General features: G+C 40.7%; 1 protein-coding gene across 1 annotated transcript; it reads left to right on the top strand.

Annotated features, from left to right (window-relative positions):
* The first annotated feature begins 27,514 nt into the window (after positions 1–27,514).
* Positions 27,515–100,894, top strand: LOC126203092 (snRNA-activating protein complex subunit 3-like). The gene is made up of 6 exons (XM_049937335.1): positions 27,515–27,914; positions 48,880–49,057; positions 68,765–69,004; positions 78,641–78,888; positions 89,912–90,019; positions 100,245–100,894. The coding sequence occupies exons 1-6, from the start codon at positions 27,703–27,705 to the stop codon at positions 100,390–100,392; spliced, it is 1,134 nt and encodes a 377-aa protein (XP_049793292.1). The 5' UTR covers positions 27,515–27,702; the 3' UTR covers positions 100,393–100,894.
* The last annotated feature ends 43,285 nt before the right edge of the window (positions 100,895–144,179 follow it).

The raw sequence follows: 144,179 nt of genomic DNA, 5'->3' as shown, positions 1-144,179 counted from the left end.
CCACGTCCCTCTTACCTCCCGCATCTGCTTTTAATTGCTGAATTTCTGAGCAAAATCACGCTATAATACACTACTGGCCATTAAAACTGCTACTCCAAGAAGAAATGCAGATGAAAAACGGGTATTCATTGGACAAATGTATTATACTAGAACTGACATGTGATTACATTTTCACCCAAGTTTGATGCATAGATCCTCAGAATTCAGTACCCACAACAACCACCTCAGGCCGTAAAAAGGCCTTGATACGCCTGGGCATTGAGTCAAATATAGCTTGGATGGCGTGTACAGGTACAGCTGCCCATGCAGCTTTAACACGATACCACAGTTGATCAAGAATAGTGACTGGCATATTGTGACGAACTATTTGCTCAGCCACCATTGAGCAGACGTTTTCAGTTGGTGAGAGATCTGGAGAATGTGCTTGCCCTTCATTCGATCCCTGCGAAACCCTACATTTCAGCAGGATAATGCACGACCGCATGTTGCAGTCGAACATTTTCTGTGTCCGGATAGGCCCGTACAGGATCTGCAACATGCGGTCGTGCATTATCCTGCTGAAATGTAGGGTTTCGCAGGGATTGAATTAAGGGTAGAGCCACGGGTCGTAACACATCTGATATGTAACGTCCACTTTTCAAAGTGTCGTCTATGCGAACAAGAGGTGACCGAGACGTGTAACAAATGGCACCCCATACCATCACGCCGAGTGATACGCCAGTAAGGCGATGACGAATACGCGCTTCCAAAATGCGTTCAGCGCGATGTCGCCAAACACGGATGCGACCATCATGATGCTGTAAACAGAACCTGGATTCATCCGGAAAAAATGACGTTTTGTCATTCGTGCATCCAGGTTCGTTGTTGAGTACACCATCGCAGGCGCTCCTGTCTGTGATGCAGCGTCAAGGGTAACCGCAGCCATGGTCTCCGAGCTGTTAGTCAATGCTGATGCAAACGTCGTCGAACTGTTCGTGCAGATGGTTGTTGTCTTGCAAACGTCCCCATCTGTTGACTCAGGGATCGAGACGTAGCTGCACGATCCGTTACAGCCATGCAGATAAGATGCCTGTCATGTCGACTGCTGGTGATACGAGGCCGTTGGGATCCAGCACGGCGTTCCGTATTACCCTCCTGAACCCACCGATTCCCTGTTCTGCTAACAGTCATTGGATCTCGGCCAACGCGAGCAGCAATGTCGCGATACGATAAACCGCAATCGCGATAGGTTACAATCCGACCTTTATCAAAGTCGGAAACGTGATGGTACGCATTTCTCCTCCTTACACGAGGCATCACAACAACGTTTCACCAGGTAACGCCGGTCAACTGCTGTTTGTGTATGAGAAATCGGTTGGAAACTTTCCCCATGTCAGCACGTTGTAGGTGCCGCCACCGGTGCCAACCTTGTGTGAATGCTCTGAAAAGCTAATTATTTGCATATCACAGCATCTTCTTCCTGTCGGTTACATTTCGCGTCTGTACCACGTCATCTTCGTGGTGTAGCAATTTTAATGGCCAGTAGTGTAGTTTGAATATCTACACCTTGCTCTCTGTCCGTCATGAATGATTACCCATTTTTTCTACTTGTAAAAAGTCTGCCAACACTGCCATTCGAATGCACATTAAACAAAGTCAGAACCTGCAGCTGTCCTGCCTTTAGTGCTAGATATCGCTTCTCTGCATCGCCGAAGTGCTCCGACGGAAGAATGTTGTCTGCGTCAACCTTCCGCTACTTCCACGTACAGATTTTGTTGAATTTTCTGTATATTCTAATTTTACCGTCGCATAACTGCAATTTGTATCCTTTTTTTTCATGTGAGAACTATGTGGCCAATGAGGTAACATAATGAGTAGAAACAATGTAAATAAGCAGTAAATATAAAAGAGGAATGTTGAAAAGTACAAAAAATTTTCTAAATGAAATTTGCCGATAAGGATATTTTTACTAACGTTCTAAAATATGCCGCCAAACATAAGGTAAGGATATCATTGTTTATCCCTCTGCCTATAGATGTTATAAAATTTTGCCAATCAGGTAAATAGTTCACGCTTTATCTTAAATTTAGTGTTCAAATCTGTCAATTAGTTACGCTATTCATGAAGATAACTGCCGCAAAGTGGCTGATTTTGTGCATACTGGAGACAATATGGAATAGCACTAGTATCTTGTCTCTTCAAATTGATAATTTCTTGTTCAAAATTCACACTTTGAACCAACATTACAATCTAGTCACATGTAGACTCATTTGTGGAACTGTATAACAGATAGAGGAAATAATGAAGGCAAATTTCAGCCGTTTGTTATTAGAACAGGACACCTTTCAATCCGCACATGATGCCTTTCACTCCTAACAGGATGCCCTAAGATCCGAAATTTCGGAATTAAAAAGCGCTTATCAGGGTATTCCTGGTGGTAAAAGAAAATTAACAGACGAAGTGGGTTCAGTACAATAGAAACAATCTAATCTAAAAGGAACTGTGTAGTAGTTAACCAAGAGAGTAAACAATTTAGCTGCTGATCAAAAAGTAAAACAGAAAGAATAATTTGATGTACAGAGCCGGCCAGTGTGGCCGTGCGGTTCAGGGCGCTACAGTCTAGAACCGCTCGACCGCTACGGTCGCAGGTTCGAATCCTGCCTCGGGCATGGATGTGTGTGATGTCCTTAGGTTAGTTAGGTTTAAGTAGTTCTAAGTTCTAGGGGACTGATGACCTCAGAAGTTAAGTTCCATAGTGCTCAGAGCCATTTTTTTTATGTACAGAGGTGGAATTTTTATAGATTTACGAAATGGATGTTTGAGAAAGACGCACAGATGAATGAGAGCTGGATTCTGAGTTAAAAGTTGTTACTCAACAGTCTAACATCGGATCATAATCAGAATTAGATGCTTCAGGCGAACTACTCGTACTGCAATCTGATTCGTGTCAAATTAAAACAACATTAAGTAGGTACCTCCATGAGTTGCGTAATAATGTTGCTGTACAAATTAATGGTATAAGGAGAGAGTTGTCCGCTGTTAAACACACAGTGAAGGAGCCATGGCTCACCCCCTTGTTACTATGGCAGGTGATGCATATAACATTCCAAATCAGTTTGACAGGATACACACCGTGAATCGGTTGCAAACTGGTAATAGCATCCTTAAGAATCTGTTCATGTATGTGAGGATCTGAAACATTTTGAGTAATGGTGTCCTTAATCATAGCATCACTATAATAATGTCCGCACACACGCTTAACTTTGCAATGGCATGTACGACACTGTAAGTCCGCTACCCACTGCTTACGAATCTGATTTAAGTTGCCCACACAAACGAAAGAATTTGTAATGCGCTGCTGCCACACTACTCTGTGCATCAAAGTATTTGTCTTGTGCAGCAATTGATCCTTCATAAGGAACACTCTGAAGGTGGTTGGTGGAGAAAAGTTTGCAGCTTGACCTGTACACTGACATTCCGACTATTGCAAGAACAGAAGTTCGCCTACCCCTACCTTCTACATCTACATCTACATCTACATTCATACTCCGCAAGCCACCCAACGGCGTGTGGCGGAGGGCACTTTACGTGCCACTGTCATTATCTCCCATTCCTGTTCCAGTCGCGTATGGTTCGCGGGAAGAACGACTGTCTGAAAGCCTTCGTGCGCGCTCGAATCTCTCTAATTTTACATTCGTGATCTCCTCGGGAGGTATAAGTAGGGGGAAGCAATATATTCGATACCTCATCCAGAAACGTACCCTCTCGAAACCTGGCGAGCAAGCTACACCGCGATGCAGAGCGCCTCTCTTGCAGAGTCTGCCACTTGAGTTTGCTAAACATCTCCGTAACGCTACCACGCTTATCAAATAACCCTGTGACGAAACGCGCCGCTCTTCTTTGGATCTTCTCTATCTCCTCCGTCAACCCGATCTGGTACGGATCCCACACTGATGAGCAATACTCAAGTATAGGTCGAACAAGTGTTTTGTAAGCCACCTCCCTTGTTGATGGACTACATTTTCTAAGGACTCTCCCAATGAATCTCAACCTGGTACCCGCCTTACCAACAATTAATTTTATATGATCATTCTACTTCAAATCGTTCCGCACACATTCTCCCAGATATTTTACAGAAGTAACTGTTACCAGTGTTTGTTCCGGTATCATGTAATCATATAATAAAGGATCCTTCTTTCTATGTATTCGCAATACATTACGTTTGTCTATGTTAATGGTCAGTTGCCACTCCCTGCACCAAGTGCCTATCCGCTGCAGATCTTCCTGCATTTCGCTACAATTTTCTAATGCTGCAACTTCTCTGTATACTACAGCATCATCCGCGAAAAGCCGCATGGAACTTCCGACACTATCTACTAGGTCATTTATATATATTGTGAAAAGCAATGGTCCCATAACACTCCCCTGTGCCACGCCAGAGGTTACTTTAACGTCTGTAGACGTCACCCCATTGATAACAACACGCTGTGTTCTGTTTGCTAAAAACTCTTCAATCCAGCCACACAGCTGGTCTGATATTCCGTAGGCTCTTACTTTATGAGGCGACAGTGCGGAACTGTATCGAACGCCTTCCGGAAGTCAAGGAAAATAGCATCTACCTGGGAGCCTGTATCTAATATTTTCTGGGTCTCATGAACAAATAAAGCGAGTTGGGTCTCACACGATCGCTGTTTCCGGGATCCATGTTGATTCCTACAGAGTAGATTCTGGGTTTCCAAAAACGACATGATACTCGAGCAAAAAACATGTTCTAAAATTCTACAACAGATCGACGTCAGAGATATAGGTCTATAGTTTTGCGCATCTGCTCGACGACCCTTCTTGAAGACTGGGACTACCTGTGCTCTTTTCCAATCATTTGGAACCCTCCGTTCCTCTAGAGACTTGCGGTACACGGCTGTTAGAAGGGGGGCAAGTTCTTTCGCGTACTCTGTGTAGAATCGAATTGGTATCGCGTCAGGTCCAGTGGACTTTCCTCTGTTGAGTGATTCCAGTTGCTTTTCTATTCCTTGGACACTTATTTCGATGTCAGCCATTTTTTCGTTTGTGCGAGGATTTAGAGAAGGAACTGCAGTGCGGTCTTCCTCTGTGAAACAGCTTCTATCTGATGGCCGTGAAGTGTGCGTCGAGCTGTGCATAGTACTCGAACCATTCCTCATGTATTGAAACAACAGCGCAGAATGGATGTGTGGATACAGGCGCTGCTTGCTGTTGCTGTGCTGCGAGAGGTGTGTTTGCTTGACAGCAAGAAATCTTGTCACTGTTTCGACAAGCTACTGCTCCTGCTGCTCTTAAAATTGAACAATCTGTATTACTGGCGGTTCTTGCAGAGGACTGTCTATGATCAATACACACAGGAGTTACAAGAACAAGAAAACGTATTTACATTTACATCTACATCTACATACATACTCCACAATCCACCATACGGTGCGTGGCGGAGGGTACCTCGTACCACAACTAGCATCTTCTCTCCCTGTTCCACTCCCAAACAGAACGAGGGAAAAATGACTGTCTATATGCCTCTGTACGAGCCCTAATCTCTCTTATCTTATCTTTGTGGTCTTTCCGCGAAATGTAAGTTGGCGGCAGTAAAATTGTACTGCAGTCAGCCTCAAACGCTGGTTCTCTAAATTTCCTCAGTAGCGATTCACGAAAAGAAAGCCTCCTTTCCTCTAGAGACTCCCACCCGAGTTCCTGAAGCATTTCCGTAACACTAGCGTGATGATCAAACCTACCAGTAACAAATCTAGCAGCCCGCCTCTGAATTGCTTCTATGTCCTTCCTCAATCCGACCTGATAGGGATCCCAAACGCTCGAGCAGTACTCAAGAATAGGTCGTATTAGTGTTTTATAAGCGGCCTCCTTTACAGATGAACCACATCTTCCCAAAAGTCTACCTATGAGCCGAAGACGACTATCCGCCTTCCCCACAACTACCATTAAATGCTTTTCCCACTTCATATCGCTCTGCATTATTACGCCCAAATATTTAATCGACGTGACTGTGTCAAGCGCTACACTACTAATGGAGTATTCAAACATTACAGGATTCTTTTTCCTATTCATCTGCATTAATTTACATTTATCTATATTTAGAGTTAGCTGCCATTCTTTACACCAACCACAAATCCTGTCCAAGTCATGTTGTATCCTCCTACAGTCACTCAACGACGACACCTTCCCGTACACCACAGCATCATCAGCAAACAGCCGCACATTGCTATCCACCGTATCCAAAAGATCATTTATGTAGACAGAAAACAACAGCGGACCTACCACACTTCCCTGGGGCACTCCAGATGATTCCCTCACCCCCGATGAACACTCACCATCGAGGACAACGTACTGGGTTCTATTACTTAAGAAGTCTTCGAGCCACTCACATAATTGGGAACCAATCCCATATGCTCGTACCTTAGTTAGGAGTCTGCAGTGGGGCACCGAGTCAAACGCTTTCCGGAAGTCAAGGAATACGGCATCCGTCTGATACCCTTCATCCATGGTTCGCAAGATATCATGTGAAAAAAGGGCGAGTTGCGTTTCGCAGGAGCGATGCTTTCTATAGCCGTGCTGATGCATGGACAGCAACTTCTCTGTCTCAAGGAAATTCATTATATTCGAATTGAGAATATGTTCGAGAATCCTGCAACAAACCGATGTTAAGGATATTGGTCTGTAATTTTGAGGATCCGTCCTTCTACCCTTCTTATATACAGGCGTCACCTGCGCTTTTTTTCCAGTCGCTCGGGACTTTACGTAGGGCAAGAGATTCGCGATAAATGCAAGCTAAGTAAGGAGCCAATGCATTCTCCGTAAAACCGAATTGGAATCCCATCAGAACCTGGCGATTTATTTATTTTCAACCCATTCAGCTGTTTCACAACAAGTATGCACAACTTGTGAAAAAAAAGAAAACTAATTAGAATGTTAGCCTCTGAAAAGCGCTAAGGTCAGTTAATTGCAGGGCCGGTGTTCTGAACCACAATCAGACAAATGCAAAGCAAGGCAAGCACGGTGAAGAACGACAATTCTGCAAGAAAGATACACAAATATTGTCGCCAGGTGGTTGTATGGCGAGAGTCAGAACCAGCCTGGACCTGGAACACCAGTGGGAACAGCCTCGTCACCAGTACTTGGGTCAGCCCAGCGATAAATACCGAGGGGAAGTTGTGTGCTGAGACAGAGAGCAAAAATAACGACAAGTACATGTAATAAAATGATGGAAAAAATCACAACACCAAAAAAATAATTAATGTAGAGTAATTAAATTTTGCGAATACATTTATCTAGGTAACATATTTAAGTGATTAACATCACAAGATGACAGGTTAAGGTAAGTGCAAGATAAGCCATTGCAAATGTGAAATGCCGGTACATTAATAACCGTTGTAACCGCCAGAATGTTGGACGCAAGCATGCAAACGAGCATGCATTTTGTTGTCCAGGTGCCAGATGTCAGTTTGTGGGGCGGAGTTCCAAGCCTGTGGCACTTGGTCGATCGATACTGGAACGTTCAACGCTGTTTGTGTATGACGCTGGAGATGTCATTCGATGGTGTCCCAAGAGTGCTCGTTTGGAAATAGATATGGTGAGTGAACAGGCCAAGGCGACATGTCGACACTTTGAAGAGGATGTTGGGTTACAACAGCAGTTTGTGAGCGAGCGTCACCCTGTTGGAAAACACCCCTTGTAGTGCTGTTCATAAATGGTTGCACAACAGGTCGAATCACCAGACTAACGCCCAATTTTGGAGTCAGGGTGCGTCGGATGACGAGGAGAGCGCTCCTTCTGCCACACGAAATCGCACCCCAGATCATAACTCCAGGTATTGGTCCAGTGTGTCTAGCATGCAGAAAAGTTGGTTGCAGGTCTTCAGTTGGCCTCCTAATCAAAATACAGCCATCATAGGCGCCGAGGCAGGACATATTTCTACACTGCCCTCCAATGAGCTCTCTCTTGACACCACTAAAGTCGCAAATGGCGGTGGTTTGGAGTCAGTGGAATGCACACTCTAGGATGTCTGAACCGGAGCTGTTCTTGAAGTAACCGATTTGTAACAGTTTGCTGCGTCATTATCATGCCAGCTGCTACTCATAATGATGCTGCAGATTAAGTACAATGCACCAGAGCCATATGGCGAACACAATAGACTTCTCTCTTAGCAGTGCCATGTCGCCATACAGAGCCCAGTCTTCGTTTCGTTTGCAGATGACACAAGTATTGCAATAAATAGTATGTCGAGTGTAGTTTTAGAAAGATCTGCTAATGATATTTTCATGGATATTAATAAATGGTTTAAAGCCAACTCACTGACATTAAACTTCGAAAAGACTCACTATATGCAATTCAGAACTTGTAAGAGGTTTCCACCCAGCATATGCGTAAAGTATGAAGAAGAGCAGATAGAAGAGGTTGACAGTCTTAAATTCCTGGGATTACAACTTGATAATAAATTCAGTTGGGAGGAGCACACCACAGAACTGCAGAAACGCCTTAACAAATCTGTATTTGCAATTCGAGTGTTAACAGACATAGGCGACATAAAAATGAAAAAGCTTGCATACTTTACCTACCTTCATTCCATAATGTCATATGGTATAATATTTTGGGGTAACTCTTCAAGTCAAACAAAAGTTTTCAGAGTCCAAAAGCGTGTAATACGTATTATTTGTGGAGTAAATTCACGGACATCCTGTAGAAACCTCTTCAAAGAACTGGGTATACTAACTGCTGCCTCTCAGTATATTTACTCCTTAATGAAATTTGTCCTAAATAATATATCTCTTTTTCCGACAAACAGCTCAGTTCATACATACAATACCAGGAACAAAAATGATCTGCAAAAGGACTTAAAAGCACTTACTTTAGTTCTATAGGGGTCCACTACTCAGGAACACTCATCTTCAATAATTTTCCAGCAAACATAAAAAATTTAGTTGCAAATAAAGATCAGTTTAAAAGAAGCCTGAAAGACTTACTAGAGGCCAACTCCTTCTACTCCATTGACAATTTTTTAATAGAAACAAACGATGTATTGTATATACTCATACTATTAGTTTTGTTATTTCAGCTTAAAAAAAAAGTGACGTGTTCCACATCCACGAGGATCTCCTCAGTACGGATCTACGGAACGAAAAACTAATCTAATCTAATCTGCAGCTGTACATTCTCGTGACCACTGCTGCCAGCAGTCATGTACAGGGCTACATTCCTGCCAAGTCTTTCTGTAATATCGCAGAAGCAAGATCCAGCTTCTTGTAGCCATACTACATGGCCTCATTCAAACTCAGTGAGGTGTTGGTACTGGCATCTTTGTCACCTTAAAGGAATCATGACTAATATCAACTCACTATGTCCAATTTCAAATGTAACTAACGCTCACAACTGTTACAGCGTATATTTATAGCAAACCTGATTTGCGTCCTCATAGTGGTACTAACAGCGCCACTCTTATAAGACTGGCAAGAAACTGGAACAGACATCATCTTTCAGATTTAGGAACATGCCTACCAACTTTCATTTATGTCATACAACTCCTTCTTGGTGTTGCGATTTTTTCCCCTTAAGTCTATGTATGTAACTCTGGTTTACTTAATGTGAGTTCAGCAAGTCCAAATATAGTCAAACAGTTTCATGAGGCAGGCAGGTTCATCATATACAGTAACAACAGAGGCTAACTAGTAAGACTTCGAATACACTGAGAGAAACAGACTAGGCTGGCGTTAGTACGCCATCTTCTTAATTTGGTTTCATGGTGGCGGCTGCAATGCATGTTGCAGGGTGTGTCTTCGAGCCAGCAACAGATTGGCGGGGCATTCACGTGAATTACTGCCAGCCACATGACATGGACTGCTTGGCATGATGTAGACAGCTTATGACACACACCAGGCATCATTCGAGCTTAAGAGTACTGTACTGTCATCCTGTGGTCCAAGCGAGCGTCTGTTACTAAAAAAAGTTCATTGAGCCTTTGTTATCATCTTGTTGTAGTCCACTATTAGCCATGGCTAAACCTGGTGGTAGCATTCTCCTTGTGCTTGATCCTAGACTGATTAATCAAATTATGTTCCTATCTATATTAGGCCTGAGAACCTGGATGAACAAATGCAAAAATTTCATGGTGTAATATTTTTGACAAGTGTTGATCTGAGACCCTCCTGTTGGCAGGTGCTCTTAACAGAGGAATCTCATAAATATACTACGTTTAAAATTTCAGGTAGGTCTCAGCAATTTTGTTTTGTGCCCTTTGGCTTAAGTATTAGTTCAGCTATCTTACTACCCTAGAGAGTGTGCTACGGCCTGAACTGTTAGATAAGCTAACCCTGTATATCAATGATTTACTCATCACAACACCAATCTAGAAGGAACACATTAATTTAATATAAAGAGTATTAGAGAACTTTTTAGAGACTGGATTTACTGCAAATCCTCAACAATCGAAATTTGCTAAGGATAAAATCAAATTTCTTAGACACGAATATTCACCTGTGGGAATAATATCAGTTGGTGAGAAAACCAGTGAAATAAAAAATTTTCTGTGCCTAAAATGGAGAAACAATTCAAACCATTCTTAGGTTTAGCCTCATTTTTAGGTATTTTGTGCCCATTCAATTATGAATAGCGAACCACTCCTATATTTATTGAAAAAAGTAAACAATGCTTTTGGTCGAAAGACTGTCAAATAGTTTTTGATTCTATTAAGCAAGCTTTGGTGAATTCTCAACTGTTGCACCCTCTTTGTATGTCTAAGGGCTGTAAGTTTTCTTATTCCAAATCAATGAATAAGAGGGCAAACCTAACATTTACATTATAGGATTTGCTAGATGCATCCTTTCTGAGTGTGAAGAGCATATCCTACCATTGAATTAGAGAATTAAGCCATTTTATGGGCATTTCAAAATTTTTATTATTATAATTATTGTAATAGAATCAACGTTTTTTTCTGATCATCGGCCACTGAGTTTTCTTTTATACTGTAAACTCTTGCATGTCTACCTAGCTTGTTGGTCTTTATTTTCGCGGTACTGTAACTTTGAAGTAATTCGTGTTAGTGGAAGAGGTAATGTGATGGCAGATGCCTCATCCCGCCTCTCCCAAGGGTTTCCAGAATAATCATAATTTACTGAACAAACTTCAGGCAACAAAATCTCGTTTATAAAGGACAACACTTACAGCCAATATTATATAGAATATGTAGACTGTCCAGGATGATGAACATAGGTGGAAAAAGGTCAAAGAGTTACTACTACAAAATCCTACTGGTAACACTGTCACAACGCTATGGAATCAAAAATAATTTATTATACTATAGATGAATGCACAGTCTGAATCTTGAAGTGTGTGTGTGTGTGTGTGTGTGTGTGTGTGTGTGTGTGTGTGTGTGTGTGTGTGTGTGCATTCCCACAGCTTGTCAAGCTAGTCAAATCTGGTATACTCATTGTTTATGAGGGCACTTTGGTGATGGAAGAGTTCAAAGGAAAGGAACCTTTATTGCTGGTTTCCAAACATATGTAGATGAGTCCAATAGCTTTTAAGAACTTACATCATCTCTCAGAAGACTAAATCAATGAACAAGTGATGCCAAACAGAACTACACTGAATATTACCAACTAAACTGCTACAAATCGTGTTGACTGAAATCTCTGGTCCCCTGCCTAAAGCTCAGGGTAGAGTACAATATTTGATCACATCATACGATTCGTTTGTAAATAGATCAGGTTGTAGGCAATGAAAGCAACCACAGCAGTACTTATTATTAAAAGAATAGCAAATGGCTATATGGCAAGGATTGGTAAGCCTCATGCATTACTATCAGTGTGCGATTTGCAGGGGGGGATGGGGGGAATTTCCCCCCTCTGCATCAGACTATTCCCTTCTCTGGTTTTAGTTTATGCATCCCTACCTGGGATGTTTATTTCCCTCGCACTGGAGTAAAACTTTACATATAATTTAAATTTGTGAAGCCGAACACTGAAAGTTTTTAATAAGTCTTACTATTAATACTATTAATATGTTTCAGCTTTCTATCATCAGAATAAGTACAACTCTTCACAAATGTACCTCTACTTTATTAATTCCCCTCGTATATCTGTACCCTATGTAGATGATTTTGTAAATAAGCTTTACTTATAATGTACTTTTAAAGATATAACAAGGGATGGCTTTTCTGATAGTGCATACGCGTCAATAGTGAGTTTCGGCATTAACATCTATTTATAAATAGCTGTTTAACCATGCTTAAGGCCACATTCCAAGCTAGTAACATATATAATTCTACTAACCCCCTAAGACATCCCCCCCACTGGTAAAAGCACAAATCGCACCCTGGGTGTTTCTAACTGTACTAGGAAATGATTAACAACAAGTTAAGTGGACTTTAATTTCAAGATTTCATCCAGAGGCAAACCACATAAGAAGAACTCTTAGAGAATGTAATTGATTCATCTGTACTTATGCTGCCGATCAGGAAACACACTGAATTGAGTACCTTGAGCCTTTCGAACAAATATTCAATAACTTGCCATAAACCTGTACACAATACCCACCAGATAAGTTAATACTTGGAAAATCAGAAAGGAATTAGTGGAATGACCTATTTCCCCAAATCTCAAGGAAGGAGAGCTCCTGGGAAGAGAAAATAAGATAAACACTCATTACATTGACCGAAAATGCCCATCTAGGGAAAGCATACCGTGACAGAAAGCTAATATATGCCGAAGAATTCCCTCAGCAGGATAAAATATATTAGAGGATACACCCGAAGCCATCCCTTTTAACTGGGAATAACTGAGAATGGCAGCTAATGTATTCAGGTCCACATAAATTGATTAGGATACCTTATGAAGGGAGGTTCCTGTTAGCCTGCCCTGAGTTAGCCAAGGTTAAGGAGTTATACCCTCTCCAGGACCTAAAGAAATATGTAAGAATATATTAAGTTTTCTACACACACAGGTTTGTGTAAATATGCAGAAGTTATGAATTATAAATAAGTTAGTTGCTTTATGGTCATTGGCGAAAATCTAATTATGCGATTTACACAAAGAAGTACAGGTATACAATCAAGCTGCAGTAATATTTTAATGTAAACAGTACTCACGTACACACTGTGTGTATAATATATGTACATTTTATAGTTATTTAGGATGTCATTTCGGTATCTGTAGTTATCCAGGATGTAGTTCAAAGAATGCTCACAAACAGAAACTGTCTTTTTTCAACTGAATGACTGTTACACACTAAATAATTAAGCTGTGGAACAGTGTGAGTAATTAGCTAATCCTCTCCATATACACTCCTGGAAATGGAAAAAAGAACACATTGACACCGGTGTGTCAGACCCACCATACTTGCTCCGGACACTGCGAGAGGGCTGTACAAGCAATGATCACACGCACGGCACAGTGGACACACTAGGAACCGCGGTGTTGGCCGTCGAATGGCGCTAGCTGCGCAGCATTTGTGCACCGCCGCCGTCAGTGTCAGCCAGTTTGCCGTGGCATACGGAGCTCCATCGCAGTCTTTAACACTGGTAGCATGCCGCGACAGCGTGGACGTGAACCGTATGTGCAGTTGACGGACTTTGAGCGAGGGCGTATAGTGGGCATGCGGGAGGCCGGGTGGACATACCGCCGAATTGCTCAACACGTGGGGCGTGAGGTCTCCACAGTACATCGATGTTGTCGCCAGTGGTCGGTGGAAGGTGCACGTGCCCGTCGACCTGGGACCGGACCGCAGCGACGCACGGATGCACGCCAAGACCGTAGGATCCTACGCAGTGCCGTAGGGGACCGCACCGCCACTTCCCAGCAAATTAGGGACACTGTTGCTCCTGGGGTATCGGCGAGGACCATTCGCAACCGTCTCCATGAAGCTGGGTTACGGTCCCGCACACCATTAGGCCGTCTTCCGCTCACGCCCCAACATCGTGCAGCCCGCCTCCAGTGGTGTCGCGACAGGCGAGAATGGAGGGACGAATGGAGACGTGTCGTCTTCAGCGATGAGAGTCGCTTCTGCCTTGGTGCCAATGATGGTCGTATGCGTGTTTGGCGCCGTGCAGGTGAGCGCCACAATCAGGACTGCATACGACCGAGGCACACAGGGCCAACACCCGGCATCATGGTGTGGGGAGCGATCTCCTACACTGGCCGTACACCACTGGTGATCGTCGAGCGGTACATCCAAACCGTCATCGAACCCATCGTTCTACCATTCCTAGACCGGCAAGGGAACTTGCTGTTCCAACAGGACAATGCACGTCCGCATGTATCCCGTGCCACCCAACGTGCTCTAGAAGGTGTAAGTCAACTACCCTGGCCAGCAAGATCTCCGGATCTGTCCCCCATTGAGCATGTTTGGGACTGGATGAAGCGTCGTCTCACGCGGTCTGCACGTCCAGCACGAACGCTGGTCCAACTGAGGCGCCAGGTGAAAATGGCATGGCAAGCCGTTCCACAGGACTACATCCAGCATCTTTACGATCGTCTCCATGGGAGAATAGCAGCCTGCATTGCTGCGAAAGGTGGATATACACTGTACTAGTGCCGACATTGTGCATGCTCTGTTGCCTGTGTCTATGTGCCTGTGGTTCTGTCAGTGTGATCATGTGATGTATCTGACCCCAGGAATGTGTCAATAAAGTTTCCCCTTCCTGGGACAATGAATTCACGGTGTTCTTATTTCAATTTCCAGGAGTATATATATATATATATATATATATATATATATATATATATATATATATATATATATATATACAGGGTGTTTCAAAAATGACCGGTATATTTGAAACGGCAAAAAAAACTAAACGAGCAGCGATAGAAATACACCGTTTGTTGCAATATGCTTGGGACAACAGTACATTTTCAGGCAGACAAACTTTCGAAATTACAGTAGTTGCAATTTTCAACAACAGATGGCGCTGCGGTCTGGGACTCTCTATAGTACGATATTTTCCACATATCCACCATGCATAGCAATAATATGGCGTAGTCTCTGAATGAAATTACCCGAAACCTTTGACAACGTGTCTGGCGGAATGGCTTCACATGCAGATGAGATGTACTGCTTCAGCTGTTCAATTGTTTCTGGATTCTGGCGGTACACCTGGTCTTTCAAGTGTCCCCACAGAAAGAAGTCACAGGGGTTCATGTCTGGCGAATAGGGAGGCCAATCCACGCCGCCTCCTGTATGTTTCGGATAGCCCAAAGCAATCACACGATCATCGAAATATTCATTCAGGAAATTAAAGACGTCGGCCGTGCGATGTGGCCGGGCACCATCTTGCATAAACCACGAGGTGTTCGCAGTGTCGTCTAAGGCAGTTTGTACCGCCACAAATTCACGAAGAATGTCCAGATAGCGTGATGCAGTAATCGTTTCGGATCTGAAAAATGGGCCAATGATTCCTTTGGAAGAAATGGCGGCCCAGACCAGTACTTTTTGAGGATGCAGGGACGATGGGACTGCAACATGGGGCTTTTCGGTTCCCCATATGCGCCAGTTCTGTTTATTGACGAAGCCGTCCAGGTAAAAATAAGCTTCGTCAGTAAACCAAATGCTGCCCACATGCATATCGCCGTCATCAATCCTGTGCACTATATTGTTAGCGAATGTCTCTCGTGCAGCAATGGTAGCGGCGCTGAGGGGTTGCCGCGTTTGAATTTTGTATGGATAGAGGTGTAAACTCTGGCGGATGAGACGATACGTGGACGTTGGCGTCATTTGGACCGCAGCTGCAACACGGCGAACGGAAACCCAAGGCCGCTGTTGGATCACCTGCTGCACTAGCTGCGCGTTGCCATCTGTGGTTGCCGTACGCGGTCGCCCTACCTTTCCAGCACGTTCATCCGTCATGTTCCCAGTCCGTTGAAATTTTTCAAACAGATCCTTTATTGTATCGCTTTTCGGTCCTTTGGTTACATTAAACCTCCGTTGAAAACTTCGTCTTGTTGCAACAACACTGTGTTCTAGGCGGTGGAATTCCAACACCAGAAAAATCCTCTGTTCTAAGGAATAAACCATGTTGTCTACAGCACACTTGCACGTTGTGAACAGCACACGCTTACAGCAGAAAGACGACGTACAGAATGGCGCACCCACAGACTGCGTTGTCTTCTATATCTTTCACATCACTTGCAGCGCCATCTGTTGTTGAAAATTGTAACTACTGTAATTTCGAAAGTTTGTCTGCCTGAAAATGTACTGTTGTCCCAAACATATTGCAACAAACGGTGTATTTCTATCGCTGCTCGTTTAGTTTTTATTGCCGTTTCAAATATACCGGTCATTTTTGAAACACCCTGTATATATATACAGGGTGTTACAAAAAGGAAAGGTGCGGCCAAACTTTCAGGAAACATTCCTCACACACAAATAAAGAAAATTTGTTATGTGGACATGTGTCCGGAAACGCTTAATTTCCATGTTAGAGCTCATTTTAGTTTCATCAGTATGTACTGTACTTCCTTGACTCACCACCAGTTGGCCCAATTCAAGGAAGGTAATGTTGACTTCGGTGCTTGTGTTGACATGTGACTCATTGCTCTACAGTACTAGCATCAAGCACATCATACGTAGCATCAACAGATTAGTGTTCATCACGAACGTGGTTTTGCAGTCAGTGCAATGTTTACAAATGTGGAGTTGTCAGATGCCCATTTGATGTATGGATTAGCACGGGGCAATAGCCGTGGCGCGGTACGTTTGTATCGAGACAGATTTCCAGAACGAAGGTGTCCCGACAGGAAGACGTTCGAAGCAATTGATCGGCGTCTTAGGGAGCACGGAACATTCCAGCCTATGACTCGCGACTGGGGAAGACCTAGAACGACAAGGACACCTGCAATGGACGAAGCAATTCTTCGTGCAGTTGACGATAACCCTAATGTCAGCGTCAGAGAAGTTGCTGCCTTACAAGGTAACGTTGACCACGTCACTGTATGGAGAGTGCTACGGGAGAACCAGTTGTTTCCGTACCATGCACAGCGTGTGCAGGCACTATCAGCAGCTGATTGGCCTCCACGGGCACACTTCTGCGAATGGTTCATCCAACAATGTGTCAATCCTCATTTCAGAGCAAATGTTCTCTTTATGGATGAGGCTTTATTCCAACGTGATCAAATTGTAAATTTTCACAATCAACATGTGTGGGCTGACGAGAATCCACACGCAATTGTGCAATCACGTCATCAACACAGACTTCCTGTGAACGTTTGGGTAGGCATTGTTGGTGCTGTCTTGATTGGGCCCCATGTTCTTCCACCTACGCTCAATGGAGCACGTTATCATGATTTCATATGGGATACTCTACCTGTGCTGCTAGAACATGTGCCTTTACAAGTACGACACAACATGTGGTTCATGCACGATAGAGCTCCTGCACATTTCAGTCGAAGTGTTCGTACGTTTCTCATCAACAGATTCGGTGACCGATGGATTGGTAGAGGTGGACCAATTCCATGGCCTCCACGCTCCCCTGACCTCAACCCTCTTGACTTTCATTTATGGAGGCATTTGAAAGCTCTTGTCTACGCAACCCTAGTACCAAATGTAGAGACTCTTCCTGCTCGTATTGTGGACAGCTGTGATACAATACGCCATCCTCCAGGGCTGCATCAGCGCATCAGGGATTCCATGTGACGGAGGGTGGATGCATGTATCCTTGCTAACGGAGAACATTTTAAACATTTCCTGTGACAAAGTGTTTGAAGTCACACTGGTATGTTCTGTTGCTGTGTGTTTCCATTCCATGATTAATGTGATTTGAAGAGAAGTAATAAAATGAGCTCTAACATGGAAAGTAGGCAACGACCTTTCCACAGTGGATACACCGGTTCCCGTGAGATCACCGAAGTTAAGCGCTGTCTGGCGTGGCCGGCACTTGGATGGGTGACCATCCTGCCGCCATGCGCTGTTGCCGTTTTTCGGGGTGCACTCAGCCTCGTGATGCCAATTGAGGAGCTACTCGACCGAATAGTGGCGGCTCCGGTCAAAGAAAACCATCATAACGACCGGAAGAGCGGTATGCTGACCACACGCCCCTCCTATCCGCATCCTCACCTGAGGATGATACGGCGGCTGAATGGTCCCGATGGGCCGCTTGCGGCCTGAAGACGGAGTGCTATAAGTGCTAACATGGAAAGTAAGCATTTCCGGACACATGCCCACATAACATATTTTCTTTCTTTGTGTGTGAGGAATGTTTCCTGAAAGTTTGGCCATACGTTTTTATAACACCCTGTATATATATATATATATATATATATATATATATATATATATATATATATATATATATATATATATCTGTGTCTGTGTGTGTGTGTGCGTGTGTGTGTTAGTGTGTGGTAGTGAATAAGCACATTGAATAAAATGAAATTCTTTTTAGATTTCAAGTATGAACAATACTGTCCTATTGAAGACTACCTACAGTGCTATTAACAACTGTATCTATGTATGTCGATAATTATCACTAGTTCATTGAGCTATGAAGATTAATAGTCCTATCAAGACACAGTAAGATTAACAGCATATTCATGTGGTCACTTAGAAAAGCATAAATGATCATTAAAACAAAGGACAGTATATTCTACTACATGAATTTTCTTATGGTATTCAGAGTCAAACATATTTTCAGTAAGATAGTAACTGATACGCACACAGATGCCAGTGTAGTCCAGGTAAGAAACTAGCCATATATACTGTACATGCTATAATATTTGTCCTCTATGAGATGCCATTGGCACACAGTGAAAGGAATATGTCTCCTGTCATCATGAATATAACTGGGGCCAAAGGAATGTACAAGGGTTATGTACAATAACTACGTACATAAATGTTCTTCATGTTTGTATATGTGTATCTATGTATGATAATTTAAGATTACAGTGTGGAAATAATTTCCAAGTTCATGTCTGTGGATGTCCATAGACCTAGGGATAGTAATATTAGACCTTTATGGGCTCTGAACAATCTACTGTGGAACTGACACTAGTCTGTAGCTAATAAATGTTTATTTGAATAGTTTTTGGAGCTTACAGCTGGTTTTTCTTTTCGTGCTAAATGAATTCTACTTCCAGCATGCTGGAATATGTATAGTATATGCACAGAATTATTCTTTTGAAAATAAACAGTGATATCCTAATCCTTCAGTAAACCTAATATATTTGTGATTTTGTAAATGTCCACATAAGGCCAAAAAACTCATAAATTTGTGTGGTCTTTGTGGTTTAAAGTTAGTGACTCCTATGAAATGTGTAAATACAATGTAAATGTTTTTTTGCACTTTGTCTAATAAAAACCTATTATCCATGGGGACAAAGTTAAAAGTCTGTTCACATAAAATGAGAAATGTTACATCATGCTGCTATGAACTCTACATAGAAGTGCTTGTTTAAGTTCTGTAAAGTGAATGGTTAAGATATTCCTCCAAGTGATGCTAGCAACTGTTGACATGGACGACATGTTTGAGTATAAATTTAAAAAAAAACTTGATTTTTCACTCACCTTATTCATGTTTGTTCACATTCGTGATCCAGAGAGAGATGCAACTCCAGACGAGTTGTATGAACAGTTTTCATCAGCAAGCATGCACAAGGTCGCTGTGAGTGAACAGTAAACAGCCACTATATCTGAAATCATTATAAGCAACAGTACTGTACCTGGAACAATGGATGTTGACCATTATTAACTTAAACCGTACAGTTCCACAGTTATACTTAGTTCTGTAAAGTCAGTCATCCAGAGCATATAATGGACATCAACATTTATAACTTGCCTTTAAAATTTATTACAGGTCACGAATAACAGATAATAATTTGAATCAATATACTAAAAATGTATGGCTCAGTGAATGATAAACTTACCTGCAATCTTAAAAGAAAAGAAAAGTGGATCCACAACAAAACCACTGATCTATTTAATGTACTCAATTAATTTACAATTTGTGTATGTATTTATGAAAATTTGAGTTATGTGTTGTTAGTTTTTTTTTCAGAACGACTTAATGTAAGTCTTATGCTATATGTTACTGAAACCAACATACAACTGTTTAATATTATTCAAAACTGATGACCTGCATGACATCTCCTTAAAATGAAACCAACCTGTTGTGAGTCCTGTGATCACCTAACACATCATCAACCTGGCTGTCTGGGTCCCTCCATTCTACAATGAGTGCTGCCACTGATGTCTGTCATTTCCTTCCTACCCAGTGTCCAGTTCATGTTTTCTTAGAAACAAAAGATGAAACAAAAGATCTTATGTTGGCATCAACTATTCAGATGTCTTAGCTTCTCAAAGCAGTTTGTTCTCTTTTCCACGTATTAACAAGTCCGCATGATTCTTGTAAATCATAAACTCATCTATTCTATGACTGAAGAGAATTTTTTTCCTTTCATATGATGTATAAGTGTATTATTTTTGTAAAAAGGTTTATGCTCTAACAAATTCTACAGACTACAATTATTTATTCTCAGATAAGATGTAAGAGCATATGGACTATCAGACCAGTAGTGTGACTGGATTGAAGAGTTCCTAAATAACAGAATGCAGCATGTCATTCTCAATGGAGAGAATTCTTCCGAAGTAAGAGTGATTTCAGGTGTGCTGCAGGGGAGTGTCATAGGATTGTTGCTATTCACAATATACATAAATGACCTAGTGGATAACATCGGAAGTTCACTGAGTCTTTATGCGGATGATGCTGTAGTATATCGAGAGGTTGTAACAATGGAAAATTGCACTGAAATGCAGGAGGATCTGCAACGAATTGACGCATGGTGCAGGAAATGGCAATTGAATCTCAATGTAGACAAGTATAATGTGTTGCAAATACATAGAAAGAAAGATCCTTTATCATTTAGCTACAATATAGCAGGTCAGCAACTGGAAGCAGTTAATTCCATGAACTATCTGGGAGTAGGAATTAGGAGTCATTTAAAATGTAATGATCATATAAAGTTGATAGTTGGTAAAGCAGATGCCAGACTGAGATTCATTGGAAGAATACTAAGGAAATGAAATCCGAAAACAAAGGATATAGGTTACAGTACACGTGTTCGCCCACTGCTTGAGTATTGCTCACCAGTGTGGGATCCGTACCAGATAGGGTTGATAGAAGAGATAGAGAAGATCCAACAGAGAGCAGCGCGCTTCGTTACAGAATCATTTAGTAATCGCGAAAGCGTTACAGAGATGATAGATAAACTCCAGTGGAAGACTCTGCAGGAGAGACGCTCAGTAGCTCGGTACGGGCTTTTGTTGAAGTTTCGAGAACATACCTTCAGCGAAGAGCCTAGCAGTATATTGCTCCCTCCTACGTTTATCTAGCAAAGAGACCATGAGGATAAAATCAGAGAGATTAGAGCCCACACAGAGGCATACCGACAATCTTTATTTCCACGAACAATATGAGACTGGAATAGAAGGGAGAACCAATAGAGGTACTCAAGGTACCCTCCGCCACACACCGTCAGGTGGCTTGCGCAGTATGGATGTAGATGTAGATGTAGAAAACATGTTGAACACAAGTCTATGCTTACTGCACATGGATAAAATTTAAAATTTGTTGAATGCTATATTCGCCAGAATATCTCTAATTTTACTAATCTTGTTTGAGGCAGATTAACTTTATTTAAGAGACAAATACTTATACTGGTATTCATGGACCTTCAACTCATTATCAGTTACACATGAAAGAAATTCCGAGCTTTACATGGTATGTACCTATTGATACAAATTAGTTAACAGTCATGAATGATGTTTAAGTTTGAAGGACCTGTCCTCGTTTTTAGCTTGCCTGAACAGAGTAGCAGACATCTTAAATATGACCCTGAGCACTGATGCAGTAATCCAGATTTTCACAATATGCTATAATTTTTAATTACCTAGTTTAGATTTGACTCAATCTGTAACTAATTAGTGATGTGAATGCCCTGCCACATAAAGACCCTAATAATAATGTTTGTTCTGCAAACTCACATTTCAACAACAATCAATATTGTTCAATCAAAGAATTCTCTCAATATGAACACTATGTGATCAATCACTGCATCTTTCTAAAGTTTTTGGTAACAACTAAAGTGAACAACATGTAGTAGAATGATGGAAGCCAAGTTACACTAATGAACACTGTCTTCACTATTCAAGTGGGTTGTATAACACAGATTTTGATAAAGACATAAGTGTGAACTTCTGTGCCTGACTGAATGGTCTATAAGGGACATGATAGTAATAATTTCAAGTGATATTCCTGCTTGTGGACCGCCATATAACAATTGCTGATATTATTTTACTTAAAATGTATGTCAAATTATGTCAGTTCCATTGCATGAACAGCAAAAATCTATTTTTTGGTTTTACTTATGAAAAGACAATGTCTTGGAAAATTTAATATCTGTAAACCACTGATCTTATACCAGTCTTTGTACACCAATAATTGTAATTGTTCTACCTGTGAAAAATACTACATCAGATTGATTTTTCTTCTTGTTCTGGCATCAACATGATAAGAATGTAAGTTGTGTAAGTTGAAGCGTTTTGCAAGTAGTAATTACATGCTTTATTTCGTAAAACCATAACCATATCAGTTCTCATGTTTTACTCAAGTAATGCAGTTATTCCTGGCTTTTAAAATCGTGCTTGGTGATGTAATGATCAAGTTCTGTAAATGCTCTATCATTAGTTGTTTTATTATTCAGAGAAATCAAGCCTGCATCTTAATTCAGAGCCCAATTAACTTTTTACTAAATAATTCGTTTTTACAAACATTAATTACATATGTTATTATTTGACACCAAGTGTACTGTAAACCAACAATTACTTTTTGGTGTGGAGCTCGTTTTTATTCTTTATGTTAAAGCCAATGACAACAATTTATTTAAGGGAAACGTAATCAGAATTTACAACGGTTTCACTTACAAATAAGAATAGTTGCACTTCCCATTTTTATCACCTTTGGAATAGGTCTTTTTTTTGAGACTTTACAAGACTCATAATTTGGAAAATTAATCATTTTATAGAAAAGGAACCCCTTCATTATCCAACCCATGAGCAGAGACATTGTCCACACTTGCTCTAGCATATTACTGTCATAGTGTGGTATGATTGCTCTGCTTAAGTCAGCTTGTGCCATTTGCCCCATTTGGTCAGGGAAGGTAAACATGTACTCATGAATCGAGCACAGGTAGAGTCACACATACACATTATTGAGCCCATGCACTCAGAGAGGTTATATCTGCACAAAAAGGGATCAGTATGTTCAAAATTTTGAATGAATAATTTGTACTAATCACAACATCCATTCACTGGCTTATCTCAGATGTAAACAGTTACATATAATGTACAATTCATAAACAGCAGTTCTGACATCAGCTGCCAACATTAAAGGACAACAAGTCTTACATCAAATTCTTTTACATAAACAGGTATCACACAATGAAACATTACAATCATTTATGACAAATTTGGTGCTTGTTGACATTCGGTCAAACTGAACTTCATGGAAATGCTCTAAATAAACTGTGCTGTATTTTACTGATTTGCTATATGTCGTCACAAAGTCTTGATCTGCAACTTTTTCCTTTCAGTGCCCTCCGTGAATCTACATATTGTGACCACAAAAGTCAGTGATTCATGTTGGTAAACAGCATCCTTCACTGCTCCCCAAAGAAAATAATCCAGCGGTGTAAGGTCCGGAGATCGGGCAGGCCACCTAACTGGTCCACCTCCTCCAATCCACCTACCAGGGCGTACGCTAGCAGCGCATGTCGGGTGTTTCAAGCGTCAACTTCGCATCTCAATATCTCGGGATGTAATGGGAATATTGCGATGCAATCAACGCCATTGTATATGTGCTATGGATTGCTGAAGACAAAATATAGGAGGTCCATTTAAAAAATCATAAGTTTGTGTTAAAAAACACATATGCTTTCGTTTTAGAATGTTTCCAAATATGTACATTCATGGGCCCCAGTCCTACATTGATACCGGTGAAAGTCATTTTCCAATAGCTGTTATTGTTCCAGAGATATTTTGGGTGGACAAGATAGCTGGGACACCCTGTATAACTTAAATTGAATATGCTTTTTGTACCCTAAAAGTTTAGTCACTTCTTTTACTTTAGGAATTGATGTTCAAACTATGAATAAAATAATTCATTATCAGATAACACTAAAAAAACTAGGTGTCTCATGTCACCCCATCACTGGGGGTGACTTGAGACAACCTTCAAGTTTAATGTGTGTATCATGTGAGAACATCAATGAGGTGACATGAGACACATAGTATGACTGGCACTGAGCTTAACATTCACATTTTAATAAAATCAGGCTGTATATATTTTTTTAAATATTTTTAGTCATAAAACTCATTAATAACATTTTAAAATAATCATAAAGTTACCAGTAAAATGTTTTATTAAAATAATGTTAATTTAAAAACACAGAATTCATTTGCACTGCAAATGAACAATTTAATTTACAGTATAATAGTAGATGAAAATTTTCAAGTTGTTGAGGAATAAATAGGCAGGCCTTTATTTCATGAGGATACACGAAACTCATATCATCCAACAGGGGCCATACAAAAGTGTCTGAACTGTTTTTATATTGACTCATAAATTTCACTTCAAATTTCCCTGAGTTGCCTCTAGTATTCTAAGAAATTGTGGCCACTTTCCCCACAAAACACTTTTTAGTGATGTTGGACTTTTTTGGAGCACCTTCTATAGACATTTCAATGAGCAGATAAACTCCTTCAGTTATGCTTTCGTAGGAAACATTATGTTCCTGTTAAACAACCTCTGGAAATTAAAGGTTACTGTCATTGCCATTAACATAATTCATTAATGGATGCTCAGGTTCAGCACATTCTGCACTGCCATCATCAGTAGTCAAATCCAGTTGTTCTTCATTAGGCTCAATATTTGACACACTCTCGCCTGGTTCAGTTCTCCTCTTCTGTTTTGGCATAGTACCATTATTTTTGTCCCCATTGTGCAACCTCTTCAAAAGGTCAATCATACTCCCCTCCAGTTGTTCCTCAACTCAACATCTGTTACCATTGGTGTTACCATTGTTGGCACACGTAGAAGAGATTTGAGCCAGTACCTTCTGGCGATCCATAGGAATGATACCACATTTTCCAAGTCCTGAGCTTATATCATCTCCTGCTGAGCCTACAGTTCTTGAAAACAGCTTTTTTAACATTGATGGGAATCTGTCCTTAGGCACTGCTCCTCTGTTTCCTTTCATCTTACACTCCATCAAAATCTCAGGACAGTGTCACTTGAATGGTCTGAAGAAGGCTGAAGAGGCTGACAAAGATGGGCAGAATTCCTTTACAGGCAAATAAATTTTATATCTTCCTCTCTGGATTTTGCTATTACAAAAATGGTTCAAATGGCTCTGTGCACTATGGGACTCAACATCTGAGGTCATCAGTTCCCTAGTACTTAGAACTACTTAGACCTAACTAACCAAAGGACAATACACACATCCATGCCCGAGGCCGGACTCGAACCTGCGACCGTAGCAGTCACACGGTTCCAGACTGAAGCGCCTAGAACCGCTCGGCCACATCGGCCGGCTTTGCTATTACACTTTGAGACATGAGAGACGATAGATTGTCACCTATGGTGAATCTTGCTGCTATAAATATGGGTAGGCTGTTGTTCAGAACCATTCTTCAAATGTCTTTTGATCTATCCTCCCAGATTTTGTATTCCCTTTGGGCCACATGATGTCCAAGTGTCCCAGAGATGAAGTGATAGGTAAATGACAAATGGAAGAAGAAGTGTGCCATCTCCTATAGATCCCAACATGAGGGATATATGGGCTTTTCAAGAACTGAGAATAAAATCAGGGTGCTTGCAACTCATTTTGACCACAACATGCTTTCTGTCTGGATCATCTGATAAATCTGTTTCATCAAAGTTGATGGCTGATGCTGGCTCAATATTCTGCAGTTCAACTTGCAAATTATCGAAAAAGATGTTGATGATTTCTGGAGAAACTTGTGCTCGAGAAAGCTCTATATATTGTCTGCTAACCACACAGACAGCACATAACTATGGCGATTTAGGAATGATTGCACCCACTCATCACCAGGCATGTTGTTCCTGAATCTAGGGATGGTTCTCCCTTGCCTGTCACGATAGTATTTAACTAAAAGTCTGATGTTATAAGCAGTAAATGGAAATCCTCATTCACTTTCTGTAAGCACAGTTTTCACTTGAGTATCTTCTTCTGTTGACAACAGAATAGTATGTCCACCAGTTTTATTAGTGTTTCCCGTTAAGTGCACGAGAAAGCTTGTACTTTTCTATAGAATATTTCTCAGATGCTTTACGAAGGCTAAGGCGGCACATTTTTACATCTTCAAGAGCCTTTTCCAAACTTTCTAAGTTGCTACTTGCAAATTTGCTTGTACCAGCTTTTTTTAACATGAACATGTAGCATTTTCTGCAAGAATAAAATTAAAAATCTTTAGTAGGAATAAGGTTATGTCTACACTTCAACTTTTATTATTTTATATTCTTGTCGAAGCTTCGAAGATACTCACCGAAAATTATTTTTCATGCAGTCAAACAAAGAAAGTTCCGGAACAATTGTCAAAGACGATATTTTACATTCTGTTTTCAAATGATACATGGCTGCCAACATTATTATTTTAAGAATGACTTTACCTCACTCAGAAAGCTGTTGTTACGTGAAAACCAAACAAAGGATAAAATATTGGTTATGTAAACTAAAACCTGGCATAACGCAGAACTATAAATGTATGTCATTTTGTCTCAAGTCATCCCGGTGTCTCAAGTCAAGAATAAATCGATGTCAAGGATATTGGATGATAGTTTTGTGGATCACTTCCACTACTCTTCTTGTAAATGGGTGTGACCTGTGCTTCGTTCCAACTATAGCATACACTTTTTCGTTTGAGGAATCTACGACCGATTACAGTTGGAGGAGGGGCCAATTCATCTGCTGATTCAGTACAGACTCTGATATGGAATCCATCGGCCCCTGGAACTTTGTTCAATTTTAATGGTTCCAACTGTTTCTCAACACATATGACACTAACACTTATATATTGAAATAATCAGCAACCAGGTACATAAAAGAAATTTAATTTCTTAGCCAGTTTCAGGCACCTAGGGCCTTCTTCAAAAGGTTAGAACTATCGTATTATTTGCCTGAAACCGGTTAAGAAATTAAATTTCTTTTATGCAGTTGGTTGCTGATTATTTTCATGTATACAGCTATAGTTGCTGAAGAAAATTAGTAAAATACTAACCTAACACGTCTTTCACTCATCTTTTCAGTACCACGACAGTTTTGACACGAGACTGCTGAACCAGCAGCACACGGAGGCACTATTGTATCAACTGTCACACCATTTGTTGTGGCGTAACTTTTGTTGCTTACGGGAACATGACTTCACGATATAAGTGGTAGTGTCATTTTAGTGGCACGTGGAAGTTTGTCTGTATATTGTATCTTTCACCAAAGATCTTCATTTTAGAAGCGCAAGTGCAGAACAGGTGGGGGTGTGTTTGTGTTTGTATTCGTTGATTGTAGTTGTTTGAGTTTGGTAGAGTGAAAGGGAGGTGTCAGATAGGATAAACTTTGTCACGTGTTTGATGTTATAGTGTGCAGTTTTGTTTGAAACAGAACTTCCTGTATAGTATTTATTTTCTGTAACATGGATTTCTTATACGAGAAAAATGCGTCATTTGAAACGGAGAAAATTTTCTTGTCAAGATACTTTCAAGAATTCCGATTGTCACTGGAGACGGTGCCAAACACTGTAACCATTACAAAAAAGAAACGCAAGAAGAAAAATCCCAATGAACATAGTCTCATTGGTAGAAAGATTACTCCGGAGGAGCATAAAGAGCTCGCGGAGAGGTGCAGGTCAGTGCATGTTTTATTATTTTTCGATACATTTGTCGTATTCAACAGATATTTGTATATGGGACGTGAAAAGAAGTCTAACATGTTCATTTAATTAAAATGCTATACAGTTACTTACTTTTTTAACGTTTTCCCTTGGAACTATCATTTTCGATTCCCCCACGCCTCTTTCGCTCCGGTCGCCCGGTTTTAAATTTCTGTCTACCGTTGCTTCCTGTATGTATTTTTTCCATCGTAGCGCTGGCCTTCCTCTCCTTCTTCCGGGTTTTAAAACATTTCTTGGCCACCTTTGGTTAGGCGTAGGCCCTACATTTTACGTGCCAGTATCACAGAAGCCCTCTATTCTCCAACGTTTTTGTTATGGAGAACTGTGTATCCATTCGGCTCCATACCTCCTCATTTCGTATCCTGTTATGCCCAGGTAGGTGTAGACGTTTTCTCATACGGTTCATTTCAACTGTTCTAATTTTGTCTGTAACTTTCCGTGATTGGGACACGTCTCGGCTCCTTCCATATAGAGCTATGTTCTCCACCATACTGTGACATATTCTTGTCGTAGTGCCTTTCCGTATATTATTATTCCATATCCGAAATATTCGGATATGGAAGCGTCCGATTCCATCAGTCTCCTATTGACCCATGACGTAATGGTGTAGTGTGTTGTGTGTGACGTCATTACGGTGCGGAGTTTATGAATTGGTTGTTTTTGTAGATGTCATCTTGTGTTTGATGGTTCCCTGTGTGTGTGTGTGTGTGTGTGTGTGTGTGTGTGTGTGTGTGTGTGTGTGTTTTACTACATACACACGGCAACAAACAAGAAAATACGTATAACTAAGACAGTAACATCTCCCTCCAAAAATACAATCAAACTAACGGTGCAGCCGCGGGAAATTGGGGATTTTAGGGAGGGGAATAGCTAAGTATAACAGTAAAAAAGGCACACCACGATCCCAAAACACAAAATGACGAACAAATAAAAAAATTAAAATCTACAGGAATAGGACACTTCCCTTGACCCTTTTTTGTGATGGCCGACCTACTTTACAGTGTAGAAATTTGTTGGTGGTAAGTAATTGTTCTTTTTGGTCTATTTTTCTCGAGTTGTAATGTTTTATGTATTTATTGTGCATTGAATGTGTTTTCATTTACGTAGGGATGTTTGCCTTTTGAATTTTTGAGGTGGTGTTTTCGTTGTTGTAGGTGGTGGTTTTTTCGTATCAGTACTTACTATTGATCTATATATTCCAATTTTCGTAGTTTTTTTGCTGTAGACGTTGGTGTTTTGGTATCATCAGTTGCAGTTGACCTCCAGAATCCATACTGACAGAGAGAGAGAGAGCTATCAAACACATCAAGACGATATCTACAAACACAACCAATTCATAAACTCCGCACTGTAATGACGTCACACACACACCCTTACGTCATGGGTCAAAGCAGACAGGTGGAATCGGATGCTTCCGTTGATCCTTTAGTTTACTGAAAGGCCATCTCTATTGTCAGTGTTCTGAGTTAATAAGCTTCCCTGTCACAGCCATTTCTATATATTACATTACTGAGGTATTTAAATTTATTTAATCTGTAAATTTTTCCATAATCTGTGTTCATTAAATGTGGAGCATCTTTCATATTTCTCATATGTTCTATTTTTGCATATGATATTTGCATGCTGTTTCTCTCCATTCTTTTCAAAATGGTGATTTTTCTTGTTGTCATTGCTATGCCTCTGGACAGTAATGCAAAGATTGTTGGCAAAATCCGAATTCTGAGAGTCTTGCTTTATAGCTCAGTTGCACCAGGTCATTGACTTCATCTTTCCAAGTTTCCCACTCTTGGATCACATTCTAAGAACACAGCTAAACAATAGGAGAGTCGACAGAAGCGTCCGATCCCATGCGTCAGCTTTGACCCGTGACGTAAGGGTGTTCTCGTGTGTGACGCCATGACGGTGCGGAGTTTGGTTTGAGTGTGGCTGTCTCCAGTTCTGCTTTATCTTATTTTATTTACTTTTCTGATCTGTTCGTTCTATCCCGTCAGATTTTTTTTTTAAAAAGACAAAAAACACTAATCAGCTACTGAAGCATCTTCATCTTCTATGGGTTGCAGGGGTTACGACCCCTGGGGAGGTGGGTGGGTATTCGTGCATGGCTGTCTTCACTTACACGCTGTAGCTACAAAAGGCATCTAAATTTGTTTATATTTAGTTTGCCCACCACCCAAAACACCCCATTTGCCGCGCTTGTCCCGTTAGTGTCATTAGGCTTCTTGTGGAAAGTGTGTGTGTTTGTTTTTGTTTCCGCCATATTTGTGACGTCATGGGTCAAAGCAGACGGGCAGGATCGCACGCTTCGATATTTCCCAATAGGAGACAGATAATCTGCTTGTCTTACACCTGTTCTCACACACACACACACACACACACACACACACACACACACACACACACACACACAGCTTCAGATAGGCCTACCTGACATAGGCCTAAAAATTTTACTGTAGATTTTCTGTTCATTGGTACTTGCTGAATTATGTTTCTTGTTTTATCACCTACACAAGACACTTCCAGTAACTGAAACAGAGATGTTTTGTCAACAGAGAAGTATGCCTTTTTAAAGTCCAGGTACACAGCAACTTAGGGGACACATCATGCTTTTCTGTCTTGGATTATGAGCTTTTTGTATTCTATTATTGGAGAAACTTTTTTATATCTATATAATTGGTGGGGTTCTGTGAGAAGTAGGCTACTGTGTACTGAGTGTTATAATTCAGTGACAATCCATTGTGCTTGAAGCAAGCTGTGTATAACAAGGCAAAAATTCCCATTAATGTAAGAGTACAAGATAAATGAACAGTCTTTGGAAGCAGTAACATCTGTCAAATATCTGGGTGTGACTATTCGAAATGATCTCAAATGGAATGATCAGATTACACAAGTAACGGGCAAGGCGAACTTTACATTGTGGTTTATTGGTAGAATCAAGAAGCGATGCAGTCCTTCAACAAAAGAAATTGCTTACAATACATTAGTTTGTCCAGTCTTAGAGTACTGTTCGTCTGTATGGGACTCTTACCAGTTGGGTCTGATTGAAAAGATTGAGAAGGTCCATAGAAGAGCGGCAAGATTCATGACTGGTACATTTAACCATCGCGGGAGCATTACAAATCTCGTAGAAAGTTTGAAGCAGGACACACTTGCAGATAGATGGCGCGCTAAACGGAAGGGGCTGCTCACTAAAATCCGATCTTCGCCGAGGATGTAGAGCATTATTATTACCACCAACTTTCGAATAGCGTAATGATCACCATTCTAAGACAAGGGAAATTAGAGCTTGTACTGAGGCATTCAGTCAGTCATTTTTCCCTCGTGTCATCTGCGGGGGGGGGGGGGGGGGGAATTATGACTTAAGCGCGAATTGTGCCCTCCGCCACACACACCGCTTGGTGGCTAGGGGAGTGTGTGTGTATATATAGTGTGTGTGTGTGTGTGTGTGTGTGTGTGTGTATATATATATATAAAGAAAGATGATGAGACTTACCAAACAAAAGCGCTGGCAGGTCGATAGACACACAAACAAACACAAATATACACACAAAATTCAAGCTTTCGCAACAAACTGTTGCCTCATCAGGAAAGAGGGAAGGAGAGGGAAAGACGAAAGGATGTGGGTTTTAAGGGAGAGGGTAAGGAGTCATTCCAATCCCGGGAGCGGAAAGACTTACCTTAGGGGGAAAAAAGGACAGGTATACACTCGCGCACACACACACTGTGGATGGATATGTGTGTGTGTGCGAGTGTATACCTGTCCTTTTTTCCCCCTAAGGTAAGTCTTTCCGCTCCCGGGATTGGAATGACTCCTTACCCTCTCCCTTAAAACCCACATCCTTTCGTCCTTCCCTCTCCTTCCCTCTTTCCTGATGAGGCAACAGTTTGTTGCGAAAGCTTGAATTTTGTGTGTATATTTGTGTTTTGTTTGTTTGTGTGTCTATCGACCTGCCAGCGCTTTTGTTTGGTAAGTCTCATCATCTTTCTTTTTAGATATATTTTTTCCACGTGGAATGTTTCCCTCTGTTATATATATATATATATATATATATATATATATATATATATATATATATATATAGCATTTGTTGATCGTTTTTAAATGTTTCATTAGCTGCCTTTCCAGTAGGGGGACTAGTACCTTTTTTGTCTCTTATCTACAAAAAGGACAAAATTTGCAATTTGTGAAACTGCAAGGAAAAGATTATTTTGGTATAGGGCAAAGCATTTAGACAGGTTGATTGAAAGAAACTGTGCAAATTGGAGATAATGTTTTTTTTCCGTGAATCCTTTGCACGTGAATGGAAATTGATAGTTTACTTTGAAAGTTATCGGTTTTTGAATACACATTATCAGAGCCTGGACCTGCGCATGACATTGCACTGCATCTCCAATGGAATTGTGTATTTCATGGAAAATTTGCTCCTTCAAATCTCTGGTTCTTCTGGAATACTTTGGATTTGGGGTAACCCCAGAGAAGAAAATCTCCTAGCTGATAAAACTGATTAACAGGGAGGCAATGGAGTATCACCGATTCTGCTGGTGAGACAGTCAGGAAATAAGAGTGTAAGCAAATCCATTGACACTGCAGCTCCAATACTTGTTTCACTGTCCTCCTGGAAGAGTGTTTCCGTATTTGCTTTGTAGGCATTGAGTCCAGTCAGAGAAAATGCTACCAACTCGTCAGCATAGCATTTAGAGTTCACTATCACTGCATTACGTTGTTCATATTCAAAAAAGTAAGGTCTGATTATTGCCCAAGATGGTATTGTACATCAAACTGTTACTTTTCTGAATGGAGAGGGGGTTTCATGTAGGTGATAGGCTTTTCATCAGACCAATATTGAAAATTGTACTAGTTGTAGACAACGCCACTAATGTGAAACTACTTTCCTATTCATCCGTAATCTGTGATGTCTATCTTCATTTTCTCCAAGAACATTTAACATCACTTGGTTAAAGCATATGCGGCTATTGTTACCTTGAGGGTGGAGTGGTAGCAACTTGCATATTCCTGCACCTCCACCACCGCTACTGTTTTACATCTCGGCACATGCACTCATTTAAATAGCACACCATTTGACTATTAAGGCCCCCCACCAAAGGCCACCAACCATGGCCCACCGACTATATCGACTGTTAAGAGTAAAGACATATCTTCTATGGATTGTTGTTGTTGTTGTTGTTGTTGTTGGTGGTGGTGGTGGTGGTGGTGGTGGTGGTGGTGGTGGAGGGGGGGGGTGTAAAAGAAAACGTCAGATTCCACCCATCTGCTTTGACCAATGATATCACCAATATGGCAGAAACGACCATTCAGAACTACTCCCATATCGCGACTATGATGTCATTATATAAAAATGACATCAAATACAATAAAAGATGGAAAAACCACCAAACACACATTCCTCCAAAAATATAATGAAGCTGACAGGACAAGCGGGGTAAATTAGGGGTTTTAGGGTGAGGACAAACTAAAAATAAACACACGCCACTAAACCAAACGACAAAAATGATAAAATAAAATGACCACAACTTTCCCAAAATCAACTAAAAACAATATCCAATGGAATCGAACATTTTCCCTTGACCTGTTATCCTTACAACATCTCCACATATAGCTGTTCCTGATCCAAGATGCCTGAACTTTAGTAAGCCTCATTTCTTCACAACACACTGAACACTTCACGACTTCAGCCAACGGGCCGAATAGCTGAAGAAATTTTATTGGAGACAACGCACTGTCCCCCATCATCGCCGACAACCGAAAACTTTTGACCTTGTCAGTCATATGCAAACTGATTTACCAAAATTCACACACGCTGAACAGAAAAAAAACTACAATAATGTCGACATAACAAAACCAAAATCGTTAACTCACTTAAAAATATTCCGCTGAAAGCACAGTCACTACCAATGCCACACACGTGCAATTCTACCAAGCAAATGAACCCATACGCCTCATAACATGCTAACCATAAACACACCACCAGAGAGAACCACAGATCGCAACAATATGCCACCTATAAACACGCCACACACGCAAACTAAACTGAAAACATCACCTAACACACAACACATAAACACACCAAAAGAGAGCACCACCAATCGCATCAAAACGACACCTACAAACATGCCACTCTCACAAACTAAGCTCCCCGCCATTATGACGTCACGTACCACAACAGCCTTATGTCACGGGTCAGAGCTGACTGGTGGAATCGGACACTTCGGTTGACCGATGGTGGTGGTGGTGGTGGTGGTGGTGGTGGTGGTGGTGGTGGTGGTGGTTCAGTCCATAGACTGGTTTGCTGCAGCTTTCCATGTTACTTTATCCTGTGCAAGCTACTTCATCTCCAAGTAACTACTGCAACCTACATCCTTCTGAATCTGCTTAGTGTATTCATCCCTTGGTCTCCCTCTGCAATTTTTACCCTCCACACTTCCCTCCAGTATTAAATTGGTGATCTCTTGAAGCCTCAGAATGTGTCCTACCAACCGATCCCTTCTTCTAGTCAAGTTGTGCTACAATTCCTCTCCTCCCCAATTCTATTCTGTACGTCCTCAGTAGTTATGTGATCAACCCATCTAATCTTCAGCATTATTCTGCAGCACCACATTTCAAAAGCTTCTATTCTCTTCTTGACTAAACTATTTATCGTCCATGTTTCACTTCCCTACATGGCTACACTCCGTACAAATACTTTCAGAAAAGGCTTTGTGACACCTAAATCTGTACCCGATGTTAACCAATTTCTCTTCTTCAGAAATGCTTTCTCTGCCATAGCCAGTCTATATTTTATATCACCTTACTTCGGCCATCATCAGTTATTTTGCTCCCCAAGTAGCAAAACTCATTTTCTACTTTGTGTGTAATTTCCTAATCTAATTCTCTCAGCATCACCCGATTTTATTCAACTACACTCAGTTATCCTTGTTTTGCTTTTGTTGATCATCTTATATCCTCCTTTCAAGACAGTGACCACTCTGTTCAAATGCTCTTCCAGGTCCTTTGCTGTCTCTGACAAAATTACAATGTCATGGGCAAACCTCAAAGTTTTTATTTCTTCACCATGGATTTTAATTCCTACGCCAAACTTTTCTTTTGTTTCCTTTACTGCTTGCTCAATATACAGATTGAATAACATCGGGGATAGGCTACAACCCTGTCTCACTCCCTTCCCAACCAGTGCTTCCCTTTCACGCCCCTCAACTATTATAACTGCTGTCTGGTTTCTGTACAAGTTGTAAATAGCCTTTCGCTCCCTGTTTTTGACCCCTGCAACCTTCAGAATTTGAAAGAGAATCTTCCAATCAACATGTTGAAAGCTTTCTCTAAGTCTACAAATGCTAGAAACTTAGGTTTGCATTTTCCTAATCTATCTTCTAAGATAAGTTGTAGGATCAGTATAGCCTCACGTGTTCCAACATTTCTACAGAGTCCAAACTGATCTTCCCCGAGGTCTCCTTCCACCAGTTTTTCCATTCGTCTGTAAAGAATTCGCGTTAGTATTTTGCAGCCGTGACTTATTAAACTGATAGTCCGGTTATTTTCACACCTGTCAACACCTGCTTTTTTGGGATTTGAATTATTATATTCTTCTTGAAGTCTGAGGGTATTTTGCCTGTCTCATACACCTTGCTCACCAGATGGAAGAGTTTTGATGTTGTCTACTCCAGGGGCCTGTTTTGACTAAGATCTTTCAGTGCTCTGTCAAACTCTTCATGTGGTATCATATCTCCCATATCCTCTTCATCTATGTCCTCGTCCATTTCCATAATATTGTCCTCAAGTACATCGCCCTTGTTTAGACCCTCTATATACTCCTTCCACCTTCCTGCTTTCCCCTCTTTGCTTGGAACTGGGTTTCCATTTGAGCTTTTGTTATTCATACAGGTGGTTCTCTTTTCTCCAAAGGTCTCTCTGTAACTTTCCTGTAGGCAGTATCTATTGTACCCATACTGATATTTCTCTACATCCTTACATTTGTCCTGTAGCCATCCCTGCTTAGCCATTTTGCACTTCCTGTCAATCTTATTTTTGAGACATTTGTATTCCTTTTTGCCTGTTTCATTTACTGCATTTTTGTATTTTCTCCTTTCATCAATTAAACTCAGTATTTCTTCTGGAACCCAAGGGTTTCTATTAGCCCTTGTCTTTTTACCTACTTGATCCTCTGCAGCCTCCACTACTTCATCCCTCAAAACTACCTATTATTCTTCTACTGTATTTCTTGCCTCCATTCCTGTCAATTGTTCCCTTATGCTCTCCCTGAAACACTGTACAACCTCTGGTTTAGTCAGTTTATCCAGGTCCCATCTCCTCAAATTCCCACCTTTTTGCAGTTTCTTCAGTTTTAATCTACAGTTCATAACCAGTAGATTGTGGTCAGAGTCCACATCTGCCCCTGGAAATGTCTTACAATTTAAAACCTGGTTCCTAAATCTCTGTCTTACTATTATATAATCTGACACCTTCCAGTATCTCCAGGCTTCTTCCATGTATACAACCCTCTTTCATGATTCTTGAACCAAGTGTTAGCTATGATTAAGTTATGCTCTGTGCAAAATTCTACCAGGTGGCTTCATCTTTAATTTCTTACTCCCAATCCATATTCACCTACTACGTTTCCTTCTCTTCCTTTTCCTACTGTCGAATTACAGTCACCGATGACTATAAAATTTTCGTCTCCCTTCACTATCTGAATAATGTCTTTTATGTCATCATACATTTCATCAGTCTCTTTGTCATATGCAGAGCTAGTTGGCATATAAACTTGTACTACTGTAGTAGGCATTGGCTTTGTGTCTATCTTGGTCACAATAATGTGTTCACTATGCTGTTTGTAGTAGCTTACCCGCACTCCTATTTTTTTTTTATTCATTATTAAACCTACTTCAGCATTTCCTCTATTTGATTTTGTATTTATAACCCTGTATTCACCTTACCAGAAGTCTCGTTCCTCCTGCCACCGAACTTCACTAATTCCCACTACATCTAACTTCAACCTATCCAATACCCTTTTTAAATTTTCTAATTTACCTGCCCGATTAAGGGATCTGACATTCCACGCTCTGATCCGTAGAACGCCAGTTTTCTTTCTCCTGATAAAGGACTACTATATTGTGTAATCCCCATAGGTCTGCAGTTGTGAGTTGTAGACTTGTAGTGGCAAACAGAGACAAAGTATGCTTCCATTCCTTATTTTCATGAAAGTTTAATTTCAAAACAGTAGTCACAACACTGCTTAGAATATTGACAGTTATTTTCATCTGTAATTTGAGGAACAGTCATCTATTGAAGCATGGTGAAGTTGTAAAGGTATGTGTCAGTAGCAAGTAACTTCTGCAAGCACTTGAAGCGTTCATATTTGAACAAAAGCTTGTGCAAGTTTACTTCTGCAAGTCGATTAGGTTATTTAATTTGAGGAACTTGCTGCAAGTGGAAGTTTACAGTGCCGTACTTAAAAACCAGAGCTGCCACCACTGGTAATGCATTAATATCATTGAAGGAAAATTGTGATGAAAAACAAAAAGGTTCTGAGAATGTCACAACTTGTTTCCAAACTCTCTTGTCTATTGTAGGCCTGCAATGAAATATTCGAAAACAGAATATAGAAATATGGCAGGCTATATCACAAAGATATTGCCTTTTAGTTATTCTTCAATTTTTGCAAACCCTAGTTATTACTTTCATTACAAATGTAATTCATATATGTTTATGCTACCATGAAGAAATCGGCTAAAATTTATAGACATTTGTGCTGCTATTTTGCTTCCTTTTCTGGTGAAATAAAATAATCCATAAGTTCGTTGCACACTTCATTAGCTGACTATATTCAGTTACATGTGTTTAAGGGTTTTTATGGTATATTTAGCTGATCTGTCTTTGTGTCCTTTTCGACACAGGCATTTTCATACCAGTGTTGAACACACAAAGCTACTAAAAGTTTGAGAAAAACTTCCAGCAACTGGCATATTTGGCAAATACTTGTAGCAAGGTGCAAGAAACTGTTTCCCGTAACTTGCATAAGCTGCTTCTGGAAGTTGATGAAACTCGTGAACATTTACTGCCCATACCTTTTCTTCCACAAAAAAATCATAGTAAATATCCTGTTTTTGTGGCCATTATCATTTAGTCTCTGTACATTTATCTGATTAAAATTTTGAAAATTGGAAATTAAAAATATAACTATAACACTGGTTTGGTACTGCATGTGACCATAATTCTACTTGTCTAAATTTCATATGGCAACCTTGAGTGTGAGTGTTACAGTGCTTTGTTGAGTCTAATAATTCATTTTTAGGCTAACTATTGTTATTACTAGTTTGCCACAACAGAGCCACAGTTTTTTCTTGTAAGGAAGATTTTCTACAATGAGTTATAGTGGCATGAATGAGACATAAATTCTTGCTGAACTTTTAGTAAACAATGAATTATCATAGTTCAGTGATTTCAAGTCAGATCACAAGGAAATTTAAGAGGGTTCAAATGAAGAAGAAACAGAAGGCAGTGAAGGAACAAACCATGCAGGCTACTCTCCGAATATATATGTTATAAATTTCGATAGAGTGTACCTTGCAGCAGCTCTGAGCCAATGTAGAAGGGATTTTGCCAACATAGTCCATGAACCTCAGAGAACAACTGCTGGTGGGAAACTAACTAATATATGTGTGAATCATTCAAGAAATTTTTCGCTCCTGAAATTGTTAGGAAAATTGTTGAGCACACAAATGAAGCAGCTCAAAGAAAAAATGTATCTCCAGTTTGCAATTCTAAAATATATGCCTTAATGATAATTTTACTCGGCTGATCACCCGAGAAGATTTCACGAATTTTAATTTTAATGAGGATTTATCAGTACTTGAATATTTCATTATTGGATTTACTGTCAAGTTTAGTGGGAAGAGCTGTATATGGAGGAAGTACGAGTAGGACAAAGTGATTCATTTTGATAAGGACGCCAGGCAAAAAGACATGCAAGTGTTCGTTACTTCATCAAAAAAGGAAATCCACATAACCCTATACCATAATTCCACTGAGAGAGAAATAGAGGCCATAGATCAAATGCCTGGACCATACTCTTCAAAAGGAGGTACAAGGAGATAGCCACTGTCATTGATTTATAGACTACTTGATATAGCTGTACTAAACTCATACACACTATTAAAGACAATGTGTCCAAGTGGAATGAAAGAAACCCAACACCGAAAATTGTATCTGCATGAATTAGGCCTTGAACCTTTGAAACCATTTGTAGAATAGTGATCCAAGGACTTAAAAGGACTCCAATTGCTTATCATTTATGATATGGGAGTCTTCCTTGCATATAAATGAGTAATTATCAAAATTACTCCAAATGAACTAACTAGGAAAGCAGTGTTTCTGACTGAAAATATTTTCATGAAAGTTTTCAGTATACCATAACCCGTATATGTGAGAGTTTTTTAATTATTTTTTAAATTTTTATTTATTTATTTTTTTTTAAACTTTCCGTCAAGGGCAGAAATTTATTATGCAGGTACAAGATCAAAGAGAGTGTAGAAATTTTGGACAGCCCCTTATAGCCTGTTGTTGTTGTTGTGGTCTTCAGTCCTGAGACTGGTTTGATGCAGCTCTCCATGCTACTCTATCCTGTGCAAGCTTCTTCATCTCCCAGTACCTACTGCAACCTACATCCTTCTGAATCTGCTTAGTGTATTCATCTCTTGGTCTCCCCCTACGATTTTTACCCTCCACGCTGCCCTCCAATACTAAATTGGTGATCCCTTGATGCCTCAGAACATGTCCTACCAACCGATTCCTTCTTCTGGTCAAGTTGTGCCACAAACTCCTCTTCTCCCCAATCCTATTCAGTACCTCCTCATTAGTTATGTGATCTACCCATCTAATCTTCAGCATTCTTCTGTAGCACCACATTTCGAAAGCTTCTATTCTCTTCTTGTCCAAACTATTTACCGTCCATGTTTCACTTCCATACATGGCTACACTCCATACAAATACTTTCAGAAATGATTTCCTGACACTTAAATCTATACTCGATGTTAACAAATTTCTCTTCTTGAGAAACGCTTTCCTTGCCATTGCCAGTCTACATTTTATATCCTCTCTACTTCGACCATCATCAGTTATTTTGCTCCCCAAATAGCAAAACTCCTTTACTACTTTAAGTGTCTCATTTCCTAATCTAATGCCCTCAACATCACCCGACTTAATTCGACTACATTCCATTATCCTCGTTTTGCTTTTGTTGATGTTCATCTTATATCCTCCCTTCAAGACACCATCCATTCCTTTCAACTGCTCTTCCAAGTCCTTTGCTGTCTCTGACAGAATTACAATGTCATGGGCAAACCTCAAAGTTTTTATTTCTTCACCATGGATTTTAATTCCTACGCCAAATTTTTCTTTTGTTTCCTTTACTGCTTGCTCAATATACAGATTGAATAACATCGGGGAGAGGCTACAACCCTGTCTTACTCCCTTCCCAACCACTGCTTCCCTTTCATGCCCCTCGACTCTTATAACTGCCATCTGGTTTCTGTACAAATTGTAAATAGCCTTTCGCTCCCTGTATTTTACCCCTGCCACCTTTAGAATTTGAAAGAGAGTATTCCAGTCAACATTGTGAAAAGCTTTCTCTAAGTCTACAAATGCTAGAAACGTAGCTTTGCCTTTCCTTAATCTTTCTTCTAAGATAAGACGTAAGGTCAGTATTGCCTCACGTGTTCCAACATTTCTACGGAATCCAAACTGATCTTCCCCGAGGTCGGCTTCTACTAGTTTTTCCATTTGTCTGTAAAGAATTCGCATTAGTATTTTGCAGCTGTGGCGTATTAAACTGATTGTTCGGTAATTCTCACATCTGTCATCACCTGCTTTCTTTGGGATTGGAATTATTATATTCTTCTTGAAGTCTGAGGGTATTTCGCCTGTCTCATACATCTTGCTCACCAGATGGTAGAGTTTTGTCAGGACTGGCTCTCCCAAGGCCGTCAGTAGTTCCAATGGAATGTTGTCTACTCCGGGGGCCTTGTTTCGACTCAGGTCTTTCAGTGCTCTGTCAAACTCTTCACGCAGTATCGTATCTCCCATTTCATCTTCATCTACATCCTCTTCCATTTCCATAATATTGTCCTCAAGTACATCACCCTTGTATAGACCCTCTATATACTGCTTCCACCTTTCTGCTTTCCCTTCTTTGCTTAGAACTGGGTTTCCATCTGAGCTCTTGATGTTCATACAAGTGGTTCTCTTATCTCCAAAGGTCTCTTTAATTTTCCTGTAGGCAGTATCTATCTTACCCTTAGTGAGATAAGCCTCTACATCCTTACATTTGTCCTCTAGCCATCCCTGCTTAGCCATTTTGCACTTCCTGTGGATCTCATTTTTGAGACGTTTGTATTCCTTTTTGCCTGCTTCATTTACTGCATTATTATATTTTCTCCTTTCATCAATTACATTCAATATTTCTTCTGTTACCCAAGGATTTCTACCAGCCCTCGTCTTTTTACCTACTTGATCCTCTGCTGCCTTCACTACTTCATCCCTCAAAGCTACCCATTCTTCTTCTACTGTATTTCTTCCCCCCATTCCTATCAATTGTTCCCTTATGCTCTCCCTGAAACTCTGTACAACCTCTAGTTCTTTCAGTTTATCCAGGTCCCATCTCCTTAAATTCCCACCTTTTTGCAGTTTCTTCAGTTTTAATCTACAGGTCATAACCAACAGATTGTGGTCAGAGTCCACATCTGCCCCTGGAAATGTCTTACAATTTAAAACCTGGTTCCTAAATCTCTGTCTTACCATTATATAATCTATCTGATACCTTTTAGTATCTCCAGGGTTCTTCCATGTATACAACCTTCTATCATGATTCTTAAACCAAGTGTTAGCTATGATTAAGTTGTGCTCTGTGCAAAATTCTACCAGGCGGCTTCCTCTTTCATTTCTTAGCCCCAATCCATAGCCCGTAACGCGAGGAAGTTTTGGCCTTGGTTGTTGCTCCTGTGTAACCTAAAATAATTTGATGCTCCTAGGGTTAAAAACAAATTTGAACATCTTATTTGGCATTACATGTATGTCTTCCACTACATTGTTGCATCTGCCCAACTGAAATTGTGTCAAATAGTTCTGTTTCTTACACAGCATGATAATACATGCTGTAATGTCGAATTTCTGCTTAAAATATTGATAATACGGCTGCAGTGGGGTGGCTAGCCAGATGAAGCTACAAGCGCAGGCTGCAGGATGGGGTGGCAGGCAGGCTGCGGGAAGCAGAAAATTGGGGTTTTCGTAGGTGGGTGGAATGTGTCTTGTCTACAGCTAGGCAGCACAATATGGAGGTCCCAGTGGCTTGGTAAAAGGGTGATGAATTGTAATATTCTACAGAAGACACACGAAATGCCTTACAGCCATGCGCTACATGAAGACTAAACACAGCTTACTGAACTCATCATCTAACTGACACTTACAACACATCAAATGAAAGCAAATGATGCCAGCAGTTACAAGTAGTAGTTACTTTTACTGCATTTACTATGAAACAATTTGTTAATAAGTATAAAAATTTTATCTTTTTATATGCAAACAGTGCTGTAACTATGAATACATCCATATCAACACACTTCATAAAATCAGCGTAAGTATCCTGTCTGTGATCCAACAAATTCGTATGTTTAGTTTGTAACGTGCGCATGGGGCGCACAATACTCGTTAAAGCCTGTACTATGGTAAGTGAGCGGGGTTCACCTTGTGAGAAAGGAATTTCGTATAGATATCGACCGTGTGTACCTGAATGGTGGCAAATCAGACTTACACCCACTCTGTGATAACAGTGATCAGTCAAGTAAGTTCGAAATGCAATTACACGTCAGCATGGACAAAAAGCAAAACTGAAGATGCTACCAATTTAATAATAATACGGTTGCCAGCCTAATTAGGCATTAACTAAGTTTCCTCCCTGTACAAGTTGGTATATATTCATGCAAAACAACAAGTAGTAACACTGCATAATATAGTAGAATTTTAGAACCAGAAAATCTATTGGGCTGATAGTTTTACTTTCCGTACTGATATGGAAAAACCATGAATACATAACACCACACTATAATGTATACTACAAAACTTTATACTGTCTATTAATCTGATTAAAATCGGGCATAGGTTACCCTAGAAATAGCACTTTCGAGCTACACACAAAATGTCAATTTTAATAAAGATAAAACACTGATAAATTTTGGCTTTTATATTGACTTTAACTTTTGCTGGTTAAACCAATTTAGAACACTTCAGAATTCAAATGAATAAAGGGGGGGGGGGACTCTGAAACTGTTATGATCACTATATAAAAAAAAATTGATTACTGAAATTATTATGCATTCAAGATTTCCAGTGTATGAGTTACTACTCTTTTTATCTTATTTACTTCTCATTTAAATACCTTTATATCAGTCTTGAAATAATTAAACTTCATTACTATATCAATATTAAAGTTATCTTTCAACTTCATTAGACCTTTGTTATTCATTTACTGGATCATTAACAAAACAGTTCTTTAAACACCATTCTAACATAGTTAGGTCTGCAAGTAATTATTGTTGTTGTTGTTGTGGTCTTCAGTCCTGAGACTGGTTTGATGCAGCTCTCCATGCTACTCTATCCTGTGCAAGCTTCTTCATCTCCCAGTACCTACTGCAACCTACATCCTTCTGAATCTGCTCAGTGTATTGCTCTCTTGGTCTCCCTCTACGATTTTTACCCTCCACGCTGCCCTCCATTGCTAAATTTGTGATCCCTAGATGCCTCAAAACATGTCCTACCAACCGATCCCTTCTTCTAGTCAAGTTGTGCCACAAACTTCTCTTCTCCCCAATCCTATTCAATACCTCCTCATTAGTTACGTGATCTACCCACCTTATCTTCAGCATTCTTCTGTAGCACCACATTTCGAAAGCTTCTATTCTCTTCTTGTCCAAACTATTTACCGTCCATGTTTCACTTCCATACATGGCTACACTCCATACAAATACTTCCAGAAACGACTTCCTGACACTTAAATCTATACTCGATGTTAACAAATTTCTCTTCTTCAGAAACGACTTCCTTGCCATTGCCAGTCTACATTTTATATCCTCTCTACTTCGACCATCATCAGTTATTTTACTCCCTAAATAGCAAAACTCCTTTACTACTTTAAGTGTCTCATTTCCTAATCTAATCCCCTCAGCATCACCCGATTTAATTTGACTACATTCCATTATCCTCGTTTTGCTTTTGTTGATTTTCATCTTATATCCTCCTTTCAAGACACTGTCCATTCCGTTCAACTGCTCTTCCAAGTCCTTTGCTGTCTCTGACAGAATTACTTCTTCTCCATGAATTTTAATACCTACTCCGAATTTTTCTTTTGTTTCCTTTACTGCTTGCTCAATATACAGATTGAATAACATCGGGGAGAGGCTACAACCCTGTCTTACTCCTTTCCCAACCACTGCTTCCCTTTCATGCCCCTCGACTCTTATAACTGCCATCTGGTTTCTGTACAAATTGTAAATAGCCTTTCGCTCCCTGTATTTTACCCCTGCCACCTTTAGAATGTGAAAGAGAGTATTCCAGTCAACATTGTCAAAAGCTTTCTCTAAGTCTACAAATGCTAGAAACGTAGGTTTGCCTTTTCTTAATCTTTCTTCCAAGATAAGTCGTAAGGTTAGTATTGCCTCACGTGTTCCAACATTTCTACGGAATCCAAACTGATCTTCCCCGAGGTCCGCTTCTACCAGTTTTTCCATTCGTCTGTAAAGAATTCGCGTTAGTATTTTGCAGCTGTGACTTATTAAACTGATAGTTTGGTAATTTTCACATCTGTCAACACCTGCTGTCTTCGGGATTGGAATTATTATATTCTTCTTGAGGTCTGAGGGTATTTCACCTGTCTCATACATCTTGCTCACCAGATGGTAGAGTTTTGTCAGGACTGGCTCTCCCAAGGCTGTCAGTAGTTCTAATGGAATGTTGTCTACTCCCGGGGCCTTGTTTCGACTCAGGTCTTTCAGTGCTCTGTCAAACTCTTCACGCAGTATCGTATCTCCCATTTCATCTTCATCTACATCCTCTTCCGTTTCCATAATATTGTCCTCAAGTACATCGCCCTTGTATAAACCCTCTATATACTCCTTCCACCTTTCTGCCTTCCCTTCTTTGCTTAGAACCGGGTTGCCATCTGAGCTCTTGATATTCTCTCCAAAGGTCTCTTTAATTTTCCTGTAGGCAGTATCTATCTTACCCCTAGTGAGACAAGCCTATACATCCTTACATTTGTCCTCTAGCCATCCCTGCTTAGCCATTTTGCACTTCCTGTGGATCTCATTTTTGAGACGTTTGTATTCCTTTTTGCCTGCTTCATTTACTGCATTTTTATATTTTCTCCTGTCATCAATTAAATTCAATATTTCTTCTGTTACCCAAGGATTTCTATTAGCCCTCGTCTTTTTACCTACTTGATCCTCTGCTGCCTTCACTACTTCATCCCTCAGAGCTACCCATTCTTCTTCCACTGTATTTCTTTCCCCCATTCCTGTCAATTGTTCCCTTATGCTCTCCCTGAAACTCTCTACAACCTCTGGTTCTTTCAGTTTATCCAGGTCCCATCTCCTTAAATTCCTACCTTTTTGCAGTTTCTTCAGTTTCAATCTGCAGTTCATAACCAATATATTGTGGTCAGAATCCACATCTGCCCCTGGAAATGTCTTACAATTTAAAACCTGGTTCCTAAATCTCTGTCTTACCATTATATAATCTATCTGATACCTTTTAGTATCTCCAGGATTCTTCCAGGTATACAACCTTCTTTTATGATTCTTGAACCAAGTGTTAGCTATGATTAAGTTGTGCTCTGTGCAAAATTCTACAAGGCGGCTTCCTCTTTCATTTCTTCCCCCCAATCCATATTCACCTACTATGTTTCCTTCTCTCCCTTTTCCTACTGACGAATTCCAGTCACCCATGACTATTAAATTTTCGTCTCCCTTCACTACCTGAATAATTTCTTTTATCTCGTCATACATTTCATCAATTTCTTCATCATCTGCAGAGCTAGTTGGCATATAAACTTGTACTACTGTAGTAGGCATGGGCTTTGTGTCTATCTTGGCCACAATAATGCATTCACTATGCTGTTTGTAGTAGCTAACCCGCACTCCTATTTTTTTATTCATTATTAAACCTACTCCTGCATTACCCCTATTTGATTTTGTATTTATAACCCTGTAATCACCTGACCAAAAGTCTTGTTCCTCCTGCCACCGAACTTCACTAGTTCCCACTATATCTAACTTTAACCTATCCATTTCCCTTTTTAAATTTTCTAACCTACCTGCCCGATTAAGGGATCTGACATTCCACACTCCGATCTGTAGAACGCCAGTTTTCTTTCTCCTGATAACGACGTCCTCTTGAGTAGTCCCCGCCCGGAGATCCGAATGGGGGGACTATTTTACCTCCGGAATATTTTACCCAAGAGGACGCCATCATCATTTAATCATACAGTAAAGTAATTATTATTAACACAAAATTTAAATTTTCATTTCGGGACACTCGGATTGCACAACATTTGGAAAGGACCCTGTCTAGGTTAGTTGTGAGGATAATTAAATGATGGGAAAATTCTGGTAAAATTTAGGTTATTATTGAACAGTTCACTCTATGGTCCATACGAATACAGTACTAAGTTTCAACCTGCTTGTATCGATGCGGCGGTTGACGGGCGGTGAGATGGCGAGGCACGGAGCACACATGCAACCACAGCTATGGCTCTTGACGTATCGGCACTTTAATTCTTCTTTGCGTCGCAATACTTTTCCACTTAGTGCCTATGGACTTTTGCCATGCAGTGTGGGCATTGGAACGGCATACCCGAGGCTCAGTGAAGCTACGTCTTCCAGGAGAGCCTCCTCGCTCCAGAAGGTGTTGCTCAAACCAGTGCCAAACTCCAACTACTACTGAGCCTGTTGTGCCGTGCAGTGCCCGCGTGCATTTTCCCGTGCTCGCCTGCCATCCACCTTTTACCGCTCCCTGACAGGCCGGGTATTCACCCGAGGTTTTGCATTCTACATATCCTAACACATTGCCTACGTATGGACCAGACGCACAGTTACGATTTTAAACATCTTACAACAGTTTCAACATTTGTTACATTTCAGTTCTATCACAATATTACTTGACATTTGACATAAACACTAATATTCACATTGAAACTCGTTTACAGTTTTCTTAACATAATGGCATGAAACAAAAAAGAAATGAAATCAGAACATTAATTACACAAGTTTATAGAAAATTCAGAAGAAAAAAAAAAAATTACTTATATGTACAATAGTACAGCGCCGTTGTTGTTACAAGTTAACCATATCTGATGTTTGTAATGTATTTAAACTCGTAATTTGACTAGGAACACATTGTCAGATGTTGAGCAGTGGTCATGTGGCTAAGTATTTAAAGTAATGTGCACAGCAGAGCTCGAGGTCTTTTATTTAGTTTCATGTCGAGATAAAGTCTTCTTGCCTGTGTTAATCAGAGTGGTGTGATCGGTGAGTTTAGGGAAACCATAGAGCCGCAGGACCTCTGTCTGTATTAGTGGGACTTAGAATATTTTGTGGCTGTGAGCTGAACACTTGAATATATTTCAGGACATTGAATTTTCAAGTGGCCTCTGTGATTGATTCTTTTGCAACCATACAAACATTACCATAATTTAGTGGTTCATAAGTAGCTGTGAATTTTTGTAGTTTTGCTGCATTATATGATTTCAAATGTGTGACAAATTTGGTCTTTATTTGTCTTGATGGTCTTGACATCGTGAGCTTTAGATTTTTCTGTGAATGTTAATGAGATTTTGTGCAAACAGAGTCTATGATTTTGCTACTGATGCTTTGTGAATTAATGCACAATTCCACACATGCTACTGTCTGGTGGCCTAAATGCTCTGCTTGCCTATGCAAACTATATTATGCACCACTACTTGAATAAAAAATGTGAAGCAGTCATAAATCCAAAGATTATTTTGAACACTACAGTGCTTTACTGTATATGGTTATGCTGGTGGTGGTGTGCCGTTACCTTCCTCTGACCTTTGACCTGATTTACCAAGCCAGTTATGGGGGACCTACAGTTTAGCATGAGTTCCAAACCATGGTGCAACTCAGCATTTTTCGCGTTGAAAAACATTGCCAGAGGGGAAAGAAGTGGTAGGTGACATATCCTACGATTGATAGGGGATCGGATCCGAGGCATGTGGGTTTGCAGTCTGGCCCTTTACCACAGAGTCACTAAGCCACACACAGTTGAACTATTAATTTACATGAATCCACCATTCACAAATATGTTTATGTGCTTACTGAAGCAAACTTTTGCTTCAGATTGCAAACAGTGTGCATTCTTTCCTAATATTTGACCATTACACAATGTATTTCTTGCATTTTATCACATTTCTCATCTAATCAAAGGTTACAGGATTAAAATTGTTGTCAAAAATGGGCGTAAAAGCGATGGTGCACAAGCATCCCCTACTGACGTCAGGAAGTTGTGCTGAAGTTGTAGGCCACGCAGTTTCCACACTGGCTATCACTCTTGTCCTATTGTAATTGAGTTTCTCATTCATGGATACAATTTGTGATAGACAGCCACCAATTTGTTGCATCTGGGGCTCATCCGGAGTAGTTACAACAATTTCATTGCAGACTGTGTAATTACTTTTTATAGGGGGTCACTAATTGCTATTTACATTTTTCAGGATGAAAATAATGTATGTTATCTTAAAGAGACATTGAGAGTAACCTACCTCCACCCCCCTCCACCACACACACACCATTTTTAGTTTGCCTTGCCATTAAACATAATTGTTAATTAGGAATTTGTTTTCATTTCAGTATTTCAAAATTAAAGGTTCCTGGTGAACCAGAGCAAATACCTGATGTGTATTTAGATGGCATGTGGTACTTGAATGAAACTTGTGCAGTTCCAAATGGGTGTAATTTGCGGACGCCAAAGTTTCTGAATGAAAGAAAGCTATCACGGAATCTCCCATATTCCAACAGAATTTTTCATGTAAGTGCACGGTTTTTAATAAGTTTGTAAATAATATTAATTTTAGAGCTTCGGATGATATTTATTTTGTGTGTAGAAAAATATTGTTTGGATAATCTCTTACCAGCTTCATCAACTTCTAGCTGAGAATGATAATGGATGTATCTGCACCATTACTGGATGATGATGAAAAACAACCTAATCATTATGGCCCATAAAGCAAATATGCAATAACAGCCTCAGAATCACTTGTTCTCCTCAAATAAATGGTTGAGCTTCAGAGCTGTTTACATGGCAGAATATTTTCACTGTATAGGTTTAAATTTTTTATAAGTTCAACCATGTTAGTGTGGAACAAATTAGCACTGGGCTGGTGTGCCAGTCAGTATGTCAAGAGGTGAACCGCAGCAAGCCTCACAACAAGACAGACAAGAATGCAAGTGCTGCTGTGATACTTTACAAGACACTGTGAGGTAACGCTATGTAACTTCACTGTCCAAATAGCACTACCAAACTGAATGTAGACGACGTGACCAGTGAAATTGAGGGGATTTCAGACCTCAAGAACACATTCTGTCATGCTGCGATTCTGTCAGTGTTGTTAGAGCCAGAGATTGACAGTGTATTAAGTTTCAGTGAAACCATGACGAGACTGATGACTGACAAGCCTACGACTTGCTTGCTCACTTAAACACTGAGTCTTGATGCATACCACAGCCTTGGTCTGCCATTGCTACCTATTGGGTCACCACGGATAATGTGCAAGCTGCTGTCATCACACTGATCAGGCTAGACACATCCGAGTACCCACCTGACCAATTTGTGAGCATCTGCTGCAGTCTTGGTCGATCTGTGATGGATTACCAGGGCCTAATCTTCACAACGGAGTTCCTGGACCACAGTCGGCAGTCATGACCTGAAAACACCACAGGCTGTCTTAGAGAGTGCTGGAGTGGGACACTACTTGGTCACTGTGGAACATTTGGGCATGTAGTACCTTTCTTGCCCCACTGTCACTGCCAGTACAGCATGCGACCAGGGCACTGAACTGTGGTGGTGACGACATGACTTGCTGATGAGGTGTCGAAACTTCTCCATGGCACATGCGCTTATGCCTGGTCACCAACTGCAGCTGTGTAGACACTTATACCTCTGTACATTTTGCACAAATATAAATGTTGTTCTAGATACCGCCGTATTACTGACACATCCGGGTATGCACTGGACCACTCAACCTTGCTCTGCTCTCGACCTCCTGATCACAACACCCACCAGCCAGCCCACAGGGCACAAAAAAGCTAAAGGAAGCTAATAATGGTTACTTTATTTGATGCTTGTGGAATGGTTTTGAGTTCCGCATGCATACAACAGTTGATGAACATACAGCATTCCCATTCTGAAGATCATGACTGATCATTTCCAACAAATATGCAGAACTGAATGCATGTGTACAATAAGATTGCACTTTACCAACAGTCTTAACCAATATCTGCCAGAATGTTGTTCTGCTCTCCAAACAATGGAGATCTGCACTGTGTGACTGTTTCTCTCCCCCTCCTGGAATCACAGTAACAGGGATGGTGTTTCGAATGATTATACATCATTCTCAGAGAGATATGGTTCTAAATGAGATATGAGAAAATCGCAGGATTGGCAATCTTGTGAAGCTGAGTACATCTGAAGACTAATTCTTCAAATGAACATTAGTTGTAACTGAAACTTCCATAATATATTTTGTGACAAATTTTAATTCTTAATGTTATTGGCATGTTCTTCACATACTATAATGAATTACTAATACCATATTTTGTCAGAGAACAAATTTGTTGTAAAATTGTTGAATAGGAGAAAAAAGTTGTGTAGTCATCACAATTTTTTTTACAGTTAACAACATACTAAAAATCCACATCAGTATGATGCGAGTGCGGTGGTGAGGGGGCATTTACCGGTCATTTTTCATTTTTTTTTACTTGAATATCTTGAAACCTGTGGCTTCCTGGTACACAATCAAAAACTATATTTCCTACAGAAAAGCCATCTTAATTTTTTCTCTAGGATTAATAGTTTCTGTGTTACAGAGATTGAAACAAATGCATATGATTGAAAATATGTTACTGGTATAAAATTGGTTACTGTGAAGTGAGGTTGCTTAAGAAAAGATATTAAATGTATGTATTGTGCATAAGAGCAGTAGAGCAATATTGAAAGTTTAATTGTGTTGTGGGGGTGTAACAGGGTGGAGGATAGAAGCACGAGAGAAGGTATACTGCTAGGTCGTCATCACACTCTTACCACCTTAAAAAGTCTGCAAACTATGAGCAAGCTGATGATTCCCCACTCGATCTACCCAACTATATCACAAGAAGCAGCAATGGAGTGTTACACCAACTCTCCACAGTGCACCTTACAAATTACTGACAATGCTGTGTGCAGACATGCCCAGATGTGTTTATTTTCCACAACATGCATTTACATTACAGGGAATACAGATACCAATAATACTAATGCAAGAAAGGAACGTGGACAGAATCTACATAAATTCCTGTGCACTACTCCACATTGCCAAAGGGGAAATTGATTCTTTGTCATACGGTATGGCAGCTATAGCATTCTTATGGGGAAAGCAACTTCCCCCAACATGATCACTGCTTGCTTTCCATTTTGCAGACTACATCCACAGTATTTGCTGTCCAGCTCTGAGCTCTCTCTGAGCACTATGGGACCTAACTGCTGAGGTCATCAGTCGCTGTCCAGCTCTTTTATATGAGTTGACATAAATAACTTCACTGAGTATGTGTTTACATTGTAGTTATTTTCAGTTTATTAAATGAGTGCTAATTTCCAGTTGGTAAGTGAGCTGTTATGTTAAGTGTTGAAGAGCTGGAGCTGTCAAAAGTGTTGTACATAAAAGCTCACTTAATAGCTGAAAATAAGTACTCATTTATGTGATCTGAGCCTTAACTGACACATGAGGGTGGTTTACATTGTTCTCAGAATGGAATAGAAAAAAAGTACTTACATCACTGAAACTTCTTTAATTTTTCAACGTAGTCTCATTGTAGATTAATGCACTTGGTCCAACGATGTTACAGTGTCTTGATCCCATCTCGAAAATGAATTTCCTCCAAACCTGCAAAATAGTTGCGAACTCCAGCTATCAATTCTTCGTTTGAAGTGAATCTTTGTCCACCAAAAAAAAAAAAAAATAAATAAATAAATTCAGTGTTGGGAAGAGATGGAAGTCTGACGAAGCCATATCAGGTGAATAAGGTGGGTGTGCAACAATTCGTACCTTAGTTCGTGTAATGTTGCCATGGCAACAGCACGTTTGCAGGTGCGCATTCTCTTGATGAAAGGTGACTTTCTTCCTTGCTAAACCTGTCCTTTTTTTGTGAACTTTTGTTGCAATTTGTCCAGGGGGATAGCCTAGTATTCTCCAGTAATTGTTTCCCAGTAGGGAGATAATCTACAAACAGAATCCCTTTCACATCCCAGAACACTGATGCCATGACATTTCTCGTCAAAGGAATTGTCTGCTTTCTTTTGGTGGCATAGAATCAGCATATTTCCACTGCTTTGACTGCTGTTTTCTCTCTGGGGTATAGTAGTACACCCAAGTTTCATCTGTGGTCACAAACAAGAGCAAAAAATCTTGTTCGTTTCTCCTAAAATGGGCCCAACATTGTTCCGATATGTCCATTCTCATGCGTTTTTGATCCAGCGTCAAGTCGCGGCACCCATCTTGCAGATAATTGCTTCATTTCTAATTCTTCAGTTAACATGCGATACACCCTTTCATATGACAACTGGCATGGGTGAGCAATTTCACACACTTTCAATCGGCTATCCTCCATGACTGTTTTGTGCACTTTTGCAATGATTTCTGGAGTAGTGACACATCTTCGCCGGCCACTGCATAGATCATCATCTAAGCTCTGCCAACCAAATTTAAATTCATTTGTCCACTTCGCAACAGCAGAATATGAAGGAGCAGAGTCCCCCCAGTGTATTCTGGAAATTGTCATAATTGGCATGAATGTCCTTTGCTTTCATACCTTTCTTTACGAAGTACTTGATCACTTCTCAGATCTTCTTTTTTTCTCATCCCCCCCTCCACCCCCCAAACCCATCTTCACAAATCACTACGCGGGAATAACGACAGAGCCACAGCTCTCTTCCAAGAGTACTTACGTGGCACGTGTTTACAGGCAGCAGTCCAATTAATATCATGTGAACAACTCATTGTGCTAGCGCTGACTTCTCATGGTGATTCCGAAAACTTTCCAAACCACCCTTGTATATGCTGCTTCCAAAGTTCTCTGGTATACTGTCAAATCGAGTTGTTGCCATGACATTTCTGCGAACAACTGTTCCACCATCAGATGATGCTGATGGAATGAATTGTCTGCTGTGTGCTGACAGTATTTATGCCTGCCAGTCCAGTGTTCAGGCTTCGCTGGGCCTGTGCGGTTTAGGCTGTGTGTCTGCAGTGATAGGAGGGAGAGTCTGTTGCCTTCTACCACCATCCCTGTCACACCTCGCATCTGAATGTCATGTCCTGTTTTGATGGAGCTTAGTATTGGCTCCTATGCCTAAGTTGGAATCCTGTGTCCCTGTTGATGGAATTATGTCACAGAGTTTTCAATCATTTCTTTGAAAATGGAGTTCCAAAATTTATCAGTGGTTTGCTGGTAATTCATTTGATGTTCATTTCCAGTGCATTGTTCTGCTATTCCAGACTAGCTGGGCAGCAGTAAGCAGGTTGGGCACCCATGTTCTGTATGTTGATCTTAGATTGTGCTGACCAGTTGTCCAATATAAGTTGTTTCTCATTTGAACAGTTCTCGGGTATCCGACCTGGTAGCATCGTAATTTCTCCACAATATTTTGGCAGATGTACATGCTGCCATCTTCAGGTGGTGCCTGACGAATGCTGTGCTGTTCCTCTCGGCATCCTATATATAATAGCCATTACCCCCTCCAATGTTCCTCTCCTGGTGTCTTCGGTGCAGCCGGCGCGGTGGCTACTGGAGGTGATGGGGAAAGCAGTGTCTGGGTCTGAACTGGGTCTGCAGTCTCCCTGCTGCTGCCGTCGGGCGGTCCTCGATCTCTGGGACCGCATCTTTCTCTCCAGGCTGAGTGCAGGGTTCCAAGCCTGACTAAGTTGAAGGCCGCTGTCTTTATTAATTAGATCGTCCCGTAGTCGGATTTCGATAGCCTCTTTAGTAACACAGTCCCAGAAGTAGGAGGATTGACAGAATACTTTTGTTTTTTCATAGTCTATAGTAGTATGGCCAGTCTTTATACAATGGTCAGCCACGGCTGATTTAGTGGCCTGGCGTAATTCGGTATGGCGCTTGTGTTTGCGGCACCTCTCTTCTGCAGTGCGGAATGTCTCCCCAATGTATGATTTTCCGCACTGACAAGGAATTTGATAAATGCCTGGTTTTTGAAAGCCTAGGTCACCTTTCACTGAACCCAGTATAGTCAAGGTTTTTGCAGGGTGTTGGAATTCACATTTCACATTGTGTTTCCCCACACAAGCATATCTATATACAGGGTGATTCGAAAAGAATACCACAACTTTAGGAATTTAAAACTCTGCAACGAAAAAAGGCAGAGCTAAGCACTATCTGTCGGCGAATTAAGGGAGCTATAAAGTTTCATTTAGTTGTACATTTGTTCGCTTGAGGCGCTGTTGACTAGGCGTCAGCGTCAGTTGATGCTAAGATGGCGACCGCTCAACAGAAAGCTTTTTGTGTTATTGAGTACGGCTGAAGTGAATCGACGACAGTTGTTCAGCGTGCATTTTGAACGACGTATGGTGTTAAACCTCCTGATAGGTGGTGTATTAAACGTTGGTATAAACAGTTTACAGAGAATGGGTGTTTGTGCAAAGGGAAAAGTTCTGGACGGCCGAGAACGAGTGATGAAAATGTAGCACACATCCAGCAAGCATTTGTTCGCAGCCCAGGAAAATCGACTCGCAGAGCTAGCAGAGAGCTGCAAATTCCACAATCAACTGTATGGAGAGTCCTACGAAAAAGGTTAGTTATGAAACCTGAACGTCAACTACCCGAGGCGATGGATCGGCCGCCAGGCAGCCCGTGACAGAGCACTTCATCACTGGCCTCCAAGAAGCCCTGATCTTACCCCCTGCGATTTTTTCTTATGGGGGATATGTTAAGGATATGGTGTTTCGGCCACCTCTCCCAGCCACCATTGATGATTTGAAACGCGAAATAACAGCAGCTATCCAAACTGTTACGCCTGATATGCTACAGAGAGTGTGGAACGAGTTGGAGTATTGGGTTGATATTGCTCGTGTGTCTGGAGGGGGCCATATTGAACATCTCTGAACTTGTTTTTGAGTGAAAAAAAAACCTTTTTAAATACTCTTTGTAATGATGTATAACAGAAGGTTATATTATGTTTCTTTCATTAAATACACATTTTTAAAGTTGTGGTATTCTTTTTGAATCACCCTGTATATACGCAGCAAACATCTGTGAAATACATGACAGAGGGTACCACATGGGAAGAATGACTGCTTAAATGCCTTTGTGGGTGCTGTAATTAGCCTAATCTTAATTTCGGCCAATTTGGGAGTGATATGTATGGAGCTGTGGATACATAATTTGTAGGTTCTTCATTTGACACTGGTTCTTGAAACTTTGTAAGTAAATTTTTGCAGGATAAGTTGCACTTATATTCTAGAGTCTGCCATTTCAGGTTTTTCAACATTTCTGTGACACAGTCTCACATGTCAAACGAACCTGTGACTATTGGTGCAGCTGCTCTTCTTTCATTTTCAATATCCCTGTTAGTCCCACTTGATGTGGACACCACAAACTTGAGCAGTGTTGTAGGATATGTCACACGACTGTTTTGTAAGCAGTCGCCTTTGTGGACTGACTGCATTTTTCCAGTTGGTGGCAATAAACAGGAGTCTGCCACCTGTCTTCTCTTTGGATATGACTGAGCCTTATGTAGTCATTACATTTAAAATACCTATGTACTGTTACTCCTGAATATTTTTATGAGTAGAGTGACTCCAATTGTAATTCATTGTTGTTTTAGTCTGTATTTTTTGAACTGTACAGTTTACATTTCTGAATGTTTAAAATAAGTTGCCGGTCTTTGCTCAAGTTTCACTTCTTATCAAGATCTGAATATTTACATGGTGTTTTTCAGGTAGTACTTCATTATAAATAACTGCACTATTTGCAAAAAGTCTGTGGTTACTATTAGTACTGTCTGCCTGGTTAGTAACATATAATGTGAAAAGTGTCCTCCACACAATTTCATGTGTATGCCTGAAATTAATTCTATTTATTCTTCAGTTTCAGCATACCGTTGACAGGGAACAGCAACTTTATTTAAATCCCCTAAATATTTATTAATCAGTCTGTCAACAGTTGTATTTATTTATTAGCTGACTAGTTTTGAACCCTTATATGTTCATTTTCAAGCTTAGCCCACTGAGGCTGCCTTGACAGTGCCTGACCTTAATAATACAAATTGAGTGGCAACACATGCTTTATAAATGTTAGCAGGATGAATGCCACAATCCACACATGCCTGTTGCCAAGTCAAAATCAAATTTCATTCATCTTGTTAACATTTGTAGAACGTGTGTTGCCACTCAATGTTTATTATTAAGATCAGGCACTGTCAGTGCAGCCTCAGTGGGCCAGGCTTGAAAATGTACCTTTAAGGGTTCAAAAGTAGTTGCCTAATAAATAACTGCAGCTGTTGACAAACCATTAGTAAATGCTTTAATGAATTTTACTTATGTTGATGACTCTCAAATCAAAATAGCATGCTGCTCCTTCCATACCAATACATCTTCAGTGCAGTCAAAAATTTTGTTCGATACCCATAGAACCATAATTTTGTTAATAAATGATGCTGTGGTACTGATTCAAATGCTTTTTGGAAGTCAAGAAAAACTGCATCCACCTGACTGTCTTGATCCAAGGTTTTCAGGACGTCGTGTGAGAAAACTATCAGTTGGGTTTCATGTGATAGAAGTATTCAGAATAGGTATTAGTCGCAATGGATAATGTCATGTGTTCTAGGATTTTACAACGGTGTATGCCAATCAAATTCAGTGGTAATTTTACAGATCACTTGTACAACTATTCCTATAGATGAGTGTGATGTATGAGATTTTCTGAACACTAGGCTCAGCTGTCCCTTGAAGAGTCAGTGGTATATTATGGTTGAAGTTAGCACTAACCTAGCTGCAAACTATGTATAGAATTTGACAGAAACTGCGTTAGGCTCTGGAGCCTTGCTTAATTGTAGCTATTTTAGGTGTTTCTCAGTGTTGCAGGCACTGATATCTGTATCATTCATCTTCACAGTGTTGCAAGATGTAAATTGGGACAGTGCTTTTGTATCTTCCTTAGTAAAGAAACATTTGAAAACAGAGTTCACCATTCTGTCTTTTGCTTTGCTATCATTAATTTCAGTTCCTGTATCATCCTTCAGTGTCTGGACACTAAAGTTTTGTGTGATTAACAACTTTACATATTTCCGTCTTTACAGCCAAACACTTCTAAATCAGTGGATCTGTCTGTAGACCTATGCTTCATTTCACACTTATTATGCAGTAGTCACTGTCTCTTTAGAAGTACTTTTACAGTTGCTGTATGCAATGGGGGTTCCATTTTTTACTAGGTACATTTATATCCAGTGAAAGCACATTGATTCGTGTTGGGATAGCTGTCAGTAGAGCACCTGCCTGTGAAAGGCAAAGTCTCAGGTTTGAGTCCCAGTTCAGTCCACAGTTTCAATCTGCCAGGCAGTTTCACAGCAGTGCCCACTCTGCTGCTGAGTGTATATTTGTTTGGATCCAGTGCATGGACAACTATTCTTTTAAACTTTAGTGACAATACTTCTACATGCTGGAGCCCAGAGCTAAATGTTTTATTTTCTTCTTTGAGATATGATATGACTGCCTCTTTATCTAGTTTACTGCCTACTAGTTTTAGCTGCCGTTTGTACTTAAGTAATTGTCACAGATACCAGTTTTGGTATGGATGTCCTCAGTGACATCACGGCAATTTGTTTGCTATTTTGTGTGGCTTTCCAAGCTATCTGTTGTAGTTAGTTTTCAGAGAAGGCATTTAGTAAAGCAGCTCATACATGATCAAAGTTGTTTGCCAAATTTGCCCTTTTCTACCCACAGGTTTCTCAAGACTTGCCCGAACACATACCAACAAAGTTTGTCAGTTTCACCTCTCTCTGGAAGCAGACACTGTTTGTTTTGCACAGTATTTTGACACTAGTGGGAATGACTAACAAAGCAGAAAAAGCATTTTGTGCACTGACTTTACCTTTGTGAATAAAGAAAAAAAAAGAAAACAAGGTGGTGGTCCAGGAAATGGCTGAAAATGAGAGAGAAACATATCCATGAAAATCTGCTAAAGGAAATAGTACTGTCATAATCTGATGATTACATAAACTTTATCAGAATGGACAACCAAGCTTTTAATAACTTGACTTATTTCACCCTCTCATTGGAAAAGAAAACACAAGTATGCGAAAATTTATTCTCTTCTACTTGACTGTCTAATGACAGTTCACTAAAATACCATCACCATATGCATAATAATGGAAGAACAAAAGAGCTTCAATTTTTTATTTAATTGCACTCTTGCTTATATGTTGTGCACAGAATATTTATTTTCTTATTAACCTCTTCTTGTGTAATATATGGCTGGAAAGGTGTAACACTCCATCATTTTGATAGTCGCAAGAGCTATTTTATTTTTACACCTAATTGTTGTAGAAGTTCGCAATGCAGTGCAATAAATTATGATAAAACTTTTCTGCTCAACATGTGCAGGACTACATTAATGCAGAGAAACATCCACCATCTTGTCAAATCTGCCATCAAACAATATTTCTCTTAAAACATGCTGTATGTTCGCCCAACGTAGCAAAGCTTGACAAATTGTCTAATCGTTTATGTGCAGCATATGCCTTTCCACACCCATCACCCACATCAATCAGTTCTTGGATTATTAAAGCCTCCTCTATTGATGATAATGTGATTGTGGGACAAACATACTCAGAAACTGAAGTTTTTGGTTATGTATGGGGATGAGTCTGGTGGTCAGTTGAAAGACCTAGTTAAAACTTTACATGCACCCGCCCTGAAACTGAGTCTTGCAAAAGCACCTCAAATGCAGCCTCAGTTTCTCTGAAATTGGATTTAAGTTTCTTATTTACTGGAACAAGTGCACCATCTCCACATCCCATTAGCCCATTCTTTTGATCCAAACATTTCATTGTCAATTTAGGTTTTAGGCCCATTCTCTTGTCCCAACAATCTCTTTGTTGTCAATTTTGGGTTTTAGTCAGCTTTCTATGGCAAGTATTATATGGGGTTAGCTTTTTTTTTAAGGACTTAGAGCAAACTCTGGGATTTTGTTACAAATACTTCAGTAGTTAATGGCCAGGAGTTAGACTGTTTCATCTGAGGGGGGGGGGGGGGCAGTATTTCTTTGGATCTTACATTAAAACTTTGAGTCTCGACAGCTATGCTATCTTCAATGGATGCAGAGTCACCTAAGCTAAAAGAGGTTTGTGTGAACTCCACACACACTGTCAACCCGCTGACTAGCAGCCTCTGACATGAATTGCACCCATCACCTATTTAGGGAGCCGCTAACGTCTCAGTCCTACATCATAAGAAATCACAGTGCAGCTTGTTACAGAACCTTTGAAGTCTCTTGTTTAAGCATTCTGCTTTGTTCAGAAACTGAAGACCCATCAGTTTTGGGGATAGTGTTGCCGATTGTGAACTTTATTGAAATTCCACGAGGGAAGCTGGTTTTGTCGACTTCATCTGCCAGTTTCTGAAACACAGTTCCCCGTCAGACTCCAGATGAGAGGCATTTTTTGTTCCCGTGCATGCCACAGTCTGCAGTTAGTTGCATCTTCTACTTCAACAATGTGTTTGGACTGCCAGTGATTAAGAGACCCCATATACTTTTGAGTTTACTTCCCCCTGAATTGTGTTGCAGCAGGGTTCCCAGTTGGTGAAGTGTGTGTCATTGCTTCAATTTGAGTGGAAGACAGAATGTCAGACCGCTTGCGACCTGATTGGTAGGTAGTCAGAGAGTGCACAGGATAAGGTTAAGGTTGTGGATGGGGCCGTAAACAGTTACTGTGAGTTGCACAATCAAACACGCAACTTTATTTTTCTAAGAACCACTTATTCACACGTTGGCTTTAGGATCACAACTAAACAATACAGCTGAAGGCTGGGTTAAAGAAAACTTAAGATGCTTTCTGGGCTGAAGGCCCAAAACCACACAGCGAACAAGAACGGCTTAGAAATCAAAAGCAATTAAAAATAGAAGGTAAAATTTAAAAAAAAATGCAATGAAAATAATTAACGATTGAAGGCCTACACTACACGTCTGAAGGACAACTATAATTAAGGCACATTAATAAACAATTTTTTTAAGCAAGAAAATTTCCTTTCAAACTTACAACAGAATGGCCGAAGCCTGATTAACTTATTGCAGGGCTGCAGGCCACAAACAAATTTGAAACCACAGCTGAAGACCTGAACAAGTCAGATAACTAATTTAGAATAAATCCTTTTAGAGAATACACACGGCTGAAGGCCTTATTAAGGGGTTCATGCAAATCCTTGGCTGAAGGCCACAAATAACACAAAGAACAACTAAAAGCTTAGGGCTGGATTACAAAAAATTCAGATAGAACAATTTATAAGGATAAAAAGATTTTTTAAAAACAATCAATGCTCAAAATTTGAGTTTAACATGGCTGAAGGCCTTTATGTAAAATAAAAAAAAATAAAATTGAACTAATACATGGCCAAAGGCCACGCACAATGCTTCAACTAAGATGTAAATCACTATTTAAAACAAACAGAACAAGTGGTGCTCAGAAGTGTTCCAAGGATCAGCCTGGGAAGGTAGCTCAAACGTAAGGTGAGGTGAGACAGTCATCCAAGAGTTGAAGTTGCGTAATCAGATGGCAACCCAAACTAGGGGCAGCCCAAGGACCAACCAACAATTTAACCAATTCCCTTCCATTCGACCAACGGAACAATGATGGAGAATATCGGCCAAGGATGAGAATACGAACAGCATTACGCCTCCAGAAATCGGCGTTGGAAAACAGCCATGGGAACAATAGCCACTCTAAGCAAAATATGAACCAAACCACTTAGAAGGCTGTCGAACTACACGCTGTGCTGGACAGCAACAACATGACAAGAAAAAGGCACGCTGCCGACAAACTATGCTAACGACCAGAGCAGGTAACTGGAGCGTTAACGGCCACAGGGCAGAAAATACCACTGGTGCACTTCACTGATGAGTAACAGTCAATTTAATGATTAAACACAACATAGGAAGACGGCTGCAAGATTTTGCTGACTCCAACACATCATACGATGCTGCTGGCCCAAACAGCCAAGGGGGCCACAGCCCGCAAATGAACGAAGAGAAGTCACAATAGTTGAAGTTTCATAACAGATTAACTGATCACTCAACTTCAGCGTCTAGGTTCAATGGGCAACGAACTTATTGCTCTCGCAGCTAGCGCCTCACGATCCGACAGCGCATGCACATTGCCAGCGGCCCAAGTCTGGCCTCGCACCATGGAGACTTGCTTTATGCTCCATCCGAACTGACTCACTCCATCCAATGTGCAGACAGCATTACAATAAATGATCAGTCAAAACCACAAGGTACACACGGTTTAGCGTAAACACTCCCACAAACAACTCAAACAGTACTAAAACCATTCACTGAGCAACAACAAGGACAAATAAAGAGTCGACACACACAGAGAACCCAGAAGCAGTCAGAAGACCAAATACATGTCGCCCGATGAGACAACCGACTGAACAACCAACCAACGGTCGTCCCTGCTCAAGTCTCCTTCCATCTGACAGTGCACGTGTGTCGCCAGCGGTCGGGCGAGTACTGGCTGTGCAGACCTCACAGGAACTCATTCCCTACTGAACTCACTGCACACCACAACCCGGAAATACTAGTGGTTGCTCCGAAGGTAGTATGACAGTTCTCTTATTGATAGCACTGTTGCTACCACTCATGGGCAGGAGGCCAGCAACTCAGTAACGCCAGTGAATCAAATAAGTAACAGGACAGCAGTACCGCAAAGACAAGATGTCAAGTAATAAACGGCACAAACACGAGTCGCGAACGGCTCAACCTCCCCCCCCCCCCCTCAAACATCAAACTGGGGACCACATGCCAAAATGAAATTGACCGGAAGCTCCTTAATTAAACAAAAGACAATGGCCATGAGAAAGCCGCAAGTGAGACACTCGCTGGGACCCACCCATGCAGAGGGAACACCTGCCCACTGGGCACCCAACATCCCTGCACCAGGAAGGGACTGATCTAAGTCCCCCGAGATGACCAACCCAGGTACTGTTGCTAGCTCAACAACGAAAAGAAGCGAGATACTAACTCGAAACCAACCAGGCACAGGGAACACATGCCGATAGGCAACCCGACATCACTGCAATGAAGAAGGTACCAAGCTAAGCCTCACAAGATACTACTTCAGAACTATTCGAAGTTGACAGCGGAAAGAGATACCAGAATTTGAGGCAATAAGATGATGTCTTTGAACTAATGCATTAACTGTGCCTGCACCCTGTCTGACTGACTGCCATTAGATTGAGTGCCTTCCAAAACAAACTGTGTCTTCAAGGCCCCTAATGGCCTTAAACAAAACTCAAGAGCTGCTTCTGTCTCAACCACCACGTCTGGTTTGGCAGAACAGAGCGGATCAGGTTATAGTTGTGGAAAGGGGCCAAAATCAGTTACTGTCAGTTGCACAAAACATACAAACATTATTTACCAAAAACACTTAATCACACATGCCGTTAAAAGTATTCAGACCAATATGGCTGAAGGCCCGGACACAAGTTATTAAAATTGCCTTAAGGAATACACAAGGCTGAAGGCCTTAGTTACAAAATTTGACATAAAAACTCAGCTGAAGACCACACACTGGAGATAAAGAACTGAGGGCTTAAGGCCCGGGAACAAGAATTTCAGATAGAGAAGAAAATTTTAAACAAGTGACTTCAAATTTTAATTTAAGACAGCTGAAGGCCTTATCTTAAAATATTTCATGTAAAATTTGGCTGAAGGCCACATACTGAACATAGAACAACTCAAGGCCTAAGGCCTGGATAATAATAAGGATTTCAAGTGGGCAAAATCCCCTTTCTTAAAAAAAAAAAGTTTAGACAAGAATCTTCCAAGTTTTAATTTAACATGGTTGAAGGCCTTATCTTAACATTAAAACAAACCAAATTAATAGATGGCTGAAGGCCTCGCACAGTACTTGAAACTAAAAGAAAATCACAATCTAAAACAACAGAACATTGGTGCTCAGAAGTGTTCCAAGTGTCAGCCTGAGGAGGTAATGCTAACATAAGTTTAGGTGAGACAGGCAGCCAAGCATAATACTAAATAATCGGATGGCAACTCGACCCAGGGACGGCTGTAGGACCAACCAACAACCTAATAAATTCCCTTCTGCCCGACCAACAGCACGACAACAGGAATATCACTGAGGACGAGGATACCAGCAGCTCTACGTCTTGAAAATTGGCGTCTAAATACAGTCAAGACACAATAACCATTCAGAAATATGAAAAACACCAAAGGCTGTCGAACTACACGCCGTGCCAGACAGCATCAATATGGCGACGAAAACACACTGCCAGAAAACTACGCTAACGACCAGGGCAGGTAATTGGAATGTTAACGGCCAAAAGGCAGAAGATACCACTGGTGCACTTAACTAATAAGTATCAACCAATTCAATAGTTAACCACCAGACAGGAAGATGGCTGCAAAATTTCGCCAACTCCAACACACCATACGTTGCTGCTTGCAGGAATGGCCCAGAAAGCAACAAACGGCAATGAACGAGGAGATGTCACAGCAGTTGGGGTTTCATAACAGGTTTACTGAGCACTCATCTTCAGCGTCCAGGCTCGGTGGGCGACGAAATCTGTAGCTCTCGCAGCTAGCGCCTCAAAAATCCGACCACGCATGCACACCGCCAGCGGCCCCGGCCTGACCTTGCACCGCGGAGACTTGCTCGCTGCTCTGTCCCAACTGACCGACTGCCACATACATGACACACTGAAATATAGCGGTCACACCAAAGATGGTACAGCAGTACTAGTATCAATAAGCGCTGCTGCTGCCACTGACGGAGGCAAGTCAGCAACTCGTTATGGCAGTAACTCAGGGAGAAATAAGATGCCACTCAATTGTGACAGATGTCATAGAACAAAGCATCAATGTGAGCCAGCCACGGCTCAGTCAGACTTGTTTGGAGGGATGGGTGTAATACCCTGTGTTCTTCCTCATCTCTGCCTCCTCTATACAGGGCATTTAGACCTACCAATGACACACCTCTCTCAGTCAAGTGGATGAGAAGTGATAGATGTTGTACTCCCAGCAGAAAAGACAGTATCTATTGGAGAGGCTAGTTCTTGAGGTACTTCGATATCCCTGGTGCTTGACTGACCATCAGCAGTTTGCCAAAAACACCCATTCAAAGCAGCTTCAGTCCCTTTTGAGCAGTCAGTGATTTTCAGCTGCTTACAAATAGCAACTAACTCAACCCGTGCCCAAGAACAGCAATCACAATGGGTCTGCATTTTGACTGGTATGCTGTTTTTTATGTAAATTGGTCTCACTGATATTGTTCTGACTTCATGATCTGTTACATCACAGGGATTACTAGTTCTGTTTAAGATTTGAAGCTGCAACACTCAAATGTGAGATAAAATTTACAAATTCCCTTTGTGTCTCCAACTTCTATCAAGATTATGCTCACTAGTGCTGTCAGTGTACACTACTGTTGGAGGGAGACAGTTATGTTCACAAAACATTATCTCATAAGGGATAAATTTGTCACAGTCATAAAATTTCAGACACTGACTCATAACAAACAGATAAGTGCACGGAAGAAACTGAAAATACTGTTCTCATGCAGTTCAATAAAGGAGAAAAGATTTTCTAAAAAGATAATGTTGCAACAGCTTATAGAATGCACAACTGGCGCTCATAATTTACTAAGAAGTAAGTTACATACCTCACACATACCATAGGCCTCCAAAAATTCTCAAAAATGTGCGCTTCACTATGTAAACACACAATGGAATTTTGGAACGATTCTTTTTGAACCAGGACATTGTTGCGAAAGAAGAATCATAAATTCAATCTACAGTTGATGATATAGTGTGAATTTTGTGTAGCACTTCTTTATAATTGAAAATATATAATATGTCGTGGCACTCAATAGTCTTGACATAATCAGTAAAGTGTGGGAAAGTGACATGAACAGTAAAATATTAAAAGCTAGTATTTAGAATTGAGTGTATCTGCCACATACAGTGTCACTTAAAGGAAAATCCAGAAGTTGGTTTATAGACAGTAAATAAATAACAAAAGGCATGGATTTTTTACTTAATCAAATTCTTGACATCTCCTACAGTGGCATCCTGAAGACAAACACTGCAGCGTCAGTTTATCACAGTCAAAAAGGAAAATTATGGAGCACCAGCAAGCACATCTTTCTCTTGGTGCTGCTAACAATGAACAGTGCATTTTATGTCTTTGTATTCCCTATAAGAAGGCTTCCCAAACTTCAGGCCTGATTCTCCTGGTGATAAGACTTGCATCATCTAAGGAGCCACTGGTGTTGTGTCCCGAGATCTTTAAATTTTTTATATTCCTTTCCCAGCATAGGTAAAATTCAATCATTTAATATTTGTTGAGACAAAAATATTTTCTTCATATTTCAGTTCACTGGACTCGCATTCAGGAGGACGATGGTTCAATCCTGTTCTGGCCATCCTGATTTAGGTTCTCTGTGATTTTCCTAAATTACTTCAGGCAAATGCTGGGATGGTTCCTTTGAAAGGGCACAGCCGACTTCCTTCCCCATCCTTCCCTAATCCGATGGGTCTGATGACCTTGCTGTTTGGTCCCTTCCCCCCAAATCAACCAACCAATCATATTTCAGTTATACATCATTTATAATCTCCATTTGTTGCCATGTTCTTACGTACAGCTTGTTTCGACAGCAAAACAGATTTCTTCTACTAGCACACACTACATTGAATCAATCATATTCAAATTAATTGCTAAAATTATTTGAAGAAATAAATGATGAATTAGCAAAACATAAGAGAATATGTTTCCTGAAAGAATATTAAACAGTTGAATTTTATCTATGCTGGGAAAGGAATTTGATAGCTTTAAAAAATCTCTGGGACACAATACTAGTGGAAAACCAGAGTTTGAACTTAATTACTGAAAAACTTTGTGCCATTGAATTGCATAAACAAAATGCAATGGATGTAACTGTATTTGTAGTGTCTAATGCACAGAAAAAGAAGTCATAAGAATGAGCAAAACAAAAATTTCCGAATAATAAATGTAAACAACTAGGTCACTGTGCAGCGGAGTGTCAACTGAATGCTCTTGACTGCAGTAGCACATGGCAGGAAGAGAAGACAACTGGAAAGGCCATATTTACTTCACACACCATGGGTTCATCTACTAGGAATTGCACTGACATAAATAAATGATTTTGTGATAGTGGCGACATGAAGCATATCACTATGAAGAAACAGTATTTTGTTTTGTACAGTGCTAGAATGAAAAATATTTCATATGTGCCTGATGCAGGTGCTCATATGGTCGCAGCCAGAGCCGCTGCATGTAACTGCTGCAGCAAAATTTTTTACTATAAAAGTGTTAGAATTCAGGAAAAGGCCAGCGACAACATCGTCATGTTGGGCTGTGTGAAAAGTGGGCTTTACATGTTGAATATGCCTGTTGTTAGGCCAGAAAAGTCATTTGGAGGTGCTTGGTATTATAAATGTTTTAATGATGATTCCAGTCCATATTTTAAATCATACTGGAAGGTCTTCCATTCCATTCCAAACAACTTTTCCATAAGAGCTGTGGTACAAGAAAGAAAGAAAAAAAGTACTTGATCACCTCAGAATTTTTGACACAGGTTGCTGTGTTCATATAAACAAAAAAAAAAAAATATTCAATGTTTGATACAAGGCTGTCTTTGGACAGTTTGTTGGACATGTCAGTGAGAAAGATGGATTTAGATTCTGGATACCTTCCAAAAATAATGTGATGTTGATTCTTCATGTAAAATTTAAGCTGAAAACAGTTTGTAATTCCCATTGTGATCATATTAAATTTGATATTCCTTGGCAATCCAGAAGAAGTCACTGTGAAGAAAAATTTAATGCACTTGATCCCGGAGAAAGTAACATAGAATCAACAGAATTCCGTAATGAAGAAGCCTCTGAATTTTCTGGTGAAGATAAACTGGAAAACAGAAGACAACAAAGAAAACCAAACGGATAGTGTGTGGTGAGTTCTTGATGCTAACAAAAGCTAGTGCTTTGAATGTAAAGATCCATACAGTGCTTTTTTGCCGTTCAGTCGAATAGAAAGGAGAAGTGGATGCAACCTGTCAGTGAAGAAATAGAGGCGCTAAAGAGTGTTAGTTGAATGTCCCACAAATGTCAAGGTGTTGCAGAATCACTGGATTCCAAACCAAAAAGTTGCAGTTGGTAGAAGCACTTGCTTCAAAGCCCCATTAGTTGCTAAGTGATATTTTCAGAAACCAGGAACTGATTGCGAAAATGCAGAGAGTCCTGTTGTATTTTATGATACCATTAGAGTTTTGCTAGTGGTACCTGCTTTAAAGAACATGGTGTTGAAACAGTGTGAAGATAGCCTTTTTGAATGGAATGCATCAAGATAGTGAATGTAGAACAACCACAAGGCTTTTAAGGTAATATACATCAAGCGTCTCTCTTGGAATAGGGGCTCTGTTGACTCAAATAAGCCTTAGACTGCTGGGACAAACGTTTTATGAGAGTCTTGAAGTAAGTGGGTTTTCAAACAGTGCTGCAGATCCTTGTTGGTTTTATTGCACGATGAAAATAGACTTCATGTGTCAATTTATGTTGATGGTGGTCTAATTGTTTGCAAGTACAGCTTTCCCAAAATACTTAACATGAATTTGACATAACAGTGGGTACTATTGACAGTTTCCATGGCTCACCCCTCTGCACCCTTCTCTCCACCTCCCTCATCCCTTTTCACCTCCAGGCACTGACATTTGGCCTATAATTATTTCATATCAAGTGCTCATTTTGTACTAGTGCATTAGACAATAGCCAGAGATTTAAACAGATTGTTATTTCATTCAAATGACTTCATAGATTTCTAGTTCATTTTTTATCCTTTTAAACATACTGGAGATTATGATGGGAGTAAAACTAATTTATCAAGGGATTGTTATGCTAGTAAACCTTTGGAAAAAGGCTATTTTAGATCACCTTTCCATTTACTGAGAAAATAGGCTTTAACGGAAAAGAAAAAGTAGGAAGCCTAATTCAGATAAACAAGTAGCAGCAACAAAAAGGGGTGCCCTCAAGTGGTATTTGTGAGATATCAATGTTGGTTAATGGCACCAGAATTAAGATTTCTCAAGGTGATATAGAAATTCTCATTTAAGCAGTCTCTCCCCACAGCGAACATATTTTTATGCACACTTCAGCCATCTAATAATGTGCATAAGTTCCTCCTATGCCTTTGTGTCCATTATTGATTTGGTTTATATTTCCTACAGACTAAACCAACACCTGAGGATGATCTTCGATCTTATGATGATATTGTAGCTGTTGTACATGTTTATGAGCCATTCAAACATACTGACACCAGGCATGGAAGAGGTATATTTGCTGAAATACAGCTCCTTGGGAAGCAAACTTTGGCTGACCTCAGAGACAGGATAATCTGTCCAAAGGATCTCGAATGCCCTGGTGATGTCAGTGAGAGTGCTGTAGCAGCTCAGGGAAAAAAAGGAAAGGTAAGAAGCTGTACTGCATATTGCAATGAATCTGTATTTGTTTTTTGCATAATCCTCAGTGTGAATAAATACAGATGCAACCTACTACAGTTGTAGCAAGTAACTTTTCATAGTGTTAATTTTGCATTAATCTGGCTAATTTAGTAATTGCCAAAACACCTTAACTCGCGCACAGGCATGCTTGATACATTTCAAAATACTGAAGGGGATTTATACTGATGAAATAAATTGCCAACAATGACAACCTTATAAATAATGTAGTCTCTCTTTAATCAAGAACTGGTTTAATTCATTCATGCATATTCTGTAGTGATTAAAGACATATATATATTATACAGTGTTTGGGGTTAGTGGCATTACCTGTTGCTGTGCTGCGTGTTAGATATTTTGACAATTAATGCCACTTGTGAACTAACACAATTAGAATACCAAAATATATTGCTGTTTTTTCAGCAGTTACTAGAATTTATTGTTACACACACACACACACACACACACACACACACACCAGACTGAAGATACTGTCGAAGAGTAGCCAAAGGATAACATACTCTGCCTGTCTTTGATTTTCTAATTGCTGCCATAGGCTGTTGAAAATTCATAATTCCATTCTGATGAAAGAAGTAATAAGTCTTAATACAGGGTGTACATAAAGTCTGGGAACACTTTCCATTTTTTATTGCACAAAAACCAAAAATTGTACAGATGTCATACATATGTCATTTTGAAGAGAGGCCCTGAAGTGTTGTTCCCGCCCCCATGTATACTGCCACAGCATAGTGTGGTAATTTTTCTGATAGTCAGCGCTAGTCGCAGTCATGGTGGATTCAGGTGCAGAGCGAGCTTTCAGTGTGTTGGAGTTCGACAAAAGCAAGTGTGCTACATCTGTTCAACGGTTGTTTAGAACCAAGTACAGTAAGAAGCCACCAACAAGGAAGGCCATCTTTTAGCAGGATGGGGCTCCACCCCATTTTCATCATAAAGTTCATGGGTACATGAACACGGAGCTGCCGCATCAATGGATCGGCCATGCTACAGAAGGGGACAGCTTTTTCATGAAATGGTCTTCCTGATCACCAGATCTCACTCTGTGTGACTTTTTTTCTGTGAGGACACATTAAAGATCTGGTGTATGTACCGCCTCTACCACATGATATAGCAGAGCTCCAGGAGAAAATATGGGAAGCGAATGCAACAGTCGACGATGCCATGCTGGGACAAGTATGGCAAGAATTTGATTACCATATTGACATCTGCTGGGTGACTCATGGTTCACATATTGAATGTTAGTAAAGAAAAAAAAATCAGAATTTCTCTTCAAAATGCAATATGTATGACATCTGTACATGTTTAGTTCTTGTGCAATAAATAATTGAAAGTGTTCCCAGATTTTATGTACACCCTGTATTTTAAATGTCTGTAACTGCTCGACATCTTCTATCATTTGTAGAGAATTATTCTGAATTTGTCAGTAACTACACCGTATAATAGCTTTTACATGTTTTAGCAATGGCTTTTTTTTTGTCATGTCATCATTTCTCCATTTCAGTAGCCCAGGTGTTGTTTACAAGTGCTCCCCATTTTTGTCTGTCCATCTACCATTCTCCTCTCAGAACTGCATCCCAGTTGACTCTTCTTGTTCCTACTTTGTATTTCACTTGGTCCAGCCATCTTTCTTGGTCACCCTACCAGTCTTCTGCCGATCACAACTGTCTGTAGCCATTGTTTTGCTATCCTCCCCTCGTCTATTCATTTGACATAGCCAAGCCATCTCAAATGGGCCTTGTCACTTTTTGTTTCAAGCAGGTGTTCACTCCAGCTCCCCCCTCCCCCTCCCTTATTTTTTCATCTCTTACCATATCCTTCCTAGTTATCTGAACTGCAGTTCATGAGAACTTCTTTTCTGTGGCTTGCAGTTTGTTGTTGAGTTGCCTGGTTGTTGTGCAGGTTTCTAGGCCATATGTCATTAAGGGGGTAAAGTATTACTGATGGAGAGTCTGTTTTGAACTTAAGGGGACTTGTCCGTTCAATTGTGGATTTTAAACTTGATGATAGGACAAAGCTGATTTTTGAGTTTGGTTATTAATCTCCTGCCCTGTGCTGTTATCACTGGACATAATGCACCCAGGATATTTGCAGTGATCTGCTGTTTCCAACTTTGTAGCTTCTGGCCTTATATTTTTCTTTCACATTTTGCCTGTTGATTCACATTGCGATCATTTCTTTGTGTTACCTCAAATGGCTACATTGTCTGCAGATGCAAATTTATTGATCTCCTTCCTGTTGTTGTGCTTCATTGCTTTTGTAACTTCATCCATGTTAGTGAAAAAAGGTAATGGGGGAAAGACACTGCCTTGCTGAACCCCTTCATTGTTTGGAACAAGTAAGAATGTAAGATTTTCTGTATGTAAGCAATTGCAGCAGCCTTTGTAAAGCATTTGAACATAACGAATTACGCTTTTGGGTCCATTTTGTTTTTTAGGCTTTACCATACGGTCTTCCCTGGGACATTATCAAATACTTTTTTGAGATGTAAAAGAACAAGTTTTAAGTCTTTCCTGTCTCCCAGATCTTCTCTAACAACATACTGAGTACAATTATGAGACACACAGTTGCACAGCATTCTCTGAATCCATACTACTCTTCCCGTAGCTGTGCTATTATTTTCCCCATCTTTCTGTAGATTCCCCATCCTTCCATATTGCACCTGTTACCCTATTACTAGTGGACCAACTGCTTTGATCATGTCTGCACTGACTTTGTCAAACCCTATCAAATGTTTTTCAGGCACGCTATGAAGTGTGGACTCTCCTGATCAGCTTTACCATTATAATTGAAAATAGCCTATGGGTTTCATTATTGGAGACTTCTACTGTATTACTGTATAGAGTTTCAAAAGAGGATTTCAAAATATTCTCTTTCGTGATTGTGTTGCTATCTGGTTTATCTATTGCTGTTATGTATTAATTGTCTTTTCTTTTTTCTTATTGTTCGATAGAGTAATCAGTTCTAAACTTTGCTGTCCTGGTCAAGTTCGTCTGTGAAATCAGTCAGAGATTTCTATATTTCTTTGATCACAATTGTTTTTACTTTAAGCCTCTTTCAGCTGCCATTTATTCAACAGTGTTTAGCAGATTGTAGATGTAGAAGTAGATATTTGTGTTCATTTACTCTTAATTCATTTATTCTGATATACTTGTGCATTTTTATCTCTGGATTTCTTGGCTTCATTTTTATTATTTCACAGCCCTCTTCACCATATCATCCCACCAAGGGGGTATCCTTTACCTTTATTTTACTGCCACATTTTCCAAATACTTCTGCTGGAACTCCAACAACGCTTTCTTTGAATCTAATCCACTTGGTATTCCCTTCTTGTTACATTTCTGATGGTAACTTATTGTCCACTTTCTTTGTGTGTTGAACTTATTTCTCTGTCTTTCTTAATTCCCATGTCTTTATTTTTGGTTCCCTGGATTTCTGAAGTCTGTGAACTCCAGATGTTTAAATGCTGTAAGGAGAAATTTGCGGTATTGTTCAGACTTTCACTTGGTGTAACTCTGACATCACATATTATCTTCCCTGCTTCAGTGTCTGATATGATTGAGATGGGTAGCGACATCAGGATAGCACACTGCAAGTTCTCTGGTGGGATAAAATCCCCTCTTTGTCACAAAGTTTTGTGTCATGGCTGAGAGAGCCACACCAAATAAATGTGCCCCAGGCAGCAAGAAATAATGAACTTTGTATGTACTCACAAATTAATCCTTACAAGGCTGACATCAGTGTGGACATACTTCTGGAGAGCGGCAGAGCTCGAGGACGGTCCAGAAGACGGGTACCAGCAACATACATGCTCGTAGCCAGTTAAAAGTAGACATGGACATCTGCTGTGGATAGATGGCTCCCTCAGATGGATCAATGACATGGCCAGCATAGGAGTAAGTATCGATGAGTTGTGCATGGACATGCCGCGAGTGTGACCAAAGTTTCTCCAAGTGTGGAGAACTCAAAACAAGATGAGGAGTGATAGCTTGGACCCAACTCCAATCGTATGATATTTTTTGGGCAACAGAAACTCCTATTGAGGAACTGGCTGTTACAGTTGGCACTATGGCCTGGGCTTACTCCTGGTGCAAAATGGCTCTTGTTGGCTGGGCCACCTCCTTCATAATCATCCCAGTGGATGAATACTTGCATGATATCAGAGGTCACATGATCAGCAGAAGAGTAACCAGTACCCATGATTGCAGCACTACTTGTAGTGACTCTAGCAATGAAGCTGATGCCACATGTTACTATGGCGACGGTGGGAGATTCTTTTGATAATGCGCATGGTAGGGTTGTTCTGTTTACCCAAGCCTTCCTTGGTGGTTTTCCAACAGCTTGGAGAAGCAGCAACCCTTAATAAGCGTCTGTGTTGCATACTGGTGAATCCCAGGTGGATACTATAGGGAGAGAGGGAATACTACACACTACATAATACAGACTTTAAAATAGAGAACAAGAACTTTACTTTGTTTTTTGGTCATCAGTCTCCTTCTGACAGGTTTTATGCAGTCTGCCATGAATTCCTCTCCTGTGACAACCTTCTCATTTCAAAGCAGCACTTACAACCTACATTCTCAATTATTTGCTGGATGGTTCCAATCTCCATCTTCCTCTAATATTTTTACCCTCTGCAGCTTCCTCAAGCACCATTGAGGTTATTCCCTGATGTCTTAACAGATGTCCTATCATCTTGTCCCTTCTTCTTATTTGTTTTTTTCATATATTCGTCTCCTCACTGATTCTGCAGCGACACTCCTTATTTCTCCTTACCTTATCAGTCCATCTAATTTTCAACATTCTTTCTGTAACAACACTTCTCAAATGTGTAGATTCTCTTCTGTTCCGGTTTCCCCACCATCCACCTTTTACTAACACACAATGCTGTGTTCCAAATGTACATTCTAAGAAATTTCTTCCTCAAATTAAGGCCTATGTTTGATACCAGTAGACTGCTCTTGGCCAGGAATGACATTTTTGCCAGTGCTAGTCTGCTTTTTATGTCCATCTCGTTCTGGTCATCCCTCTTGGTTCTTGTACAGATTGTATATCATCCATGTTTCCATATAGCTTACCCCTGTTTTTCACAGAATTTCAAACATCTTGCACCATTTACATTGTCGAACATTGCTTCCATATCGACAAATTGTGGGAGTGTCTTGATTGTTTTTTCTCAGTCTTGCTTCCATTATCAATCACAATGTCAGAACTGCCTCTCCAGTGCCTTTACCTTTTCTAAAGCCAAACTGATCATTGTGTAATGGATTCTCAATTCTCTTTTCCAATTTTCTGTGTATTATTCTTGTAGACTCGAGAGCTGTTAAACGATTATTCAATAATGCTCTTACTTGTCGGCTCTTGCTGTTTTCGGAATTGTGTGGATGATGATTTTCCAAAAGTCTAATGGTATATCGCCAGTCTCGTACATTCTACAGACCACCTTGAATAATTGTTTTGCTGCCCCTTCCCTCAGTGATTTTAGAAATTCAAGTAAGTGTTATCCATCCCTTCTACCCTATTTTATCTTGTGTCATCCGAAGCTCTTCTAAATTCTGATTGTAATACTGGGTCCCCTATCTGTTCCTTGTCAATTCCTGTTTCTTCTTCAGTCACGTCATCAGACAAGTCCTCCCGTCATAGAGGCCTTCAGTGTACTTTTTCCACCTACCTGCTCTCTCCTCTGAATTGAACAGCACTTGGAATTCCCATTACACTCTAAATGTTACTGCCCTTGCTTTTATTTTCGCCAAAGGTTGTGTCGTCTTTTCTGTATACTGAGTCATTCCTTCAGACAGTCATTTCTTTTTCAATTTTTTCACCTGTTTCATGCAGCTATTTCACCTTAGCTTCCCTCCACTTCCTATTGACTTCATTCCTAAGTGACTTGTATTTCCGCATTCTTGAATTTCCATGAACATTTTTGTAGTTCCTTCTTTTGTCAATCAACTGAAGTGTTTCTTCTGTCACTCATGGTTTCTCCTCAGTTACCTTCCTTGTACTTGCATTTTTCTTTCCAACTTCTTTGACTGCAGATTTTAGAAATGCCCATTCCTCTGTAACTGAACTGCCTACTGAGCTATTCTTTATCACAGTATCTACAGCCTCAGGGAACTTCAAACGTACCTCTTAATTTCTAAGTATTTCCCTATGCCTCTTTGTTGTGCATTGATTCTTACTACCTAGTCTCTTAAACTCTAGCGTACTCTTGATCATTACTAAATTGTGATCTGAGTGTGTATCTGCTCCTTGGTAAGCTTTATAATCTGATATCTTTGATTTTGGAATCTCTGCCTGACTGAGATGTAATGCAAGTCAATTTTCCCATATCTCCTGATCTTTTCCAAGAACGAGCATACTTCCTCCTGTTGTGATTCTGAGAAGAGTATTCGCTATTACTAGTTGAAATTTACTGCAGAACTCAATCAGCGTTTCTCCTCTCTCATTCCTACAGCCAAGCCAATATTCTCCCATAACCTTTTCTTGTACACCTTCCGCTACAACCAAATTACAGTCCCCCATAACTATTAGATTTTTGTCTTCCCTTATGTGCTGGATCACCTGTTCAGTATCTTTATTTACTTTCTCTCTCTCTCTCTCTCTCTCTCTCTCACTCTCACTCTCACTCTCACTCTCCATCTTCCGCTTGTGACATCCGCATGTATACCTGAACTATCGTTGTTGGTGTTCATTTGCTGTTTATTTTAATGAGAACAACCCTGTTGCTGAACTGTTCACAGTAACTCACTCTGTGCACTACCTTGCTATTCATAACAAATCCTACTCATGTTATACCATTTTCTGCTGCTGTTGATATTATCCTATACTCACCTGACCAGAAATCCTTGTCTTCTTCCCATTTCACTTCATTGATCTGTACTATGTCTAAATTGAATCTGAATGTTTCCTGTTTCATATTTTCTACCTTCCCGACCAAGTTCAAACACTACACACTCATTTCAGAATGAGACTTAAATGATTGTGTAATTATATATAGACACTACACATTATGTGAGGTGAGATGGTGTAGTAGTTAAGACAAATGTACCTCTGTTCAGAAGGAGTGGGGTTCAATTCTTCTTCCAACCATCCTGGTTTGTTTTCTATGGCGTACCTAAATCACTTCAGGTGAATGTGAGAATCTTCAACTTTTGTAGTCCTGTCTTCCTCAGTTGCGTGTAATATTACGGTATATTGATAATTTTTACTTATGGACTGTCTGCAAACGATGGCTGTCGTCGTGGAAACTACCATTGGGGACTTCATAGTTGACCTATTTACAACAGAACGGCCAAATACATGCTTGAACTTCTTGAAACTCTGCCGAATAAAATACTACAACTTCTGTTTATTTCATTCAATACAACACAACTTTATAGCACAGACGGGGGATCCGACTGGGTCTGGAAAAGGTGGAGAATCTGTTTACAGCAAAATTCACGGAGAAAATGCCAAGTATTATGAAGGGGAATTAATGCCTAAATTGAAACATGATATGGCAGGTCTGTTGTCAATGGTCAGCTGTGGAAATAACATGTTTGGATCACAGTTCTTCATAACCCTCGCAAAGGATCTTCAGTCCCTGGATGGTGAGCACTGTGTGTTTGGAGAGATAGCAGAAGGTCACGAAATTCTTCTAAAGTTGAATGAAGCAATTTGTGATACAGAACATAGGCCTTACCAAGATATAAGGATCACTCATTTGATGTGGCATTTAGAGTGTGTATTTGACAACTCATATTAATCATGTAAATAATATACTGTCTGGAACCTGTTCGGTTAGAACAAAAATCTGTGAACATTGTAGTGTTAGTCAGTTTTATACATTACATTGATAAAAATTGTTGCTTGAAAACACACATTTCCTTTTTTTATCTTTAGTTATACAGTAAGATGGGCAGCACAATTGTAGAAGTTTCATTTATATTGCTGTTGACAGTAACTGCTTAGAAGCAGTGGTAGTTCCATGAGGGTCTTGTTGTGTATGTCCATATTTAATGTTCTGTTCTACTTTCTAAAAATTCTTGAAAGCTGGCTGTAGATGAGAGTAGTATGTAATTTGTTATATATTTGTGATGATTTAAATTTATCACTACAGATTAAAAACTAAATTTCTTATTTCATGAGAGTTATTTTGCTTATGGTTTAAAGAACTGGATTATTTTTGCAGTTCAAATAAGTATACAAACAACTAATGTTATAAACCTCCCATATAATGTTATATGTTGTTCATTTAAAATTGGAATTTATGCAGTTGCTGATACTGGCCTAATGTGTCAAAGCCAACTGATAATTAAATACTGTAAACTAAATATTAATATATTCTATAGAGTGTTGACATGAAAATAGTATTCTTATGAAGCTGAATATAGTTTGATGTGGCATTTAGAGTGTGTATTTGACAACTCATATTCATCATGTAAATAATATACTGTCTGGAACCTGTTTGGTTAGAACAAAAATCTGTGAACATTGTAGTGTAGGACTTGTCCTAAAAGAGTTTTTGGGGAGGCTGGTGTTTACATTAATTGTAATCACATTTCATCTTCAGAGTTTCTTTTTGGGTAAGATATGAACTCAATATCATAAATTGGCTATTTACAGCTGCTAGTGTTTTATATCCAATAAGATTTGAATGTACCACTGATGATGCCTTGCAGAAAATAAAGGCGAAACGCGTATGGCACTAAAATTGTGTTTTATTCAGTTGCTGTCAGACAGTCCATAAGTAAAAATTATCAATATACCGGAATGTGAGAATGGTTCCTTATAAAGGTTGTGGTCTATTTCCTATCCCATCCTAGTCCAATTCCGAAGTAGACGAGAGAGCATTTCAAGTGGTTTTATGTGTAGGAATAATGGTATACATTTCAACTCTTTTCAATAATATATCAATTTCCTGGACTTATCAAGAGTCAGAATGCAGATTAAATTCATGCAAGTCAGAGATTAAACTTCATTGTCTGCACCATTCAATACAGAAGTCTGATTTTGGTTTTGCATTTTGTGCTACCCAGTTGATGACAGCAGCCAGAGCCCATACAGTTTACTTCTGTATTTAACCAGGTTGTTGGTGGAAGACTGTGTGTGTGTGTGTGTGTGTGTGTGTGTGTGTGTGTGTGTGTGTGGCAGACTGTCAGTGAATGTTACACCAAAAACAACTGTGAGAAGTGTAGTTTGCAACACACAACTCTTACCCACCCACGTTTATTTTTTTCGGCCTCTGAAAAATGTGACTTGTTGTGTTATCCCATATGTATTCTCAGGATCCTATGAACACAGTATAGAACCTCATTGACTTACTTTACCTTGTCCTAAAAGAGTTTTTGGGGAGGATGGTGTTTACATTAATTGTAATCACATTTCATCTTCAGAGTTTCTTTTTGGGTAAGATACGAACTCAATATCATAAATTGGCTATTTACAGCTGCTAGTGTTTTACATCCAATAAGATTTGAATGTACCTTGTACCAGAGTCTTTGGTTCCATAAATTGTTTTAAGATCTGCTTTAGATTAACTGTACATTCTATTTATTATTTTCAGTAATTATTTTAACAATTTTAATGCAAGATTTACATTATGTTCTGTAGGATATACTCCCTTCAAGTTTTATTTTTATTGAGGATGTCTTCTATAATGACAAAAGGACACCTGGTAATATTGATTACAGTTCCGAAATAAGAACTTGGGCTGAATCACAAGGAGTAAGCCTAGCATCACTGGAAACTAAGAGCATGGAAAAGACAAGAGTAACAGATCTATGTCTAAGATTTGGTCGTCCATATGTTTTTGTGCACATGGGCAACTGTGAGCATCTCATAGTCTTTCGCACTGCAAGGTATGTTTATATCACGTAGTTTATGGCATGAATTTTTAGTTACTTTATCGCACTTGTAAATGGAATTTAATGTAGAATCCAAAAAAATTGGAAATGAATAAGTTACGTTAATAGTCATTTACAAACCAATAGTTTGCATATCTAGTAGGAAAAGAGCTGCATATAGTTAAGCAGGATGGAAGAATAACTGGGCAAGAATAAACACAGGAGGTCTGTTTGGCCTCTATTGATGTTTTTTTGAAAATGCTGAAGAAGGGGGAGGGGGCTGAGTGGCGGGGAGGGGGGGGGGGAGTTGTCTAGTTTGTGACTGGAAACATTAATGAAAAGCTTCTAGAAATAAAATAAAATGACACAAAAATACTAGTGGTAAGTTTAAACTTGTAATTGAATATGATTATAGAAGTTTGAACTTTTCTGAAATTGTTTATTCCAATGGCTGAGAATTGTATTTATCATCAGGTTGGATGCCTTTAGAGCTATTGTGCACTGTGACTGTGACGTAATTCAAATAGGAAATGTCAGCAGTCAGTTGTGATTCAATCTGTTTTTTACTGCAGATCTAAATTTCAGCTACAGTATAGCTATCATCAGTGCATATGAAATGAGTTGTGTGGATTAACAGGCTCGTAAATGCACATTTTATTAATTGACTTAAGCATCTATGATAGTGGTTTCATAAGTCTGATAAAAAAGAAAGAAGAAATGTTTGTTTTAGATACAACTCCCCTTACTTCTCCCTTTGAGGGATACACACTTGGCCTAGTGGTCCTCCAGCTTTTTCATCCCATCGGAAAAATATGTTGTGTGTGCAGCTTTTTAAAATACTTATCAGCTGCAATATCACTTCATTTGGTGAAAATTGTTTCCCCTCAAGCCCTAGCGTCAAGTTAGGAACAGGAAGAAATCACTTGGGGCTAAGTGTGGTCAATAGGGTGAATGAGGAACCAAATCAGAGCCCAGTTCATACACTTTCGCCATTGTTATCACAGGTCTGTGGGATGGTGCATTATCCTGATGAGAGCGCTTTTTTGTGTGGTCTTTATTAAGCCAACACAAGTTATAGACAATCCAACAATGAAGCAAAACAGAGCCAGTTATGGTTCTGCCTTTATCCAATTGATCCAAGAAGATTATTCATTGGAATCCCAAAAATCTGTGGCCATCACCTTACCAGTGACAAAATGGTTTTTGGCGTACTTTGGTGCACTTTCCACAGCCTTTGTCCATTGTTTGTTTTGACAGCTGTTTTGACCATGGTGTGTAGTGATGGACCAAAGTTTCGTCAAGAGTCATAAATAACCGAAAAAAGTCTTGCAGATTGTGATTAAATTTCACAAGACAACATGTTGAAGTGTTGTGCCGGATGCACTTTTGGTAGATAGTGAGCTATCACAACACCCACCTTGCACACAGTTTCTTCATAACCGATTCTCCGTGCAGGATATTACGCACTCACTCAGGTGAGATGCCTATAGTCTCAGCAATCTCACGAATTTGTGTTCAGTGGTCTTGCATTACCATATCATGGATTTTGTCAATGGTCTCCTTTGTGGTGATCTCAGTTAGATGGCCTGGGTGCACTTCATCTTCAGTGGTTGTCTGACCCTGTTTAAATTTATTACTTCAATATGATGAAGTTGCTTTATCATCATTACTGTTTCGATACATTTACTACTAGGAGTTCATAAAGTCAAACTTAGCCACTCATTTAGTTATCTTGCGGTTGGTTACATTTTTTTATATAAATATTAGTGCTAGATCTGGTTTTCAAAATACAGTCTGATATGACAGTCACATATGATGTGGTCCTTCATACCTAATGGTAGTGGCTGATTAATGTAACTAGGATGTAAATGATTTGTAGCTTGACAATTTGTACCTATTTTTAAGCACTTTATTTTCTAACCTATTTTACATTATGAATACCATTTACATTACATTTTTGTGGTGACTGATGTTTGTGTTTACACATCTCGTGGATTATTACGCAATGATTATCCCAGTGTTTAGCATTTATATATTGCAAGGGTTTGTACCTGCTTGCTATGGGATAGATGTTTGTCTGTATTTGGAACTTTCTTCTGCGTCTACCGCATTGTTCCAAAGCAGTGAAGTCTTGAGAAATACTTATAGCTGTGCTTCCCCTCCCCTTCCCCACCCCCCTTTCACTTTGTTCTGTACTCTCTTCATTCAGTGACTGTATTAGCCAATGGTTCCTGAAATCCTCTCGAGCAGAGTTGTTAATGAGGGTTTTTTTTTCTCTTTCTTGTTTGCCTCTTCCTGTGTGAATTTGATGGTGTTGCATGTAATCATACATGACCGATGATGAACTTTGAAAGTACGTATTACATGGAGACTACAGTCTGTGCTTTGTGGTAGAGAGTTAGCAAGAAGAATGCTCAAAGTGTACAGGTTGGCAGGCAGCAGTCACATTGGCACCTGCCCTTTGGAACAGAGTGATGGAATCACACAACACTCACAACCTGAATTTGTTTCTGTGCCAGTGCCTTGTTACTTTACATGAGCTCTTTTTGTCGACAGTGACATAGAAAGTCTCTCCTATTAATTTCCGACGTGTGTGTCTTCTGTACGCTGAGTGATCCTCAATTTTTGAATGAATGCTTTTTGTATTACTTGTATGGCTCTATTACAAATACATGAAAAGCTAATTTTCTGGAACATTATTTATGGTGTCGTAAATTCCTTGGTGGAAGACAGGTAATGGACGTAGTAAAGGTACTAACTCACTGAAAAGTTGAGTTGTTGAGTTATTGACAGGCACATAAACAAGTCTCTCTCTCTCTCTCTCTCTCTCTCTCTCTCTCTCTCTCTCACACACACACACACACACACACACACAGAGAGAGAGAGAGAGAGAGAGAGAGAGAGAGAGAGAGAGAGAGAGATTCAGACTCAGTATTTCCTTTTCATCCCATCTGGTAAGTTTTCCCTGACCCATGGCTCGGTGTGACTTTCCCGAAATCTGCCTCTTTTCCTAGACGCCTGCAGTCCTTTCCCTTCACCCCTCTTCCTTCCCCTTCAACCCTTCTGCCTAAAGAACGAGCCACTGTCTCCGAAAGCCTGCCTAATTATAACCTTCTAAATGTGTGTGTTCTGCTACTGCTTGGTGAGTACATTTTTTATTTATACAATTAAATTATTTAACTACTATCTTTGATATTTTTGACTCTGGTTCTATTAAGTCTATTACTTTCATTTTATTTCTTTATTCAGGGTGTGAAAACTTCATTGTAGATTGTTTTCATTGGCAGTAAGTTAATCAGTGTCAACCTGCATATAGAACTGAATGAGTCTTTGGAGAAGAATAGCAGTAGTATCTTTGATCAATTCAGCATCTTTGTTCAATTTCATTGTATATCAGCATGTATGAATATACGTTTTTGAGAATTTTCAGAAGTTTAAGTTGTTACTCATAATGTATTTCATAGTAAACCAGTATTTTTGATTTACTTACTGTAGCATATATTATAACTAATGTATCATGTGAAATTGAAGTTTTCCCTTTTAAGCATGAATGTATAGTGTCTACATTTATTATAAATTAATGCTATTGTTGAGTTTGTTGGTGATACTAACATCTAAAAGTATTTCAGGAGATTAATAACTTTTATCTTGGTTTTATTTATTTATTTATTTTTAATAGAAATCTCAATAGCATTCTAATTAACCAGCACGACTATTTGGGAGTTACTTGTTTATTATTTTATAAAGTGTTGCACATGCCACAGTACAGCTCAGCTGTGAGTGCTGTTGTTGTACACACGATTAGTTAGTTGACATTTGGAAGTAGCTGTAAATCACCATTACTAATCTCAAATGATTGGAAGCTGTTGCAAATAGGTGTATTGGGAAGGCTCCCAAGAGTCATGTAGAGGAGATATAAAAATCTCAACCACTGTCCTCTCCTGTGGATACTGTTTCTTCTACAGGTAATAGAGCATCAGTCACTACTATTCACACACTCGACTGTGAGTGGCATGTCAGTAGTAGGGTTAGGCACTCTGTGTGGGGGAGACAAGAACCAGGGCTAGTTCATGGTTTCACACCCAGCCCCTAGCAACGAGTTTGAGGTGCTGTCTTCAACTGAAACTGTGCCAGTGAGACTCACTTCACCTGTTGGGGAACATGCTGTGTTCTGTGTCAAGAGCAAGCAAAAACAAAAGTACAGGGGTCTATTAATCCTTGGCAGTCCAAACGTATGGTAAATAATGGGACCCTGTAGGGAAATAGTTGTAAGAGATGGGAAGGAACACCAAGTGCACTTAATCTATTTGCCTGGGGGCCTCATTCACCATGTTGAAGAAGCTATTCCAGATGCCATCGAGGTAAAAGGATGCAACCAACTGCAGATTATGGTGCACATTGGGACAAATCTGAGGTCATATATGGACTGTTCTAGAAATTGGCATAGAAGGTTGAGATGATCAGCCTTTCTGATGGAGTTTCAATAAAGCTCACAGTCTGCAGCAGTGCTACCAAAGCTGACCACAGCCCCCTGGTTCTGTGTTGAGTGTAGGGGCTAAACTAGAGACTTCAAAGGTTGTAAAAATCAAGGCTACAATGTCCTGGATTTACCCCATAGGGTTGAGATCTGGAGGATCCACCTAAATGGGTCAGGTGTATGCCACACATTAGACACTGCTGTCCAGGTAGCTTTCTGTGTGTGGGCTGTGCACGTAATGGCATTTTTAAATGATTCTTCATCTAGTCCAGATAAGTATAGCTATCATAGACGTAGACGTGTCAGTAGATCAACAGAAATTCCTTGGTAGGTTAGAGTAATTAAAATCCTAGTGATTAACTGCCAAAGAACTTGCAACATGGTGCCAGAAATCATGGAATAAAGAAAAACAGGACGTGGCTGCAAAGCAGCTTGGCAAGGTGCAGAGACTGGTCTGCTTAGCCATAACAGATGGAATTAGCAGCATATCCATTGCTGGGATGGAGACCCACATGCACTGCTGGTATGGAGACCATACTGGACATGCCCCCATCTGCTTTTTGACAAACAGCATGTAAGGATGCCATCCCTGAAGTTCACTTTGTGAGAACAGGATCTGAAAACCCATGTCCTTGAGTCAAACTGCCTTTCACTTTCATTGTCTTCATTGAAGTTTGCTCTAGTATCATATCAGACCATATGCCACACCAAAATTGTGACTGTGAAAAATTGGGACTTTGTACGGGCGCTGATGACTGCACAGTTGAGTGTCCCACAAACCAATCATCATCATCATCATCCTCATCATCACTGAAATTTATCACATCGCCTAGTGGTGAAGTAGCTTTCAGTTGTAAATTGTTGAATTCAGTAGCATTCATTCAGTCTTCCAATGTGAGCATATCTTGTAAATACAGGAAATGACCAGCAGTGCAAAAGTACAGTAGCATTTCCTTCCTGGTATTTAAATACAGTTTCCAGTACACTCAGCCACAGTGAACTGTGTTGTGGACATAACCATGTGATAACATGACACCCATAATTTAGCTGTTTTTCCTCTTTCTCCACATTGCAAGTCACATTTTCGAACTCTTATCATCATATTTATGTAATCTTTGTATTCATGGCATTTGAATATGGAAGGTCTGTTATGGGGAAGCAACAATTCCTCAATTATTTTCGTTTCATCATCTTTGAACTTAGTCTCCTGAAAGGTGTAATATGACAATACTATGTGAACCATTGTGTATGCTTAGCTCTGCTCAAGCATACGCATGCCCACTCAAAACTGTACCGAAACTGTTTCCAGGAAATATTGTGGATTGTAAGTCTCTAAGGCACTTCCTGCCATTATTGTACCGATGCACTCCAATAAGGGTATTGATGAATGATGACGATGATGATGATGATGATGATGATGATGAAGTAGTCCCATACTCCTTGACAGAGCGTAGAGGAACGATTCGGGAGACATGCACCGCCGTACTAGGCAGGGTCCAAGTGGTGGTGGTTTGCCATTGCCTTCCTCTGACCATAATGGGGATGGATGATGATGATGATGATGATGATGATGAAGGCGACACAAATACACCAGTCACCTGGAGGCAGGTGAAAATCCCTGACCCTGCTGGTAATCGAACCCGGGACCCCGTGCTCGGGAAGCGAGAACGCTACCGCGAGACCATGAGCTGTGGACCAATAAGGGTATTAGAAGGTGAAATACACCCAGATGTACAATGACATGCTCTAAATTACTGCCTTCACTTCCAACAATATCCATTACCATCAGATAAAGTGAATTATCGAATGTAACAAAAGTCACCTTTGATCATGTTTTTTGCATTTTTTCGATGCTGTTAGAAGAAATGTATATATTGTCATAAAAAGTTGGAGGATAATTTAAGAATGGGAGGTCCAGTATTTTGGAACAAACAGACTTTTTGTGGCTTCTTCCACTCTGGCACGTCAGTGAATTTCTTCCACTTTCCGTAAAGCCACAGAATCTCATATTCAGAGAGCAGTTCCTTCAAGCACTCAGGGTCATCAAAATTGAGATCCTTTATAATAATATTGTTTAAGCCATCATGATTTGCTTTTTGATAAGTGATCAGCTGAGGTGCACCAACTGTAGACAAAAATTCAGAAGGTGAATGTCTTCTTTCCCGATAAGTGTTCTTGTCAAACCATAGCTGTATAGGGAGTGACTACCATGATTCTTCCCATGTAATGGGAAGTATTCAAAGTGTCAGTCACACAGATGTAAAATCAGTGTTATCACAGATGAACTGGATGACTGCTTCACTGGTTATGTTCAGATGCCCAGGTCATGCAGTTGAAGATGTCTCAAATAGGAAGCTTCAGTGTATGGTGCTGCAAATCCAATTACACGAAGGGTCGACAATGTCTTGATCTGAATCTTTTGTACATGAATGTACTGAGTCCAGTTCAATAATTAAGATAGAAATGACCAGGGCCTTACTGCAGAAATCACTGCATGTGACAATGCAACTCACATTTTTTCCATTTATCTAGAGGTTTTTGTTTGTTTTTTCAAAATCAACAACTCAAAGAAATGGAGCAATGTTTCTGATGTATTATAGACCTGGGTACAGATGTCCTCATGAAGTGTATCTGCAACAGCACATAAAATTCTCAGGCGTTCTTCTCATGGATCAAATAGCTTCCTGTTATAGGAACTATCAGACAGTATCTTATAGCCTGTACTTTCAAAATAGACTACTGTGCCCTTTTTAAGTCTGTCAGCAGTCATTATTTCTTCACCATACTTCCAGAAGAGTCGGGTTTTTATGGGCCTTACATGTGCCTCCCAGTCATTTGTGATTTTAACCTTCAACTCTTGCAATGTAAGCTGGCACTCTTCTGATTGTTTGGTGTATGAAGAAGTAATTTCTATTGCTTCATCTGTCTGTGTGGATTGAGGACTTCCTTGTTTTCCTCCATCCCTGATGGCTGGTAAAAATCCTTCTTACAAAACTTATGAAATTGAGCACCTTTAGCAGATATGTCCTCATCACAAATATTTTCTAATACTTCACTAGCCCAGTCTTCACCTCGCCTTTCAGCTATCCCAATAACAGTACCTCATAATTCAAGCTTCATCACTTTAGAACAATATTTTGCTTTGAATGGAGAAATCTGCTTAGTTTTTACCAAATAACATCAGTTTCCTCGCCAAAATAAAAGCAGTGTTTCTTAACATCAGATATCTTCTTGTATGATGAAACATTCTACATTGTTGGTGCAGGGCCTTTTGTTAAAGATCTAATCAGTTTTGGTTTATTGTACTTCTTCTGACAAGCATTTTGCACTTCAACTTCAGCCAGACCAGTTAATAACTTATGATGTGCTGTAATTTTTCTATCCTGGCTGGATTGTTATAGGGTAAATTGCCATAGCACATAAGCACACCTCCATATGATCTGGAGCACACATTTTAAATGCACTGGCCACAGAACTAAACTCAAATGAGGAAATGAGAATTTTGCTAGGCACAAGGAGATTTGGAATATATACCTCGCACAACACAGGAAGACTGGGCGCAGCTAACAGTGGAAATAATAACAAAGGAACAGAGGGTATGGCAGCCTCTCGAAGGAGATCTATGGATACGTCTACACTCGAAGAAGGGATACAGTTATGTCTTCCTATTGGAAATTTCGTTACACTGAATAACTTTGACTGACAGAAAAACAACAAAATGGAATTACTGTGGCTTTCAATGTATGAAAGCTTAATAGTGCGTAAGACTAAAAAACTAGGTGCTTTTGTAGCATGAAATTTCAGGCTCTACAACTTTAACTTCACATTTTTCATTTGAAGTAGCTGTTTTTGAGTTACAGCCATTGAAGTGGACTTGTTAGCCAAGTTGGTAAAAAGGACTGAACTTTGACAACTGATTGCAGCCAAACAGCTGCACCAATTTTTACATTTAAGTGGGTCGTTTGATGCAAAATTTAACGCTCTTTCATTTTGGTAATGGTAACATTTTCAGTAGGATATATAGGCGTATGCACACATTTGTGTGTGTGTGTGTGTGTGTGTGTGTGTGTGTGTACACACACAGCATGTGGACCTCCATCCATGACAAAGAAAATGAGAGCAGACAACTAAGTCAGTTTTACCCCCAAGTACTTGGGCCTAACAGAGCAGAATTTATGTAACTAAATAAATTACAACATACACATCAGTCTTTTAATCGTAACTGACAAAAATTTTTTTAAAGATATATGAACGTAGAAAATACGTGCACCAGCATAGGTAAAAGTGAATCTTAGTAGACCAGTTAATCTCAAACAGAATGAGGTAAAATGGAAGCCCCTTTACAATTGTAAATGTTTAACTTGGGTGCATCCTTACTAGCAGAATTCTGCCAGCGAAACCAACAGCCAGCAGTGTAAGCCTTATCAGCTTACAGCAGACAAAATTCATTAGCAAAAGCACAGGGGATTCCATGAACTGAGGCAGTCCCTTTATCGTGCACAAGAAGTAGTGTTCACCATAATTCCTATGTTAGGCCTATCAGAATTACGCATTGTATATGCGCCCATGTCCACCAACCAAGGCAGTAGGATACAGGCCTAGTTGATCTCCAGAGTACAACCTACTACTGCACAGGCAGAGGGAAGCGGCAACTCTCCAGCAGTCGTAGGCGCACTCCTCAAAGTAAACATCCACTATCCAGATGTGGTTTGTGGGCCGCCACAGCTTATTTTACATAACTCCTTTGATTTAAGAGGAGACAGTTGGTAAAGGGGATTGGCGAACACAGACAACAGAGAAACTATAGTTAGGAAATGGAACCAAAGACATTCTGCATGTAAAGGTGTCCACACAAGTGCAAGTGTGGCTCAAAGGCCTTCAGGATTTATGGGGAAAGAATTTATCCCAAATACTTAAACACACTCACACGCTCGCTCACACTTCAGTATGCCTAGTCGCATTTAAACATCTGAGTTCCATCACTTCCTGCAGAAGACATTTTCAGAGGCAATGGAGACATAGGAAGTTGGTTTTCCAATGTAAACTGTTGAATAAATGTGCATTGTACTTTCTCATCTAACCTAAACTGCTAAACTGTTCATTAGTAATCATATAATGCTCACACTAAACAAATAAAATAATCATGATGTCACCCAACCTTTGCTGAAAATCGCAGATTTACACTGACCTGTGCTATGGAACTTTTACACCAGAAGTGTTTGTGTTGGTTGCTTTATTTAACACTGATATTCACAACTTATCAAATTTCAGTCCTCCTTTTCTGTTAAAAGTTGCATTTGTGTGCCTGAACTTCTATGCCTAACTCTGCATCCTAGCATAAACCTATTATTGGAGAATAGAAGTTGGTGCTTCATCTGCTAATGTTAATTTAGGCCAGACAGCAATGACCAGTATGTTCTTTGAGCCAGATAGGTGTTGATGCTGGTTTTGATAATTCCTATGGGCACTTGGCAATATAATCTGAATCACAATGTAAATTTCTCTCTACGAATTAGAAGTTATGTACATTACTGATTCATGAATTTAGTAGTGCACATCTCCAGCATCTTATAGAGATGACAATGAGAAATGATCAGCTTTTCCAATATTTTCCTTGGAAATTTTCATTGTGAACAATAGGAACAAGTAAAAGTTTTAAGGGACCATTCTCCTCAGTCAGCCTATAAAGTAAGAGTTTTTTATGATTTTTTAAACTAATGGAAGTGATCCATGTAAACCTTTTTGCACATTATTTATTGACTCTTGGACAACATTTTCAGAATTTTGTAAGAAATTAATTCATTGTTAAGCCCCCTGTCCAAGGTGTTAAAGTTACCCTTTCCAAAATAAGGTGTGACATGACGGAAGTCCTGAAGTCTGCAACTCTTATCTGAAATCAAAAAACAAACAATTCTTTTAATCTATGGGACATTGCACACGGAGTAATGGCACAGTTTTTGAAATTTGAAAAATAATAAAACAGTGGGTGTTTGAAACAAAACTGTAGTTTTGTTATATGTTTTCAGTAAACTAAAATAAAAATTACCCTGTTATTTTGTGTGAATGTGCATGAGGAGTAATTCATCCAGATTTTATTTGAATTGCTGTATTAGCTTAAAAAAATTAAAAATTGCTTACTTTATAGACTGACTGAATAGAATGGACCCTTGATGCTGCCAGGTAACAGAATCGCATTGTGAAGAAAGATCATTTGTTACAAATGAAACTGTATGTAGTAAAAAGAACAAAGAAGAAATCACATACTTTTTCAAGCCAAAGTTCAAAAGAAAAAAATTGGGATTGGAAACTTCAAAGTTCAGGACAGATGATATTCTCCCTCCAGTGGTGTCAAAAAGTGACAGCTTGTCTCCCAGATTGTACTGTTTTCTGATTGGATTCAGCTTTATTTTAACTCATGTTCAATAATTACATCAATGAGTGTTAATTCACTAAGTTTAACAAGAATAAGTATTGATCATACACCCACCTTTCTTACGTGATAAATTTCTATTTTACTTTTTCCAAAGATTTTCTTCTGCTGATGTGTCATATTGTTTTCAGACTACTGCATGAAACTGACTGCTTACAGTCAGGAAAGTATCCACTCTATACATCTTTATTCAGGAGGCAATGTAAAACATGCATGATGTGCCAGAAAATTACTGCAAAGTAAGTGAACATTATTGTGACTTAAAATTTTTATGATTTTTGGTCTACCTTAAGTGTCACTATCTTACATATACATGTAAAGGCTCTTTGTCAAATAATCATTTGAGATATGCACTAGGAAAAAACTTCCCATGTTCGATTTGCCCTTCATTTTTCTAAATTGTGTATTCAAACAGCCATATGTAGTACACATGGGGAAATAAATGATACAATAACAATGAAAAATGTAATCAAAGGTGATACAGTGTTTGGGTATGTCACTCATTCCTGGTTCATTTACTTATGTCTCAATGGCTTTTGTTTACTGGAATTAGTGACTTCAGTAACAAAAACATTTTATTTGCAGTAACTAATTGCTTGATTGATTAAATATAGGCATGCAACTTAAAGTTGTGGAATGTTTGTTTAGTTCTATTACATTTTGCCGTGTAATAGTATGTGAATATCAAAAGTACATGACTTCCCCACAATTCAGTTCCATGTTTTATTTTTGATCCATCCCGATTGAGTGGATTAATTTGGCCTTACTACAGATGAAAACAGTTGACTAACCTCAACAACCCAGATTTTGACTTGCTACCAAGCTGTCATCAGATGATCTGTTTAAAGAGAAAGGGAAAAAAGGTAGTAAAATACTACTGTGCACAGTGAACTTACACATTGTCATGCTAGAGCAGGATCACTCTGAGTCTTGTTTTCAGATGTTTTGCTGTGTGTAAGAAAAGAGTGGGGGGAGGAAATTGCTGAATATCGAACTTACCTTCATCCGCAACAGTGGAAGTGCTGTAGATACTTGTTGCAAATAATGTGCATACTATTCTTCTCCCCACAATTCTCGTTTTTGCTGGGTGGGCATCTCCTAAGAAAACTGTTTCTTCATTTCAGAGTCAAATTGGTACAACTATGTCTGTTTCATTATTACCAGTCATCCAGACAAACATTTATTTCATTTCTGAATACATTACAACATTGGCATGCAAGTCATTCGGAAGATGAAGTTACCAAAAGCCTGCAACTTATGTTCCTCTCAATGCATTCATTTTCTCCTGATGCCTTGAAATTATGAAAGAAATGAATATTAGTACATGTATTTTAGCACTATTACTGATTTGAACAGCTAGTGAGCCATTATAGTAGTCAATTTACTAGCAGTGAGCACCTCTCCAAACTGCATTTCTTGGAAATAAAACAGCAGCAGCATCTTAGGAAGTACCAAAACTTTCAGACTGATTCTTTGGCACAGATTTTTATATTGATTCCAAATGTTCAGTGAATTAAAATAATTTATAAATTATTATCTATAAACAAAGAAATTTCTTGCTGTCTTAAGTTTATTCGAATTGACTGTGTATTTGAAAAAGCAATGCACTTCATGGTTTTTACACTCATAGTACTAGTTGTCTTGTCACAGTTGTTACGCTGGCAGGATCTAACCATTTCACTCCTTGGACTATGACAGTGGAGACACTGTGGGTTAGGGTGATGAGTTTGTAGCTCAGTGGCTTCAGGCACCAGCATGGCTAGTGCTGCTGAGTGTGTAATAGTGCTGGCAGAGTCATGGGCTTGTCTTCTTGCATAAGCTGGCTGGTACTGCTATAAGATGCCCTGATCAACAGAATTCCTTTTTGATATGTGAACTGCACATTTGTTGCCAACTATCTGTGGCAGTATATGTTTTTCCAGGCCGGTGAAACACAATGCCCTCCTACATCTATCTACATCTACATACATACTCCGCAATCCACCATACGGTGCGTGGCGGAGGGTACCTCGTACCACAACTAGCATTTTCTCTCCCTGTTCCACTCCCAAACAGAAAGAGGGAAAAATGACTGCCTATATGCCTCTGTACGAGCCCTAATCTCTCTTATGTTACCTTTGTGGTCTTTCCGCGAAATATAAGTTGGCGGCAGTAAAATTGTACTGCAGTCAGCCTCAAATGCTGGTTCTCTAAATTTCCTCAGTAGCGATTCACAAAAAGAACACCTCCTTTCCTCCAGAGACTCCCACCCGAGTTCCTGAAGCATTTCCGTAACACTCGCATGATGATCAAACCTACCAGTAACAAATTTAGCAGCCCGCCTCTAAATTGCTTCTATGTCCTTCCTCAATCCGACCTGATAGGGATCCCAAACGCTCAAGCAGTACTCAAGAATAGGTCGTATTTGTGTTTTATAAGCAGTCTTCTTTACAGATGAACAACATCTTCCCAAAAATGTACCAATGAACCAAAGACGACTATCCGCCTTCCCCACAACTGCCATTACAGGCTTGTCCCACTTCATATCGCTCTGCAATGTTACGCCCAAATATTTAATTGACGTGACTGTGTCAAGCGCTACACTACAGTCTGCAGTGAGGCACCGAGTCAAACGCTTTCTGGAAGTCAAGGAATATGGCATCCATCTGATACCCTTCATCCATGGTTCGCAAGATATCGTGTGAAAAGAGGGCAAGTTGTGTTTCGCAGGAGCGATGCTTTCTAAAGCCGTGCTGATGCATGGACAGCAACTTGTCTCAAGGAAATGCATTATATTCGAACTGAGAATATGTTCGAGAATCCTGCAACAAACCGATGTTAAGGATATTGGTCTGTAATTTTGAGGATCCGTCCTTCTACCCTTCTTATATACAGGCGTCACCTGTGCTTTTTTCCAGTCGCTCGGGACTTTACATTGGGCAAGAGATTCGCGGTAAATGCAAGCTAAGTAAGGAGCCAATGCAATAGAGTACTCCCTGTAAAAGCGAATTTGAATCCCATCAGGGCCTGGCGATTTATTTATTCTCAACCAATTCAGCTGCTTCACAACCCCAGGGATGTCTATCATTATGTCCTCCGTACGGGAATCTGTATGAGACTCAAATGGCAGTCTGTTTGTACGATAATTAGGGTGTGGATAAAACTTTTGGTCCAATTACCCATTTCAGTGTGGCATATTTGGCACTTACTCTGAAACACCAGCTGCACAGGTGACACAAGGATTTTCTTTTCGGAAGTGTAATTTGTTCAGGTTTGTTAGACGGTCATGTGACATAAATCACCAAATTCTCTTGTTTTCTGTGAATGCTGATTAAGTGGAGAGTGTAAGTCAGCAAGTGGCATGGTTAAGGTGTATCCAGACTTTCTACTGTTTGATATTGATCTCCAGTCATAAGCAGTTGGAAATCTGTGTGAGCACTGTTAAGTAATTTAAAGTTGCATCAAACGCATATGTTCAACAAACTACTGAGGACCAGGTATTAGAGTTACTGAAGGTACCTCAGGTACTGTCCTCTCCCTTAGAAACTGTCACCTCTCCTAGAATTAAAAGATCTATCACAACTCATTCACCTGACTATGAGTGGTGTGTCAGAGGTAGATCTAGGAGGCCTGGACATGGTAGACAGGAACTGGGGAGAAATTGAGGTATTACACCCAACCCCCTAACCAATCATTGAAACTGGAAATCAGCAAGCGAGGCAGACTTCACCTGCTGGAAAGCCTGATGTGTTCTGCGATGAGGAAGCAAGTGCAGAACGATAGGGGTCTACTACTTGTAGGCACCTGAAACATATGGTGATTATTGCCCCCCCCCCCCCTTAGGGAATTGGTAGTAAGTGATGGGAAAGACAACCTTGAACACTCTGTGGGTACACTTGGAGGCATCTTTCAACATCTTGAAGAGGCTGATGGGTCGCTTCAGATCTCAACTGAGTAGAAGTCTTAAACCAGAACCTTTGAAGGTTCTGTGACAGGCTAGACTTACTTTCTGGGCCATGAGAATTAAGGGTCCTTTTAAATGGGTCAGGGGTGCACTACATGTCAGAAGCCAGGTGGCTGATTGTTTGTGGCATGTGCACAAGGGTGTTTCAGCTTAGGTGACTCTCCATCTGATCCAGATAATTATTGCTGTAAGATACTCCAAAGTATTAGTGTAAAACCCAAAAAGAAAAACGGCATCCACAGACAAAATGATTAAAATTCTAGTGATCAGTTGCCAAAACATTCGCAATGACATGCCAGAGTCTGAAACAGTCATAAAAAGCATTGGAGTTATCATTCATCCAAAAAGTTCAGTGACTGATTTTATTCCCGGCATATAGGAGACGTCAGTGCAGTAACTATAGCGGCAGCATGAGCTAACAACTGTAAACAACAGATGTCCAGTCAACCATCCAGGTTTGAGCAGGAAGTGTTTAAATAGTGGGTGTGCAACTGTAGTATGTCAGTGTTGGTTTGTAACGTGTGGCACATACAGCATAACTTTCTTAGTTGTGGAACACAGCATTTTTCAGAAGCATCAATGATACAACATGTTGCTTCCCTTGGCTATATATTACTGACAGACTGCTGTAAAGAAATCTTGTCAACCCATACTATGAGCAATCTACTAAATCAGAATAGTAATATATTAGGTGGATACTGTGTATCTGTTGGGTCGGTATGACACAGCACTTCTTCAGTTTTCTTGATATGTAACTGAATCTGAAGGTCAATTTCCAGACATAAGTTTTCTAAAGCAGTAAAACTAAACTTCTTTTTACTAGCAGTTGCATGCATAGCATGTAACTCGTATAATCCCAAAGTTCCAGTTTGATTCTCAGTGCTCAAATTAAAAAGGATGTAAGACTGGGAGGCAGTGTTTTGTCCCAACTGTTCAATCTATCGAAAAAGATGTGACTGAAACAAAAGAATGGTTTAAGAGTGTGTTTCATGATCAGGTTGAAAGCACATCAATGATATGATTCATTGGCGGCATTGCTGACCTTGGTGAAAGTGAAGAAGAATTACTAGATCTGTTGAAGGAACGAACAGTGTAATGGGTATATAATATGGATTGAGAGTAAAAACGAAGAAAGATAAAAGTAATGAGAAGTAGTAGAAATCAGAGCAGAGATAATCTTAAAATGAGAATTGGGGATCACAAAGTAAATGGCGTTACAGAGGTCTACTACCTTGGAAGCAAAATAAGTCATGACAGAAGAAGCAATGAGGACATAAAAAGCAAAATGACGAAGGCACATAGGGCATTCCTGGCTAAGAGAAGTCTATTGTTTTCAAACAAAGGCCTTAATTTGAGGAAGAAATTTCTGAGAAAGTACAAGGGTTGTACCAAAGTAAGGTTCCCAATGAGCTACAGCCTCGAGGGAAGGCGCTAGGCTAAATCTGACAACAGTGCCATGTGCAGTGGTTCCCCCATTCTCAAGTCCACCCAACTGCAATTTGCTACGTCTCACAGTGCTGGCTTGGAGCCGTCAGATATGGAAGTGTTGATCGCTGCTCCCGCCAAGTGCGAGGTTCGAACAGTAATGTGGTTTTTCCACGCAAGGAAGCTACTGCCCCTGGAGATTCATCGGCAACTGACTGAGGTTTATGGTGAAGAGTGTATGTCCATTCAGCACATCAGCAAATGCTTTTGCTGAGGGTCGCACGGACGTTCACAATGAAGAACGGAGTGGAAGACTGCTGGTTTCAGATGCGATTGTCCAGATCAACAGTGAGCTGCTCAAAGATCGCAGGGTCACTGTCCGTGAACTTGTTGAACACATTCCTGAAGCTTCCCACAGCACAATTGAAAGAACTTTAACAGAAACGTTGGGTTAACACAAGGGGGTGTGCTCGCTGGGTTCTCTGGATACTGGCTGACGGACACAAGTAGCAACACCTTGACTGTGCTTGCAAGTTTCCTCAACAGTCTGAAGGGGGCAGGCAACAAGGAGAAGTTGTTGGACTCTCTCTCGTCACAGGCGATGAAAGGTGGGTGTTACATTACACCCACACCCGCAAAACAAAACAACAATCTCATCAGTGGTGTCACACACTTCCTCATCAGGTTGGCAGGAGATTTCTTCGACTTAGGAATACAAAAGCTGGAGCACCGTTTTCAAAAGTGTGTCGAGAAAAATGTAGACTATGTTGAAAAATAAACAAAAGTGGAAGCTTTTCAATGATGTATAAAGTAATAACCATAAACAATGTTTTCTATTTGTAAAAAATATAGGAATCTTACATTTGGTACAACCCTTGTATGTTTGGAGCACAGCATTGAATGATAGTGAATTATGGATTGTTGGAAAGTGAGAACAGAAGAGAATCAAAGTGTTTGAAATGTGGTGCTACAGTTGCAGTTTAGGTGGACTGGTAAGGTAAGGAATGAGAAGGCTCTCTGCAGAATTTGGCAAAAAAAGGAACATATGAAAACACTGACAAAAAGATGGGACGGGTTGATAGGACTTGTATTGAGACATCAGGGATTAACCTCCATGGTACTAGAAGGAGCTGTAGAGCGTAAAAAAACTTGAGGGAAAGACAGAGATTGGAGTACATCCAGCAAATAATTGGGGATGTAGGGTGCAAGTGCTACTCTGAGAAGAAGAGTTTTGTCCAGGAGAGAAATTTCCTGTGGGCTACATCAAACCTCCTGGAGACTGATGACCCCAAAAAAAGCAACAAGTCTTTTCTTAATTCTATATTTATCATCAAATGATGTTATTTAATAAATGTAGAAGGATATTTCATTATTAAAATTACATCATTTTATTTTTAATTAATTGATCATATTAAGCTTTCACAGTAAATTAAAATTTGGTACAAAAGTGCGAAACATCAAATAAGAAATTGAGTACTTTCTATTTAAGGTGATTGATGTGTGTAACTAGTTTCATTTAACAATAAGGCATTTCACATGTCTGTATAAAATTATAATTTATTTTTAACCAATTAGTAATTACAAACAATAACGTTCTCATTAAAAATTAGAATCTAGTACCCGTTAATTAACACTTACATTTGATAATAAATATGGAGTTTAAATAAAAGTAAAAAAAGATTGCTACTAATGAGAATCGGACAAGGCAGCTGTGTGATTACAAAACTTACATGCTTCAAACTTAGCTGCTGGCAACACTGTTTGATGGTTGGAAATGTTTTTATGAAATGTGTTTGATTCCGTTTTATTTATAAATTTTCCAGTCTTCAAAAGTATGTTTCTTTTTTATATTATGTGTTGTGGCTTACACCATTAGAAAATTACTCTTCAAATCCTGTAAGTATGAAGAAAGGCTGGTTGAATATGCCAGCCCATATACCTTAAAAATACTTATTAGCTTGCTGCTGAACATTACAATGAATCCTCTGAGGACTCGATGAATGAAACAATAGCGAACACTTAAACTATGAAAAAATGGTTTCCATACTTTCCTGCATATGTTCTGAAATGAGTTAAGGTGTTGGGTACGAAATATAAAGTTCAGATATAGCTCTTCATGATTTGTCTAGTGATATTGAGCAGCAAGTACAACAGTTGGGCAAAAATATGGAAACACCACAAGAAATGGATGCTTGAACATAAATGCAGATGCTAGCCAAGTCTGCAGTTGACACTTTTTTTTTCGACCATGAATGGCACATGTGTAATGGCCTCAATTGTAACTGTCAGCTGTTCATGGAACTGTTTGGTGTGGTTATAAGCGCATTATGTAAAAGCTAAGAGAATTTGAACATGGGTAAGTTGTTCGTGCTTGTATGTTGGATGCTTCCATAACTAAGGTAGCCAAAAGTGTTGGGTGTTTCAGAAGGCACCAAATCAAAGATTTATGCCGGATACAGGGAAACCAGAAAAATATCGTCCTCTAAGGCACAACATTAGTGAGGACTGTGATGAAAAATAAGTGGATGACAGCTGCAGAAGTCACTACAGGACTGAATGTCGCACTCGCGAAGCGTATTGGCACCAAAACAACGTGAAGGGAGCTCCGTAAGCTGGGAACTGCAAGCCCACACATCAGTGATGCAAATGCCTGTAATGGGAAAAGCCATGAAACCTGGACTGTGCGGTTCTAGGCGCTTCAGTCTGGAACCGCGTGACCGCCACGGTCGCAGGTTTGAATCCTGCCTCGGGCATGGATGTGTGTGATGTCCTTAGGTTAGTTAGGTTTAAGTAGTTGTAGGGGACTGACGACCACAGATGTTAAGTCCCATAGTGCTCAGAGCCTGGACTGTGGAGCAGTGGAAGAAAGTCACTTGGTTGGATGTCCTGTTTCACACTGTTTCCAATTTCTGGCTGAGTTTACATCTGGCGTACTCCATCAAAAGTCTACAATGCAGATTGCTTGCTGCCTAGATGGAAACATGGTGCGGGTATGGTGATGATTTGGGCCATATTGTGATATTCCATGGGCCACGTGGTTCTCGAATATATTTTCAGTTCCTTGAGGAAGAAAAGCTTTTGTCCACAAACAAGGGTGGATTTTGAAAGCATCACTTGTGCGAAACTCATCTTGCCCTTTCCTCGCATGATATTCTGCGGACCGTAGATGAAGGGTAACAGGCAAGTACAAGCTTATGGAGTAGATTCCCAGATATGTAAGTGGTTCAAAGAATTCTTAAGTAATAGAACCCATTACATTGTGTTCGACAGAGTGTTCCTCAGAGACAAGGGTATCACCAGGAGTGCCACAGAGAAGCATGATAGGACCGCTGTTAGTCTTTATATACATAAATTATCTGATGGACAGGGTGAGCAGCAGTCTGCGGCTTTTTGCTGATGATGCTGTGACTTATGGAAAGATATTGAAGTTGAGTGACTGGAGGTTACAAGATATCTTATACACATTTTCTAGTTGGCGTGATAAATGGCAACTAGTTCTAAATGTAGAAAAATTGAAGTTCATGCAGATGAATAGGGAAAGCAATTATGCAATGTTTGAATACCGTATGTGCTACTTGACACACTCTGTCACCTTGATCGTGTGTCTTGGTGTTACGCTGCAAAGCGATATAAAATGGAACAAGCATGTAAGGACTGTAGTAGGGAAGGTGAGTGGTTGACTTTATTTTATTGGGAGAAATTTGGGAAGTGTGGGTCATCTCTAAAGGAGATCATGTGTAGAACACTAATACAACCCAGCCTTAAGTACTACTCAAGTGTTTGAGATGCCCACCATGTAGAGTAAAGGAAGACATCGAAGCAATTCAGAGGCAGGCTACTAGATTTGTTACCAGTAGGTCTGATCAACATGTAAATGTTATGGAGGTGCTTTAAGAACTTAAATGGGAGTCCCTGAAGGAGAGTCGACATTCTTTTTGAGGAATACTATTGAGAAAATTTAGAAAACGGGCATTTGAAACTGACTGCAGAAAGATTCTACTGCTGCCAACGTACATTTTGCATAAGGCCCACAAAAACAAAATATAGAAATTAGGGCTCATACGAGGGAATATATGTAGTCATTTTTCCTTTGTTCTATGTGTGAGTGGAACAGGAAGGGAAATTACTAATAGCAGTACAAGGTATTCTCCACCATGCATCATATGTGGCTTGCGGAATATGTACATAGAAGTAGATGTGCTTCACAGGGTCGAATTACTGCCAACAATTATTCGACCATTTTGGTTGATCAGGTCCATCCCATTGTACAATGTTTGTACACAAATTGTGTTGCAGTGTTGTAAGATCACAAGTTCCTGTTCACAAAGCTCACATCATCCTGGGCTGGGTTAGTGAGCACAAGGATGACATGTCACACCTCCCCTGGCCACCAGTCACCAGATCTCAACAGTATTGAGCCTTTGTGCTCCACTTTGGAGAGAAGCGTGCATGATAGCTGGCCACCTTCATCATTGTTACGTGACCTTGCCTCTATTTTGCAGGAATTATGGTATACGATTCCTTTCAAAACAATACAAGACCATGTGTTTATATATTCCTAGACGACTGGACTGTTCTGAATGCCAATGGATTTCCTACACTGTATAAGACATGGGAATGTATTATGTTTTGGTGTTCCCATGTTTTTGTCCACTGCCTGTATCATATGTGTCATATGTCCTTCTCTGCGTCTTCCTGGGTATTCTTTTTGTTACTACATGGACTCCCATTCTGACACTGTGCAACTGTGTAGCTGATTTCTCCTCCACCCTTCCCCGCACTAGAATTCTCCCATGCCCTTCTCAATGTCATATTGTCATCACATGGGTTGTGTGCAGCATCAACCGCGACTCCTCACTCTACCTTGAGATGTAAGCTTTTGTTACAGAAGTCTTAGCATGGCATGTTAAGTTAGAAAAATCTAATAATAATGAACAGTTTGAGCTGCGAAAGTTTGCATTCTATGATGATGTTGTCTGTGGGGCCAGACTTTGTTTGCTGCAGTTTGTTTTTCCTTTTATTAAGTTCCCTTTTTTTTTTTTTTTTCATGTGTAGTTCATGAAAATCTGTGATCTGATTACATTCATTCTTTTCAGATGGCTTGTCCGGGAATGTGATCGTCTGGTGTATGATACAACCTACCTCTGTATTACTTGTTTTGAATCTTTTCTTTACCTAAGTGGCAATAAAGTCGGAGACTTCAAGGCATATGTTTATGTTGATAGAGCATCCATTTTGGCATGACAGTGCTGCATGAATATGGTAATAGGTGTCACTGTATTGTTCCTTGTAATTTTCGCAGAATTTGGAATGTTCTTTTGTGTAAGTTATAAAATATGATTTAGTGTTGGAAAAACTAGTAATTGAAACAGTTCAGATTTCAGATATTATAAGAAGAACCCATCATATGTATACATTGTTTATTGTCAGCTGTGGCTGTGAAGCTTGCAACTAAGCAATCATAAGATTGGGTTGTGTCTACTGCCATATGATATCAGTCATCTGCAGATAAGTGTTATTGGCTGATTGTAAACTTAATGTGACTACACTTTCAAATATGGAGTGTACCTTTGTAACTGTTGCTTTTTCATTCATTTTAGTATAATGTACTTTACAGAAAAGTTATGGAAAAAAACACTGTACAATGAATTTACTGTTGGAGTATTTTTCATTTTCTTGTAAATAATGGAAAACCATATTGTGCTCATAAAATAAATTGAAATTGTCTGTGAAGTGTCAGAATTATCTAGTTGTGAAATGTTTTGTGTGTGGATTATTACCTTGATAGTTTGAAGTTTCTTCAACCATATTGTCTTTTTCCTCTCTCTGTCATTCTCATGTATGTCATCAAAATCTTCACTGTTCTGTTCTCTTTCAACAAGCCAGTTATTCAGCAGGTCTAGCCTCTCATGGAAAAAATAAACAAATATCCAGACAGGCATTTTTCAATGGGAATATTATTGTGTTTCCTAACATCTTTGTCAAATATTGTTCTTTTTTCTCACTTCGTGCTATAAATATGTAACATTTTGCACCAAAATTGTTAATGTCTGTGTAAATTACTTAAGATACTCCACATTCAGTCTTGCATTATTTCGTTGAGTTCTCATTTTATAAACGCTTTTAGTTTTGGCATCATCTCTACTTGCTGCTTTCTGCTTGCATATTGTGAGGAAACTGAGAGAGATTGGAGACCTGAGGGATAAATTAATGAAGTGAAGTGAAGAACTAGAAAAGTATTTTTTCTGATCTTAAGAAGTTGGGAAACAAATTACTAAAATCCTTTATGATCACACTTAGACTGTCTAAAAGAAATGGTCATTCTTGAAAATGTCATGGCACTGAAACTTGTTTGACTGCTGCAGAACACACATCACTGAATAACATATTTACATAGCGCTCAAATAGAGGTGTTCAGATTTTAGAATGTATGTCACAACTTAAAATTATATAATCATTAGCTTGCTTCCTGCTTAGTAAGAATTTATTGCCAGTGAACTGTATTTCTGGTTGAATGTTACTGTAACTCATATATTCGTAATAACCACACAAGTGTTTATTAAACACCTAAAATATTATCTACAGAGGAGGTACAGTGGTTAAGGCTCTGGGTACACATTTAGAATGTGCAGGGTTAGCTCACGATACGATCATCAAGATAAAAGTTTTTTGAAATTTCCCTAAATTACTGTAAGTGAACACCCAGACAGTTCCTTTAAAATGTACTTGACCACTCTCCTTGCCAAGTAACCACATTGGACAAAAACTTAGTAACCCCCCCAGGAGACATCACGATAACATCATGTAACATCATCTCTAGTCTTCATAATGGTCCAATTCGCCAAGAAAGAGCGCCCACGTTTCCTCTGATATTCTGTATCCAACTGAAGACACTCATTGATAATTGGGTCCCGTAGTGCTGCTGAATTTCGGGGAAGTGGATTGCTTCATTTCACCTGCTGATCAAGGTAGTCCCAGACATTTTTATAGGAATAAGATCAGGTGATACAGCTTGTCAGATGAGATGTAGGGTTCCTGAGTTTTCATCAGATGAGGCATGTATGCACACTGCCCTTTGAACATCACTGTTGTCATTGGAATACTGGAGTGTCCACAGAATACTCATGGAGATGTAAGTAATGGGCAACACGTAGTCACTCAGTGTTAAAATAAACATTCTGGTTCGTATTTCCAGTACTTGAATGTATAAGCCCGAACCAGGCCACATAAAACACCCCCAAAACATCACAGAACCGTCTCTGTCCTGAACTATGTACTCACATTTAAATACTCATTGGGCAGTCATGCCTCCAGTCTGCTATTTTCCATTTACTGTGTTTTTGGCCTACTGAAAATGCACAGCTTTAAGTGATGCTTTAAACAATGACCTTCCATGAGATACCCAACTCCAAATGGCCATTCATGCTCTTCCCTTTGCAGTGCACACTTACAAACTGGTTGAGGTAGGCTTGTGTTCAATCATAGCAGCAATTCCTGTCAGTTTAAGAACTGATTAGCATTTACAAGGCATGACACTCATCTCCACTTCTTGTTAGCTTGTATCTTTCTATGGCCTCAGTTCTTAAGATAGTTTACATGGATTCGAGTGGTACACTATTCCTTGAAGACACATTCGATAATCCGCATTGATATACCAACAGATTTAGCTATTTCATTCACAATGTGGTCATGGGTACGTCCAAATATGACAGCCCCTTTCTGTAATGTCTTCATGTTGACCCATCGTAACCCTTTAAGTGGGCATGCCGGATATATCCATCCACTGCATTATGTGGCTAGTAGCTAGTTGGGATGATGAGTTATCAGCATCACGTTGACACTGTGGTATTAGTTGAGCTTCGTCCACTAGATGGCAGCTCTCATCAGGCAACACAGCATGTTCTAGGCTAGTTATAACATTGTCCACTTGAGTGCGCGTCGACAATGTGTGTCCAGTGAAGCAGCCGCAAAAGCACACCTTTTTCGTCTGTGTTCACCGCCACATTAGTGAGTGATCTTTTGCAATGGCGAAAAGAAGTCGTTTATTAGATTCGGAGATTGAGCAGCTGCTTTTAGAAAGTGACAATAATTTCAGTGACAGTTCTGAAAGTTTTCAAGATACAGATGTAGAGGCTAGTGAAAGTGACTTCGATTCAGGAACATCTGATGACGAGACATTACTGCAGCAGACAGCACCTAGTGCATTTGTGCATTCTAGTTCAGTTTGTAATAAATACTTGTTCAGTGGTAGTAAAGGTACAGTTGTGCCTCTAAAACAATATGATGTGATGAGTTGTTTTATGTGTTTTGTGGATGATGTTTCGTGCACAATACTAGTTGAACAGATGAACTTACATGCAGAACAGTTCCTAGCTTCTCATCCCAATTTAGCAGCATGCTCCAGGGTTTGCAGTTGGCAGGATACTACACCTGAGGAGGTAAAAACACTTGTTGGAACGCTTATACTTCAAGGAATTCTTCACAAACCAGACCACAAGATGTACTTTTGAAAGAGAGAATCAGTTGACACATTTTTCTTCGGGAAACTGATGAGTGAAAAGCGGTTTCATCTTCATTGAAATTCCTCCACTTTGCTGACAATATCTCGTATGACCCACTAGGCACTATCAGCAGAAAACTATTCAAAATTATCCCCATTGTGGAGCATCTGTGGCATAAATTCAGATCACTATACATGCCAGAAAGAAACATCACCGTTGACAAATCATTGTTGTTCTGGAAAGGACGGCTTGGATGGAGGCAATATATTCCATCGAAGTGTAGCAGATTTGGCATCAAATTATACAAACGCTGTGAAAGCAGCTCCGGCTATGTATGGGACTTTATTGTTTACAGGGAAAAGGACACTAACTATGGAAGCCACTATCCAGACGAAAAAAATAACCTCTTGGATTGTTTGGGAGCTTGCACATGATCTACTTGTGAAAGGCCACTGCATTTATCTTGACAACTGGTACACCAGTCCAGATTTGGTGGACAAACTAACCAGCAATAACACTGATATTGTTGGCACACTGCGACAAGACAGGAAGGGGTTCCCTGACTTCATAAAAAAAAAAGGAAGACTGAAGAAAGGGGAGTGCATAACAGGGTACAGAGGCAAGCAAATGGTAGTGAAATGGAAGGACAAGAGACGTGATGGTCAGCACCTTACATTACGATGAATATGTTTAAATGTAAACTCGAAGAAGGGAATCGTTCAAAAGCCACACGTTGTTGTTGACTACAACAAGAATATGGGGGGGGGGGCATGGATAGGTGTGATTCTCAGTTACAAAACTACCAGATGGCCAGGAGCAGGCTGAAAAAATATTATCAGAAGCTTTTCTGCCACTTGTTGGACATTGCATGCTTCAATGCATACATTCTCGACAAGAAGCATGGTGGCAAACAAAGTAGAGTGGGCTTCACGATTAGTCTTGACGAACAGTTGACCATATCTTCGCCGCAACACGGGACATGATGTGTTTCCTGGCATGAAAATGTTTCCATGAGGGCACTGAGATACAGACTGATGTGACTTTGTGGCTTCAGATGTTGGTGGCAGACTCCTATAAGTGGGTGTACAATTGATGGCGCACCTTTATGAGAAACGCCTTAACAATAGTGGTAATACATTGAGGAGGACCCTGTGAAGCTACAAGGAGGTACCAAAAAGAAACAGAATTATTTTTTAAAGGCTATATATTTTCAGATTGTTTACAAAACAACCTTACCCCGTTCAAAATGCTATGCATTGCAACTAATGTATTTGTCTCACCAGTGCTTCCACTGTTTGGAATATTTTTTGTCATCATCTTTAGAAATGGCTGACTTGTGACATTCGCCTGCTTTATTTCTTCATTGATAGTCCTCAGTGTCGATGTATGCATTTTTATGCTGTCTGAAAAATGGGGGCTGGAAGTTCAACACTGACTACTGTAAATGATGTAGCTGACAGTTGCATAGTTGCATTTCACAGTTCTTTACTTTCACTGTTCACAACCCCCCACTATTGGCAAATGTTAAGCCTCGATAATAGGTTGCAGACAAACATCAGCATACTGCTACAATAGTTTGCTGTTGAACATCTATGAGCAGTAAAAACCTAACTACACAGTTCTTGCAGAATAATAAGGTATGTGTGACACTATTTCTCAATTAAATTGAACAGACATTGGTCTAACACATAGCCTATTTGTGTTACAATTATTCCACTGTTAGGTTGATGCATTGTTGTTACTTAAAACAGTACATACTTTGCCTCTGAAAATTGACTGCGGACTGACTGTGTTAGAGACCAAAAATCCATCCTTTATATATCCTCACAATAACAGCACTGACACTATACATTGTTCGATGTTTTATTTACAGAAATTACAATTCAATTAACTGAATACATTGAAAAATTCCTTCTTTTTAACAGGTCCTTCTACCACAGAGGTCAGGCTGAATTATTTGTTGTTGTTGTTGTTGTTGTTGTTGTGGTGGTCTTCAGTCCTGAGACTGGTTTGATGCAGCTCTTCATGTTACTCTATCCTGTGCAAGCTTCATCATCTCCCAGTACCCTACTGCAACCTACATCCCTCTGAATCTGCTTTGTGTATTCATCTCTTGGTCTCACTCTACGATTTTTACCCTCCACGCTGCCCTCCAATACTAAATTGGTGATCTCTTGATGCCTCAGAACATGTCGTACCAATCGATCCCTTCTTTTAGTCAAGTTGTGCCACAAACTTCTCTTCAATATTATTCAGTACCTCCTCATTAGTTATGTGATTTACCCATCTAATCTGCAGCACCACATTTCAAAAGCTTCTATTCTCTTCTTGTCCAAACTAGTTATCGTCCATGTTTCACTTCCATACATGGCTACACTCCATACAAATACTTTCAGAAACGCCTTCCTGACACTTAAATCTATACTCGACGTTAACAAATTTCTCTTCTTCAGAAACGATTTCCTTGCCATTGCCAGTCTACTTTTTATATCCTCTCTACTTCGACCATCATCAGTTATTTTGCTCCCCAAATAGCAAAACTCCTTTACTACTTTAAGTGTCTCATTTCCTAATCTAATTCCCTCAGCATCACCCGGTTTAATTCGACTACATTCCAATATTCTCATTTTGCTTTTGTTGATGTTCATCTTATATCCTCCTTTCAAGACACTATCCATTCAGTTCAACTGCTCTTCCTTTGCTGTCGCTGACAGAATTACAATGTCATCAGCGAACCTCAAAGTTTTTATTTCTTTTCCATCGATTCTAATACCAAACCGAATTTTTCTTTTGTTTCCTTCATTGCTTGCTCAATATACAGACTGAATAACATTGGCGAGAGGCTAGAACCCTGTCTCACTCACTTCCCAACCACTGCTTCCCTTTCATGTCCCTCGACTCTTATAACTGCCATCTGCTTTCTGTACAAATTGTAAATAGCCTTTCGCTCCCTGTATTTTACCCCTGCCACCTTCAGAATTTGAAAGAGAGTATTCCAGTCAACATTATCAAAAGCTTTCTCTAAGTCTACAAATGCTAGAAACGTAGGTTTGCCTTTCCTTAATCTAGCTTCTAAGATAAGTCGTAGGGTCAGCATTGCCTCACGTGTTCCAATATTTCTACGGACTCCAAACTGATCTTTCCTGAGGTCGGCTTCTACTAGTTTTTCCATTCGGCTGTAAAGAATTTGCGTTAGTATTTTGCAGCCGTGACTTATTAAACTGATAGTTCTGTAATTTTCACATCTATCAACAACTGCTTTCTTTGGGATTGGAATTATTATATTCTTCTTGAAGTCTGAGGGTATTTCTCCTGTCTCATACATTTTGCTCGCCAGATGGTGGAGATTTGTCAGGACTGGCTCCCCCAAGGCTATCAGTAGTTCTAATGGAATGTTGTCTACTCCCGGGGCCTTGTTTCGACTTAGGTCTTTCAGTGCTCTGTCAAACTCTTCACGCAGTATCATATCTCCCATTTCATCTTCATCTACATCCTCTTCCATTTCCATAATATTGTTCTCAAGTACATCACCCTTGTATAGACCCTCTATATACTCCTTCCACCTTTCTGCTTTCCCTTCTTTGCTTAGAACTGGGTTTCCATCTGAGCTCTTGATGTTCATACAAGCGGTTCTCTTATCTCCAAAGGTCTCTTTAATTTTCCTGTAGGCAGTATCTATCTTACCCCTAGTGAGATAAACCTCTACATCCTTACATTTGTCCTCTAGCCATTCCTGCTTAGCCATTTTGCACTTCCTGTCGATCTCAGTTTTGAGACGTTTGTATTCCTTTTTGCCTGTTTCATTTACTGCATTTTTGTATTTTCTCCTTTCATCAATTAAATTCAATATTTCTTCTCTTACCCAAGGATTTCTACTAGCCCTTGTCTTTTTACCTACTTGATCCTCTGCTGACTTCACTACTTCATCCCTCAAAGCTACCCACTCTTCTTCCACGGTATTTCTTTCCCCCATTCCTGTCAATTGTTCCCTTATGCTCTCCCTGAAACTTTGTCCAACCTCTGGTTTAGTCAGTTTATCCAGGTCCCATCTCCTTAAATTGCCACCTTTATGCAGTTTCTTCAGTTTTAATCTACAGTTCATAACCAACAGATCGTGGTCAGAGTCCACATCTGCCCCTGGAAATGTCTTACAATTTAAAACCTGGTTCCTAAATCTCTGTCTTACCATTATATAATCTATCTGAGACCTTCTTGTATCTCCAGGCTTCTTCCATATATACAACCTTCTTTTATGATTCTTGAACCAAGTGTTAGCTATGATTAAGTTGTGTTTTGTGCAAAGTTCTACCAGGCGGCTTCCTCTTTCATTTCTTACCCCCAGTCCATATTCACCTACTACGTTTTCTTCTCTCCCTTTTCCTACTGCCGAATTCCAGTCACCCATAACTATTAAATTTTCGTCTCCCTTCACTATCTGAATAATTTCTTTTATTTTATCATACATTTCTTCAATTTCTCCGTCATCTGCAGAGCTAGTTGGCATATAAACTTGTACCACTGTAGTAGGCATGGGCTTCGTGTCTATCTTGGCCACAATAATGCGTTCGCTATGCTGTTTGTAGTAGCTTACCTGCACTCTTATTTTTTTATTCATTATTAAACCTACTCCTGCATTACCCCTATTTGATTTTGTATTTATAGCCCTGTATTCGCCTGACCAAAAGTCTTGTTCCTCCTGCCACCGAACTTCACTAATTCCCACCATATCTAACTTTAACATATCCGTTTCCCCTTTTTAAATTTTCTAACCTACCAGCCCGATTAAGGGATCTGACATTCCTCGCTCCAATCCGTAGAATGCCAGTTTTCTTTCTCCTGATAACAACATCCTCTTTAGTAGTCCCCGCCTGGAGATGCGAATGGGGGACTATTTTACCTCTGGAATATTTTATCCAAGAGGACGTCATCATCATTTAACCATACAGTAAAGCTGCATGCTCTCGGGAAAAATTACGGCTGTAGTTTCCCCTTGCTTTCAGCCGTTCGCAGTACCAGCACAGCAAGGCCATTTTGGTTAGTTACACAAGGCCAGATCAGTCAATCAACCAGTTTGATGCCCCTGCAGCTACTGAAAAGGCTGCTGCCCCCCTTCAAGAACCACACATTTGTCTGGTCTCTAAACAGATACCCCTCTGTTGGGGTTGCACCTACGGTACGGCTATCTATATCGCCGAGGCACGCAAGCCTCCCCACCAACGGCAAGGTCCATGGTTCATTTGTTTAAATAAAGAAATTAACAGATATAATTATGAAAACAATGCTTTTGACAAACCTGGTAATTATTTTGGAATTATTTAAGCATCTTCTTCCTGTCGGTTAAATTTTGTGTCTGTAGCATGTCATCTTCGTGGTGTAGCAATTTTAATGGCCAGTAGTGTACATACACAAAACAATTAGACCTGGTGCTATATTCTTTAAGACTTGAGGTCCAACCTTTCTCTTTTATGGAAATGCAGATTATACTCATGCATATTAATAGTAATTAGGCAAAAATTAAAATAAAATAAATATAAGGAGGCAGATAGCAAAACAAGAGAGGAAGTAAAGAGATCCCAGCTTGCTTCGTCACAAGCTTCTCCCTCTTTCTTTGTCATTGGTGTCCTTTTATTCACCTTTTCCAGTGTGGAAATAAGAAAACGTCGCACGGAGCCAGGTCAGACAAGTGAGGTGCTTGGAGCAGCAGAACCATCCATTTTTAGCCAAAAACTGTCAGACAGACGTGGCTGTATGTGCATGTGCTTTGTCTTGATGGAAGAACCAGTCTCCTGTCTGCCACAAATCGGGTCTTTTGTGATGAACACTAGTGCACGATCTTCTTAAAACTTCAAAGTAAAAGGTTTGATTGACGGTCTGACCAAATTTTTTCAATATTTTCATCAATTCAGGTAGTTGATGGACGTCCAGAACAGTGTATGTCATCAATCTACTTGTCGCCATTTTTAAATTGAGCAAACCACTCATACATTTTTTAGTTTTTCCCTTAGTGTAAGCCTGGTAAGCTGTTTTCAACATTAAAACAGTCTCAGCAGCATTTTTACTAAGTAGAAAAAAAAATTTCGCAGCTGCATATTGTTCCCTTAAACTTGCCATCATAAAAAATGAAGCCAGAATAAAACAGTGCTAGCAGAAATAATCACTGCAGATGGACAAAATAAGCCAGGTTTGACAACACAGGCAGCCTGAACTGGCAATGAGCTGCACTATACATGCCTAGCAGCAGAAATGTGTGTACTACACTAGCTCCGCCCACAGCTATGTTGTTCCTGCTTTTTTCCCCCTGTATGTAAATATTCCAGTAAATATTTCTTTCTTAGTGATGATTTTATTTTCTTTATTGGTCATCAGAACTTAATTTATGGTTGCACCTTATATTAGTATGGAAGTATGGATTAAACATGACAAAGATTGTATTCGTATTTTATTCATTATGTTTATCAAACAATGGAAAATCGAGGATGGAATGTAACAATATGAGAGAAGGAAAGTCGCTGCTCACCATATAGTGGAGATGCTGGGCCACGATAGGTACAATAAAAAGATTCACCACACACACACACACACACACACACACACGCTCTCATGCAAGCGCAACTAGCACTCACATCTGCAGTCTTTATTGTACCTATCACAGCTCATCATCTCTGCTATATGGTGAGTAGCAACTTTCCTTCTCTCGTATTGTTACATTCATTATGTTTAATCATATCAAGTAGAACATATCGACCAATAAAAGCATTTTAAGAAGTATGATGAAGTTCAAAAGTCATATTTCTTCCATTATTCACATAATATTCTCCAAATTGATAAATGTCTTACACTACAAACTATCTAAAGTTCCCTGCATCCTTTCTCGGGCTTGAGATATCTCCATACCAAATTTAATCAAAATCTAGCAGTTTGGTCAATGCAACAGTTACTTTTTCATTTATGAAACTTTAAATTACATTTTTTTTTAAATTTATTTTTGATGAAATAAAATGTGTATGTTACCCCAAACTATCCACAAGTTACCCCCATGAAAATTTCTCTAGCAGTTTGAGATTAGCATATTCAGACAGAGACAATGATTTTACATTCAAATAACGTCCGGGAATTCAGCCAGGTTACACTTCCAGCGACCGCCGATATTTCGGCGGGAGAACACCCTGCCATTTTCAAGGCAAACTGCAACGGACAGGCGGCGTACACGCAAATTTAATACCTCGGTTCTCGGACAGAAGCAGGAAAGATAACACACACACACTGAACACTAGTGCCACCAAAGATGACCAAACTCAGAGCTATCGATAGTGAGACTATGAATTCACAGGTGAGGCAGCATTGACTCTGTTCCTCTGTTTTTTGACAAGGGAGAGAGCCGGATTCCAAACAGAGTTTAAACAGAAACCTCCATCCCTGTTAACGAGGTTGCTCGCTAATTTAATCTCAACTGCCTCCCTAATGACACTGTCCCAATAGCTGGACGTGCATGCCAATATCTCGGTGTTATTATCCAAGCAATGTTCGGCAATAGCAGATCTATTTGGCTGCTGTAATCGTGTGTGCCGTTTATGCTCAGTACATCTGTCCTCCACGGTCCTGATAGTTTGACCAATATATGCCATGCCGCAGCTACAAGGAATACGATATACACCCGCCTTACGCAGTCCAAGATCATCCTTAACGGAACTCAAAAGTGCTCTAATTTTAGATGGAGGTCGGAAAACACATTTCACATCGTATTTCCGTAAAATACGACCAATCTTATTGGACGTGTTTCCTACGTAAGGCACAAAGGCAGTAGACTTAGGTGTTGACTCAGAATTATCATCAATCACCCGATGTACAGTTGGTCGATAGCGCAACGCATGCTCAATCTGTCTATCACTATAACCATTTTGACGAAATGTAACTTCAAGATGGGACAGCTCAGCTGGCAAAGTCTCAGCGTCAGAAACGACATGTGCCCTGTGTACCAAGGTACGAAGTACCCCTTCACGCTGAGCCGAATGGTGACAACTATTAGCTTGTAAGTACAATTCGGTGTGAGTACGTTTCCTGTAGACTGCATGTCCCAATGATCCATCATCCTTCCTCCTAACCAACACGTCGAGAAAGGGAAGGCAACCATCCTCTTCCACCTCCATCGTAAAACGAATGTTCGGGTGGATCGAGTTCAGATGTTGTAGAAAGACATTCAAATTCTCCCTACCGTGAGGCCAAACAACGAAGGTATCGTCAACGTATCTAAAGAAACAGGGGGGTTTTAAAGGCGCCGACTCCAATGCACGTTCCTCGAAGTCTTCCATAAACAAATTTGCGATCACGGGAGACAACGGACTACCCGTCGCAACTCCATCTGTCTGCTCGTAATACTGGTCATTAAATAAAAAGTAATTGGATGTTAACACATGCCTAAAGAGATTAGTTAAATCAGCACCAAACCTGGCTTCAATTAACCGCAACGAATCAGACAGAGGAACACGAGTGAAGAGAGAGACCACATCGAAACTCACTAAAATATCAGAGTCATTCAGCCTCAGTCCCTCCAAACGACGTAAAAAATCAGCTGAGTTCCTGATATGATGTTCACACCGTCCTACTTGTGGACTCAACAGAGAAGCAAGATGCTTGGATACACGATACGTCAGAGCGCCGATGTTACTCACTATAGGACGGAAAGGAACCCCTTCCTTATGAACCTTTGGAAGGCCATATAACCTAGGGGGAACCGCACTATAGGTGTTAAGCCCCTTGATTGTGTCCTGCGACAAACCACTTTTCTTCAGGAGGCTGTTGGTCTTTCTCTCAACACTTTTCGTGGGGTCAGCATCGATTCTGCGATATGCTGAATCAGATAGTAAACGTTGCATCTTTTGTACATAATCATGTTTATTTAAAACAACGGTGGCATTGCCCTTGTCAGCAGGTAAAATAACAATACTGGGATCAACTTTGAGAGAGCGTAAAGCAGCCCTCTCTGCTGCTGTTACATTACTCTTGGGTGGACGAGCCCTAGTCAAAACACGGCATGCCTCCCTCCTAACTTCCTCTGCAGCGTCAGGAGGTAGTTTGCAAACTGCCTGTTCAATTGAACTAATAAAATCAACTACTGGCAAATTCTTCGGAGTGGGTGCAAAATTTAAACCCTTCCCTAGCACGGATAAGGTTGCGTCGTCAAAAGATTTCTCTGTGAGATTTATCACAGAACGATGAGGAGAAACTCAGGTCTCACATTGTTTACCTCTACGGGGAGGAAATGTATCGGTGTTTACGTAAGTTGGATAAACTTCGTAGCTGTTGAGTTAGACTGCAATGTGCTTTGTCGTTTTTATTGAGGTGTCGTGATGAAAATCATGTCCCAACATTTGCTAAGGTTGTGCACCATATTAATTCTCCTGCCGCCAATTGTATCAAGCAACGTGCTGGCTTGGCTCTTGTTCGCGAAAGGATTCGTTTTACTTGTCGACGTTTGGATTCTGTTTCCAAAGAATCGTATCGTTTTCATTTAATGGTAGCATCTGAAGTGTCTGATTTCACTTGGGATTGGTTGGACGGTGCCTCATGGACCCAAGCTGACTGGGAGTACAACTCCGTTACTGCCCGGCATTTGGCGAAGTTCGAACGTTTTCATCGCGCGGAGTCGGATGTTGTATCTCGACGTTCTGTGATAAATCTCACAGAGAAATCTTTTGACAACGCAACCTTATCCGTGCTAGGGAAGGGTTTAAATTTTGCACCCACTCCGAAGAATTTGCCAGTAGTTGATTTTATTAGTTCAATTGAACAGGCAGTTTGCAAACTACCTCCTGACGCTGCAGAGGAAGTTAGGAGGGAGGCATGCCATGTTTTGACTAGGGCTCGTCCACCCAAAAGTAATGTAACAGCAGCAGAGAGGGCTGCTTTACGCTCTCTCAAAGTTGATCCCAGTATTGTTATTTTACCTGCTGACAAGGGCAATGCCACCGTTGTTTTAAATAAACATGATTATGTACAAAAGATGCAACGTTTACTATCTGATTCAGCGTATCGCAGAATCGATGCTGACCCCACGAAAAGTGTTGAGAGAAAGACCAACAGCCTCCTGAAGAAAAGTGGTTTGTCGCAGGACACAATCAAGGGGCTTAACACCTATAGTGCGGTTCCCCCTAGGTTATATGGCCTTCCAAAGGTTCATAAGGAAGGGGTTCCTTTCCGTCCTATAGTGAGTAACATCGGCGCTCTGACGTATCGTGTATCCAAGCATCTTGCTTCTCTGTTGAGTCCACAAGTAGGACGGTGTGAACATCATATCAGGAACTCAGCTGATTTTTTACATTGTTTGGAGGGACTGAGGCTGAATGACTCTGATATTTTAGTGAGTTTCGATGTGGTCTCTCTCTTCACTCGTGTTCCTCTGTCTGATTCGTTGCGGTTAATTGAAGCCAGGTTTGGTGCTGATTTAATTAATCTCTTTAGGCATGTGTTAACGTCCACTTACTTTTTATTTAATGACCAGTATTACGAGCAGACAAATGGAGTTGCGATGGGTAGTCCGTTGTCTCCCGTGATCGCAAATTTGTTTATGGAAGACTTCGAGGAACGTGCATTGGAGTCGGCGCCTTTAAAACCCGCCTGTTTCTTTAGATACGTTGACGATACCTTCGTTGTTTGGCCTCACGGTAGGGAGAATTTGAATGTCTTTCTAGAACATCTGAACTCGATCCACCCGAACATTCGTTTTACGATGGAGGTGGAAGAGGATGGTTGCCTTCCCTTTCTTGACGTGTTGGTTAGGAGGAAGGATGATGGATCATTGGGACATGCAGTCTACAGGAAACGTACTCACACCGAATTGTACTTACAAGCTAATAGTTGTCACCATTCGGCTCAGCGTGAAGGGGTACTTCGTACCTTGGTACACAGGGCACATGTCGTTTCTGACGCTGAGACTTAGCCAGCTGAGCTGTCCCATCTTGAAGTTACATTTCGTCAAAATGGTTATAGTGATAGACAGATTGAACGTGCATTGCGCTATCGACCAACTGTACATCGGGTGATTGATGATAATTCTGAGTCAACACCTAAGTCTACTGCCTTTGTGCCTTATGTAGGAAACACGTCCAATAAGATTGGTCGTATTTTACGGAAATACGATGTGAAATGTGTTTTCCGACCTCCATCTAAAATTAGAGCACTTTTGAGTTCCGTTAAGGATGATCTTGGACTGCGTAAGGCGGGTGTATATCGTATTCCTTGTAGCTGCGGCATGGCATATATTGGTCAAACTATCAGGACCGTGGAGGACAGATGTACTGAGCATAAACGGCACACACGATTACAGCAGCCAAATAGATCTGCTATTGCCGAACATTGCTTGGATAATAACACCGAGATATTGGCATGCACGTCCAGCTATTGGGACAGTGTCATTAGGGAGGCAGTTGAGATTAAATTAGCGAGCAACCTCGTTAACAGGGATGGAGGTTTCTGTTTAAACTCTGTTTGGAATCCGGCTCTCTCCCTTGTCAAAAAACAGAGGAACAGAGTCAATGCTGCCTCACCTGCGAATTCATAGTCTCACTATCGATAGCTCTGACTTTGGTCATCTTTGGTGGCACTAGTGTTCAGTGTATGTGTGTGTTATCTTTCCTGCTTCTGTCCGAGAACCGAGGTATTAAATTTGCATGTACGCCGCCTGTCCGTTGCAGTTTGCCTTGAAAATGGCGGGGTGTTCTCCCGCCGAAATATCGGCGGTCGCTGAAAGTGTAACCTGGCTGAATTCCCGGAAGTTATTTGAAAGTTGTATACGCCAGGAGAAACTCAGGTCTCACAATGATTTTACAGTTTTATTATTAATATAGATGCAAGAAATTCTTCCTGTTAGTCAGACATGAGATCACAATAAATGTAGATCTGCAGTCAAAAGAGAATTGTGCAACGACAGGAAGTATAATTCCATTTTCGTGCCAACAATAGGGATAGAATATGCATGGTCTGACATGTTCAATACATTTAAGAAATTCTGTAGCTATGTGATACACAGCTCTCAAAGGTCCCTGGTGGTGACATCTTCCTCGGAATGTTTCCAGTATTTAATGAAGTAGACAGATACTTTCTCTTCCATATGGGCAGTCCTAAGGTGACAAATATTTGTGTCATCAGAATAAAGTTTGAGCGAACTGCACAATGGGAAAACCAAACATGTCCTTCCATTATATTAGCAAATATTGTTTCACTGTGACCCTCTTAAAAACAAAAAGAAGAACATGAAACAAAGCTTGTGCCTCACTTTTTGCAAGACTTTAGATTTAACACTTCATTGTCTTGTATCTGTTTTGTTTCATATTAATTCAAAGAGACTTCACATGTAATATCTCAGTACATTGGAGTCTGCTTCCGACCTGTCCCCTGTAGAAAAATCCCAGGTGCTCATCATGTTTCAAACATGGTGGACCTCATCATTAACTAACTATGCTAACCACAAGACTCTTTTGGGGAGATACGCGGTGGTCCTTATGCATGAGTGATAATACACATCCAGCCATTGTCCATTACCACCATCATTTTCATGTTTTAACATTCTGAGCATTATCACAGTTTCATCATTCTCTGCATCCTAGCTAGTGGCCCAAACTACAAACTCCATTTCACCTCCACCAAGAAAGGTGAAAGCCCTGATTTGTAGTGTTAAAGACAGTCAAGGCTTCCAAAAATTGGATGTAAACTTTATTTCACAGTAATAGAGCACAGCATATGTGGGATAGAGTAGCAAAAAGGTTGAGAGAGATGATGGAACATCAGTGACACACCCAAGTGAAGCCACCAAGAAAGTAACGTGTCAAAGAGCTCTGCCTGCAAGACAGTCATGACATTAGGTATTATAAGATAAGTGTTTTTGTCGATGTTTCTACTACATCAATATTAACAAGTCTATGAAATAAAGGTGTCACAAAACGTAAGTAGATATTGTTGGCATTTGTAGCAATTAATTCTTAGTGTGTTTTGCAAAAGCGTGTTTCACCCAGTCATATTAGGCATTGTCGGAGGCCTATAAAATTAATTTATTATATGTATTTTCATAGAAGACATGTAGTGTTTCCTTGCTGCACATTTAAATTATGTAATATTTACAATTATAATATTGGAATTTATGACTTACTTTATTTTTCTATTAATTTCATATCTCTATTGGTTTTCTCATACGCACTAGATGAACACAGGACAGGTTGCTATTGTGCATCTTCATATTTTCACGGGGCAACGATTGTTTCCTAAAATTTCAGGTGTGCAGCCACTTAAAATTCATGTTTTCTTCTGATATTTCTGCTGTATAATGTGCAGCCATCTTCAGAGTGAGTTGGCTGACTGACGCTTCAGCACTTTCTCTGTCCTTTTAAACCCGAGGACGGGGCACATTCGCATACGACTAGAGATGCACAAAGCTCCAGAGACATTGATTGCCAGCAAAGAGGTACAACATGTGCATGAAATTAGATCTATGGCGGCACTATCAATCCACTCGATGATACCGATGTGCCACTGCGAGGAATCTGGCACTTACTGCAATAAACTCACAAAGACATCGAAACGATGCAGCTCGCAGTGATACATCGATATCACCATGTGAATCAACCATGCAGCCCTAGATCTACTTTCATGCATTTTTGTAACTCATTGCCCCTATTCAATGTCTCTGGCATCTTGTGTATCTGTGGCCACATGCGCAGTGGTGCCATCCACAGATTTAAAAGGGCGGAGCAAGTGCTGGAGTGTCAGTTCCCTGGCTCACTGTCAAGCTCACTGTGAAGCTTTCTATGTGGGAATGACCAGCAACAAACTGTCCATTCGCATGAATGGACACAGGCAGACAGTGTTTGTTGGTAATGAGGATCACCCTGTGGCTAAACATGCCTTGGTGCACGGCCAGCACATCTTGGCACAGTGTTACACCGTCCGGGTTATCTGGATACTTCCCACTAACACCAACCTATCCGAACTCCAGAGATGGGAACTTGCCCTTCAATATATCCTCTCTTCCCCTTATCCACCAGGCCTCAATCTCCGCTAATTTCAAGTTACCACCACTCATACCTCACCTGTCATTCAACAACATCTTTGCCTCTGCACTTCCGCCTCGACTGACATCTCTGCCCAAACTCTTTGCCTTTAAATATGTCTGCTTGTGTCTGTATATGTGTGGATGGATATGTGTGTGTGTGCGCGCGCGCGCGAGTGTATACCTGTCCTTTTTTCCCCCTAAGGTAAGTCTTTCCACTCCCGGGATTGGAATGACTCCTTACCCTCTCCCTTAAAACCCACATCCTTTCATCTTCCCCTCTCCTTCCCTCTTTCCTGACGAAGCAACCGTGAGTTGCGAAAGCTTGAAATTTTGTGTGTGTGCTTGTGTGTTTTTTATTGTGCCTATCTACCACCGCTTTCCCATTTGGTAAGTCATGGAATCTTTGTTTTTAATATGACAATATATACTTTATAATGTAATTGGGTAGATGGGTGAAGCCAGTACGAACCACATAAAGATGTTTATTTTTTTCACTGATGACCAGTTTCGACCACTGTTCCGGCATCATTGGACCGGTTACTCCATGGGAGTCTACTGTAATTGGCAAGGAGCAGGCGCCACTCTAGGACGTATATGACCACTGCTCAACCAGACTTACCAGAACAGTGGTCAAAACAAGTCACCAGTAAATAAACAAACTTGTATAAAAAAAATTAGCATTTGTTACAACTGCTGTCTTTTCAATAGCAACATGGTAAAATGTTTCAAAAAAATTTTAAATATTTGTTTTAATGTTTCAGTGCTTAAAACATTATTGCATATAACAAATACTGCACTGCACACTATGCAAGGTAAATTTTAATAAAATAAAACCAAACTCTTTTTAGTGAAAATTGTATTTAACTAGTAAGATAAACATCTTACATTTAGAATAAAGTCATTTAAAATTAATTAATTACGACTCATTACAACGACAAAAAATGCTGTTACCATAGTGACCAAACATCATGAGAAAGGCTTGTCTCATTTGGAGATGTATTGTGTGTGGCACTTGAATGTCATGACTGGATGAAACATATGCCATGTGTGTAGACTCTCTGTCTGTGCAGCTTGTAGGTGTGTAGTGAACATGGCATGGTAGCTTATTGCAATTTTAACAAACTTTGAATGTGAGATGACGATAGTGCAAGACGCAAGGGTCATTGCATATTGGAGATTACACAAAAATTCAAGTTCCAGGGTAAATCACGTCTAAGGTGGATCATCAATATAGCAGAGGCAATGTTTCCACATGCATAAACAAGTGTAAAGGATCACCATAAATGTTTGAACATGGAGCATCAGAACCCCATTTCTACTAGAATTGTACAGAGTTAAATGCATGCACTTCAGATGACAAACTTGAGTCCTTGTGCCTTCCCATGCCTTTCAGCCACTGCCATTGGGTCTAATAAGCTCACTGCACAAAATTAGTTGCCCATTAAAAGAGCCCACTGGTTGCTTTAGAGTGCTGTAGATGGTTATAGGCTGTATAACTTTTACCAAGCAGTTGTGTGATCTTCCACTACCATCACCTAACTGAAATTACTAAAAACCTACTTGCTGTGTAGTGAAATTGAAAGATATTTTGATTTTTGATCATACGGCGAAAAAGGGATATGCACTATCAATAGTCAGCAAGGCCAATGATAGATTTGAACTATCTCTTCATCTGTAGTACTATCAGTTATTGCCAATCCCTATATTAGGCAAGACAGGTTGATGGCCTTGTTTGAGCTTAGCTGTTGTTTTGTTAGTCAGTTCAGTTCTTTTTTACAGTTGAATTTAATGTAAGTGCTACTGGGTGTGTTTTTTGCTGTGTGGTGGTGTGATACCTACTATAATGGCCGAATTACCTATGTACAGCAGTTTAATGTTAGCAGTGGATTTGTATTTGGAGCGTGGTTGGGGTTGCAGTATTTCACAAGCCAATGGGGTGGGAAATGTCATCAAAAATAACATTAAATAAAAATCAGTGCCTAGAAATACACTTGGGTTTGTCTGTGTAACCAAGAAATCACATTGATTTGCAAAAACATCACCCAAACCGTGATGCTTACGTTTATTTAAAAAATATGCTCACTATTCTATCATTATTAGTCCCAATGGCAAAATATCGCCCAACCTGGTCACCTGGATGGCTCTCAGTTGTGAAAATCAGTTCCAATAGGGAACAATGGGGAGGGTTTGTTGGAGAGTGAAAGGGGTACTAGATGATGGCACATTCTATAGTTCAATGTAAATGGACAGATAAAAAAAATCTACTCACCAAGCAGTGGCTAGGGGAAACAAACACACACACACAAACACACACACACACACTCTCTCACTCTCTCTCTCTCTCTCTCTCTCTCTCTCTCTCTCTCTCTCTCTGTCTTTTTCTCCCTCTAAAGCATTCAACTTTCACAACCTTTCAGAGTCTGTGGCTCCTTCTGGCAGAAGAGTTGAAGGGGAAGGAAGAGGGATGAAAGAAAAGTACTGGAAAGGTTTAGGGAAAGGGGTAAGCTTGCAAAAGTCACCCAGAACCCTGGGTCAGGGAAGACTTACTGGACAGGATGAGAAGAAAAGACTGATTCTTGGGGACTGCACGGGACGAGGTTTGAGAACCTGAGAGCTTAAAGGTAGAAGACAGGGCAATATGTAAGATAGAGATTACTACTAAAACATCATGCATGAGCTAATAAGAGTAAAAAGCTAAGTGAATTGTAGGTAACAGAGGTGGGAGGGGGGACGGCGAAAAATAGACTAGACCTCTGTTACATACAATATACACTACTGGCCATAAAAATTGCTACACCACAAAGATGACATGCTAAAGACGCGAAATTCAACTGACAGGAAGCAGATGCTGTGCTATGCAAATGATTAGCTTTTCAGAGCATTCACACAAGATTGGCACTGGTGACGACTCGTACAATGTGCCGACGTGAGGAAAGTTTCCAACCGATTTCTCATACACAAACAGCAGTTGACCGGTGTTGCCTGGTGAAACGTTGTTGTGATGCCTCATGTATGGAGGAGAAATGTGTACCATCACGTTTCCAACTTTGATAAAGGTCGGATTGTAGCCTATCGCAATTGCGGTTTATCGTATCGCGACATTATGCTCGCATTGGTTGAGATACAATGACTGTTAGCAGAATATGGAATCAGTGGGTTCAGGAGGGTAATACGGAACGCAGTGCTGGATCCCATTGGTCTCGTATCACTAGCATTCGAGATGACGGGCATCTTATCCGCATGGCTGTAACGGATTGTGCAGCCACGTCTCGATCCCTGAGTCGACAGATGGGGATGTTTGCAAGACAACAACCATCTGCACAAACAGTTCAACGACGTTTGCAGCAGCATGGACTATCAGCTCCGAGCTGCGGCTACCCTTGATGCTGCATCACAGACAGGAACGCCTGCGATGGTGTACTCAACGACGAACCTGGGTGCGCGAATGGCAAAATGTCATTTTTTCGGATGAATCCAGGTTCTGTTTACAGCATCATGATGGTCGCATCCGTATTTGGTGACATCGCGGTGAACACACATTGGAAGCGTGTATTCGTCATTGCCATACTGGCGTATCACCCGGCATGATGCTATGGGATGCTATTGGTTAGACATCTCGGTCACCCCTTGTTTGCATTGACAGCACTTTGAACAGTGGACGTTACATTTCAGATGTGTTACGACCCGTGGCTCTACCCTTCATTCGATCCCTGCGAAACCCTACATTTCAGCATGATAATGCACGACCGCATGTTGCAGGTCCTGTACGGGCCTTTCTGGATACAGGAAATGTTAGACTGGTGCCCTGACCAGCACATTCTCCAGATCTCTCATCAATTGAAAATGTCTGGTCAATGGTGGCTGAGAAACTGGCTTGTCACAATACGCCAGTCACTACTCTTGATGAACTGTGGTATCGTGTTGAAGCTGCATGGGCAGCTGTACCTGTACATGCCATCCAAGCTCTGTTTGACTCAATGCCCAGGCGTATAAAGGCCGTTATTTAGGCCAGAGGTGGTTGTTCTGTGTACTGATTTATCAGGATCTATGCACGCAAATTGCGTGAAAATGTAATCACATGTCAGATCTAGTATAATATATTTGTCCAATGAATACCCGTTTATCATCTGCATTTCTTCTTGGTGTAGCAATTTTATTGGGCAGTAGTGTACTTAGCTTTTCACTCTTACTTATACATGTGCATGATGTCTTAGTAGTAATCTCTGTCTTGCATATCACCCCGTCTACCACCTTTAAGCTCACATTTTCATTATCTCGTCCGGTGCAATCCCTAACAATCCGTCTTTCCTTCTCATCCCGTCCGGTAAGTCTCCCCTGAACCAGTGTTCTGGGTGACTTTTCTAAACTGTGCCCCTTTCCCTAAACCTCTCCAGTCCTTTTCCTTCACACCTCTTCCTTCCTCTTCAACTCGTCTGTCAGAAGGCGGAGCCACTGGCTCTGATAGCTTGTGAAAGTTAAATCCTTTTGTGTGCGTGTTCCCCTGCCACTGCAGGGTGAGTAGATCTTTTTATCTGTCCATTTACGTCATATTATCAATAATTTATTATTGTCATTGTTGCATTCTGTAGTTCGTTTGTTTCTGAAAGATTTTTTTTTTCTTCAGTGGGTTGCGCCCTGCATCTCCCCCCTTCACGCTTTTGCCTAAAATCTAGTTACACAATACTGTAATAACAGAAGCCAGCAAATCTATGCACAATTAAATCTTAAAATATGCCCACATGCAGGCACTATAAAAGTCTAATGGAAAAACATGCAATGTCAGACTTCAGTCTTTCGTTGTGATCCATTTATTTAATTTTAAAACATTGTACAAAAACCAGTTTTTCCAAATTCTCCACCGACTAGGGACAGCTCTGTATATTGGGGCACTGAGCTAGCAGTTCCTGGATTTGGGAGGCAAGGTGGTGTGAATCCATCTGGCAGCAGCCTGGAAAATGGTTTTCTATGTTTTTCCATTTTCAGTCTAGGCAAATGCAGGTGTTGTGCCCTTACTATAGACTACAGCCAATCCCTTCCAAAAACTTTTCTTTTGTGAAAGTTTCCAAGTCCCTTAAAGACGCTGCCCCTCTACTTACATCAATATAGCTGCATCGAAGGCGAGCCAACTATCTCTATGGAGACTCCTAGCATCAAAACCCATATGATACATAAATAATAATCCAAATTCCTTGCATTTAGACTCGTGAATTTGTCTGCTGGGATGTTCTTCAATGTGGACAATACTCCTCCTTACATTGCAAGGAGTGAACGTGGAAATTTTATAAAAAGACAGTCCATTTTCTCCAATGTCTATTAATAACCTTGAAACTTGGTATGCATACTCTTCATTACATTCTGCACATTCCAGTAGGTGGTTAACAACCCCAGTATCACAATCAAAGCATCTTAAGCCAATTAGAAACATTTCTCTATTTTTTTACTACTTACATCTGTCACTATAGAAAAGTATTAATTTTTTCTTCAGTGATCTTTAAATTATTTTTAACAGATTCTTTGCAGTATTTTGAATACTTTGCATGTTGTAACTTTCACTTTTGTTCTTCCTCAGCTAAAACTTTGAGCGATTTTTGAATCACTGCGAATATATGGTAATAATTTGTGTGTACAATTCATACTACTGTAACTAAGAGAATGCTTTACCCTGTGATAAACAAATGCAAATTCTCAAGCAGCATCATGTCCGTCTCTGACGCAGATGTTTGAGGCTTCGAAAGATGTCTGGGTATTGCTAACAGCAGTCATGTGAGATTTAGTAGCTGCGTGTTGCGTTACATCAGAACACAGGAGGAATCTTTACTGCACAGGCGACAGTACACCCTGCACGAGTTTTCTTGTACTTTTCCTAAGCGGGAATAACTATTGTCCCAGTACGAATTGTACTTATAGAGCGTTTAAAATCAGTTCCTACTTTTGACGTTTGGCTGACCGGAGGGGGACGTGACGCCGTTGCTCAGGTAACACAAATGCAGAGCCGGCTCTCCCTACCACGCCGCCAGCGGCTCGGCTGTTAAAGCGCCACTGTTGCCACACCATGAACCTACGTGATGTCATGTCTGACGTTTGTCAGCTCTCATTTTAAAGTCGTAATTTCTAACGTTGAAGTGTTCTGTAGCATCAAGTATTGTGAATAAGTGTTTTGTTTTGGCGTTGCATTGATAGTAACCGTGTAGTACATCTGAATACGAGACTCGCAATAAAAGTGCCTCCAAGAACACGTTACTGGCTAGTGAGATAACGTTCTGTTGCAAAATATTACTTGGAATTCGACATTAGTAATGGACAAAACGCCTTACCACTCTGTTGTGATGATGCATAAAGCTTCAACAACCCAGTGACAGAAAGTGGACATTTTGCTCTGGATTCGAGGGTGGTTTGAAAAGTTCTCGGAATCACCACGAGAGGTGAGCGCTAGCGCAACGAGTTGTTCACATGACATTCATTGGACTGTTGCCTGTAAACAAGTGCCACGTCAGTGCTCTTGAAAGAGAGCTGTGGCGGTGATGTGGTCCTGTTGTTCCAGCGTAGTAATTTGCAAAGATGGAAAAAACCGAGATACGAATAGTGATTAAGTACTTTGTAAAGAAAAGCATGAAAGCAAAGGACATTCATGCCGATTTCCAGAATACACAGGGGGACTCTGCTCCTTCATATTCAACTATTGCCAATTGGACAAATGAATTTAAATTTGGCTGGGAGAGCTTAGATGATGATCTGCTCAGTGGTCGGCCAAGATATGTCGCCACTCCAGAAATCATTGCAACAGTGCAAAAAAGGGTCATGGAGGATCGCTAGTTGAAAGTGTGTGGAATTGCTCGTGCTTGTCAGGTGTCATCTGAAAGGGTATATCACATTTTAACTGAAGAATTAGAAATGAAAAAATTATCTGCAAGAGGGGTGCCGCGACTCTTGACGCTGGATCAAAAACAAATGAGAATGGACATATCAGAACAATGTTTGGCCCGTTTTAGGAGAAACGAACAAGATTTTTTGCGCCAGTTTGTGACCACAGATGAAACTTGAGTGCACTACTATACCCCAGAGACAAAACAAGAGTCCAAGCAGTGGAAACATGTTGATTCTCCACCACCAAAGAAAACAAAGACAATTCCCTCGGCAGGAAAGGTCATGGCATCAGTGTGCTGGGATGCGAAGGGGATTCTGTTTGTAGATTATCTCTGCACTGGGCAAACAATTACTGAAGAACGCTATGCTAACTTCCTGGACAAATTGTAACAAAAGATACGCGAAAAAAGGCCAGGTTTAGCAAGGAAGAAAGTCATCTTCCATCAAGACAACACATGTACCGTCGTCATGGCAAAGTTACACAAACTAAGGTATGAATTGTTACCACACCCACCTTATTCGCCTGATATAGCTCTGACTTCCAACTCTTCCCAGAACTGAAAATTTTTCTTGGGGGGATGAAGATTCAGTTCAAACAAAGAATTGATAGCCAGAATTGACAACTAATTTGCAGGCCTGGAGGAAACTCATTTCCAAGATTGGATCAAGGCATTGGAACATCATTGGAAGTGCATTAATCTACAAGGAGACTACATTGGAAAATAGAATAAGTTTCAGTGGTGTAAGTACTTTTTTTCTATTCTGTTCCGAGAACTTTTCAGACCACCCTCATACAAAAAAATGTTCCATCAGATAAAGTTGAACCTAGCATGTACAAATTGGTGTTATTGGAACTTGTAGTGCTGTACAAACCAAAACTTCAAGCTCCCAGGTCGACGAACTGGCTAATGGTGAAGAGCATAGTTCATCGTGTTTCCTCCATATCATTCTCATTTAAATGCAACTGAGAATATGTGGTCCTAGGTTACAAGTAATGTGGCAATAAACAGCAACAAGTTAACGGTCAGTGATTTTGAAATACTGACAATAAGAAGCCACTGCGAATGCTACACGAGATGACTGGTCTTGAGTTGTCAGCCATAGTAAGAAGGTAGTTCAGACATTGATTCATGAAGGATTGTGACGAGTTTTGAGGAATACGTAACTTCTCTTGTTGTCATGTTAGCACAGTTTAGTAATATTCATCTCACTAACATTCTAATAGAGCTGAAATTACGACAGAATCCTGAAATAGTGTGTTATCAATGTAGCAACTCGGTGCAAGTCAGGACAATACTTTGTAAAACAACCCATTCTCAGCAGAAAAATAAACGTTTAACTTGTATTGTTTCACCAACTGCCGATGGCCATAAATAACTACATTACTTCATTGAAAAAAAAATTGTAGTCGCTTGAATACCACGGTAGAAGTTTCGCATATTAATCACATGGCAAGACAGTCTCTTGTTTCGATGCCTCAAACCATTAATGAGATACGAGGAATTTATGAGTGTTCCACTCTAGTTTTTTCACTTACTCAGGAGTTCGTGACGGGAGGCTTTACACACATTCCACCATCTCGAGACTGGAAACAGACAGCTATATTCTTCAAAGAATTGTTCAATATATTGTCTACATTTAGTACGCGGCAGCATGTAACCTAACAGACACCAAACATAAATTCACAGCGACCCGTATTTTTCACGGCAAACTAAGAATTTCTTGCAGTAGTTTACCTGCTATCGAAATGTCACAATAGCAATTACCATTAACGAAATGATAGGCGGTTCATCATGAAGCTGACGAATTAAACTATAAGATGCGCGATAATGAGAGTTTATTACCGAATAGTTTCTATAAAATCGTTTGAAAAAGATAGCAGATCGGCTAGTTCTCTGTTGACGCAGTCAAGCGACTCTTGACAGGTTCCTCGCCGAGTGGACCTCGTATTATCGTCACTTGCTGACGCGCCCAGCACCACTGGCAACTAAGTTTCCCTCCAACCGCTCCGTACGGAACTGTCAAAAGTCGCACCTTATTTTAAACGCACTGTAGTAACCCTTTCGTCTCTCTTAGAAGGTATTCCACCACTTCTAGACGAATCGTCTGTGTCACTTAAATCGCTCGTTTTGTCTGTAGTTTTAGAAATAATTCACAAGCCTTAACACGTTCAACACTCAGCAGTTCTCGCAAAACAATAAAAGAAGTTTTAAACTAGAATGACAATCAAGAATAGAATTAAAAAGTAGACCCCGCGTGGTACAATCATAGACTTGTAGCTGAACAAGTTGTACCTTCATATGGTACGTGTGTAGATAACAGGTACTTGCCAGGTGTAGCGCGAAAGATTTCGCAATAATAATAGAACAAGGTTGAAATACGGACAGAGCCAGTCCCAGCGCGACATTTAAAATTATGCTGGAAATACGGGACGTTCCGGAAACTACAGTTCGTCTGGCAACACTAGTTGTATAGAGAACCATCTTAGGTTTTTTGTAGATGATGCTTTCGTTTATCGTCCAGTAAAGTTATCAGGAGAGAAAAACCAGGTGCAAATCGTTTTAGATAAGATATCGGTATGATGTGAAAATTGTCAATTGACCCCAAATAAGGGAAACTGAGAGATCATCCATGTGAGTGCTAAAAGGGATCCGTTAAACTTCGTTTACACAATAAATCAATCAAATCCAAAGGCCTTAAATTCAGCTAAATAGCAAGAAATTACAATTACAAACAACTTAAATGGGAAAGAGCACCTAGAAAATGTTATGGGGAAGATGATCTAAAGACTGCTTTTTATTGGCAGAGCACTTAAAAGACGGGACAGATCTACTAAAGAGACTGCCTACACCTCACTTCCCAGCAGGGTGCGATTTGTGCTTCTACCAGTGGGGGGGGGGGGGGGGGGGGATGTCTTAGGGGGTTAGTAGAATTATATATGTTACTAGCTTGGACCGTGGCGTTACGCATGGTTAAACAGCTATTTATAAATAGATGTTAATGCCGAAACTCACTATTGACGCCTATGCACTATCAGAAAAGCCATCTCTTGTTATATCTTTAAAAGTACATATTAGGTAAAGCTTATTTACAAAATCGTCTACATACGGGTACAGATGTACGAGGGGAATTCAAAACGTAGAGGCACATTTGTGAAAAGTTGTACTTATTCTGATGGTAGAAAACTGAAGCATATTAATAGCGTTAACAGTAAGACTTATTAAAAACTTTCGTTGTTCGGCTCCACAAATTTACATTATATGTCAAGTTTTACTCCAGTGCGTGGGAAATAAACATCCCAGGTTGGGATGCATAAACTAAAACCAGAGGAGGGGATGGTCTGATGCAGAGGGGGGAAATCCCCCCTATTCCCCCCCCCCTGCAAATCGCACACTGCTTCCCAGTCCTTTTTTGGAGTACTACCGTGCAGTGTGGTATCTTTTCCACATAGGATTAACGGGGTACACCGAGAAAGTTCAAAGAAGGGCAGCAAGATTTGGGGTGGAAATCATCTAAACAAATGTGTTTTTTCGTTGCAGCGGGATCTCCTCACTTCCTCCTCCGAGTGCGAAAATATTTTGTTGATGCCACCTACATAAGGAGAAACGATCATCATAATAAAATAAGGGGAACCAGAGCCTGCACAGGAAGATATAGGTGTTCATTTTTTCCACGCGCTGTTCGCGAGTGGAATAACAGAGAATTAGTGTGAAGGTGGTTCAATGAATCGTCTGCCTGGAGCTTAAGCGTAAGTTGCAGAGCAGCCATTTAGATGTAGCTGTAGATGTCACGAGAGGTGCAGCCGCCAGTGTAAAAGTAGGCAGGTAGTGTTGCGTTGTCAGTAGAGAAAGTCGCAGCAGAATGGTGTCAGTTGGGAGAGGCCAGTTACTTCGAATGTGAACAAGTCACAGGAATTATCTGAGTAACACATCTGCCAGTGACATTCCACCTGTCTAACGGTGTCCAGGTTGACTGTTGATGATGTGATCACGAGGTGGAAATGTGAAGGAACAACCACAGCTAAACCGAGACCACTCACACCTCATGTACTGGCGATCAGGGCGTTCGAGCATTGAGAATGGTTTTCCCAAATATCGCGTGAAATCAGCAAAAGGAATCGCTCGTGAATTCCAAAGTGCTATCGGAAGTCCTGTTAGTACGACTGTGTGTGGGGAGCTAAAAAAATAAGTGAAGGTCAATGCCCGAGCAGCTCCTCACAAGATACACAGTTCTGTAGTTGATGCTCAATGATGGTTGAAGTGGTGGAAAGAGCGACACTACTGGACATTGGACGACCGGGAACAAATGATTTGGAGTGATGAATCATGCTGTATCCTGTGCAATCTGATAGAGGCGTTTGGGTTTGGCGAATGCCTGTATCACTATAACCATGCACTTTGTAACAAATCTGTATCTGTGAGCCACTGATTTGTCAACAGTAACATTCCTGAAATGGACTTGCCCGCCCTAAGTAGATATCTAGTTTTGTGCACTCGCCTGCTCAGAGCAGAGATCAAGTTTTGAATACTCGCTTTAAACTTTCTAGTGAGTTCTGTGACATCATCTTTGAACTCGCTGTCTCCATGTGCTCGGAGACTCGCCTCACCAGTCTGCACCATTGCCACATTTAACTGGAAACTCGTCACTGAGTCTGTTGGCTACAAGTGGACTGTGCGAGAGCAGAAAGGAGAGCGGGTACATGAGTTCACAAGTACAACCAAGGCCTCCAAGCATAGGGCTACTATACACACAAATGTTGGGCGTGACAATTATTATTTACTAATGCATACTGACCAGTCGGGTCATGTCCTGTGTTTTTGTACTTCCATCACATATATAGGATCTCTCTCCTACCGAGAGAGGTGGCGCCGTGGTTAGCACATTGGACTCACATTCAGGAGGGCGACGGCTCAAACCAGCGTCCGGCCATCCTGATTTAGATTTCGGCCATCCTGATTTAGATTTTGTGATTTTCCTAAATTGCTTCAGATAAATGCCGGAATGGTTCCTTGGGTAGGGCACGGCTGACTTCCTTCCCCATGCTTCCCTAATCCGATGGGACCGATGACCTACCTCGCTGTTTGGTCCCTTCCCCATCAACCAAACAACCAATCTCTCTCCCAAGAGTCATCAGGCACATTTTCTCTGGTGTTTCGGCAGATATTTACAGTTTCGTTTTTGCAATGTGTAGATGGAATTTGCCCTAACAAATAATGCTCTCTTCATTTGTTAAATGTGGTACCCAGTATCAACAGAAAACTTCGGTTCGTTTCCCGTTACAAAGTGATTTTTAAAGCGGAATTTTACGGTCACATTCGACAGAGAGGTTCAAAATTAGTCTAACATTACACTCGGTCTATCGATATGTATTAACAGGGACAGTAAAATATGAATAACCAGTACTCCAGCAGTAATCGAAAAGTGCTCCTGGATAGCGGTAGCAGACAGTGGGGGTCAGAGCGCCAAACCAAATGGGAGTAGTTGGGGAAGACCGCTGCTAGAATATCGGTTATTCTTCGTATTTTATGGCCGTGTATCGGAAAACAAATATCGCACTGGACTAATTTCGGATCGTTCTATCGAATGGGTATGTAAAATTCCGCTCCAAAAATAATTTTGTTTATGACTGGAAACAAACCAGCACTTTCCGCTGACAATGGACGTCGCATGACTTTGGGTTGACTCCAGCTACAGACTGCAAACATCTGCCGAAACGCCAGAGAAAAATGTCACTGACGACAGTTAAGAGACTCGCGCGCGCGCACACACACACACACACACACACACAGACATACACTCTGAAAAGAACAATTTCGCTGCTAACGGATCACACATGGTATTTTTGGAGCATTGCCGTGACATGTTAATCTCGCTATCAACTGTGGTCTCGCACAAGCATGTGTGTGTGTGTGTGTGTGTGTGTGTGTGTGTTTGTTTGTTCCATGGTCGTCTCTTGTATCGACACAGTCTGGGTTGGTTGGTTGAATTGGGGGAGGAGACCAAACATAGAGGCCATCGGTCTCATTGGATTAGGGAAGGAAGTCGGCCATGCCGACATTTGCCCGAAGCGATTTAAGGAAATAACGGAAGACCTAAATCAAGATGGCTGGACGCGGGTTTGCACCGCCGTTATCACGAATGCGAGTCCAGTGTGCTAACCACTGCACAACCTCGCTCGTTGACACAGACTTCCATTGCTGTTATTCAGGTACTAAAATGTGTGTGAAATCTTATGGGACTTAAATGCTAAGGTCATCAGTCCCTAAGCTTACACACTACTTAACCTAAATTATCCTAAGGACACACACACACACACACACACACACACACACACACACACACACGCCCGAGGGAGGACTCGAACCTCCCCCAGGATCAGCCGCACTATTCAGCTAATAAAGAGAGTTCTATCTCATATTGGAGATATAGGACACTACACTGGTGACCAACGCTAACAGCGTGCTGATTTATTTTCACGCTGATTCGGATACTATGCATCGACAGTGCAGTCGTTGTGCACCATGGTCCGCAAGACAAGACAATGATTTCAGTGTCGAGGTGTACAGTTCTTCTCAGCCCATCTTCAGCATCATGTATTCGTCAAATGTTAAAGTGACATTCATCAGTGCAGTGCCCCAACAGCAGACAGTAAGGTCGAACAACGGAGTAGTACAAACGATTTCCTGCGCGATTTCGTTGCCACTCCCGCTTCACACGACCATATGGCACATACTGAACCACAACAATCCAATTGGTCAGATTCAAAATCCTTCACTCTGGCTGCCGATTCTTCTGGTTGTGTGCGAAATCGTTTGATCCAGTGCTGGTCCATCCAGCTGCACAGTCTTTGGACACTCCTACTGCACTCCTCCGTTCTTTGAACAGATATGGAACATTTGTCTGTTGTACCCCTACAGATCTCTGGCGGTGGGCATGATTACCCACCAACGTCGCCTCCACCCGCTTTTGTGCACATCCTCACTGCCACCATTTCACCCAGACCAACCCACTGTATGGTTCGCACCCAGACCAACCCACTGTATGGTTCGCACCCAGACCAACCCACTGTATGGTTCGCAACAGTCGAAAGTATCATTGCCACATAATATGACGTCATTAGTGATGGTGCTACATTTGTTTCAATTTATTATACAGCTCAGTCAGTCAGGAGAGCATTCTGATGTGATAAGTAACGCTGTCCTCACATCCACTGCAGATAACAAGTACACTGCAGCAAAATCGGCTCTTCTTCCATACTTTTCGATGACGCTAAAACAATAGATACAGCAAATTATTTATAACGCACAACTGGGAAACAGGACTCCATCACAGCTCTGTCGTAGGGTACGCACATCAGCTGATTATCAATTGATGCTGGGCCATATGATTTCAACGTTATGGATGGTTAAACTTCATTCACAAGTGCAACTAACCATAATCGCCCCTGAACATAAATCTCTGTATAACAGGCTAGAATTAGTGGACGGAATCTTCACCATATTCCAACAACGATAATGCATCAATATACTCGACAATAAAACCATTGGACATAGGTCACAGTATCATTGTTGGCATGCCCGCCATCTCACTGCAGCCGAACATGATCGATCTCAACTGACTGTGATGTCACGATTCCCATCCGAAACAATAGCCTTCACAGAGACGACCCGAGAGAGCTGCACAGTCCATTATAGGCCTACCAGACCACAGGGTCAAAATGGTTCAAATGGCTCTAAGCACTATGGGACTTAACCTCTGAGGTCATCAGTCCCCTAGACTTAGAACTACTTAAACCTAACTAACCTAAGGACATCAAACACATCCATGCCCGAGGCAGGATTCGAACCTGCGAGTGTAGCAGCAGCGTAGTTTCGGACTGAAACGCCTAGAACCGCTCGGCCACAGCGGCCGGCACCACAGCATCTGACCAAGTCGCCTCATCCCACACTGTGGCAATGAATCGTCTCCCATGGCACTGCCACAGTACGACAGCAGACTTTACATCGTCAACTACTCATGGTAACAATATCATCTCATCGAGTTGGGCTCTGACATGAGTACCAAAGCTCTGGCCCTTTCTCTCAATAACACATTATTTTTGCTATACAACTCCTTGCAGCGAACAACAGTGTATCTCCAAATCTCGCACACTGGATCAAAGTCTTGAAAAATGTGGTCACATGGACCTTCCTCATCACAGATGTCGATGAACCTGTACTCAGAGCTGATTTTTTTTTTTTTACCCGTTTCCAATTACTATCGTGTTTGGCTATCACTACAGTGTGTAAACTTTTAGATGGCAGACCTCTCCCTAGTCCTGAATCGGTAGAAGTCGGTAAACGTCGGGAGGCTTCGGTAGGCACGCAGTTTCGACTGCTGCCAACATTACGTAGCTGACTGTGTTGTACAAGCTAGCCATTGCTTCGTTATTGTTTTGCGCTGTACTGCTCTGCGTGTTTTTATTGTGCAGTTGTGCTAAACATTATCAAAATGAGTGAAGAGGCAGTTGCTGGCCCATCTCGCGAGTCGCCAACAACCCCTACCGGTAGGCCTACGGTTAGAAGGAAACCAGTATTACGTAGCGATGCTCGCAAAATTATATTGCGTGTGATTGAATGCTGCGAAAGGGAAAGGGAGCAGAAAAAATTGCTTCACCCCCATTTACAAATCTTCAGTGAGAGCTGCTACATACACAGGACAAAGCATGCGTAGCATTGGAAGATTCAAACAGTTTTCCAAGAATCATCCAGGCGTATCACCACAAACGCCTGTCAAGAAAAGGTTAGTTTCCATTTCAGATATTTTGTTCGCGATCACTCTGAAGGGGCCCCCTATTTCGTCCGAATTACCTTATATTTCATTTTTCCTTGCTACCGTATTGCTCTGTATGGAAACACTACTGGTTACTGTATTATTTCGAAACACATTCATATTACAGTACATTTCCAAATTCAAAAAAATACATGCAGTGCAGAATGCATTTTCTTATAAATCTTTCACTCTTTTAAATTAGGAAAAGAAGTGGAGAAATCGAAGTAATGATCGATGATTTCAACCAGCGTGTCATTCGCGACACGATAGCGGAATTTTATTCAGTTCAGAAGATTGTGCCGAGTCTGCGAACACTGCTTCCAGTTCGGAGAACAACTCACCAAAGTTTCATTGCAATCGGATGAATGGTTTGTGAGCACATAGTAGACAAACATATATATATATATATATATATATATATATATATATATATATATATATATATATATATAATGATTTCAGTTTCGTTTATGAACAACATTTAAAGCGAGTTTTACTTCCAAGCCTTTCGTCTGCTTTCGTGTAAGCATGACGCGCAATTTGTAGTGCCAGCACTGAAACCGGTAGGCGTGCCTTGTCTCCCCCCGCCGCCCCCCCCCCCCCAACGGCTCCTCCCCCTCGCCAGCCAATGCTTGCTTCCTCCTCTCCCCGCACTCCCCTCACAACACTGCCGTCTTACAGTTAACACACTGTACAATGATTCACTGACAGTGGCCACTCAGCTGCTTGCAGCCACGCCCTTCAGGCAGCATACCGCACCCGTGCCACATCTCCTTGAAATGAGACACAGTGCTGCACTTTGATGGATGATCATTGTCGTTATCCACAAGACTGCGTTGTGTCCCTCATCAGAAACTAAGAAGTGCAACACTTCAAGACAGGAATGGATTCTTTACGCCTACACCAGGAAGATGTCGCTATACCATGTGTAATCCACAAGACTTTGCAGAAATTCACCATAGTAAGGTACCTGGTACAAATTTATCAGACACAGGTCACCTCCGCTCGCCCAGGACAACTTTGTCGCACCACCTCAGCTCGGTGTCGACATGGCAGTGGCGGTCTCCGAGGAAGCCCCTGTGTCAACGCAACCTTCACGCAACAACACAGTAAGTAATGTACCTCCTGCTCATGTGCTTCCCACTGAACCCCGTTTATTGCTGCACATCCAGTCTCTCTGCAAGTGTTGTTTACACTGTGCACTATCAGAAACGCAATGGTACACAAGATTACCACCACACCATGGCCTCTGCTCCGTCACAGACCATGCAAGTTACCACCTGACAAGCTGTACGTACCCAGGACACTGGTCGACGAAATCCTAAAAGCCTGAGTTGTGAGACCTTCGGACAGCTCATGGGCTTCACCCTTTAAGTTAGTGCCCAAGAAAGATGGGGCTGTACATTTATGTGGAGGCTACAACTTAATGCTCATATGATAATTGACAGTTACCTGATACCAAACATTCAGGATTACACCCAATATCCCGTGGGCACTTCTGCTTCAGTGATATTGACTGCAAACAAGTGTGCCTACAGATACCAAAGAGTGTAGAAGACACCCACAAGGCAGCGATTGTCACGCTTGTTGGCTTATTTAGTTCCTCTTTATGCCATACGGTCTCAAAAATGCGGTTGGAATCTGGCAGTGCTTTATTGATAATATTTTGTTCAAGCTCCCTTTCTGCTATGCCTGTATAGACGACATTCCTATTTTTTCCCTAGGCAAGGACATGCATGAATTGCATCTTAAGCAAGTTTTCGGCATGATAGCTGCTAACGGAGATGTAATTAACAAAGAAAAATGCCAACGTCGACAAATCGAAGCCATCTTTCTCGGAAATTTCAACGTTGTTGGCATTCGTCCTGTGCCACAGCGAAAGGAAGTCATCCTTCAGCTGTTGGCACCGCAGGATTACCAATAGTTACCTCAATTACTAGAGATGTTTAATTTTTATAGCCATCACCTTCAACAGGCAGAACATCACCAGTAACATGAACTGACATGGACCCCCCACATGCATTTCACCTTTGACCAGCTTAAAGGCTGCCTTGCACATGCCACGACTTTGACTTATCCACTTCCTCCTGTGCAACTCACAATTATGTTTGACGTTGTTGGGGCGATTCTCCAGGAAGGACTGACAGATGTACAGCAACCACTTCTGTTTTTCTCACATACACTGTAAACTTCACAGTGTAATTGGATTGCCTACGACAGTGAACTTCCAGTGATTTACGGAGCAGTTTGCCAGTTTAAAGGAGATATCGAAGGCAGACCACTAGTCATTTACATGGACCTCTGACTGCTAGTGGACTCCATCTGAAGTCCATTGAGGGGCACATGCTCCCGGTGATACTGCCACCTGGATTATATTGCTGATTTTATGACTGATGTCCACCAACTGAAAGGCGCAGACAATGCTGTTGTAGGCCATCTCTAATGGATCAATGCAATCTTCACAGAAAGCAACTATGGTAAGTTTGTGGGGGTACAGCGGCAGGACCAGCAAGTATAAGACCTCCACGCAGTTGATATCCATTTGACGTATGGCAGCGCCATCTAGCGGGCCAACCATAACGCCATCTTGTTTCCCCCTTCAAGCTAGACGAGTTTCGTTCTTTGTAGTTTTTTCGTTTGATGCTTATTTCGTGAGATATTTGGCCCGGTCACTATCAATGGACCACCCTGTATATACACTCCTGGAAATTGAAATAAGAACACCGTGAATTCATTGTCCCAGGAAGGGGAAACTTTATTGACACATTCCTGGGGTCAGATAAATCACATGATCACACTGACAGAACCACAGGCACATAGACACAGGCAACAGAGCATGCACAATGTCGGCACTAGTACAGTGTATATCCACCTTTCGCAGCAATGCAGGCTGCTATTCTCCCATGGAGACGATCGTAGAGATGCTGGATGTAGTCCTGTGGAACGGCTTGCCATGCCATTTCCACCTGGCGCCTCAGTTGGACCAGCGTTCGTGCTGGACGCGCAGACCGCGTGAGACGACGCTTCATCCAGTCCCAAACATGCTCAATGTGGGACAGATCCGGAGATCTTGCTGGCCAGGGTAGTTGACTTACACCTTCTAGAGCACGTTGGGTGGCACGGGATACATGCGGACGTGCATTGTCCTTTTGGAACAGCAAGTTCCCTTGCCGGTCTAGGAATGTTAGAACGATGGGTTCGATGACGGTTTGGATGTACCATGCACTATTCAGTGTCCCCTCGACGATCACCAGTGGTGTACGGCCAGTGTAGGAGATCGCTCCCCACACCATGATGCTGGGTGTTGGCCCTGTGTGCCTCGGTCGTATGCAGTCCTGATTGTGGCGCTCACCTGCACGGCGCCAAACACGCATACGACCATCATTGGCACCAAGGCAGAAGCGACTCTCATCGCTGAAGACGACACGTCTCCATTCGTCCCTCCATTCACGCCTGTCGCGACACCACTGGAGGCGGGCTGCACGATGTTGGGGCGTGAGCGGAAGACGGCCTAACGGTGTGCGGGACCGTAGCCCAGCTTCATGGAGACGGTTGCGAATGGTCCTCGTCGATACCCCAGGAGCAACAGTGTCCCTAATTTGCTGGGAAGTGGCGGTGCGGTCCCCTGCGGTACTGCGTAGGATCCTACGGTCTTGGCGTGCATCCGTGCGTCGCTGCGGTCCGGTCCCAGGTCGACGGGCACGTGCACCTTCCGCCGACCACTGGCGACAACATCGATGTACTGTGGAGACCTCACGCCCCAAGTGTGGAGCAATTCGGTGGTACGTCCACCCGGCCTCCCGCATGCCCACTATACGCCCTCGCTCAAAGTCCGTCAACTGCACATACGGTTCACGTCCACACTGTCGCGGCATGCTACCAGTGTTAAAGACTGCGATGGAGCTCCGTATGCCACGGCAAACTGGCTGACACTGACGGCGGCGGTGCACAAATGCTGCGCAGCTAGCGCCATTCGACGGCCAACACCGCGGTTCCTGGTGTGTCCGCTGTGCCGTGCGTGTGATCATTGCTTGTACAGCCCTCTCGCAGTGTCCGGAGCAAGTATGGTGGGTCTGACACACCGATGTCAATGTGTTCTTTTTTCCATTTCCAGGAGTGTATAATTCTTCTATAGGTTTTTGATGAGTAGGCCTACTATGTGGGAACTACACTTGGCACGTGAACTATATATATATATTGAAAATGTACCAAGGCCGGGAATTAAACCCGGGTCTCCTGCTTACTAGGCAGGTGCGTTAGCTCCTATGCCAAGCCACCTTGGCTTAGTGCACGGTTTTTGCCTGGTACGCCTCCCTGCTCGATCCAAATTCTCATTGCCGCCCCAGTCTACTTTGAATTCCCCCTCACGCATGAACAAAACTGCCGACGGTCTCCATGTGCTGGAATAGCAGCTCAGCATAGAACGTGAGTGGGTGATCCAGACTGTAACCCAGGTGCAGATACTTACACAAATGAAATGACACAATTTCAGAGGCTACTCCTCTCTTACAGATATGACTCTTATGTATTTAGACTGAAGTGACGAGTGAAAAATTGTACCAAGGCCGGGAATCGAACCCGGGTCTGCTGCTTACTCGGCAGGTCTGTTAGCCACTAAGCCACCTTGGCAAAGCGATTCAGACTACTGTACGGAATTACCCTTGCTCGCCTCCTTCTGCGATCCAAATCCTCATTGCCGCCCCAGTCTACGTGTATAACAATCATGTCTACTCTACATCATACTCCGCAAGCCACCTAATGGTGTGTGGCTGAGTGTACTTTCGGTACCACTATCTGATCCCTCCAACCCTGTTCCACTCGCAAAAAGTGCATGGGAAGAATGATTGTCGGTAAGCCTCTATGTGGCCCACGCAGTTAGCCGTGTGGTCTAACGCACGGCTTTCCGGAGTGGGAAGGAGCGCCTGGTCCCCGGCACTAATCCTCCCGGCGGACTTGTGTCGAGGTCTGATGAGCTGACCACTCTGTGGATGGTTTTTAAGCGGTTTTCCATCTGCCTCGGCGAATGCGGGCTGGTTCCCCTTATTCCGCCTCAGCTACACCATGTCGACGTTTGCTCCGCAAACAAGTTCTCCACGTACTCGTACACCACCATTACTCTACCACGCAATCATAGGGGTTACACTCGTCTGGTGTGAGACGTTCCCTGGGGGAATCCACCAGGGGCCGAACCGCACAATACCCTGGAAGAGTGGTCCGGTGTGGAGCGGCGGAGGGGTGGACTGCGGTAACCGTCGTGGGTTGTGGACCACTGCGGCTGTGGCGGTGATGGAGCCTCTCCGTTGTTTCTAGGGCCCCGGTTAACATACAATACTAGAAGCCTCTGTATTGGCTCATTTCTCGAATTTTCTCCTCGTGGCCAATACGTGAGATGTAAGGGAGGGGAGGAAGTAATATACTGTCCTGAAATTTCAATAGTAAATCTCTTCGTGATGCACAACGCCTCTCTTGTAACGTCTGCCAGCTAAACGATCCCGTATTGAATTATATATTCAATTGACGGGCCTGGTGGTCTATTTGTTTTTTGTAGTAAAATTTTCTAACCGTCGACCGGTTTCACAGTAATGGTGATTTATGAACGAGTGAAGTAATTTTAGTTTATAAAATTTATAAAGCAGAGTTACAGTAAGCTGAAGCATGATATAATAATTACTTAGCTAACATATTTATCAAAACCGAAGGAAAATGTTTTTAAAAATCTGTATCGCCTGCCGCCCACCAGGAAAGCTGGAACGCTCATCAATGGGCGGTAGGGACCAGGTTGACTACCACTGATCTAGTAGCAACGGAACGGTAGCCCAACTTATTCGGTCAGAGGGCTGGCTGCCCTGTGTAATTAAATAACTCAGTGAAGTATGCAACGGTGAATCTGAAGGCGTGACGACCGCCCAGACCAAATGTCAAGGAAAAAAACAGGTAAAGCACCTGGCTGCAAACCGTGAGGTTGCGCGATCGAATCTCGGTCAGACCAAGGATTTTTCAGTCCTCGTTTTAACTCAGCCTTCAGCTCTCAACAATGTGAGCAGACGCTAGATACAACTGATAGTTCAGTTTCCACGTTAAACTGTAAGTCCCCTTCCCGCTGTGGGTTAAGTTAGGGACATGCAAGGCGTCGAAGTGGCGTCCGATAGAAAGGCCATAATGAAGTCATACAAATTTAACCCTCAAAGCGCGCATCCTACTCGCACGTCTGCGCCCTTTTGTTATTTCTTTCGGATGTCATGTTGGGCCCACGCCATCGGGGCTCCTAGAGCATTGCCCCTGTTGCCCTGGCCCCGTTACACCTCTTCGTAACAATGAAGCTACCCTATCTGTTGTTTTTTGCAGGTCTTTTCGACTTGCTAAACCGCTAACCGTGGCCATTCGGCTACGAGCAGGATGCTACTTGTCGCCTCTACAATCTTTTCCGTGGGCTGACGAGTATGGCGGCGCGCAGCCACGCGATTCGTGTTTCCGTCCATTGCGAGCTGAGTCAGCTTAGTTGTTTGCAGGCAACGGACGTAAGAGAGCGTTCCCATGGCGACGCTACGTTTACTGGCCTCTCTGATCGTCAGCGTTGCCCTGGTAAGTGCGCACGTTACGGAGGTAATGTTCAGAAACTTTGGTTAGCACCTCACAGGGGTTGGACAAAAATATGGACGCGAGAAATGCATGCTCCAACATGAATACAAAATGAAAGCCAACCCTGCAGGTTGCACCGTTATAATTTTCCACGAATGACAACTGTGTAATGTCCTAAATACTTTGCATATATCAATCGCGGTCAAAAAACGTTCGGGGAAGTCGTGAGAGAATTCCAACGTGGGCAAACTGTTGCTGCTCGTATGGTGGTCAATAGGTAACCAGGGAGCAGAAGTGTTTGGCAGACTATCGAAGATTTATGCCGCATACAGCGAAAGCAGGGAAAACACCATCCGCTAGGTCACACCGCGTCGAAAGAGAGTGTTGAGTGACCGTGACAGACAGAGATGGAAGAGGATTGCGACGGAAAATAATAGAACAGTCGGTGCTAAAGTCACTCACGAACCCTTTCAGCACCAAAACAACACGAAGGGAGTTCCATAAGCGGGGAACTGCACGGGGAGCTGTAATTCCAAAACCACTCATCAGTGATCCAGATCCTTGCAACGGGAAAACTTGGCGCCAAGGCCATAAAACCTGGACTATGGAGCTATGGAAGAAAGTCATTTCGTCCGATGACTCCTTTCTACACTGTTCCTAACTTATGGCCAAGTTTATCTCCCAAAAGAAAACATGACGGGGGTTCGGTGATGATTTGGGTAGCCATATCGTGTTCTTCTTTGGCCCCCGTGGTTACTCTTGCAAGGTCACATTGCTGCCAAGGATTATCTGACCACTCATGAGGAGAACACGGCAAGCGCCGTAACCCAACTTCCCAGAAACTGCGCTCCGTAGAAGAGGAGTCAAAATAAGTGAACTCATGTCTCGTCTAATCCATGGACAGTTGACCGTTTCTGAGAAAACGACGGTCAAAGTCTTCGGGGTATTTTATGTGCGTTTGACCGAGTAAATGTTCCAGCCGAAGTAATGACACAGCCCAGATAGCACAGTAAGCCGGTTCCAAACTTGTTTCCAGATGTAAAGTTCAAGTATATAAGCTTGATCAAAGTTGGAATATTCAGGCCTGTTAGTTGGATTCAAGCTTGAAACAAACATTAAAGTTGGCAGAGTTCAAGCTATATTTCAAGCTTGACTTATCAAGTTTGGCTCCAGCTGTATCTACACACGTGGAACACAGCCTTGTATTTACTGCTTGTTTTAAGCTATATAATTATTAATCTGAATTTATTGAACCTAATTAATTAAATAAATATCAGAATGGAAATGGTGTGAAAAAAATTATCAAGACATGTATGTTTAGAATTTTTTATTTTCAAAGTGTTTAAAACTGTTTTATTTTAAAATTTAATTATTCTGAAGCCCCTCTGGCCCCAGCACACAGACCAGAGCAGGATCAAATATCGCCGACTTCTGCCGGTATAATGATCCTGTAACAGATAAAAGAAAATGGTAGCCATACCTAAACATAAAAAATGTAAAAAGTTGAAACTGATCAACCTAAATATAATTTATGCCCCAGATTAGCAAAATAACTTCAAACTCACTGATGTAGTAAGAATCATTAACTAGTATAAACGTCACTGAGTAAGCAGCTGCTTCTGGTGGCTTCATTCCAAAGAGTTTTAAAGTAATTTGAAATAACTTTTTGTTTGAAATTTTGGGTCAACAGAAGCGTCCGATCCCACGTGTCAGCTTTGACCCGTGACGTAAGGGTGTTGTCGTGTGTGACGTCATGATGGCGCGGAGTTTGGTTTGAGTGTGGCTGTCTCCAGTTCTGTTTTATCTTATTTTATTTACTTTTCTGATCTGTTCGTTCTATCTCGTGAGATTTTTTTTTTAATTTAAAAACACTTATTACTTATTTTAATTATCTGTTCCCTCCAATTTCTGTTTTAGTTTATTATATTTATCTTTCTGATCTGTTCGTTCTATCCTGTGAGATTTTTTTTTTAAAAGACAAAAAACACTAATCAGCTACTGAAGCATCTTTATCTTCTATGGGTTGCAGGGGTTACGACCCCTGGGGAGGTGGGTGGGTATTCATACATGTCTGTCTTCACTTACACGTTGTAGCTACGCAAGGCGTCTAAATTTGTTTATATTTAGTTTGCCCCCCACCCAAAACACCCCATTTCCAGCGCTTGTCCCGTTAGTGTCATTAGGCTTCTTGTGGAAAGTGTGTGTGTTTGTTTTTGTTTCCGCCATATTTGTGACGTCATGGGTCAAAGCAGACGGACGGGATCGGACGCTTCCGTATTTCCGAAATTTTTAAAGTAAAGATGACATTTGGGTAATTTTGCGATGACTTCACTATTTCTAACAGTTTCAGGGCCATTTAATCTGAATTATAAAGAAACAATTACTTGAAATCATATACACCTCATACTGTAAGCTTATAAGGAAACTAGCCTACTGTTTAGAAAAATGTAGACTTTTATTCTATCCACAATTATTTCTTGGTGAGTAAAACTGAATCAAAATGAAATAAAAGATGAAATCGGAATGAACTTAAGAAATTACCAGTTCAGTGGAACTGAAATGTAAAAGAACAAAAAAAGGCGAGATTTTAAAAAGGTAAAATAACATTAAATTTTAATTTATTGGTGCCATGTACTAGAGAGCTAGTTTAAAATGACCTCTTTTTGCTGAACAACTTGTAATATATATTCTTAGCTGGTAATCCATTTCACTTTCATCCAGGCTCAATTTTTCTACGTAAAAGAATATGATATTTCTTTATGTTACGTAATAATATTTAACATTTGTAATATTAATGTACCACTAGAGAAAAATGCACCAACATACCTGTAATACACTATATATCCTCTTCAGACCCGGTGTAGCAGTAAGGCAGGAGACGCCACACACTTACCGAACTATTTTCCAGTATAAAACAAACCTCACAACAGTCAACAATAGAGGTGGCAAAAAATAACGTAACTGATAGAATTAACCGGTTACTGAGAAGTAACGGTTACTGCGATAACCGTTCCTCTGATTCTGGCAGTTATTTCAATAACTGTTTAGTGTCAACAGTGCCTCACGCCATCTGTTGACCGAAGATCGTACTGCGCATTTGGAAGGCGTTCTATAGACCATGGGAATAACTGTGAGACTGCGCGCCATCTGTTGATAAGAACTGTGTACTATTTCGTGGGCCTTCGTTACTTTTAGCATAAACAATTAAATAAAGTTAATGTCCGAGCCGTGGCTGATAGGAGCTGCAGTACAGGCATTAACAAGTACGGTCGTTCCCTTAAGCCACCGCCTTACGTGTTAATTTAGCTTGAACGGGTAGTACAAGGAAAGTTACTAAGGAATTCGAGCGACTTTGGAAATAACTGTCAGTGACCGGTATTCTCCTCTGGCAGTTATCGTTATTGGCTCGTAGTTCTAGTTCTCTGGTAGTTATCGGGCTACCACCACAGATAATCTGGAAGCTGGTAACGGAATAACTGTGTGTCTAGACGTTCCTGACTCGGTGACTCCAGTTAAAGGTCGTAGTTCCAGGTGATATTTCCAGAGAGGATAGTAACTGGAGCGAACAAATATTTTCGTACTGCTACGGAAATAGCCGCTGGCCATCGCGAATGACAAATAACATGCCAGAAAGTATAACATAATACAGTGGAATATAATAATTATTATCCTTATCATTTGTCAGGAGATTGTCAAAATATGTGAATATATCACAGTAACTGCTAATATTTACAGAATTGGTACACTAACAGAATAAAACACAGTTACGTACTTTTAATAAATTTATCGTACACAGAATACCCGATCTTGACTGTTGCAACCAAGTGCTGTCAAAACTGAAATATAGCAGAATTTTTACCTAAGCTGGTCTATCAGTCTCTGTTACGATATTCATCTACAGAGTAGAAGGAGGCGTCAATGGAAGCGTCTGATTCCACCTGTCTGCTTCGACGTAAAGGTGTTGTGGTGTGTGAATGTCATTACGGCACGGTGTTTATGAGTTGGTTTTTGTGTGTGTGTGTGGGGGGGGGGGGGGGGGGCTGTCGATCTAGGTTGCAGTGCCGGAATTTGCTGGTGGTAATTAATTTTTTTTCTAGCTGTGATGTTTTGTGTATTTATGAAGTATTGAATGTGATTTAATTTATGTAGGGATGATTGATTTGTGGACTTTTGGAATTGTGGTTTTATTTTTCGCAGTTGTAGGTGTAGGTTTTTTGGCATCAGTAGCTGTGGTG

This window comes from Schistocerca nitens, chromosome 9, assembly GCF_023898315.1.
Source record: "Schistocerca nitens isolate TAMUIC-IGC-003100 chromosome 9, iqSchNite1.1, whole genome shotgun sequence".
Lineage (NCBI taxonomy): Eukaryota > Metazoa > Arthropoda > Insecta > Orthoptera > Acrididae > Schistocerca > Schistocerca nitens.
Note: the sequence above shows the minus strand (reverse complement) of the source record. Positions and strands in the feature narration are given on the sequence as shown.

What these genes read in the sequence shown, in the direction of transcription:
- LOC126203092 (XM_049937335.1), top strand. Translation starts at nt 27,703, where the DNA reads ATGGATTTCTTATACGAGAAAAATGCGTCATTTGAAACGGAGAAAATT. An exon ending in CTCAGGGAAAAAAAGGAAAG is followed by an intron (nt 69,005 to 78,640) that starts GTAAGAAGCTGT and finishes TATGTTCTGTAG; the next exon opens with GATATACTCCCTTCAAGTTT. An exon ending in TGCCAGAAAATTACTGCAAA is followed by an intron (nt 90,020 to 100,244) that starts GTAAGTGAACAT and finishes CATTCTTTTCAG; the next exon opens with ATGGCTTGTCCGGGAATGTG.